The sequence below is a fragment of the Camelus ferus genome, chromosome 34, assembly GCF_009834535.1.
Source record: "Camelus ferus isolate YT-003-E chromosome 34, BCGSAC_Cfer_1.0, whole genome shotgun sequence".
Classification (NCBI taxonomy): Eukaryota; Metazoa; Chordata; class Mammalia; order Artiodactyla; family Camelidae; genus Camelus; species Camelus ferus.
Window position 1 is genome coordinate 5,801,930 of NC_045729.1, and position 144,179 is coordinate 5,946,108.

Below are 144,179 nucleotides of genomic sequence, written 5' to 3' on the forward strand. Positions count from 1 at the left end.
TCACATGATCATATCAATAGGTGCCGAAAGAGCATTTGACAAAATTCAGTATCAATTCGTGATTGAAAACACTCTCAGGAAACTAGGAATAGAGGTGAACTTTTTCAACTTAATAAGGACTATCCACAAAATATCTAAAAATAACATTGTACTTAATGCTTTCCCACTAAGATCAGATACAAAGCAAGGGTGTCTCACTGCTCCTTTTCAACATTTTACTGCAAGCCCTTGATAACGCAATGAGCCAAGAAAAGGGAACGGAAACTATACAGACTGGGAAGGAAGGTTTAAAACTGTATTTGTTTGCAGATAACATGATCATCTATATACAAAATCTGAAAGAATCTACAAAAAAAAAAAAAAAATTCCTGGAACTAGTAAGTAATTATAGCAAGGTTTCAGGACATAAGGTTCATAAGGTTAATATAAAAAAGTCAATTGCTTACCTATATATAAACAAGAAACAAATGGAATTTGAAATTAAAAATATAATATCATTTATATTAGCACCCCCCAAAAATGAAGTACTTAGGTATAAATCTAACAAAATGTATCTCTATATAAGGAAAACTATGAAACTCTGCTGAGTTTTATTACTCCAATTAAAGGGGAGAAATGATCAAATCAGATAAAAGAGAGGTGGACCAAGATGAAGCAGGTGGCCCTGGGGTATGGGTGTTATTGAGGCCAAAGAATGTTTTTAACAGTAGTAATAAAATACTTGACCAACAGGGGCAAAGCAATAAAGACATTTAATTATCTCATATGACAAAAATTTTGAAGGTAGGTGATTCCATGTTTGGCAGGGTGGTTCAAAGATGTTATCAACAGCCAAGGCTCTCTCTCGCTCTTTTTCAGCTTTGCCATCCTCACTATACTGGGTTTTGACCCTGATTTGTCACTCATAGTTGCAGGATGGCTGTCGGCAATTCCCTGAAACATGATCTACAAACAACATTTAAAACAAGAAGAGAAGGGAGTGACACGAGCAAGGACTCCTTCCTTGCTTGATTTTTTTTTTTCCCAATCAGAAGGTGAAATTCCTTTTTTTTTAAACTTTTTTTTTATTGAGTTATAGTCAGTTTACAATGCTGTGTCAATTTCCAGTGTAGAGCACAATTTTTCAGTTATACATGAACATACATACATTCATTGTCGCATTCTTTTTCACTGTGAGCTACCACAGATCTTGTATATATTTCCCTGTGCTATACAGTATAAACTTGTTTATCTATTCTACATATGAAGTGTCAGGATCTACAAATTTCAAACTCCCAGTCTGTCCCTTCCCACCCCGCAGAAGGTGAAATTCTTAGAAGCCCCTCAGATGACTTCTTCATAGGTCTCATTGGTTAGAACTTGGTGACTCGGGCCTCCCTAACTCAAGAGAGTGTGGGGAAATAGATATACTGTGAAATAAAATGAGCTCATCTTTACTGCCTTAGATTGAAGGTTATCATTCACCACGCCCCACCCCCTGCCAGGAGTAGGCATATTCTGCACCCCTAACCTAGGGGGAAAAAAATCAGGGTTTTGTTAGAAGAAGGAAGGTAGGAAAGTGGCCTTTTGGTAGATAAGTAACACTATCGGCCAAAGAATAGACGAACTCACCCATGGAGAGCATTTTAAACGAATGACAAAAAAGTTGAGGACAGATAATGAAACCCAGAGGGAGAACAGTATCTGAAAAGCTTTCAGGAGGTAAAAGAGGACATGAGGGGATCGAGAAGGCAGAGTCTGAAAGGTAGTCACTGGGTGAACACCATGGTTATTTCGGAGACGGTGGTTCCCTGTCTCCACAGAGTGTGCGCCAGAGGAGTGCTAAGACTCACTCAGCGAAACAGCACAGAAGTCCGTTGGGGTCTGTAAGCAGGGTTTCTCAGCTTTGGCATCACTGACACTCGGGGCCAGGTAATTCTTTGTTGTGGGGGGGATTGTCTTGTGTACTGTAGGGTGTCTGCAGCATCTTGCTACCCACTGGATGCAGCAGCAATTCTCCCCGCTCGCCCTATTCCCCGGGTCCGCTCTCAGCGGAGAACCACTAGCCGCATTGTAAGGGCGCACCGCAGGCAAGACTGCAGACGGACAGCAGTAACTGCAGTGGATTTTGGGCGGGGTGGGAAGGGACAAACTGGGAGTTCGAGATTTGCAGATACTGACTGCTATGTATAAAATAGATAAACAAGTTTATACTGCATAGCACAGGGAACTATATTCAATATCTTGTAGTAGCTCACAGTGAAAAAAATATGAAAACGAATATATGTATATTCATGTGTGACTGAAGCATTGTGCTGTACGCCAGAAATGGACACAACATTGTAAACTGACTACAACTCAATAAAACAGAAAAGAAAAGAAAAGAAAAGAAATGGATCTTGAAGATTGGATATCATTTAGGCACAGTTGAGGGGAAAGGACATTTCAGGTAGCACTGTGCAAAAATAATGATGGAAGATTTCAGATGTGCTTACCACATACACACAGCATGTACTCTAGTCTGGCTCACGTGGGAGGGTGTGAGTGTAAGTTACATTCTTTTGAGTAGGGAAAATTTTTAATCAGAACCGAGGGCTAGGAAGATTACTTGCCATCTGTCTGTTGAGAGAATTGCAGCAAGGAGAGATGAAAGGCAGGAATAACAGTAATCCAAGGGGAAGGTGTAATAAATGGCTCAACTAGGGCAGTGGGAATGGGAACAGGACTGGGGAGGACTACCAGAGATCTTGTGAAGATAGAATTGGGAAGACTGGATGATGATTGGATGTGAAAGGGTCATGTCTTTCCTTCTGACTTTAAATGCTATCTATGAAGACGTGAACGATACTAAAGTTTGGAGTCTGGATGACTGGGAGAATGCTGATGGCGCCAGCCGAGAGACGGACCACAGCAGGACAAGCAGGTTTAAGAGGGAAGATTATGTGATTGGATTGGGACTAATTGGGCTTGAAATAATAGTGATGAACCAGATATGGGCCTTTGGAAATAAAGCCTGGAGATCAGAAGAGAAATTAGAATGAAAGGCATAGCTTTGGAGATGATCAGACTAGTAGTGGCAGCTGAGATACCTAGGAACACAGTATCAAGGCCACATATAGGTGGGATGACATCTGGAAGGCATGAGAAGAAAGAGATATGATCGTAATTAGGGGGAAAGGACCTGCCAGAGACTGGAGAGGGTCCAGAATGGCACCACGGAAGGGAAGAGTTTCAAGGAAAGAGTAGCCAACTTTATGAGTCAGGGTGAGAAATGGAAATTATAGAGAACTAGCAGAAAGATTTACAACATTCTTTTATGACAGATGGGAATTAACTTATTTTTAAGGAATTCAGAAGAAAGCTTTCATAAATCCCCTTGGAATTCTTTTCCTGGCTAAGGTGTGTTTTTAATATTCTAGAATTTCTTTTCTTGCATCTCCAGTCCATAACCTTCACTTATTCCTCATGGAAAATGAATGGTTGTTACTTATTCTACAGTGATTGGGATTGAAGTATGTGAAGGAGACATCGGGGAGAATACAGAGTGGGCCTCCAGTGATGGTTACTGTACGTGTATTAACTCGTTTCTCTCTTAAAACATGCATCCAATTTAGGTACTACTTTCCTTACATTAGTGATTTAAAAAAATTAGATCAAGTTTCTGAGAGATTAAATAACTTCTGAAATGTTGTACATTACAAATCAGTAAAACTGGGGATACACATTCAGGTCTGGTTCTAAAGACCTATTCTGAAACAATCCAATCAAAAAATGGGGAGAAGACGTAAATAGACATCTCTCCAAAGAAAACATCCAGATGGCCAACAGGCACGTAGATGCTGCTCGACATGGCTAATTATCAGAGAAATGCAAATCAAAACTACAGTGAGGTATCACCTCACACCAGGCAGAATGGCCAGCATCAAAGAGTCCACAAATGATAAATGCTTGGAGAGGGAGTGGAGAAAAGGGAACCCTCCTATACTGCTGGTGGGAATGTAGTTTGGTGCAGCCATTATGGAAAAACAGTATGGAGATTCCATAAAAACTAAAAATAGAGTTACCATCTGATCCAGCAATCTCACTCCTGGGCATATATCTGGAAAAGACCAAAACTCTAATTCGAAAAGATACATGCACCCCAATGTTCATAGCAGCCCTATTTACAATAGCCAAGACATGGAAGCAACCTAAATGTCCATTGACAGATGACTGGATAAAGAAGATGTGGTGTGTGTGTGTATGTATATATTTTATATAAATAAAATATTACTCAGCCATAAAAAAGAATGAAACAATGCCATTTGTGGCAACATGGATGGACCTAGAGATTATCATACTAAGTGAAGTAAGTCAGACAGAGAAAGACAAGTATCATACAATATCACTTATGTGTAGAATCTTAAAAAAATAATACAAATGAACTTATTTACAAAATAAAAATAGACTCACAGACATAGAAAACAAAGTTATCATTACAGTAGGGTAATGGGGGGAGGGAAGGATAAATTAGGAGCTTGGGATTAATATATACATACAACTACATATAAAACAGATAAACAACAAGTTTCTATTGTATAGCACAGGGAACTATATTCAATATCTTGTAATAACCTATAATGGAAAACATATGAAAAAGAATATATATACAAAACAGAATCATTTTGCTGTACAAATGAAACTAACAAAGCATTGTAAATCAACTAAACTTCAATTAAAAAATAAAAAACATTTACAATATCAAAAAAAAGACAACAGATAAGTACTAGCGGGAATGTGGAAAAAAGGGCATTTGTTGGTGGAAACATAATTAGGTACAGCGCTATGGAAAAACAATATGGAGGTTTTTCAAAAAATTAAAAATCGAACTACCATGTGATCTAGCAATCCTACTGCTGGTATACATATGAGGGAAATGAAATCTTATAGAGATAATCTGCACTCCCATTTTCATAACAGCATTATTTACAATAGCCAAGACATGGAAACACTCTTAAGTGTCCATCAAAGGATAAATGAATAAAGAAAATGTGAAATATATATAGTTCAGCCATAAAAAGTAATATTGCCATTTGTAACAGCATGGATGAACATTGAGGACACTAGCCAAGGGAAGTAAGTCAGGCAGAGAGACAAATACTATGATCTCACTTACATGTGGAATCTAAAAACTAGAGACCTCATAGAAACAGAGAATAAATTGGCAGTTGCCAGGGGGCAGAGGTTGGGGGTGGAGAAGTGTGTGAAGGTGGTCTAAGGGTACGAACTTCCAGCTACAATAATTTATGGGCTCTAATGTACAGTGTGGTGGCTGTCATTAACAATACTGTATTGTGTACTTGAAAGTTGCTGCGTAGAGTAACAATCTTGGCTGCTGCTGATCCTGTTCATTTGGGAAAAGAATTTTTGGTGTCCAGGAGGGAAGTTTTGGGCATGTTTGCACATCACAGTGAAGGACATCTATGGGACCCTCCTCTCAACGGCAGAGGTAAATGAGGACTGACGCAGCCAGGTTGCCCTCTTATTCTTCCATAGATGCTATGGAATTCCAAGGGGCTATTTAATATAAATTCTCCCAACTCCTCTTTCACTTCACTTCTAGATTCCCTTCAAGCTCTTTGTCTTTATATTACATTCTCTCTTCCTTTGTTGCTCACATTGAAAGTGTCCTTACCTAGGAAGGTCACTGGTTCCAGAAGTCACTGCCAAGGATGCTTTAGATTTTACTCATTAATTCACTCAGGTCTAGTACTCCATCACTTTCTGTGTTTTTACTCTGCTTTATTTCTCCTCATAAAATTTACTACTTGTTAGCCAATTAAAAAAAATACTGTCTTTACTGAGCCATAATTCATCTCATACAATTAACCTATTTAAAGAGAATAATTCAATGGTTTTTACTGTATTCACAAAGTTGGGCAAGCATCACCGTAATCTAATTTTAGAACTTTTTTAAAAGAATAACTTCTTTTAAAAAAAAATTTGGGGGGGGCAGGTAATTAGGTTTATTTATTTATTTAAAGGGAGGTACTGGGGATTGAACCCAAGACCTCCTACATGCCAAGCACTTGCTCTCCTGCTGAGCTATACCTTCCCTCCTAATTCTGGAACATTTTAATTGCTCCCAAAGATACCTTGTACCCATTAGCAGTGACTCCTCACTCCCCCTTCTCCCTCGATTGGCAACAACCATTTATTTTCTGCCTCCGGGGAACCTTCCTATTCTGGATATTTCAGATAAATGGAATTACAATGTGGGATCAATTGCGAATGGCTCCATTCACTTTGTGTAATATTTTCAAGGTTAACTCACTTTGTAGCATGTATCAGTAGTTCATTTGTTTTCATTGCCAAATAATAGTCTGTTGTGTAAATAGAACACATATTATATATCATTCATCAGTTGATGGACATGTTTCTCCCTGATTTATGTTCGTTTTCTGTTTCCCACACACTAAGGGAGGGTAAAATTTTACCTTCATGGTAAAATTTTTGTTGTTGTTTACCACTCTATCCTTAGCATATTGCCCAGTGCCTTGCACGTTGTAAGAGCTCAATCAATTTATCGAATGAATGATTCAATCATTCATTCACCTAGCCAGATTGAGTCAAGCACACACACACACACACCCTTGTGTGGAACATTCCGTCTCCAAGGTAGCCCGCCAGCTAGCTGTAGAAGATGAATAACACAAAGGTTCTGCCCTCAGTATCTCATAATCCAAAGACGTAACATCAGTGCAAACAAATAAAGTAAAATTAAGAAACTCGATTTTAATAAAGGAGATGGACAAAGCACAGTTCATAGACAAGGTTCAATTCTGCTTAAGGTACTCAGCTATTACTTCATAGCAAAGACTCCAGTTGAGATTTACAAAAACCGGAAGTTGCCAGATTGAGGAAGAGCAAGAGCTGGGGTCAACCAGAGGGTATTTAAGCAAAAGAGTGGAGCCTGACCTGAAAGCTGGAAAAGTAGCAATGCTGGGGCTTTTGTGTAGAAGTGGAGGGAGGACCCGGAGGGGATGAACTGGGCTAGCTGGTAATGTTCAAATCGGAAAGAACTGTACATGCTCAAAGGATTAAGATGATTTCCCCAGGTACACAAGAAACTGACAAAAATGGTTGTCTCTGAGGATGGGCTGCGGGACTAGAGGAAGGGGTGGGAGAAACAGAGATTGGCAAGAATTACATTTTAAAAATTCTGCTTTAGATGATGGGGACCCACTATAATTTTGAACAGGGTTCATGCAGGAAAGTTACTTTGGGGATACTGGGAAGTGAGGTGGACAGGCATTCAGCTAAGGAGGGAACGGTAACCATGATCTGTGATCTGGTTTCTTCCTCCTCCTTGACATCCCCTACGCCAGTGATACTAAGTATCGCCACGCTCGGATACACACTCCCAGGCACTAATTCATGGGTGACGTGTTTGAAACGCTGGCATCCTCCATCCTCAGAAGTGAGCGGTGAGTGAGGGGCTGGGGCTGGGCGCCGGGTCGGAATTCTTCCTGCTGGGAAGAGACTCTACCCTCTTGGGGGCGGTCTGCGGGGAACGCAGCCTCCAGACTCTTCCTGCTGATGCAAACTGCAGGAGAGCCAGCGACCTCCGCCGCGAGGGCCAGTCTGCAGCACGCACGCCACGTGTGCCCGCCGCCTCCCCAGACGCGCCCGCAGCCGCTGCGCCGAGCGCCCGGGACGCAGCAGCTCTGCCTCCGCTCAGCTCCAGGGGTCCTCACCGCCCAGCGAACAATGAAGGTAACTGCTTAGGATTCTGACTCAGTTTTTAGAAAAATGTGTGTTTGGATTGAGCCTGCGATTCCTCAAAGACACAGTTGGCAGAAGGGGGACGGAGGAAGGACCGCGTGGTTTGCTGCCACGCAGACGTTCGCAGTAGCTTCTTTGTCAATCATCGTTGGACAGGACTTTCCAGTCCTTTCTCTCTAGACTTCTGTTTAACCTCTGCTCACAGGATGTGCCGCCTCAAGCTTCTTCACAGCTGCATTTGCGAACGGAGATGAAAGGCTGCTCGCAGCCCCTTCCCCTGCTTGTTTTGAAGTCTGGAAAGGAAGAGGAAGTTCTTTTCAATTGCTAAGATGCGCAGGAGGTGGGGGATTTTGGAGAAGAGGTCTAGGGGTGCCGCTGGCTGTAAACAGGGGTTTTCTGCTGGGTGTAAGGCAAAAAGGAGGGAGATGCAGAGCTAGGTGACCAGGGCAAGAGAAGGCAGGGGAAATTCCTCGCTCCTAGAAACAGAAGGCTCGGCTTATATATTTATTTTCTTGTGGAAATTAAAGCTTTTAGGAGTTACAAATCAAAGACGCCTAAGGGCATTCTTTTATTAAAGAGCACCCTAGTGTCTTTTATTCTTATGCTAATCAAGGGTCATTAGCCCTGCTGCCTATTGCCTGGGAAGGTTCAGGTGTCGAAATGAACAGTTTTAAGTGTTCTATTTTCCTGGACTTACCCATTAGAAAACTGCAGTGATATTAAAAACTGAAGAGCAGCTTTTTCAAAGGAAAGTGAAGGATGGGCACGCAGTCCTGCCGTCTAACATCTTAGACGTAGGAGATTCCCAGATGCAGTCTGAACTTTGAGGAGAAATAAAGCCGTGTTTCAAAGGAAGGAGAGAAATTTGGTTCTCAACTGGGCTTATCCACAACCCATACCAGTCTGCAGTTTCACTTACAAGAAATAACATGTAAATGTTGCCTTTTCACCGAAACTTTCCACTATGATTAAGCAGGAAATGAGTGGAAACTTAGGTTTGTATTAAAAAGAGATCATGCAAATGTGCCACAGTGAAAAATTTAGCATCCTTCTTCTCAAGTTAGGTATTCTATTTCTGGCTTGCTCATGCCTGTCTAATTTCAGCTGAAAAACACACCAGGATTGAGTATTAGTGAGTAAAAGGAGAAAATTATGAGAATAAACAGTGTTGCTTTTCCAGCTTTCCCCTGTCCCATGTGGAACTGTAGTTGACTATACATTTTTGTAAGTTCATGGATGCTTTATCATGAATCCAAAGCTCCCGTCCCTTTTACAAGGTACTTTCATAACACAGGAAACTAGAGGACGTCTTCAAGAAGTCTCTTTTCTGTTTTCTGATATTTTACTGAGATTAAGATAGAAATGGTGGGGGCAGGTATAGCTCAAGCAGTAGAGTTCATGCTTAGTATAGACAAGTTCCTGGGTTCAATTCCCAGTACCTCCTCTAAAAATAAAGTAAACCCCCCCAAATAAAATAAAATAAATTTTAAAAAAGAAAAATTAAAAAAAAGAAATGATTATGTACTCTAGGCATGGTTTAAGGAATGCATAAAGTTCCTTTAAGTTTTCATTATTTCAAAAATTTCAAAAGCTTCTCTACTTACTTTTTAGCTAAGAATTGCTCTCAAGACCATCATTAAAAAAAAATGTTATTTGCACATAGCACCATAATAGGCTCTATCGTCAGCAAATTTTCCAGACATGGTCTTGCCTGGGAGCTTTTATTTTAAAATGGATACGTACAGAATGGGCAACCAGATGAGAAAAACAGCATATACATGGAATAGGATGTGTGTAACAATGGTAAGTACATATTATAATTTACTGAATTAAGGTAGAGATTTAAAAGAGACATATCTGAAAGGACAGAGACAAGAGAAGTCATTGTCAGGAATGCCTGGTAAAGTGAAGGAAGGAAAGGGCCATTTGTGTGTGTGCAGGGGGCCAGACAGGAGGCCTGGCAGGGTCACATTCCAGACGCAGGATGCGGCCCCTCAGGCAAGGCTCAGAGATGTGTAGCTAGTTAAGCAGGCCTAACAAAGGGGCATTGGTAGAACCTTGCGGTGATGAGAATAAAAAGCAAAAAGAAGGAAAAAAAAGACAAAGAGTTTAATTTTGGCTGATATTTCATTTAGTGAATTTCCATAATAAATAACTTCATTTGATTTTAGAACTACAGAGAGAAAGGAAGTTGGGTTAAGAAAGTTTTCCATTTGTAGGCAAGAATTTCTCTTGCCTGTCAGCTCATTGAACCTGAGAAGGTCTAATGATTTGCAATGGGCTTAAAACCTTATGAAAGAATGTTGCAAACAGTCACTGGATGATTACAGAGGTTTATGTTAAGAATTAAAATCAAGTTATGATTTCCTTCAGAAGTTGTGTATCTCCTAATTATTTTCATAATTTTGGATTTTATGGTGCAGATCAGGAGTTTTAGTTCTGTAGGAGAGGAAAAGTAATTTTCCCTCTACCTTTCTAGATTCTTGGCTAAGACACCCCTGTAATAAAACACAGACGAACAGGAAAAAAACAGAAGTTTAATAACACGTATACCTCCTGTATATATGGGAAACCCAGGAAAATCGAGTAACTCCCTGAAATGGCCCAAGCTATGACCTTAAATAGCTTCAGCTAAAGACTGAAGGATGTTGAGTGTGGGGCGAGCCGGTTACGGGAGGTTATCAGGCATCGCAAAGGAAATAAGAGTAAGTTGCAGATTCAAGTTGGCACTTTATCCATGGGTCAGAGTTTCTAGAGATTCAATTATTCTTCTCCTCCTGGCCCAGAGTGGGAGACACCCATCCAAATGGAGATTTCCCTTGTAAATGTAAATTTCCCTCAGAAAAGGGAAACTTCTGTTTTCAGGTCATCTTTTTGTGTCTGCAGCTTTTCAAAGATAATGAGCCCCAAATAACCCTCTTGTCAAAGAGGCATAGTTTGGGGTGGCATATGGTACTCCCCTTCTGTTCATTATGTCTAATATCAAGATAAAGACCAGGGAAGGGCTGACCTAAAACAAATAGACTGCGGTAAATACTTCTCTGGCAAGGGTGGGTTTATTTGGGATCAGCAGAGAGTTTTAATTCTGGGTCTGCGACCACGCCAACTGCATGCAACTCTCCGCAGAGCAAGGAGAACAAGGGAAGAAGTCTTTTCTGGAGGGGGAAAGAACATTGGGAGGGCCACAGTAAACACAGAGTCCATGCCTTTTCATTGGCTGAGTTGTTGCTGGAGTCTTTATGCTTGTCATTGGGCTCTGCCCTCCTTGTGGGGCAGGAGAACTCCCCTGTCTGGTCTCCTGACTCTATTTTGAGGTTCTTGTAATTTTTTTTTTTTTTTTTTTTTTTTTTTTTTACCAAAGTGAAAAGCTGGATAGTATACTCTGAGACATCTAGGCTTATGAGTAAACTGTGGCTGTGCATAAATGAAGAACTGTTTCTAAACTGGCCGTCTTGGGTGTTCAGGTTAGTTATAGCTTTTGGGGTTTTAGGTTGTCTGCTTCTCTGAATGGCCTCTTCTCAGTGGGTAGAGGAAGATAAAAATGGGGAGCTTTCTCTTATTTTCTTTTACATCAGGCAACCACAATTCCTCTAACCGATGGAAACCCAGTGGGATGTTCAGCCTTATTATGCTGCGGGGATTTAGTTACCATATTAGAGTGAGACTCTGGTACCTTCCATGGTAGACATGATTATCCTAGGCATCCTCTACCTTCCACATGATACTATCATTCTTTTCGAGCACAGGAGCAAACTGTGGCTGGTCTATTCATTTTAGGATTGTGAATGTGGGCCATCTTTGTGTGGTAACTTTATCCCCTTCACAGCTGTCCAAATGCTCTAAACATTTAACATGACAAATGATAAACATTCCCACTGGCGGGCTTTTCTGAGCCTCGGTAGCCCATCTGGCAATACATTTTGGTGCCCATTCAACTAAGGCCACTGAAATTGGATTCCACGTACATCACCATGAGGTGCAACTCCCATGTTTAAAATGTTTTAAAATTAAGCATTTTGGGTGCTCTGATGCATAAACATATCTTTGCAAATATTTGCAAACACTTTCATCATAAGATCTAGTCTGTGATTTACAGTGTCAATGGTGTATATGATGTCTAAGAAGAATCAATCTTTTCTGTCACACAAGGGTTCATGTACCAGTTACACCTGTGCTTCTAATTAGTCTTCTCAAACCTACAAGCTGAATAATATTACCTCTAGAAATTGGGTGCTTATATCCTTAAAATAACTTAGAAATTACATCATCTTATTAATACAGGATAGCATAGCATATAAGCATTTTTCTCTTGTCATATAGGCCATGCCCCTTTTGTGGAAAGCTATTTTACAAAATACTTCTCTCATGTTCTGAGATTAATCAGAGAAAGAAAATCTTAAAGAGATAATCATGCTCCAGAAATATAAGAAAAAGGTCAAAAAGAGAGGAAAAAAGAAGACAACTTTAAAAAAAAAAGAAGAAATTACATTAAAATAAGCAATAATCCAGAGAAGTCATACTGAAAATACATGATTCTTTGTGATTGAAGAATTGTGAAATATTTGTAAAATTCAGCAAGTTCCATTAACAGTGGTCCTGTATTTCATCTAAAAAGAACCGATCCACCATTTTTATTTTGACATGTAGCTCTGAATGTTTGATCAATTGCATTGACAGTCTATCCCCTAGTCTGAGAAATGTTTTTGCTATTTTGACTGTAGATGGTAAGACTCCTAGGATATAATTACGGAGTTGAATTTCCATCTGACTCTTTATAAATCTAGGCAGAAGGAGCACCTGTTGGGATGTTCTAGGTCAAACACGCTAGAGATGTCTCTTACGTGACCAATGAAGACCTCAGTGAAGTTGGGCATGAAGCCAAGGATGGATTTGCACAGGGTCACCACTTGGTGGTTATTAATGTTTTACCACTATATTAAAGGGGGATTTTGCCAAGTATATTTCATTTCTATTTGGCTGATTCAAATTCAATGTTATATTGTTTTGATTTTAGTACTAGTTATTGGTGCAGGAATCTGAAGTCACCATAAATGTTTCTTTGAACTTTGAAAATAAAAGGTAGAGTCACAATGGAGCTGTAAGGTCTGCGTGGGGAAGCATAATGCATTATTCAGAGGTTCCATGGTTTTCAAGGTGGGCAAATCGTCTAGATACTTGCAAGGTTAGTGTTGGTGGTGTGTGTGGTAGACACACATCCAGGTTTTGGGAAAGATTTCTTTGCTTAACAAAAGTAGAGATGCTTTTAAAATGCTATGTAAGTTACATCACATTGAACGGTAACTCAAAACATTCATATGAGGAAAGCACTGCCGCTGTTATTAACGCCAGTTTACAGACAAGGAAAATGAAGATCAGAAAACTTACTAAAATTGTTTAAGGTCACAAAGAGCACAACTCTGTGAGAAACTAGGTATTCTGACTCCTAGTCCGGTGTGTTATCTGTCTCACCAGGGGTTCTAGCTTTTTTGGGGGGTCTGATCTCACTTTGTAAATCTTAGGAATGAAATGGACAATCTCCCCAGCAAAATGTACAAACACACATAGGCACAAAATCTTATATCTCAATTATTTGTTGTTAAAACCAGGTCCACACAGTCCATATAGCATGGAAGACTAGTGGTAAATACTGAAATGATCTAGTTATTCAGAAAAGTGGAGTGCTGTTGGCTCTGGCTTCTGCCATCAACTGAGATAATGTAAATATATAAGCAAGAGTTCCACGCTGCCCTTCAAACACTGAAAACCTTCAAACAATCACCTGCCTTTAGTCTAAACAGAAAGACATTGAATATTTTCTTTGTTTTTTAGCAACACATGAGTTATTAGTTTCTTTATCTCATAAAGATCTAAGGTGTAGAGTGTAGGGGAGGAAAAAAATTTTCCTCTATCCGCTTAGGTTCATTTTCTGGCATTTTACAAATTAGGCTGACAAGAGATTAACAAGAGAAAAACAGAGTTTGTTAGCCCTTGCAGCTTGCATACACGCAGAAGAAACTCGGTGATGAGTACTAATGGGGTGGGTAGAACTTGGGTTTGTATAGCATCTGAACAAACAAAAACAAATTTGTAACGACATGAAAAGGCAAAGGCAAACTTCTTAGGTTTCCAAGGGCAGCAAACTGTGGAAGGTAAATCCATGGGGGATACTAATGGGGTGAGATTTGTTTGTGCAGGTCCATCTCAGTACTGACTGTCTGTCTTCTTCAGGGCTGTAAAACTTCTCCAGGAAAGGGGATTTTTAGCAGTCCTCATGTCTCAGAAGTTTCTTTTAGTCAGAGAAGGGAAGCTCCGGGAAGACTTCCTTCTGCCCCCTGTTGGATCTCTCACACCTTCAGCTTAAAATAATCCTTATCCCTAAGTGAGATATTTTGGGGTGTGATATTTTGATCCTCTACACTAGTCACAGAAGAGAACTTGTTTCACAAAACCGAATTTCTTTGGTCTTTTTTTTTTTTTAATTTTTTTTTCATTGAAGTATAGTTGATTTACAATGTTAATTTCAGATGTATGCAAAGAGATTCAATTATACATATACAAATATAAATTTTTTTTCAGATTCTTTTCCATTATATGTTATTACAAGAAACTGAATATAGTTCCCTGTGCTATACAGTATGTCCTTGTTGTTTATCTGTTTTCTATATAGCAATGTGTATCTGCTGAATTTCTTTGATTTTAACCTCGTTTTGAAGTATATACATGGCTGCTTCATTAAACAGGGTTAATACTCAATTTCATAGTAGAGTTTAGTAGTTTGGGGTGCCTAACCTTCCCATTTCGTTGATAACTTCCTTACCTGCAGTTCCTGTCAAAGGGACAGGTCTACATGGCTACTTTCCTACCAGATGACCCCTCCTCTGCCACAGTGGATTGTGGCAAGGGTGGATATCTGGCCCAAGTCCAGCCATCTTTCACTTTCTTACTCTCATCCCTCACATTTAATCGGATATCACAGCCTGTCGGTTCTGTTTTATCTGTATCTCTGTGTCTGCTCTTGCCCACTGTTGGTGTACTGACCATGCTCTCATTACCTCCTGCTTGAATTATTTCAAAAGTCTCTCATCCGGTCTCAAGCTTAATTTTCCTTAATTTCCCCAAGGCATTATTTTGATTATGTTATTCACCCACAAAAATACCTCCGTGACTTCCCCATTGTCCACTGAACTTAACTTAGTGCACGAGGTCCTTTTCTAATCTCTTCTGTCTTGTATGTGGACACACTCCTCCAATCATAACAGAGGATTTGCCATTCCTCAAAATGCGCTTCCACATTTCCATATATTTATTTCTAACTCTTTCCTCCCTATGTATACCTCCTCCCCACCTGTGCCCACCTTCACACTGCTCCCCTGTGGCTCCCTCCCCAGGAGAACAGTGACTGTACTTCACAGTGGGATGAGTATGGGGGGAAGATGGGAAGGTAAGAGTAGGGTCACATTTTGAAGTCAGGAAATAAGATATTGATCATATCCTGCAATCCCTGCCCTCACCTTTCCTCTCTACATGCACCTTGTACCATCGTAGGCATTTTTCAGAGATTCTGGTTGAACTAAATCAACTACCTATTTCTAGACTTCCTAGATCCAGATTAATCGATTCTCTTTTATACTTGTTTTCAAACAGCAGATACCTTTTCCCACATCTGGATTTGCTTGGAGTCAAATTTTAACTGACTCCCAAAAGATACAGGGTTATAAAAACACAGACAACAGTAAGTATTTACCTACTTTAATGCCTATTGCCAAATCATCTTATGCAGCTACTATTTTCTGATTGATTTTTTAGAGAGTGTCAATGGTGAAACGGTGTATTGATGCAAGCATCCATTGAAAACATTTCTGGGAAAGGTCATATGAAGAAGATGCCGCATAGTAATAGGAACTGAACCCATGAAAATCATAAGGAACAAACGCAGCAATGCCAGTCCACTGAATCACCGCTGTCTTCAGATCTGGGCAGTATGTGAAGGGAATGGGCCTCGGCCGCAACCCAGGGAAGTGACTTAGAATATAGAAGAGCATCCTGTGTCTGGGAATGTTAACCGATTCCCAGATACTTAAAACAATACTGTTTAACATGGGGATTTTTTGTTGTTGCTGCAAACAAAGCTGTTTTTAAGCAAACTAATGAATGCATACACTGACAAACAAATCCAACAAAAGAGGCACTTAGAGGCGGTGTTCATTGAATACTGGAATTTTAAAAGAAAAAACCTATTAGGTCATTTGAGGCATTTGCTTCTGCTGAAGAAGGATTGTTCTTTGGAGTTCATTTTTCTAGCTGTCAGTTCTGTCCCATTTAAATACCTCAAGAACCAAGAATTTGCAAACCTTCTGTGGACAATTCTGCCACTTACTATATTCGCTGTTTAAAAGTTTCCTGATAATTAACTTACCTTCCTTTTCTTTTGGTTATACTTTCTATTTGCTCTACTTAGTAATGTCAGTAATTCAGTAAGTGGATACAGGATTTCTATAAGGTTTATGCTCTTTTAATGATTTCATGCATGCATCTTACATTAACATTGTGTCTGCTGCTCAACCAGGCACTTTTCTTCGTCTTGACCAATGTTCTTAGGACATTATTCACAGCAGCCCATCAGTCTACCGTTTGACGTTGAAGGACACTTTGATACTGGGAATGAGGGGTCATTTGCAACCACATTAACTTGACAACATAATTTGAGATAGATTTAATAATTTAACACCATTGTTAATATTTCATTTAATTAGAAGTGACTTGTAGTTACTGGTATGTGTGTGAAATGACATATGAATGAGAGTATTTATTGCAGCCTTGTTTGTAATGACAAAAGATTGGAAATCCACCCACATATTCATCAGGTGTAAGAAAGAATGACGTAAGAAAAAGCTAGTGGAGGAAAGAATGAGTAAGCTCTCTCTACATCGATTAGAGGAAAATCTCCAGGAGTCTTTCCACTGTATACACTTATATATTTGATTTTTGACACATGAGAGTTTATTACATTCAAAATTGAAATTAAATTAAAGAAATGAAAGTCCCTTGTAGTGAAGTTAATTTGACTCTAGAGCCATTAATCAAGAAAATCTGAAATATTGGGTAACTCAAAAAAATCAGTTAAGACCAAGGATATATTTCTTGACAAAATCTCCAAACTATTATATTTAATTGAAACTAATTTTAAAAATGATCTATTGAGAAAGCAGGTTAAACTCCATATGTACCACAAACTTTACAGTAACTGTTATATTAAGGGTATAAATACTCTTTTTCAAACCTAACGTTTATATATGACAGTAATGACCAGCAAACAATGACTGATTTAAGTTTCATTTAATTAAGCACAGAGCTCTTAGACCACCAGGCTTTGTAGCAGGTAACAGGCAAATGGAAATAATTCAAGCACGTCTCTTGAGAAATCACGTGATTGGAGGATAAAGATGCATAAAAAGCAACGCAATAAACTATATTCGGGGCTACAACAGAAATCTGCACAAGGCACAGTGGTGCATGAAAAAGACTCGTCAGAGAAATCGCGAAAAGCTTTACAGAGGACGTGCTTCTTGAGCAGAAGCCTGAGAGCGGCCGGATGAAGGGGAAGGGAGCAGAGCTCTGTGGTAGAGTGTGTGCTTAGTGTGCGTAAGGTCCTGGGTTCAATCCCCAGTTGCTCCATTAAATAAACAAATCAACGAACCCAATCCCTCCACTGTCACCCAACTCCAGACTTCCAGACCTAGATTCAATCACTAATTCCTTTACTTGAAAAGAGCAGGTCTGGCCTCCCTTCCAGATCACTGATAAATACAGAGGCCTGAGTACCCAACATCCTCGAGGGAGGAACTGTTACAACTCACAACACTGGCAACCTAGCAACCAGTTAAATTCACCACATTACATTTTGCTCTCAATGCCTCCATCCTTCACTCTCCTTTGATGCTCTGTGTTTTCTCTCTTGACTCAACCCTAACTAGGCACCCCCACCCAAACCTGTCCACAGTAGCCTTTTGCATCTCAATGTTAGCCCGTCCCCCTCCCCTTCCCTAAATGTTCCCTGCTCCTCCTGCCCTCAGGTGAGGGTGCTTCTCTGCCTTTCTCTGCTCTCCCCTCTCAGAGTTAGCGGGGGCGGGTCTCCTTCACCCTGCCCAGTGCTGTCTCCATATCAGACCCCTCCTAGAAAACCCCTGTCCACTGCTCAGACCAGCAGTTTGTGCCACCCTCTCTCTGCCTCATAACTATCATCAAAACTATCATCCTGGTCACTCTGCCCGATTATCCACTGAAGATTGTAGTACTTGGCTCCTGGCTCTTTCTTCCATTTCTCCGTACTATTTCAAGGTGCGTGGACAGCCCAATCCCCTTTCTTGCATCTTTGTCCTTTTAATTTCTCATCTCCATTAATGCACTACATTTCTCGTATGCCACCCGTACCTCATTGGCCCAGTTCGAGCCACCATCTTCCCTTTACTGGTATATATGTTTCTAGTCTTGCTCATCTCATACTTCCCCCGTTCTCCACCTCTAATATGTTCTCGGCACATCTATCATCTGCTTAAAAAACTCCTCAACCCCTTCCTCTTCTGCTCTGAATAAAACCCAAAGTCCCGTGCTCTAGGAATCCCCAAAAGACTTCGTCCACCAGATAACCATACAATCCCCTGTGATTTCCAGTACTTTAGAGCGCTAATTGCAGCTTATAGTTATTTCTTAGTGTGATTGTCTGAATGGTTCTGGGACTGATGTCTGGCTCTCCCACTAAATTGTACACTTCTTGAGGGCAGGGAGCATACCCAGTTTTTTGCCTCTGCAAACACATGTAACCCAATACCTGGCCTATAATAGGTAGTGAGTGTGGTAGGCTGAGTAATGAACCCCCAGTGATGACCCCCAATGATGTCCATGGCCTGATCCCCTGATGCTTTTATGGTAATGGACAATTTTCAGATATGACTAAGTTATAGATCTTGAGATGGGGGAGATTATCCTTGATTTTCTGATTGGGCTCAATGTAGTCATAAGGGTGTTTACAAGAGGAAGGGAGGAGTGTCACAGGCAGAGAAGGAGATGTGACAGTGGAAGCAGAAGTGGGAGGGAGCAGGGAATGAGTGAGGGAGGGAGGGAGGGAGGCAGAGGGAGACGAGGGAGACTAGAAGATGCTATACTGCTTGCTCTGAAGATGGTGGAAGAGGCCATGAGCCAAAGAATGCAGGTGGCTTCCAGAAGCTGGAAAAGCCAAGGAAACAGATTCTCACCCTAGAGCCTCCAGAAGGAATGAAGCTCTGCTGATTCTTTGACTTGGGACTTCTGACCTCCCAAACTGTAAGATAACAAATTTGTCATTTTTAAGCCATAAAGTTCATGGTAATTTGTTACAGCAGCAATGGAAAATAAACATTGATTTTGGTACCTGGAAATGAGTGCTGCTGTAACAAACACCTGAGAATATGGGAGTGGCTTTGAACTGGGCATTGGGCAGAAGATGGAAGATATTGAGCATGAAGGGACAAGCCTAGATTGTCTTGAACTAATTATTGGTAGAAATATGGATGTTAAAAGCACGGCTGATTGGGGAACATGTTCTTGGGAACTGGAGGAAAGGAGATCTTTGTTACAAAGTAGAAGGGAGCTCAGTGGACTCGTGTATGGCAGTTACGTGGAAAGCAGAACTTGTAAGTGATGAACTGAGATGTCTAGCTGAGACTTCCAAGCAAAGTATTCAAGTTGCAGCCTGGTTTCTTCTTTCTGGTTATAGTAAAATGCAAGAGGAGAGATAAACTGAGGGGAGAACCATTAAGCCAAATGGAACCAAGTTTTGATGATTTGGGAAATTCTCAGACTCTCCAGATTATAAAAGAGGCTGGCATTAGGAGAGTCACCATTAGGAAAGCATGCTCTGGTGAGAAAGCTGAGTCTGAGTTAGGAGGGATGCAGAGAAGAAGCTTTGGTGTTCGGACTAGTGGGGTGGTGGTGGTAGGGAGAAAGGGGAATGAGTCTATTTTATTGGGACTTTTTTTTAGGGTCCATTGAGCCTATAAACAGGAACACACAGCTGCACTCTCATAGAGCTTCCTTTCCTGGTGGCCGGAGCTCTCCCACCATCTAACCCTGCTCTGGTATTCTCTGTTTTCGTGGCCCTCGGGAACAGATCATCTTTTTCTGCATCTGTGTACTCTGGATTCCTCCCTGGACTAAAGGTCCAGTGAGGAGTGGTCTCTAGCTTCCTGTTCTTCCCCATCCCACTCCATCAATGAGTCTCCTGAAAGCCCCATCAGCAACTCACTGGATCCACTCAGTCCGAGGAATAGTCACTGCCACACTTAGACCAGAGAGAGGGGCCATCTTGTCCTTCAGTCTTGGGGTAGCAGACAAGTGCTAATATAGCAGTAAGACAATTAGAGAGAAAGGGAGAGATAATAATAATGTTAGGGAGCCACCAAATGACCCAAAGACAGAAATCTCTTGATCAAGAGATCCTAAAACTAAAAGAACCAGAGCAGCTGATGCCAAAAGGGAAACAAAGCTTAGATGTGGAAAGTGATATGACTAACAGCAAAGGAGGAAGAATATCCACTCCCTTCTTTTCATTTCTCTCGGGATGGCTACTTCAGATGATTGTGATGCATCTGTCGAGCAAACGTTTGAAGAGTACTTACGCTGTAAGCATCAGGCACTGCCCAAGGTCTTGAGGCTGAAGATGAAGGGATGGAGAACAGCGGAGGTGACAGTCTCATGGCATCCACAAGGGAAAGCCACGTCCCATGAGGGATGTGAGCACAATCTGGGGCCAGTGCTGGGAAGCCAGTACTGATTTATACTGGCTGGTCAGGGAAAAGCTTCAAAGGGAAGGTGAACTTTGTGTGAAGACCCAAGCACCATGAAAAACCACAGGATGATCTGGAGGTAGGGTCCCACGCAAAGTGAGCAGCAGATTTAGCAGACTTTTGGAGGAAGCAAGTTTTAATTCACTTGAGGACTGCACCAAATCCACACATTTAATGAACCCTAGTGGAAAACTGGTTTTTATGTACGTTGCTCCAGTAATCTGAAGAAAGGCTAAAAAGAATGGTCGAAGTGCCAGCTGTGTGGAGTGGTGGTGCATTTGCCAAGAGGATTTATGAGGCATCTCAGGTCAAATCACCACGTCTCAGCCAGGCAGCAGGGTTTTAAGGAAGCCATGCCTCAGGGTCTGTTTGGAGACAGATGACAGTCCTGTGGATCCTTTCCTCTCTCAAAAATTATAAGTAATTCAAGTTTCACGGATGCTAAATTTTCTCAAATAGTTCTCAAATATGAGGATTCAATATGAATCTTCTTTGCAATAATTATTACTGAGTGAGCTTACTGGGTGCCAGTGCAGGTTTTATGTGAATTACCTCATTTGGTCCTCATGACAACTCTGTTATTAATAGCATTTCACAAGTGGAGAAATTGAGGCACAGAAAGGTTAAATAACTAGTCTAAGCATGCAAAGCTATTGAATCTGGCCACGTCACTCCAGAATCTATGTGCTTCACCGCTGAAGGATCTCCCCACAAGCTTGTTAAACCTAATCTTAGAACAAAGAAACAACTATGACATATTCTGTTCAGTAGTTTGCCAGATGCTCTAATTTACGTATTTTTTAACCTCTGTTAGGAAGGTGGCTGAGGTTCAACATTAATGTGAGACATCAGGTGATTTGCCCAAGGTTACAGATCTACTAAATAATGAAGCCAGAGCTTGAAACAGAGTCTTGCAATGAACTTGGAACTCATGACTTCGTGAAGATTCAGAAAAAGTTCCAAAGAGTATTTCCATCCAGAAATGTGTGGAAGTTTGGGGAAGTAGGCAAAATATTTTGTAAATAGGTGAAAGCAGTTTTAGTTAGTGTGGTTCAATATATCTGTGACACAGAGCCTGAACAAATGGCCACTTTAAAATCTGTCTTTCTCTTATACCTAACACAATTGAGTGTTTATAGGTATGTTTTCTGCTCTCTTTCTCCCTCTCTTCCTATATGTTTGTGTGTGTAAAACCTATCAGGTTATCCATTCATTTTTAAAAAATTGCTGCAATGTTTAGTTAGCATCCATTATATCATTTAAAAAATTATTTATTGTATTATTATTGGGGGGGAGGGAGGTAATTAGGTTTATTTACTTATTATTTATTTTTTTAATGGCGGTACCGTAGATTGAACCCAGAACCTTGTGCACGCTAAGCATGGGCTCTACCACTTGAGCTGTACCCTCCCCCCATTTTTCAAGTTTAAACAAAACCATGGGGGATTTATACATTCAATCAGTTTATTCAGAAAAGCATCTCCGAGGTTCACACAGTTGCCTGGATGTGTACTAAGCTCTGAAAATCCAAAAGAGAATGAAATCACTGCCCGGACAGGAGAAGGCTGGGCTCAAATGTCATGACCGCTCTGGTAAATGTAAGTTTCAATTAGCATCTCCAATCTGCAGAATTCATACCCCTGGTGATACAGGAAGACTTTCCAAAGGGGTACCTGGACAGACAAGTGTTAGGAAGGCAATCAACTGCTAGGTTCTCAACCTTTATTTAAGCCTTGCCCAAGCCTTGCCTGCAGCAAAACATCCAAGGAGCAAGAATCTTCCTGTTTTCTTTTCCTACCTCCCTTTTCACAACAGTGCTTCTTCCATGCTGCAAGAGAACAGCTTTTCTTTCATTCACTCTGATTTGTCCAGCAAGCCACCAGAGCACAGAGAAACGGACAGTTCAGATTATTGTGTCAGTGAAACCTTTTAAAATTAAGTCATCACAAACATGCACTTGGGTTGGGGAGGGTGTAGCTCAGTGGTAGAGCATGTGCTTAGCATGCACGAGGTCCTGGGTTCAGTCCTCAGTCCCTCCATTAAAAATAATAGGTAAATAAATAAACCTAATTACCTCATCTTCCAAAAAAAAAAAAAAAAAACCCACTCTCAGTCTTCACTTCTATGTCTTACTGTTGTTTCTCTCTCACTTGGGGTGGAGAATGGCCTTAGAAACAGGAAATTTTGCTGTGTGAGCTGGGACAGTCTGAATTCAGACTATGAAGGTCGAGGCAGCAGCAGGAGCAATGACAACCTTTGCTGAAAGGCCTCTCACCTCTTCCATCCCCTGACTCAAGTCTATGAACCATCCGGGCTGGCAAGGAACTTAATAAAAGATGGCAGGCCGTTATTCACTCAAGTGACAGGCACATGGCACTGTTCTGTGCCGTTTCTCTCCTCATTAAAATTAGAGTATTTGAGGTTTATAAAAAGCAAGGCTGGAAATGTCAGATACCCAAGGTGTGCCCTTGACCTTTTCACCTCGAGAAAGCTTGATGGCTTCTCGCATCCCGGCTGCATCTCTCCTGCATACTTGGAATGATCTCAGAGAGAAGGTGGTGCCCTGCTTACAATTCTGATAGGGAACGGCACATCTTAGAGCCCAAGGGACGCATCCAAGAGAAGTCGGCATTTTCTCGAACACTCACAGGAAAGGCATTTTCATTAACTTTTTCCAAAAGATCGCTGTCTTCCAAAATACCTAACGTTCCATTGCTGCAAAGCTTTTGCTCATTGTCAATCATCAACCACTTTTCATTTTTTCTTATTTACCATGTACTTTTAAAAATTAGTTTATCTTGGGTAGGTAGGGTATAGCTCAGTGGTAGAGCGCATGCTTAGCATGCGCAAAGTCCTGGATTCAATCCCCAGTACCTCCATTAACAAAAAAATAAATAAAATAAAATTTTTTTAAAAGGTAATTAAAATTAGTTTATCTTAATGGGAGTATGGTGTGGATTCTACTGTAAATAGTGTACTTAACGATCATGAATAAAACTTAATACATCTATCTACCTGGGTCGTGGCCCAGTGTCTTTTCTTTTTTGCTGTTCATTTCCTCAAAGTAGATTAATTTGTACTTGGAAAAGTGGAACGGCTCCTTTTGGTGGAAAACAAAATGTTCTCTAAAACGATCAGGGATATAATGCTCTGGCTTTAAAAAACCAAGTCTCATTTAATTAGGATTAATTTCTCACTCTCAGAAGTTGATATGTGGTTCTGTTTCTGTAAAATGCAAAATCATAAGCTTAATTGTTTCCAAACGTGAAAGTGAAATTTCTAATCTTTCTTTCTAGAATCTTCAGCTGTCTGTTTCTCGTCCATCTGTCACTCCATTTCAGGGTATGTGGAGACAACCGTATTGTGGAGACTTGCTGCACTAAGGGCTTCTTCTGTGTACAGAGAAAAGTGAGGGGTGCCAGTGAGGGTGAGGGGAAGGGCAGGAGGGGCGAGAGCGCAGGAGCCCCACACACTGAGCTCAGGAGTCTGCACTTTGCCTCAAGCCCAGTGGTTTCAAAGTGGAATGTGTGTACCCGAGACCTGGGGTGTCAGAAGCATTGATTATATTTGTGTTTTCTCTAACATGCAGGAATGAATGAAATTGCAGTTATATTTGACTCACATAGGTTGACATGGACACCCTCTATCTACTCAGTCCATCAAAGGTGACACTGTCACCGCCTTTGAGCAGTGAGTGTCTTGAGAGGGGGGGAGAGGGTTTCCCATGCAGCCTCCAGCATTTGCCTCTTTCCCCAGAGCTGGTGGTGATTGTGGCAGTTTATATGAGCCTGGTAAGGGGCTTTGCAGATTATGTTAGCCAGTGTCAACTGATAACCCTCACAAAAGGGACAACTAGCTTTAAAAGATTTCTGCAAACAGAGCAAAACGAACACAAATGAAAAATCCAAAGCACAAAACCAGAATGAAGAAAATATTAGTGAGATAAAAACAAGGAAATAACAAAAACAAGACAGCTAATCTTTTTCCAATTCTTGGAACAACTTCACCACCCATATTCCAAGATAAAAGTATCCATGATTTAATAAGGACTGACAAGCAGTGGACCACAAAATGTTGGTATCATCAAGAAGACTGTTTAATGGAAAACAGACTATGGATACCCAAGGGGAAGGCACAGGGAGGGATAAATTAGGGGTTGTGGATTGACAGACACACTACTATATATAAAATAGATAAACAACAAGGCCTACAGTATAGCACAGGGAACTATATTCAATTTCTTGTAGTAACATACAGTGGAAAAGAATCTGAAAAGAAAATATACATGTATGTATATGTATAGCTGAGTCACTTTGCTGTACACCTGAAACTAACATTGTAAATCAACTATACTTCAACATTGGTGGGAATGTGGTTTGGTGCAGCCATTATGGAAAACAGAATGGAGATTCCTCAAAGGATTAAAAAAAAAATAGACTTACCATATGATCCAGCAATCCCATTCCTGGGCATATATCCAGAGGGAACCTTAATTCTAAAAGATACATGCACCCCAATGTTCACAGCAGCACCATTTACAATCACCAAGACATGGGGACAACCTAAATGTCCACTGACAGAGGACTGGATAAAAAAGCTGTGGTATATGTACACAATGGAATACTACTCAGCCATAAAAGGAATAAAATAATGCCATTTGCAGCAACATGGATGGGGATGGAGATTGTCATTCTAAGTGAAGTAAGCCATAAGGAGAAAGAAAAATTCCATATGATATCACTTATATGTGGAATCTAAAAAAAAAAAAAAAAAAGACAAACAAACTTATTTACAAAACAGAGACTCACAGACATAGAAAACAAACTTATGGTTACCAACGGGGGGGAAGGGGGTGGGAAGGGATAAATTGGGAGTTTGAGATTTGCAGATACTAACTACTATACATAAAATAGATAAACAACAAGTTTATACTGTATAACACAGGGAACTATATTCAATATCTTATAGTAACTTATGCTTAAAAAGAATATGTATGTTCCTATATGACTGAAGTGTTGTGCCGTACAGCAGAAATTGACACAACATTGTAAACTGACTATACTTCAATAAAAATATTTTAAAATCTATACTTCAATAAAAAAATTTTAAATTTGTCAAAAAAAAAAAAAAAAAGACAAGACTGTTTAAAAGGGATTTATAGTGTCATGAATGATTCCTTAGCCTGTAGCCAAGGATGGTAGGAGAAAACTGTAATTAGGAAGCTATTTTAAAATGCCAACTACTTCATGTTTATCTCATCTTTTTTATTCCTATTTCTGTGTATGACTTATTATGTATTAGGTTATTTTCATAAAGAGCTAAATAAGCATACATCAGGCTTGCATGCTGTTTTAACATTGCTCTATAACCAACTACCCCAGAACTTTGTGGCGGTTTTCAAGCCCTGTATTACTATCTGTCATGGTCTGTAGATTCGCTGGGCTCAGCAGAGTAGCTTTAACCTGGGGTCCTTCCGTCATCTGAAAGCTCAGCAGGGCTGGCTGTTCGAGATGAGGACTCACACGGCTGGCAGTTGATGCAGGATGTTGGCTGAGAGCTCACCTGGGACTGTTGACTGGTGAGCCTGCACACGGCCTCTCCCTGAGGTTTGGGCTTCTTACAGCATGGCGGCTGGGTTCTAAGTGGGGCTTCCCAAGAGCCTTCCAAGAGGAAGGAAGAAGCCGCCAGGCCAGTTACAGCGTATGCTTAGCATCACTACAGAACACTTCCATCATCGCAGAAAGTTCTGTTGGAAAGCACCGGTCCAGTCCCTTAACAGGCATAACATTGAAAGCCCATATGATGGCTGGCTAAGGGAGGAGAAGGAATAGTGACAAGAAGGGGAAAAGGAAGGAGAAAGATTCAGAGAGAACAGTTCATGAAGAAAGAAGCCTAGATCTCGCAGTAGAGTGGCGTCCGAGGACATTTTTAGTCTGTTGTATTTGTAAACTTTGGCAGTTAAAATTCCGAAGTATATAAATACATACTCTTAAAAAACTAGAGAGCTGCAATTCAACAGTCTCCACTGTGTGCCTGGCATGGGGCGAGGGGAGACTGCTCGGTGGACAAGATAGACACAATTTCTCACCATAAAAATTAGAGCAACGCTAATCAAATAATTAGAATCAAGTGTGACAGTTACTTTGAAGTGGAAAGAATGCTATAGAAATTACAGCAGAGGGACCCAAAGCAGCCTACACAGCATTCAGGGATGTCTCCCCAAGGAGGTGAAGGAGAGAGGAAGAATGAGAGAGCCAGGCAGTGGCGGGGAGAGTTGCAGGCAGGTGGCCAGCTGTGTTTCAGCCAATGTCAAAAAAGAAGGACTGAACTAAGTTGCAGGTGTGGCTGGACAGAGGCAGACTAGCAAGAGGTGAGCCTGAGAGCCAGGGACAGGTGGCAGAACTTGCTAAAATATTTTGTCATGAGGAGGATGTAAAACCTGATGCTTTTTCAGCCAAGAAGAGCTATGTTCAGATTTGCATTTTGAGACAATTTCTCTGGTTGACACACTAAGAATGGCTTAATGGGAAGCAAGGCTGGAGGCAGAGGCTGCTTGGAAGCTATCTGGTACCAGGAATGGTAATACGGCTGGAGAAGTGGTGACTGTCGGGGGGTATCCGGAGCTAGAAGGTTGGTGATCAATTGGTTGTGTCTGAAGGAGGACCATTACATTTCTAGCTAGGGAAACTGCAGAGAGTATGTGTCCGTAACCCACAGCCCATGGGCCAAACCCACTCTGTCCCAGTTTTGTAAACAGTTTTATGGGAGCACGGCCACGCCCATTCATTTACATATTGTCTATGGCTGCTTTTCCCATACAATGATAGATTTGAGCAGAAACCACCACGTGGCCCTCAAAGCCTAAAATATCTACTATCTGGCTCTTTAAGAAAACGTTTGCCAACTGGGATAAACGATCATTATCTACCTACATCGAAGGGTTAAGATTTACCAGGCAAGGCTTTAAATAGTTTACATGTTATCATAATCTATCTCAATTGGCAAACAAGAATTGTGGCTATTGTCCCATTTTACAGAAAACCAAGGCACAGATTAGACACTGTCATTTACATCCTTAGCTTCAGTTCCCACCTACACGCCAGTGACTCATCAAAGGTTCACTTCAACTCCAGATCTCTCATTTGAGCTTCAGACAGGCGTGTCTCTAACAGCCAGTCTCAGAGGCACCTCAAAACTCAATATGCCCCAAACCAGACTCCGGCTCACCCCCTCAAACAACATCAATGTTCCATTTTTCTTGGTGAAAATTGCTAACCAGAGAAGCAAGTCAGAATCCAGGGAGCCCTTCGAGGTCCCACAGTCTCTCGTTTCTTTTCGTATCTGGTCTGTTTAAAGACGGCTGAAATCTGACGGCTTCTCTCCCTCTGTTTCACCTACTACCTGCCAAGTCCAGCTCACCAGCAGGACCATCTCCTTTGCGGGTTCTGTTCATTAGCTTCCTCTGAAACCAGTTCCTCTTCACCCAAGCTCTCCTCTCGTCTCCAACCTGCAGCCTGAGGGCACTTCGAACCTGTCAACTCCCCACCCCCATTCCCTACCTGATCTTAATCTTTTAACAGTTTTTCTCCTTCTTAGGATTCCTTGGGACCTTTCATTGTGTTTTTTACATTGCTTCATTGTTTGGGGGTTTTTACAGCTAACTGATAGAAATGCAAAAATCATTCTTATCAATAGACATGCAAATCAATTCCGAAGGTCAGGATGCAACTAACTTCTCTACGTGGAAGAAGCCAGTTTCAGGTCCATTAGCAAATTCGTTTCACTATTCCTGACCCAGAAATATGTCCAGGGTTTTTTTTACAGCAGTTTTAACATCTGCCTGGTAATTTCATTAAATGAGTTAAATCAACTCTACTATGCAAGTTCATTTTACATCTACATGACAGTCGTGCTTGTACCGTTTGGGGAAACTTAACCTTTAACTCTCTTTCTTAGGCACTGCCTTGTTGGCTGAATGAAGCACCCTCCCCACGTCTCTTCTCCAGCTCTGGCTCTCTTTGTGAGCACCCTGTTCCTTCCTTCCTCAGAGATGTACTTTCTGCCTGGAACTCACTTTCAACTTGGGTGTTCTTCATTCCTTCTTCCCGTAGTAAGTTTTTTTATCCTCCAGATCTCTGCTTAAGGATTCCTTGCAGGGCTTTCCAGACCTTTCTGAGTCAGTTACATTCCATTACTAGAGGCTCTTAAAGCTCTGGTAGCAAGGGTTAAATTTGCAGTTTTTTACATTTGTGGGATTAGGTAACACTTTGTAACACAAGTAACACTTTTCTCTGGCTGGAGGCACTGCATGGTAATGGATGGAGGTAATGCTCGCCTGGTATCCCCTACACCTAGCCCAGTGCCTGCACAAATATTAAAGACATAATGAATATTATAGACAGATTTTTGGCTGTAAGTATTTACTGCTCAGGAGTGAGTTGGGCTGAAAAAATATGTATTTAGGAGTCATCAGCATATAGGTCCAGCCATGAAAATGCACATGAAGCAAAATCATTAGGTGGAGCAAAGTGAAGGCTACTAGGAACCTGGTTTAGGTGGACGAATTGGACAGAAGTCAAATTATAGTCACTTGAAAGGGAAGGAAACAGAAGCAGTTAATACAGATGGCACATTCAGAGTTTGGCTCTGGAGAGGAGGAAAGGTGAAGGTGGCCCTGTAGGAATCCTTTAATAATACCATTCTTGTATTACATATGCTTTCTTGGCTGAAAAGGGAGGATTTACAGGTCACACTTAAAGTGGCAAGAAATTTGGAGTTATATAAAACAGTAACAGGCCTTGAATGAATAGTATGGTGTACACATTTAAACCAACTTTTTGAATGTAAATAAATTGTTTATAAATCTTCAACTAAGGGTTTCTTCTTAGGATTTGGGCAGGAATCGAAAAATGGTAGCCCCAGAGTTTACTTAATCTGCGTTTTTTTTTTTTTTTCAAATTTTCAATTTGAATTAAAATCTCTTTAAAAAGAGACTGGTTTCCAGTGACATGTGACCTGCCTGGGCTGTACCTTCTCTGGAGCTTGGGACTCCACTCCAGCATAAGAGGCTTTTCTATGCCTTGTATGAAGGGGAGAGAGGAAGGGAGAAGTGAATGTTGCTTTCTGAGCGATAAGATTAGACCTATGTCTTTGGGGCTGAATGAAATCAATTCTAAAACCAGACCGGATTTAACCGCTTTTACCCCAAATAAACCGCCCTCCCTCCTTTCCAAGAGGAAATCAGCACAGGTTACCACTTCCTGTTAATTTAAAAGCCCAGAAAGTCTCCTAATTTAGGCTGACAGTGCTCCAGGAGAACCCAGCAGACAGTACCCATTACAGTCTTCCTTTGCCTTTCAAATGTCACTTTCTCAGCTCTCATTCTCAACATTGCTATCACAGGCTTACACCAGAAAACTGCCAAAGCCTCTTGGTTGGGAGCTCTTGTCTACTTTGCCTGAAAACAACGAATGGGTGGGTGGGTGGGTCTCAGTGATATCGAGGTCTTTGAGCAGAAACAGCTCTTGGGGGATGTGAGCCTAGGAGCCCGCTACACTCTGAGTTACGAATCCAACTTGGGTAGGTCGTGGAATCACATTCTTCTCCAGTTTGCGCTTGGGGGTCGGCGGCAGACAAGAGCAGAGGCACAACTGCCAATCCTGGCTGCAAACTCTCCGGGTAGGGGCGGGAGCGGAAATTGCCTTTTGTCGGTTTGTCGAGGGAAAATCTGCCCTAAAGTAAATTAACTTCCCCAAGGTTGCCTTTCCCTGGGCAGAGGGGCGTTTCCGGGCCCACCCAGGGGCTGTTTGGTAAATAAGGATGCTTGCTGAATGCCGGAGCCCGGGAAAGGCGCTCCTGCACTCCTGTGGACTGAAGGACAAGAGCGACCAGACGGTTGGAGGTTCCTCCCCAAGGGATGCTGGAGGGACTGCGCTGCTCCCTGCGCCTAGCCCTGGCCAGGGGCGGCGGGCGGTGGCGGCAGCATCGGCGCGGTGCGTGCGCTGGGGCTTGGCCGCGCCGCCCGCTTTCGGGTCTAGCCGGGCGCCGCGTGCCGCCGCCGCTCTCCGCAGCGGCGCGCTCCCGGAGCCTCCCCATGGCCAGCACGGCCCCCGGCGCCGCGGCCCTGGCCCACCAGGTACCCCGATCCAGGGCATTCGTGGAGGCGGGGGGATGGGTTAGATCCCGGGTCTTGGAAGCCCACAGGCCTGGCCCGGCCCCTTCCTACACCATCCTACTTCTCCTTGCACTGTCATTCTGTCTCCATCGGGGTTGTCTCCTATCCCCAGCCTTGCCTGAAATCTAGGGTTCCAGCCTGAGAACCCCTCCTCGGAGAGGCCCCCGCCAGCCAGGTTTAAAGCTCCGGAGTGCGGCGCCAACAGCCACGGGGAACGTGAGGGTCGCCATGGAAGCCGCTTGGAGAAGGCGGGGGTGGGCGCGGAATTTCTGGGCTGCCAGAACTGACAGCCACATCCTGCGTGCCTTCGCCACCTAGAAATATTTTGACCGCAGCCTTATGCCTCCTTGGATCCCTTTCTTCCCTTTCTCCCCTAGCGATGCAGCAGATTTGGTTTTCTGGTTGTGTGTGTGTGTGTGTGTGTGTGTGTGTGTTAAAGTCTGCACCTTTTCCAATTCGACCAGTTTCCATTGTGTCCTTGACTATCTTTAAAAATTACCCCCTAATTCCATAAGATTTTGTCCTGAATGTGTGGGGTTTGATGTTGTTGCGCCTGCATGGGAGGACCCTGCCCGTGGAGAAAATGGTTCACTCTGGTCCCCATCCCTTTTCCAGGCTTGCTATTGTGCGCCCGTGATCGACAAGACCACGAGGCTGAGAGCGCCCGGAAGATTTTTCTGTAAATGGCTTAAAGCCCTAGTCCAGACTATTTTCTCGGATAAAAGGGAGACAATTACCTTCTTGTTCTTTGCTGGTGAACTCTGGCTTCTGTAAGAATTTAACCAGTCTGCCCAGAGCCAGCAGAGGAGGACAAAAACCGCCACGACCTCCGGCAGGGCAGAGAGGGAAGCGCAGCCCGCGCAGGACGGACGCTCTCTCTGGGGGCTCGTGCCCGGGTGTTTGATCCTCCGTTTCCTGTTTGCTTGGGGACCCGAGCGGAGCGAAGGGTGTGATGGTGAGTGATACTGATTACCCCAGACCCCAGTTACCCACCTCGTTTTACTGAATGGATTTAATTCTTCTCTAAGGACTGCAATAACGGATGCTCCGCAGAGTGCACCGGAGGAGGATCAAAAGAGGCGGTGGAGACATTTAAGGTAAGTTATTTTTCCGAGGCTGAGTGAAATAGCAATCCAATTGAATACATCCATTTCTTGTTGAGATTCGGGGCAATTTTCACTGCACGGGTTTATCCAGTAGTTTAGATATGCTGCCATGCATTTTAAATTCCACTCTTGGGGTGGGGGTGGTGGGGTTGGAGATGGGGGAATCATTTGGGGAGCAGTGTAGTACAGTCATATCTACAATTACCTGCAGTTAATTGCTTAATTCATTTCATGAATCGTAAAATTTTTCTTGGAAAATAGTCAGTTCATGAATCTTCACCTAGAGGTTTATCTGATTATGTAATACTTACCCTTCATTCTATTTGTGGAAAAAGTTAAACTCATATTTTCTCTTTAAGCAGCCCCCAACATTTTACAGTAAAAAATAAATTGTATCTCCGTATCTCTTTGAGTTGTGGGGTTTATATATTAAATAATCTTATACCTCACGGAGAAATAGTCAGGGTCAAAAAAGAGAATCTAGTAAAGCACTTTAAAATTATAAAAAACATAAGTTTAAGGTGTATTATTATTTTCTCTATAATTCATTATCTCCACTGCTCCCCCAACCCTCCAAACGATGGTGGTTTTTGCTTTTTTTTTCCCCTCCTTCTGCTTCTCCTGCCTCTTTCAGTCACTGTCAATTGTCATCCATAGCACAGAGCGTCCTAACGATCTCACATCCTGGCAGGGTTCAGGGAGGGACTGAAACTTGAGTCATCAATTTCACACACACCCAACTCTCACTATGTGCCAGGGACGGTGCTAAGCATTGCAAATCCAAAGATGCATTTTGTATATGATCTCTGCTGTCAGCATTTTTTAAAAACCAAATATAGTAGAACATAGTAATTTTCTTACCAAAATAAGTCTGTGAATTTTATTCATATTATTTGTCCTTAAAAGGATAATGTCCTCTATAACTTTATAGTCCGTCCACTCTGCTAGTGTATGAAGACCAAGCTCTAATATGCTTCAGGGACTTAGATGTTGAGATATGGAGTCCTTGAAAGAACGAGATAAAAGGGACACCTACTTGACAATCTCAAAGGGTCATCTTATATAGTAAATTCCTCAAAGTAAGTTCCTCAAAGGGTATAGATAAATAAAAATTTCCCCAAAAGGTCTTTATACTTTTATACATAGAAGTGTTGTTTGCAGAGTAAAGAGTTAATTCATTATTTAAATAATCTCTTTGTTAATTTAGACTTCTATACCTAAGGCTTTAGTGAAGGGAAGTGTGTTGATATTTCTATACTCAGGTACAGAAGACCTGTCAAACAGGAGTGGTAATGGTGGTTGTGCTCACAGTGCACGTGTGATGAGGCAAATGAAAAATGAAGCTCACAATTTAGGGGAGAAAAATGGTTGATTTTACAGGAACTTCTTGGCTTTGGATATATTTTGTCTCCTTGATCAACCCCATTCATAACTTTTAAATTGCCTTTTGGGTCTCTCATGGGTAGTTTTCATATTCGTATCCCCTCCCCCATTTTGATACAGTCGTTTTAAAGTAAAGAAGCCGTTTTCCAAACAGAGCTCAGTAATGAGATGCCTTTTTACTGGGAAATTCTGCAGAATCTTTCTGTGTGATCCAGAGTCATCTTTGTTTCAAAGAGGTCAGCTGTCTATTTCTTCCCATTCCCCCTGCTTCCACAGAATGTGACTCTCTAAATCTGTAATTCTCCTATTTGTACCTCTTTATTAGATTTTTTTTAATGTCTCTAAATGATAATGAACAAAGCACCTAAGCTTTCCGAATAGAACAAATGCACTCATTGTAGAACAAAGTTATGCAATTTCCGACACAATGCACAGAAAGCCTTTGGAAGTTTAAGTGTCAGTGCAGAGAAGTACTGATGCCATATTGAGTGGTGAGCGATGTTGAGGGGTGGGCGGAAGATGTTGCCTGAATGCACGTGCAACGCAGCCCTCAGGTGCTCTCCTCCCAGTTGCACTAGCCTGCTGCAGGCTTCCCCATTTTAGAGCAAACGGTTCCCCACATGTTTTTGAGTCAGGAAATTGTTGTTTTTAATGTGTCCTGTTTTTGTCAATATTTCTTGTCATTTCATGATCCAGTCAATGTGGCCTTCCAGATTCTTCCACAAGCATATGGTCTGAGACAGGATCCTGACTTTGAAGTCATCAGAAAACACTGGAACACTGCAAAGAGACAGATTAATTATGCAGGAGAAAGTATCATTTTACAAATACTGATTTTTTAAATCTATCTTTAGAAAGGAAATGTAGAAAGGGAAAACTGTTTCTGAAGACTACTGATAAAAAATTGTAAAATTTATTTCTCTCACGCCAATGCTTTTCTCCCCCCCTCTTAGAATTGCAAATTCATATCTACTCAACCAGTCACACACCTTCAGTTAGTGTTTGTTTTCTTCGGACCTTGATTCAGCTGTATCACCTAATTGTTTAGATTTGGTATTATTAGGTAATTTCTTTTTGCGCCCAGGTTAAAAGCTGTTATTTTTAGTTTCCAGAGTTGCAGGGATTTTTTTTTCAAATAAAGGAGAATTGGAATTTGGGATGAAGTTCTGAAGATACCTACTAGTGTGTTACTTGAAAAACTGAAATAGGGCAGTCCTATTGGGTTACCGCACTCTGTTGTTTCTTAATGTGTGGTTGGCTTTATTCCTCTGATAACTATGTAACTTTAAAAAAGCTAAAGATCTAATCTGTTCTTAGAAACAGTAATTGGTACATATATGAAAATGAAAAAAAATGTTCACTATACTGTTTATATGTATTTACATGCAATATAATGTGTATGTGCAAACTGTAATAATTCTACATAATAAAACTGGGGAAAAAAAAAGAAATAGGGCAGTCCTTAGGGACAAGTCAGAGAGTTAGAGTTGCTGTTCACACTATTAAGAAATGACATGTCTTACAAGAGGATGTAGCAGTTTGCTAAAAGGGAACTAATGCCTAGTGAAATAATCATTTATCTTCATTTTCCTGAAACTTCACTAGTATTTTATTACAAGAGCACTAAGCTGAGCATAAAAATACCTTATTCTGTATCTCTGCTTTGCCGTTACTAACTTGATCTCTCAGCTGCAGTGGGTCCCACCCACTAAGGGTGGTCTTCACGGTATTTTAAGGAAAGGATTCATAAAAGTAAAAGATATTACTAGGTTATGATCCTTCTTCAAGTTGGTACTTTGAGGGTTTGTAATAACAATGAAAAGGTCTTTTATGAGTTATAATAAGGACGGTTTTTTAAAATGATAGCAGTCTATTATGTTGATATCTAAAACCATGATGGTCAATCTAGTTTTAGTGAAGTTTAGACCAGAATTAATCGGACATATTTGATATGATACTGTACTATATGATAGTTAGGCTAACAGAGTAAAGAGAGATGATTTCCATTCCCAGTTGTTTAAATAATTCGTTTAAATCAATCAAAAGGATTTTATAGAGGAAACCAAGCATTTTGGAGGGTGAGCTGTCTACACGGATGGGTTGTATGAGCAATGAGTAAGGCAGATGTTAAGCATGTAAAACACATAAAGAGGCAGGGCACCTGTGCAAATATAATGAAATTCATGTTGGTGTCAGAGCCACTCTAAGCATAAGACAGCTACTAAATCTCACTGAGTGTGAGAAGCAGTGATTGATATCAGACTGTCACAGCATGACTCATGAAAGTTGAAACAGTGCCCTGCCCTTAGGATGAAGTGCAGCTCTCAAAGATATAAATATTTCCACCTAGGTGCTAGTTTGCAACTCCTGGAGTAAATAAAGAATTAAGACAGCTAAACATATTTTTAATTCTTTCATAAGGCTTGGGATGGTGATTCTCTTACAAGTAGTTTAAAAATCTCTGGAGAGTTTGTTTAACACACAGCGTCTGATCATGGCTCCACGGGTTTAGATTATTTGGGTTGAGTCTGGAGCCCAGTACAAATACGTCTATTGAAGAATATTGTGTATTCTGTATACATGCGTGCCTTCCCAGGGAGGAGAGACCAGGCGCATGTGAGCAACTAGGTGGTTACATCACTTAATAAATTATCCCTACGTGTATTTATTTATTCAAAGAAATTAACATACCTCTTGGATCAAAGACCCACTTAATCTATTAATCTAACCATGAAAAGAACATGAAGGAAAGAGGTGGACTTTAGTCAGCAGCACACAAAACCAATTGGTTTTTGGACTTGAATCTAGCCATTTAGCTTTTCAAGGACACCAAAGGGCATGATCAAGCATGTGATTATGTTCATGAGCGATTATAGGGAAGAGATACAGGAAGTAGTAGTAGAAATTGGGGAATCAGGTTTATTAAAGAGATACAGAATTCAGACACTTGTAGTTTCAAGTATTTGATATAAGAAACTGCGGGTTAGGAGAGTGTTGTGAGAATAACCTCAAAAGTAATAAAGATGCAAAGAACATCGAGGAAGAACACAACAAACTTGCTAGTGGAGGTCCTTTGTGGGAGGTGGAAATGTTGTTGCCAGGGCAGAAATTGGAGATTTTTACTTTTCATTTTTCTTCTTTCAATAGAATTTTTTGAATAAGTTCAGGATTAAGAAGTAAAGAAGTAGAGAGGAGTGGATATAGCTCAGCGGTAGCCACATGCAAGAGGTCCTAGATTCAATCCCTCGTACCTCCTTTAAAAAAAATTAAAAAGTAGAAAGTAATATGAATTTCAGAAATAGGGACCCAATTTTGTGTTCCATTTTAGACATTCGGTTAGAGAAAACCAGGTTCATTAAGATTGCAAAAGAGTACATGGCTTTCAGTAAGCATTCACAAATTCATGAGACTGGAATCTGTCCATGGTTCTTAGCCCTGTCTGTGCATTGGCATCTCCTGGAGAGTTTTGAAATGAAACTGATGTGGAGCCCCTAATCCTGGGTTTCTGTTTCACTGATCTTAGGTAGGGCAAGGGTGTTGGTATTTTTCTGAAAGAAAAAAAAGAATCCTTCCAGGTAAATCAGCTTAGCAGCCAATGTTGGGAACCATTGATTGCTCTTTTAAGTTGATGAATTCTTTAGGGGACACGGTGTGGTGTGGTTCTCAGCCCTGACTGCACAGTTAGAACACTTCGGTAACTTCATACAAACAAATCACCATCCCTCTGCTCCATCCTTCCCTCTGAGATTCTGGAATAGGGTCCAGCTTACCATTTCTAAAAATCACAGTTGAATCTGACCTGTAGCCAGGTTGAGAAACACTGATGCCAGGGGGGATGTGTAGAGAGAGGCTCAAGGAAAAAGCTCAGTATTACCCGAATTCTCTTACTTTACCACCAGTTAAACTGTCTTCCTCCCCCCTCCAACTTTGCCCCTCCGTACTTTATAAAAACAGCAAGAAACTAAAGCGTGGTAGCCATGCCTCTAGTCTTATCTTTAATGGCTTCTTCAAATTGCCTGGAATGGAGAGATAAACTGGTGTTACTTTAACTGCCGGCAGTGTCTATGGTAAAGATTCTGGGAAATAAGGAAGATGTTGCACAGAGCCAGAGCTCATGGAGAATTGGAATGTCAGTCAGTATACCGTGGAGTAACTGGTTCTCTTGGCCCCTCCCTTTCCCTCATCCTCTGTGCCTCTGTGACTTTCTGCTACTGCTCCACTGCCCCTGTGTCTCCACCACACTGCCTCTTTGCTATTTGTTGAACGTAAGTGTGTTCCTACCTCAGGACCTTTGCACTTCTTGCTTCTTCTGCATGAAACACTTTGCCGCTAGGTATCTCTGTGACCTACCCTCTTCACTCAAGTTTCTGCTCAAATGACACCTCATCAGGGAGGCCTTCCCTAACTGTTCTCTCTAAAATATGCATGTCATTATTCTTTAAAGCTGCTTTTATTTTCCTCATAACACTAATCACCTCCTAACATTTATTTATCCATTTATTCCTTTACACTGTTTTTTCCCCCTCAGTAAGAGGACTTTACTTGTTTTGTTCCCTGAGTTCCTGGGTGTCTACAGCAATACAGGTACATAGTAGCTCGAAATTTTTTAGGTTGCATGAACAAATAACACTTGCACACAGTGGCTATCATGTGTTCTTGGCTCACAGTGAGTATCACCAAGCAGGAAGAGCAGAGCTGGATGCATCTTAATATCTCCTGTGCTTGCTCAGTGCAGTGCTTGAGCCACTGTGCTGGTGCAGTCAGTGTTCTTGAGTGAATAAGGCAAAATACTAAGAATAATGATAAGGAAGAAAGAAGAGTAAGGGAAGGGAAAAGAAATCACCATACAGTTGTTTGGTACGAGGCAAAGACATAGTCTTGTTTTTAAAATATTCTGTGCAGATTGTCATAGAAATAAACTTGTATATCTTCCATTGCCTGTTGGTGCCCTGGCAGGAAGCGTTACTGGAAAGCCTAGAAATTCTGAAAGTATCATACGCAGTTGGCTTCTTGTTGATTAGCTAATGATACAATTGATTAGCTAATGTTGGAAACAGCAGCCGGAAGGCTGAACTTTATTTTACTTTGGAAGAACCATGGAAATGATTGATTTTTGTCATTAAAAAGAAAAAAAAAAAAGCCCAGATCTGTTGCCTTGGCAATATTTAAGATGTATTTCGAATTCATGGATAGAAAACTCACCCCTCTACTCACACTCTCTCTGCTCCATTTCCACCTACTTTCTGTTTTTGTTTTGTATCTTACTACTCTCCCCAGTTACCAAGAAATTTTAATTTACAGTTTTAATAGGTGAAAAGTTGCATTAAGTTTGTTTTACTATTATTGATATGGTTCCAGATTTTTCTTAGTCCAGGATCCCCCAGCCACTAAAGGAAAGCTAACAAAAGCAAAATCACAAGTGCTTCCTTGCATGAGAACATTACCAAATCCAGGTTTGGCTGCTCACTACTGAAAAGCCAGTAATTGGAGAGGAAATGTTCTTTATTCAGAAAAGCTGGCAATCTGGGGAGAAGGTTGACTCATGTCCAGAGACCAACTCTGAAGAGTCTGCTCAGCCATGACAGTTTTTAAAGGGAAAAATGGGGGCAAGAATCTCAGTGAATCATCAAGGCAGGAGGGTGGGTTCTGCTCACTCTCCACTGGGTGCAGGCTGGCTGACTCTCTTCAAATGTTACCTTGCCCATGTGATCTGCCTGCAGGATTGTTAAGGGAGTTGTTGAGGGTAGAGAGCTAATTTTTCTTTAACTACTTCATTCTTACTTCCTTTTTATCTGGGAAGAGAATCAACAGATAAGGTCAGACGTGGTGTGCACTCGGGAGAGCATAAGTCAGGCGTTAGTTTCAATTCTTAGTGATCCATTCCCGTAGTTAGGTTCTTTTAAAGTTATTGATGGACAGAGATGGGCAAAGAGGAAAGGGGCAGAAGAGCTGCTTTCAAGTCCTCACTGTCAAACATCATTCCATTTTTATGGAATTAAGGGCAAAAATCCATCTTTAACTCCTTCACGCTTCATGTAGGGCACCACCCTCTCAGAGTGGAAGATGTCAACGTAGGTCTGTGGCATCTTTGCTGACAATTTTAGTTGCCCACTTACATAGACCAGCAGAGCAAGCTACAAGTATTTTGATGCCCACAAAGATAAGTTATTATGAACAGTAATGTCAATCCCATTCTCTTGAGACTAGTTGTTAGAATTGTGCTGGCCACAGGTCCAGTACCGCTCAGGATGGAGTCACTTGTGTCATGCTGCAGTCTGGCCATCATACAGTTGGCTTTTCCCCCCTCCTCTGGAGGCAGTTAAAATATTTGTACAACTCAGATGTCTATAAAAAGAACTCAAGAATGTGCATCAGACACTGAGTATGTGACTCTATTGTCCTAATCGTGGTCGGCTTTGTGCCTGGGGGCTCTTCAGGGTTCTGCTCAGTTCCAAGAATACTGTGACATCATTCATTGATAAAAAGTTGATGTTAGAATTTCACTCGCTTTATTTCCGGGCCGTCTTCTGTGAATGAGTGTCATTCATTACGGAGTGCGTCTGAGTTTAGCCAAATGTTATTTTCAGCATTTAAGAAAACCTTTTTTACTGTCGGTGTGCCAGGCCCCGTGCTAGGATTGGAGACTTCAATGCAAATACTCTGGCCAGACTTCTTATCTAAAGAGTCTAGAATAGTTGACAAACTTTTTTAATGGGCCAGATCATAAATATTTTAGGGTTGAGGTCATCAGGTTTCTGTCACAGCTAACGGGCTATGCCATCTTTGAAGGTAAAAGAATGGTGTGACTGTTCGAACAAAACTCACTTACAAAACAGGCCTGAAGGCTGCACTTGCCTGCAGGTGAAATTTACCAACATCCTACCTCATCCAGAGGATAAAGGGAGAAAACTGGGATTCAAAGGTCAGAACAATTTAGGTGGAATGTATCTCTTAAATTGACTTTTCTTGCACTTATTAAAGGGTTTTAAGTTAACTTACTTGGATTAAGTACTGATAGAAGAAAGTCAGTTTTCCCCCCAGTTTTGCATTTTACTGGCATATTCCAAAGTAGCGTTACTAGACTGGCCTGAAGTGACGTCCTTAATGCTTTAGCTTCATTGCAATGTGAGCTGTCAGATTGTTTCAAATACATTTTTAGCCTGAATGTTATTCTAAAAATAACTAAAAAATCATTCATAAGAAGGCAGCTATAAAGCTGTGAATTAATCAAAAGTAATTAAATCACTTAAAATACTGATAAGAGCTGATGATACAAATTAAAGTTTTGTATTTGATTTTGGGGGGAAATGACAGCTTTTGTATTTTGAAAGAAGTGGAGTTTGACCTTCCTTGCAACCTGTTTTACAGGATGAACCTGTCCTTGGTTAATTTTATTTTTAAATGGGCTGAATTCCCGTGTGGTTTTCGGGATCTTGTTGTAAAGTTAGTGACGCTATTGTCTGAGATCCGGATGCTTACGCGCAAGCTGGCTGTGGAGAGCTGGGGAAATGGGGCTGTTGGAGTTGTTTCCTATCACTCTTATTTATCTTTCTTAGAATAAGGAGTCCTTTGTTCCCTGTTTCCTCAACACAGAATAGAGGATTTATATCTTAGTGTTCAATCTCTACTTCTGTTTTCAACGAGGGAAATTTTGCTTCACTTTTCTGCCTTCTGCACGGTACCCAGAGGGTTTTGAAATCTTAAGCCAAGAATTCTTTGGAGGAGCTGGAGTGTAACCATCCTCGGAGGCTGGGTTCCTAATGACATTTGCTTTAGTTTAACAAGTCATTGTGAGTGTTGCTCTTTTTATTATAAGACCTCCCCCCCAACCCCCGACTTCTTCTATTCATGTTCCACATGGGTCCTGTGATGGGAGTAAAGAAGAGATTGTTCTTTCAACATCATTTTTACTCCATCTATTATTTTGTCCCAGTTTCTCAATGTCACAGAATTTGGGTTCCAATATTTGCTAGGCAGTGTACATTGCAGGGATTTCAGACAACAGCCTACATCCTGAATGCAGGCATGATTTGTTTGGCTCACACAGTGTTCTTACATTTCTGAGTGAGTTGCCAACATTTGAAAGTCAAATGACTTCACTTTTTAATGGCCGATGACTTAAGTCGTTTCTGCCTATATGCCCTCTGTATCATCTAGCCAGTGGATGGGGATGTTCAGTTACTTTTCTTTAATGGTGTCGATTCTCGTCCCCAGGCTAAAGATCTAATAATCACACCAGCCACCACTTTCAAGGAAAAACCAGACCCCAGTACTCTGGTTTTTGGAACGGTTTTCACGGATCACATGTTGACCGTGGAGTGGTCCTCAGAGTTTGGATGGGAGAAACCACATATCAAGCCTCTTCAAAACCTGTCGTTGCATCCAGGCTCATCGACTTTCCATTATGCAGTGGAAGTAAGTACCTGGGAATCAGCGACAATGACATGCTTGGTCTTCACTGTGGATGTTAAGTAGCTCCCACCTGCCAAAATAGCTTTAAGGCAGTATGGACTTTACCATATTAACTAGTGGCAATCGTAAATGTCCCGTAAATAGTTGGATTGAAGGTAATTCTTAAGTACTAATTTTTCAGATAATCTTAATTTTTTTAAATATTTTATATATCTTATATCTATATTTTTATATTATAATTATATTTTTTAAAGTTTCAATTAAAAAGCATTTAGGTGGTGAACATGCTGCAGGGTGTACGGAGATAGAAATATAATGAATGCATGAAACTTGTAACATTGGCTTATAGTATTATTTTTAAAATTATTTAGAGCAGATGAGAAGGACAAGTGGTAAGAAAATTAGTAATCAAAAAGCCAGTACTGTTAATATTGCATGAACTCGCCTTTCTCAGATCTTCTAATGATTGAGAAGGGGTCATTGAGTACAATATCATATTTAGAGTTTAATGCTAACTGCGTGGTTTTATAACAGCAATCATTTGTAGTTATGCATGTTAAGAGACATGTAATTAAATGCCATCCTTGGGGCATGAATGAGATAATTATAAGCATAAAATATTAAATATTTAGGGAATGCTTTCTCTGGTTCTTCTCAGGGTACACACCTCGCCAGATTTACAACACCCCATTCTGTCGACCCCCAGGATATTTCACTCATTTTTGTGTTTTAGTCGTTATGGGTTGGATATCTTTCCAACATATTGGAAATATGGAGAATATTGGGGTGCAGGAGTTAAGCAATGGCCTTCTTAATAAGGGACTAAAAGATGGTAATAATAAATATTCATAATAATTGTTAATTATCATAAATTTTATTGAAATCCTGCAATATGCTCCGTACTGGATACCTCATATGGGTCATCTCATTTAATTGTTTTGAGTGAGAAAGCATCTGGTGAATCATTCTGGTTCTAGGGTTGAACTTCCTGGGCTCAAATTCTGCCTACAGTCATATTTATTTTAACCCAAAAGTCAATATATGCATAGTCTCCTTGGCCTTCTTTCTCCTCCATGTATCAGCCCTATTGATTTTAGAATCTGATGGGTTTTATTTTTAGGGCTACAACTACATGTGGTTTTATTGATTTGAAAGGTATCTTTTGATAGACATAAGAAGGTTTCAAACAGTGAAGGAGAGAAATAGGAACAGTGAGGGGAACTGGAGGAAAGAAAATGAAATTTTATAGCAGGTACTTCATTTTCCGGTTGAAATAAATTACTTGTGAGATAAAACATAATTTGGAAAAAAAGGGCAGTAAGTACTATTTAATGAACACTTATAAATGCGGCCAGTACAGCGCCCATCCGGGTGGAGAGACAGATCGCCTGAGCGTCCCAGCAGCCTTCTTGTGTCCCTCCTACGTCATAAACCCTGCATCTTCTGGCTCTCATTGTGGTTACTTTTGTGATGACTTTTCTTTGCTTTTCTCTTTGGATTATATGTATCTTTGACACTACAGTTTGCCTCTTTTTGAAGTGGAATTGTAATGTGTGTGTGTGTGTGTGTGCGTGTTTGTTTCTGTTGTTTGAGCTTAATGCTACGTAAGGTCTGTCTATCCAGGACCAGCTCTAACACCTGTGGGCCCTGGCACAAGAGCACACACAGAAAGGCCCTGTAGTCCGCCCTCTCTCTCGTTCTGTCCTGGCTCCGTCCTGTACCACAGAGGGCCTCGCAGACGTGGGCAGATGCCCGCACCACCTGCTGACAGATGGCCCTTGGCCATCCTTTGAACTTCGATGTGGGCATCCAAGTGCTGCTCTCTGTTCTTACAAGGATGGACGTGAGGAGGCCTTGAACGTGGGCAGGGGCTTCTAGGGGACTGGGCATCTGAAGTCTGCCTAGGGAAGTGTCCAGCCAAGTGCTTGCTCCAAGCAGAAGGTCACAGCTGGAGGAAGACAGGGGTGAGAGGCCATCTAGAGCGTGGGCCTCAGAGCAGAGGCCCTGGCTGTCGGGGCCTGAGGGCGGTAGGTACCACATCACGTGTGCCTTGTAGCAGTGTTCCATCACGTGCGTGTTCTCACTGCACTGTTGACGAGCATTCGTGTGTGTCCTTCTGTGGACATTGATGGACGTAGCACGCTGTTACTTCTTTACACATTTAAGTCAGCAGTTCTCACAGTCCCCTTTCAAGAGATTGCCGAGGTTAAAACCCCTCACAGTAATACCAAGGCAGTCTTTTCTTTTCCCCGTGTGTCGACATTTGTACTGGAAAAACCCTTTAACACCTAACTTCTGCTGGTTAGTCATCATATTGTTTACTGCCGTGCCTTACAGTATAAAAAGAATGTTAGCATCACTCAGGGATGTTCGTGATGAAGCAGCGGTAACGATTAATTTTATTAAATCTTGACTCCGGAGTAGATTTCATTTTAATATTTTGTGTGACAACAGCAATTTTGCATAAAGCCCTTCTGTTGTACTGAAGTACTAATACTAAGGTTGTCTCAAGGAAAAGCAGTTGTATGATTTTTTTAAATTGAAGTATAGTTTTTTTTGTTTTTGGTTTTGGGGGGAGGTAATTAGGTTTATTTATTTTTAGAAGCAGTGTTGGGGATTGAACCCACGACCTCGTGTATGCTAAGCACGTGCTCTACCACTTGAGCTGTACCCTCCCCCCAAAGTATAATTGGTGCACAGTAATACTATGTTTCAGGTGTACAGCCTAATGATTCACAATTTTTAAAGGTTATATTCCATTTATAGTTATAAAATATTGCCTGTATTCCCCATATTGTACAATATATCTTTGTAGCTTATTTTATACCCAGCAGTTTGTATCTCTTATTCCCCTACCCCTAGATTACCCCTCCCTCCTTCCATCTCCCCACTGGTAACCACTGGTTTGTTGTCTGTATCTGTGAGTCTAAGTTTGTTTTTGTTTTGTTTTGTTTTTTTCTCTACAGATACCCAATTGTCCCAGCACCATTAAAAAAGACTTTTTTTTCCTTTTTAAAAAAATTTTCTTGGGGGAGGGGAGGAAGGGAGGTAATTAGGTATATTTATTGATTTATTTTTAAAGGAGGAGGTACAGGGGATTGAACCCAGGACCTTGTGCATGCTAGGCAAGCGCTCTGCTACTTGAGCTATATCCTCCTCCCCTGTTTTTTTTCCTTCTGATATGTCATGTCACCTCTTAGCATATATGCATGGCTCTGCTTCTAAATCTCCATTTGTGTTTCATTGTTTTATCTGTTTGGATCTCTATTCTGTTTCGTTGTTTTGCTTGTCTGTCTGGTCAAATGCCAGTATCTTTATCTCCAAATCGTTGTAACGAGTCGTGCTGTCTGCTGGGACAGATCCTTTTATTTCGCTCTGCAACAGTGCCTTGGATATTTCTTGGTCATTTAGATTCAGTTTATCAGGTCAATAAACTTTTGTCTTCCAGTTTGTTACAAGAAAATTAAATGTCCTGACATGATTTTCATTCGAATTGCATTAAATATATAAGTCAATTTGGGGAGAGTCGGCATCTTTGTAGTATCGAGTCTTGCAGTCTGGGAGCATGGATCTGCTTTCTACATTTAGTTAGGTCTTTAATGACTTGGCGAAGTTTTATGTTTTCCTTATGGGTTTTTCACTTATGTTAGATTTTCCCCATCTAAGGATTCTTTATCATTCTCCCATAATGTTTTTATTTTCTAATTGCTGCAATTACATAGGAGTATAATTTTCTGATTATCTTGCTTAAATAGGTAATTTCAGAAGATTGCCAGGTACTTTTCCTGGACTTTCTATATTTTAATCTTATCCAGGCTTCACAATCCATGACAGTTTTAGTTTTTCCTTCTCCAAACCTTGGTGCTTTTCTGTCATTTTTCTTGCCTTATTATTTTGGTAGTACAATATTGAATTAAAGCAGGCAGTGTGTGATATTCTCAATTTGAGAGGAAAACTTTAAATATTACCATGTAAGTGTAATATTTGCTACAAGTTTGTTGAAGATAGCCTTTGACACTTAAGGAAGATCCCTTTTTCCTTAGTTACCTTGGAAGATTTTTGAAAAATCATAAATGAATGTTCAATTTTATCAGATGCATTTACTGCGTCCAATGAGATGATCATAGTTTTTTCCACATAATTTATCAATGTAATGAAACTCATTACTTGATTTTCTAATAGTAAACCAATGTCTATTCCTGGGATAAATCCAACTTAGGTGGTGTTATCATGTGTGCATTTTGCATCTGTGTTATTCAGTGAGATTATCATACAATCTTTACATATATTTGAACCTAAATCAACCGTGTACAGTTTTAAAATTATGAAGTAAATTGAACCCTATGAAGTTACCTTCAGTAATGTTTCTTGCCTGAGAGTCTGTTTTGTTTTATATTTAGTAATATAATTTCACTGCTTTATTTTAAAAAGTATTTGTGTGATATATTGCGTTCTATGCTCTTTTGTTTCAGGTGTGTTTCAGATGTTATAGGCTGAGTTCAATCTGCCAACCTTATTTTTTAAACTGAAGTTTTAGTCCTATTACATTTTAATAAATTATTTGTATATTTGCACTTTAAGGAAACATCTAATTTTGTGCTTTTTAATTGTGCTCCATGATTTATAAATCTTTTCTCATTAAGCTTTAAAGCTTTAAGCACTTCAAGGCCCTACTTTTCGTTATCATTCAGGTCAGCATGTTTTCTAATTTCCATTACTTTTCTTCTTGACTCATACTCAGTATTAAGTAATGGGTTCCTTCTTTTCCAAAATGTGGATATTTTGTGGCTATATTTTTTTATTTTGATTTCTGGCTTGTCTTTCTTTTTGGTTGGGTAGGTAATTAGATTTATTTACTTACTTACTTATTTATGTATTTATTCATTCATTCATTCCTAGAGGAGGTACTGGGGATTGAACCCAGGGCCTTATACATGCTAAGCATGTGCTCTACCACTTGACCTATACCTTCCCCCATACCTTAGCTTAGGGTTAGGAAACATGTGAAAAGAGCATGCTTTCTGCAGGTGCTGTGTGCAGGGTTCTGTGAGTCCGTTTGGTTAGTTTGTTATTCCTGTTCAAATCTTCCACATCTTTACCAAGTTTTAGCCTGTTTGTTCTGTCAATTGCTTAGAGAGCCTGTATGTAAAAATTTCCCTCAAAGTGATTAATTTTCTTCATTTCTTTGTATTTATCAGTAAGTACCAACTTCAAAGTCTTTTTACGTCCTTGCCCCATGTTTTGTCTGCGGGGGCTCCTGAGAACGTGTCTTGAGCTGCTTGGTTTCCATCATTTGGGAGACGGAACCAGCTCTAATCACATCTAGGTTATCTACGCTCCAGAGTTCGAATGAGCCAGATGAAATGAAAAGAAACATAAATACTTGGAGGTGGAAGAGGGCAGGGTGCTGGGGGGGCCTTTGATTCCATTCCCCTTTTCCACGCCATTGGTCCATGTTGTGTGGACGTGTTTCCTTCCAGCCACCACTGATGTGTTATTGAACCATCTAGTTCCTGTTAAGCAAAGGATAACTCTGAATTCCTACCCAAATTTGGTAATAAAGAGATTTCTTTTTATCTCAATTACTATAACCAGTCTATCTGGCTTTTCTGGGGGTGGAGAATTCAGATTGAGGTCTGTCATGGTGAAGCCTTACATAGTGAAGGAGGCGAGGACCTGTTAGAAAAGTCAGTCTTGTCAACTCAGGGATTGTTTCCATCTAGTTGCCTTTTAACATTGATTTCTCTTTTTATCTTCAGTTATTTGAAGGATTGAAGGCATTTCGGGGAGTGGATAATAAAATTCGACTCTTTCGGCCAAACCTCAACATGGACCGAATGTACAGTTCTGCTATGAGGGCAACCTTGCCGGTACGTAAATGGAGGAGTTTCCTTGTGTTTCCCGGAATGTCGTGAATCACTGACTTTACAACCAAGCAGATCCTTTCCAAATACTTAGATCGTTAGTCAGTATAAGCCGTAGAAATAACGTCAGTGCTCCTGATCTGTTTCTTAATCAGTGAGATTAAAATACAAGGGAATAACCAGTCCCATTTGGCAATTCCAGTGTCTGTTTCTTTATGAGTGTCTGTGGGGGTTTTATGAGTATGTGGGAGATAATAGGGATAAAGAAGAAAAATATGCCTCAAACAGAAATAAAATTTAAAGACCATATGCAATTAAAACGTGAAAATAGGGTGTGCTGCCCAGATATCTAGGGGCTGTTTTGCCTAGTGGCGCACTAGCAAGCATGCAGTGATTTAATTAGGTGTTTTGATATTTTACCCCATTTTATATATATATGTATATGTATATATGGAAGTCAAAATGATTTCTCATGACCACTGGCTCTTAGCTCTAACATTGTTTGTTAGGGAGCAGAATTCACTCTTAGGTGGGTTGGATTTAGACTAGGTCTAAGTCGGAGGTGATAACTTTCATTCCCTGAGACTTGACCAGGCTGCCTTTCTGAACTGGCAGAAGTGATTCCCTCCTTTGACATATTTAGTTTGTACCTGACCTTCAGCTGTGCATTGAGAAGCCCAGGTGATGAGTCCTTTGTAGCCAAGCTCTTCCTTCTCCTTACTTTTATAACCCATGCTCCACCCACCTCCTTCAGGGGCCATGCATAGTAGCAGAAGGGAATTCCAGGAATTTCTTTGGACTAGGTCCTAGTTTCACTCATCTGCTATTACAGACAAATCATTGGGAGATCCTTTAAGATGGAGACAGAAGGAAGGGAAGTCATACTTATTAGACATCAACTGCCACGATCTGTGGTGTGGGGTTTTATATTCCTTGTCTTTTTAATCATAACAGTAAGCCATTGTCAAGAAAGTATATATTGTAAATTTTAGCAGCACCTTTGTGCGGAGAGGAAAATTCCAGCCCAGAGAGGTTAAGGGACTTGCGTATTACACAGAGCAAAGGGACAGGGTGAGAAATTGGATGCAAATTTTTGTATCCGTAGTCAAGTTCTATCCATCCACTAAATTTACGTCTTAACAGTAATATTAGAGACCCCGCAGATGACAACAGAGTAAGGGTATGCCCTGTATGACTGGCAGTCCCGATTTCTGTAACATTGCTACATTGTGATTGCTGTTATAAGTTAGGACTTAATAGCCAAACTCTGATGTCATGAGCTCTATTCAGATGTGTGTTTCTGACTCATTTCTACCTTGGATAACCCATCACATCTCTGAAAGCATGTTTCTTTGCCCTGCCAAGTGAGTAGCATCTACTTATTTTTTTTTAATTTAATTTAATATTCTTATAGGTTTATTGAGGGATAGGCAGTTTACAATGTTGTGTCAATTTCTGGTGTACAGAACAATGCTTCAGTCATACATGAACGTACATGTATTTGTTTTCATATTCTTTTTCACCATAAGTTACTAAAAGATGTTGAATATAGTTCCCTGTGCTGTACAGTATAAACTTGTTGTTTATTTATGTATACTAGTTAGTATCTGCAAATCTCAAACTCCCAATTTATCCCTTCCCACCCTCTTTCCTCGCTGGTAACCATAAGTTTGTTTTCTACGTCTGTGAGTCTGCTTCTGTTTTGTGAATAAGTTTGTTTGTATTTTTTTTTTTTTTTAGATTCCACATATAAGTGACATCATGTGGTATTTTTCTTTCTCTTTCTGGCTTACTTATTTTACATACTGTCACCCATCTAGTCTATGAAAACCTTTTCCACCTTAGAAATAAACTGCTCTTTACTTTCACCCATTTTCCTATTGGGTCCTCTGTCTCTTACTGATTTGCAGGTCGTCTTAACATATTCCAGTTACCATCCTTTGTTGGTTATATTTTACAAATAACTTCTTCCAGTTTGTTTCTTTGTACATCTTTTGAAGAACAGAGTTTCTTGAATTTTAAATGTCAGATTGCATCCATTTTTTTCCTTTATGATTTTTGCCATATGTCTCTTATTTAAGGAATCTTTTTTACTTTAAAGTGACAGTGATATTTTGCATGTTTTTATGTCTTAATGTTTTGTCACATTTAAATATATAATCAAACTATAGCTGGTATTTGGGGATGGTAAGAGGTAGGGAACCACTTTTTTAATCTTCCTTAGGTGGATAGCCAATCATTCCATCACAATTTGGGAGGAAAAAGTCACAGGAAAAAAAAAAAAATTTGTTTGGTTTATTATTACTATTACTTTTTTAAAAAAAAACAGCCTAAAGCTTTCACGAGGATCATTTCTTATTGCTACAATGGAAGAAAATTGCGTTATTCATTATGTTTTTCATTCTTCCAGGCATTTGACAAGCAAGAGCTTTTAGAGTGTATTCGGCAGCTTGTGAAGGTGGATCAAGAGTGGGTCCCCTATTCAACATCTGCTAGTCTGTATATTCGTCCTACATTCATTGGAACTGAGGTACATAGTGACTCCTTGCTTTGGGGTACCTTCGTGGGCAAATTGTCTGTTCTTGTGTGAAGTGTTTAGTATGTAGATTGAAATGGCCTCCCAGTAGCATCATTAATGACTCCTTTCTCCTGGTTATTAAACATTTTCTTTAAAGGGCCACATAGTAAATATTTCAAGCTTTGGGGGCCATGTGGTTTCTCTCACTACTCAGGTCTGTCACTGTGGTACAAACACAGCCACAGACACCAACAGAGGAGTCAAGGAATGAGCAAGGCTGTCTCTGTCTGCCTTCCCCTAACCAAGACTAACCATTATCTCCTCGGTTTACCAGTGTAATGAGTGCCTCCTGTCTTGGCAGTACTCCTCCAAGGTCAAGGTGCTGATGCTTTTGAAATTTGGAGGAGAGAGAGCTGCTCCTTTTTATTTTCACTTTCTTGAAGTCTTGGGATTGCTTGGTAAGGAGAAAGAGTTGGAGGGTCCTCTCACCCCATAGGAAATGTGGAAAATAAAGTTGACAGTGGGTGTTAGGGAAAGTACTTGAGAGCCATAGGGGGACAAGCTTACAACATGGCTGTGAGGTCTCCCGGTAAGTCGCAGTCTGTTGGTTGGTGCCTTTGCAGAAGAAGGGCATGCTTGCAGTGGCCCAGGCCATCTGTGTGGCTGAGTATGTGCTATGAAATATAGACTCTGTCCCTGGTCTCCTTCCTCTACTGAGCTGGGATGGCCTTATGGAGGACGGACCATATGAGTGATAATTGTTGCGGGGAAATGGAACGTGGGTGGCACACGAGGGGGTGTGGCATATGGAGCTTTTAGGAAGAGAAAGCCTGGGCCAGAGCTCTTTTGCTGTAGTCTAGCCACTCTCTCTGCGAGGCTGGTCATCAGGTTCTCTCTCTACCGGGTCGTATGAATGCAAATAGTAGGGAAATACAGGACACCATAGGGTAAGTACCTAAGTGGTCCTTTGGCATCCTTTTGATGCCTTTTGCAAGGCTGGATAATGGAAAGACTGGAGCCGGATAATGAATTTCATGAATTGCAGTCTCCCTAATAAGCTTTAGAGAATTGGGACAATTTTTAAAAGTCATCTGCTTCTTAAGCTTCTGACATTTTAATATTGAGATTTTTTTTACATTGAAGTATTATCGATTTACAATGTTGTGTTAGTCTCTGGTGTACAGCAAAGGGATTGTTTTGCACATATATATTTTTTTCTCTTTCATATCCTTTATTATAGGTTACCACAAGATACTGAATATAACTCCCTGTGCTGCTCTAGGTAGAACCCTATCTCTTATCTGTTGAGTTTTTAAACAATATTTAACTTTAGAATAAGAGGAAGTGATTTTAAAGTTTGTTGAAACATTACTAATCTCAAAGCACTACCTTCTAGTTACCAGAGGTACTCTTCCACTCTAAGATCTGGTTCTTCCATTCCTAGTCTGTTGAGAGTTTTTGTCATGGATGGAGGTTAGGTTTTGTTGAATGCTTTTACTAAATGTCTTGACATGGTTATGTGGTTTTTGCCCTTTATTCTGTTACAGTGTATTAGATTAACTAACTTCTGGATGTTAAAATAACCTTGTATTCCTGGGCTGAGTTCTACTTGATTGCGGTGAATAATTCATACTGTTTCTTGCTGTATTCACCTTGCAAATATTTTGTGAGGAATTTCTATGTCAATGCTCATGAAAGGTATTAGTTTGTGGTTCTCTGACACACGCAGCTCTGTGCTTTAGTAAATTCTCCAGACTCCTGGGATTCTATGATATAGAGTCAGACAGTCTGTCTTTTTTTTGTTTGTTTAATGGTTGCTTTCGGGCTTACTATACACATTTTATTTTATTTTTGCAGAAATGTGAATTTTTATTGAAATATAGTCCCTTTATAATGTGTTAATTCTAGTCGTACAGCGTAGCGATTCATTTATACATATACATATTCATTTTCATATTCTTTTTCATTATAGGTTAGTACAAGGTATGGAGTATAGTTCCCTGTGCTGTACAGTAGGAACTTGTTTATTTTACATATAGTAGTCAGTATATACAGATCCCAAACTCCCGATTTATCCCTCCCTTCCCCATTTCCTGCCTAGTAACCGGAAGTTTGCTTTCGATGTCTCTGATCTGTCTCTGTTTTGTAAATAAGTTCCCTTGTGTCCTTTTTTTTTTCTTAATATCCTATGGTATTTTTCTTCCTCTTTCTGGCTTACTTCACTAGTACTTACATAAAATTACTAAGACAGTATCAGTACTCACATTGGCACTGTCTTACTAATTTTACCCTTTTAGATATAGGCAGTCTTATTGCTCTGTGGTTGTAATGTTCATTACAACCCTGATGACAAATTATGTTGAGTACCTTTTCATTACTGGCTGTTGGAAATCCTTTTGTGAAATGCCTTTGCAGGTCTTTTGCCATTAAAAAAAAAAAACTGATTCGTTTACTTCCCCTCGCCCCAATTTCCTAGGTGTGGGAAATTCCATTGTACATTATGCTGTACTTAATTGAATACAAGATGCTGTAAATTATAAGAGGCAGAATCATCTTGTGCACTGAAACAGAAAGACATTGCCGGTTGACCTATGACACAGCACTTCCCAGTAGCCCTGCGTGATTCATGAATTCGTCATACCAGCCTCTGATTCTTTGAAATGAAATCAGTTACACTGCTTGTGATAAGCACATTTATTTTTGCATGTATCTTAATAACAAAAGCTAACGCAGTTTTATCTTAAGGGTTTCTGCCTACCAGACGATCCCATTAGAAGACTTGGTTGTTGCTTTGCAAGAAAATACTGAATTGCATGTGTTTAATATTGCCAGTAGCAACTGTAGAGTGCTGAGTTCAGACATTAAATGTGAAATCACAGGTGGACATCTTAGAATCTGTGAAATATGGTAGCATAATTTATATAACCAGGGTCCTATTGATCAACCATTATGTTGTCAATATAATAAACATAAGAACTACTATTAATTAATAAATTGAGTAAAGTAGGAACATTGAATTTGAGGTTCTTCAAAAATGCAGACTTTTGTGCTATGGACCTATCCGGTTAGCGCACATAAAGACATATATTCAAGGATAGTTTTACAGCTCACACGATTTTGCTGATAGATCGGGTATGAGTGTTAGAGGGAAGCTGTCAGGTTTTCCTTTTGGGCCGCTGCACCTGGTTAGTGACTATACGTTGGGGAGCGTGAAAGAGGGAGGATTCTGTTGATCTGTTGGAGTGATAATGGATGGAATGGATTTCAGGTTTGGACACGAGAATTTAAGCCCATGGTACAAAGTGGGTGGGTGGATGTCTGGGGAGATTTGGGAGCTTAAGTGATGCATTCTAGTCTTCGGCATAAAATGCCTTTAAAGTCCAGGGCTTGGATGAAATTATCAAGGGAAGAACTGTAGACAGAGATGAAAAGAAGGCAAGGACAGAGCCCTAGGGCCGGCTGGCATGTAGGAGAAAGGCAGAGGAAGTGGAGTCAGCGGAGGAGTCTGAGAAGTAGCAGCTGGGAAGGTAGACAGGAAAGCAAGAGGGCGTGCGGTGCTGAGCCCCAAGTAAAGGACAGGGAAGCAGTGATGAACTGTGGCCAGTCCCTCCCATGGAGCCAGTGAGATAAAGCCCGAGAACTGATTCTTGGGTTTGGCAACATGGAGCTCCTCGGTGATCTTGATAAGCATCTTTTAGCGGGATGCTGGGGCTGACAGCCAGGTGTCATGGGCTCAGGAGAGAAGGAGAGGAGGGGAGGTTATTATCGTGAGTTTGGATATGCCCTGTGAGAAGTTCTGCCCCACAGTCTCGCAGGTAGGAGTGGGGCCGTGGTAAAGGGAGTGTGCCTGTTTTAGGCAGGAGCTATCACGGCATATTTCTAAGCTGATGGCAGTGGTGCAGAAGAAAGGGAGAACGGATTGTTAAAATAGTCAAAAGGTTTCCCAAATTCTGCTTCTGTCATGGTTCTACGTCCGAGGGTGACAGTGTCGGCAGGCAGTGACATGTGACACGATGGAGGGACAGCTGAGCATCACGCCTTGCTTGCTCCCGAGCATGTGGCATCCCACATGCACTGTTGTGCCATCGACACCCCTGTCTTTGTGCAGGCTCTTCCCTCGGTACCATCCTTCACCCTTCATCAACTAAGACCTCTGCAGGCGTCAGCTCCCTGTGTTGGTCTTATCCGTCTCTATTCCAGCCTGATACCGATTTGGGCCCAGGCCACTGAACCAAACTGGGTGGAATCACAGAGTCCAGGTCTGAGCACTAAGGCGAGGTCCGTGAGGAGATCCTGGTTTTAAGGCCAGACCCTCCTGTGGCATGTTCCTGTCCTCCAGACAGGGGGCTGGCAGACTTGTTCCGTAAAGAACCAGGCAGTAAATAGTCTTGGCTTTGTGTTCCCTGCAGCTACTCACCTCTGCCTTGTTAGCACAGACACAGCACTAGGCCACATGTGAATGAAAGAAGCTGTTCCAGTAAAACTTCAAGAAAAAAAAAAAAGGAAAGAAAAAAAGAAAACCCAGGCCGCGGGCTGCAGTTTGCTGACCTCTGATCCGGAGTTACTTCAGAAAGGGCAACGCTGAATGGCTTTTCTAAGAGCGACTCATTCTGGCTCCTCCTGAGTCCTTCCTCATTGAGTGTTCTTGACCCCTTGCTTAATCATTCATGCTGCAGTTTCTGTTTATGATTGATCTCACGTCTACCAACCTGTATGTCCCACACCACCAGGATAATCATCCTTGTCCTTCCCCCAAGTCCCCATTCTCCACAGTTTGGACATGGAGTGCTATCTAATTCAGTGGTCACATCTACAGTCATCTTAGTGTCATCTGCACGCCCCGTGGATCAGTACGTGTTGTACCTATTTACCATTATTACTATTATCAAGTATTATTTATTAAAAAAATAACAATTGCTAGTTGTTGGATTACAAAAGATCAGGCCCTGGTACCTTCCACAGATTATTTAATCCTTGTACCAACCCTGTGAGCAGTTACTATTACTGCCTTTATATAACATTAGATAAAACAGTTAAGTGTTCTTTTTGTCTTTTTTCACCTTAGCATTAGTTTTCTTTTTAACTGTGTTTTTTGAAATTTTAAGATCATTCTTATTTAAAAACGAAAGAAAGAATTGAGTGATTTGCCTTGTTTTAGTCCAGTGTTGAAAGTATACTGTCTTTCTCTCTGAACAGGGCTGAGAAACAAACTCAACCCTTACCCCTACCCTATTTTATAGCAAGCCTCAGAAAATTCTGGGTTTTTGCTTTCAGTGTCTACGTATTAATCACCTGTTAGCCTAGGGGCCAGCACTCAAGGAAATCAGACAAGAGACAGGAACGTTTTCGCTGTGATGTCAAAGCAACACGTTAGGATTAGCAACAGGTTTTTTTGTTTGTTTGTTTTTTTAAAACAAAATAATTCAAGTTTGGTAAATAGTTATCTCAGTTGTTTTCACAGCCCTTTTCCATAAACAACATCTTATTGAGGTGGACAGTGTTCAACAAATGTTAACTAAACACCTGGTGTAGCAACATAGGATGCCACGTGTAGAGGACAGGGGTGACCTTGCACTTCACCAAGGCGTATGCACATTAGCAAAGGGCAGAGAACTAAGTAAGCAGCTGCCAGAAAGTGTGGGAGGTGTGGGAGGTATGCGATCTAAACTTCAGGGAGTGCAGGATGCTGAAATGCCACGTAACACAAGCACCTCGCCCTGTCAAGGGGGCTCGTTTCCTGAATTGACATTAAATGACATTTAAATTGAGATAGAAAGGTTTGTATTATGTAAGACGGAGAGGGGAAGTCTTAGTCGGCTTGGGTTTGTCATAACAATAGCAAAGATGAGGTGTCTTAGACACTAAAATTTTTTTTCACAGTTTTGGGGGCTGGAAGTTGGAAATCAAAGTGCCAGCAGGGTTGGTTTCTGGTGAAGCCTCACTTCCCGCTTGTAGACGTCCACTTTGTCCCCCATGGGCCTTTCTTCTGTCTTGAGGGGGTGGGGAGAAGGGGAGAAGGTGGTCCTCATGCTCAGGTGTTTCTTATTCTAAGGACATCAGTCCTACAGGATTGGGGCCCTACCTTTAGACCTCATTTAACCTTAATTACCTCCTTCAAAGCCTTATCTCCAAATGCGGTCACATCGGGAGTTAGGGCTTCAATGTATACGTCTGGAGGAAGGTACATTTCAGTCCATAAAAAGGGTGATGGGAGATTGTTCCAGGTGGAGGGAGCAGTGCAGGAAGGCATATCGAGGTAGGAAAGTGAGGAATCAGAAGGGTTCTGTATGGTTTGAACGTGGGTGTGTAGAGTTCGAGGGCTGTGGTGAAGGCCGAGCATGGAAGGAAGGTCTGCTTTGAACTCTTCACATTAGGAAATTTTGGGTATTTCACTGATTCGTTTTTTTCAAACTCTGGTATCGAAAAAAGAGCTCTGGACTAAGAGTAGAAGATCTAGAGCTTAATAATTGTGGGACTTGGGACAAATCATCTGAGCCTCAGTTTCTCCAACTTCATAAGAATTAGAACCCTGAACTTCCTGGATTGTTGGATTTTAAGAGATAATGTCTCTGGAATGTCTTGGAAACCAAAAAGTCCTGTGTAATTATTGAGGGTGGTTGTAATTTTTTAATCTTAAACCAAACCAACTAGTTTTTCCTACAAAAACATTCCATGACTTTGGTGTCCCCTCCCCTTTGTGACTCACACTCAAGGCCCTGCATGTGTTGCAGGAGAATGGGGCATGTGAGGACGGTCATGTCCCTGGGACACACCCTGCCAAGGGAGAGTCCTCGGCTTTGCACAGGAAAGAATTCAAGAGCAAGCCAAAGTAGAGCAAAAGCAGATTTATTCAGGGAGATGCACACTCCACTGCCTTCTCAGAAGGCAAGAGGCCCCATGGGATGGGGTTGTGAGTATATATGAGCTGGGTAATTTCATATGCTAATAAGTGGGAGGGTTATTCCAACTACTTTGGGGGAGGGGCGGGGTTTCCAGGAATTGGGACTTTGTGACCTTTTGTGGTCAGCCTCAGAACTGTCATGACACCTAGAGTGTCATTTAGCATGCTAATATATTACAATGAGCATATAATGGGGCTCAAGTTTCTATTGGAAATCGAGTCTTCTGCCATCTTGGGGTTAGTAGGGTCTAACCAGTTTATGTCATATCCTCAACGGCTGTGTCCTTCTTTTAATGGTTGTGCCCTGCCCCCTTCCCTCCTGTCTCATTATTTCTTCTATCTTTTATTTGCCTTGCCTGGCAGAATCGTTCTCAAGTCTGCATGGCTGTTGTGTTTCTCTGCCTTCCAGGCCAAAACAAGGACTAATAAATAGTACCTTTCTCAGCTCGCTGAGCGCTTGCTGCCATCAGATCACCTCTGAAATCTTACCTTTCTATAAAGTAATCTCAGCGACAAACAAGTGGTAATTCCGCTGTGAAATGTCTGTATTCCATCACACCCAGGTGTCCTGGTATTCTGTGCAAACATATGCATATTTAATACCCATATATATTTTTTTTAATTTACTATTAGTGAGGTGTAACTTAAAAAGTAAAAAGAGTCTGTTTTTTTGAACACATCAGAATTTCAACTTCAAAGTCAACTTCGCATCTGAGATTTTTATGTTCCTCGTTTTCTGTGGCGTTTCTTAAAACCCCTATCAATTCTTTATGTATTGAAATAATCCAAGAAACTGTTAGAGAAGAGTTTTTAAAAATTGATCAAAATAAGACTTTGAAACTGATCTACATAACTTATCAGCTGTTATTGTCCGTATTTTTATTTATGCGGCTTTTGTTTTATTTAATCAGAAGCCTGACCTGGTCATCATAGAATTTTGTTCATTGCCGTTGGGTTAATATTATACTATCGACTACTCTTAACTACAGCAGTAGCACAGAATTTAAATTGCTTTCTAGGAAAGAAGGGAGAATTCAGACTAAGGACAAATAATAGTTCTTGAGTGTAGAAACAGACCCAGTTGCCAAGTTCCCTTCCTGATCCGTAAAGTTACATTTTATTTATTCTCACTCATGAAAGCAGTGTGACCCTTCTCAGTAAAGTCACAGAGCTCTTTTCATGAAAAGACATTCGATACAAATAATCATTTAAGGATGAAGGTGAACACTAGTACTTGAAATACAGGTAAAACACGAGTTTGACTTTGCTTAAATTTCAGAAAATAAAATGTTAGTGCACATGAACAATTTTCTCTCGGCACTGAAAAATTCTAGTCTGTAATTTGCCTGCTTGCTAAGAACTAAAGTGTGACTTAAAGGTTTATCAGGGTAATCTTTTCTGGAATAGGTTTAATGCTCGTTATTCCGTTTTCCATCTGTGCTCTCTCTACTCCCACCTAGTGGAATAAATGCAAGTTTACCTCTCAGTTAAAATCGAGGAAGGAAATGAATGGGATGAAATTTAACTTCAAAAAAAATTCCATGATGATGAGGTATTATTACTTTTTTTTTTTTTAACAGAGTGCAGGTTGCAAAAAAATACATGTGTCCAGGCATTCGTGTGGTAGCTAATAAAACGTTTGTCAGCTTGTCCATAAACAGGCTGTTTTATTTAGAAAATGAAAAGCTAGGTACATTGTGAGACTGTGTCCTGTATATTATATTTCTAAATTATGTTAAGACGCTTAATTTGTCATTACAATGGTTAATTTTTTTTAAGTTTTAAGCTTCAAAGCACTCCTGACATGATGTATATTTACTTAACTGGTAGGTAAATGAAAGTGCCGAGATAGGATAGTCAGTGTTTATCACATTTTTATCAAAGATGTATGTGTTACCCCTAGGTTTTCTTTTCCAAATAATGAAACCAAGAAAAGCAAATGGAGTTGAAGGCTCCCTACTCTTCCTTTGTGGGGATGACCTCTTCAACCCCCAGTAAAGAACACGAATGAGAAGAAAACCCCAAATCTATTGTCGCTTGCCGGCTAATCTCTTTAACTTGGTTATCTGTCACAAATCAGCCATTTGCTCTGGCCAGCCAAGCCCTGTGTGGTCCCGTGTTCACTGCATGAGTGCGGGTGGAACTCAGCTTCCCACTTCCCAGGGTCTGTAAGCCTTGCTGACGGCATCAGTGTGCACATACACAAACACGCTGTTTTATGCTCACGGATGTTCTACCTACCTGATTCTTGACAGCCTGGGAGTAAGTAGGGTGAGGAGGCTTCAGCTAATAGGCAGTGGAAGAGGGGATACAATTCAGGAAAAAAAATCTATCCCCAGGTCCACATTCAACCAGTTTCATCAAACCTTACAAAAATCACACTGTCAGCTGGAATTCAGTCTCCTCTCCCTTCTGTGACCCACGACTGGCCCCGTCCAGACAGACCAGGCTCTAGTGAAGACAGGACACACGTCTTACACACCAAGACGTTTAGTGGAACAACCCTGACTTGTTTTCTTACTCGTGTGGTTTTGTCTTGAATTGCACAGAGTAGCCCAGTGACCTTTTATTTGCCTTTCTGATATTTAGCCCTCAAAACTTTTCAGCCTATCAATATTCCTCTTTAAAAAACAGCTGACAGTTAATTCCGTATAACTACTTTTGTGCTGGAAGAATTTGTATGATTTTTGCATTGTTGGCTTGTGATTTTCCAGTGTTTGTAGGAAAGGCCATTTTCTCTCTGTCATTCTTGACACAAATTCCTGAGTCCTTCGTCCTCTGTCTTTTTTGCGTGGAAGGATTTCTCTTGTCCGGTGTCTTTGCCTCTAGTGAAGCTATGCTGTTGCTGCCTGGTGTCTGCCACAGCGAAGTGTGCTCTGGCACACTCCCCTAAGCCCACATCTGCGGGGGGCCCTGGCGTGTCCTGATGCGGTCAGAGAAGCAAATCTTAGGTTTTCCCCTGCCAGCGACATGTCTGGGTTCTTCCCTTTTTCAATTCCCAATCAATGCAACATTGAAAGAGGTTAATACATGGCCAGTTGTTAAAAATATACTTCTCCTCTAAAAAGCCTGCTAATAAGAGAAATCGACAAAGCTGCTTTACTTTTAAAACGATAACCCAGCAAAGCAAAGTGAAAACTGAAGTAACCATTCTCGGTGTTTTCTTCGTAGAAGGGGAAGACCATCAGGCTTTGTGTAACTCTCTTTAGAAGGAGCGGCTGTCCTTACGTGGCCCCTTCTGGGAGGTAGTTACAGATCTGCTCTAGACTTGGAGACTGGTGTCTGCGTTTTAAATGAACCGCTGTGTGTGCTTTTACTTTATTACAGCCTTCTCTGGGAATCAAGAAGCCTACCAAAGCCCTGCTCTTTGTAATCTTGAGCCCAGTGGGACCTTATTTTTCAAGCGGAAGCTTTAATCCAGTGTCCCTGTGGGCCAATCCGAAGTTTGTAAGAGCCTGGAAAGGTGGAACTGGGGACTGCAAGATGGGAGGGTAAGTCAGTCCGTGTTTCTGTCTAAAGGAAAGAGTCGTCGTGACCACTTCACTTCAACACGAGCACACACCTTAGCATTCACGCTGGGGTGCGCAGTTTTGTCCTGTGCTTAGGCCTCAGTGTTTTCAATGCGCTAGTGGTTTAAAGGATAGCCTCTGTGGCTCCTTATTATAAGGGCGAAACACCGAGTGCTTCAGACACACAAGAACTGATGCCACCAAGCCAGGAAGAAAAGCAGCACTTTGAACGAGCTGCCCCCCGCTGCCGGTCGCTGGCTGCAGACTGACGGTTGGCGAAAGGGCAGCTGGTGCTGGGGCCGAGGCTCTCAGTTGGCTCCAAGGAGTCCTGTCTGGGGAAGGTGCCTGCTTCGCTGAAGTGCTGTCTTCATCGCCACAGACTGTGGCCGTACCTGCTGCCAGCTGGCCGAGGGACAGCCCGGCCTTGGCACGGTCAGGCCAGTCTCATAGGCCATATGTAGCTGGCTGGGAAGCAGAGAGCGTTTGAAAGTGTTAGACAGTTTCAGGGGTGGACTTGGCCGGGAATCGGGAAGCCCCCACGGGTGAGCGAGAATAGCCGGATTAGCCAGCACGGCTCTTCCTTTGTGTATGTCACCACCCCGGCAGCAGCAGGGCCTGCAAGGTGACTCGGTGGCAGTCTTTTGGGCCCTGGTACAAAACGTAGATTCATGGAGCCCTGGGAGGGTTGAATGCTGCGCTGGTGGGATGCGAGGGAGACACTTGACAGCTGACTTTGACCCCTCCGTGGTCTTTCTGTATTTCTGTCTTTTCTACCAAAAGCAAGCCCGGTGGTAAAATTCTCTGTCCTGTCATCCCTGCTGGCAGTTTCAGAGAGTGCATTCCCTCAATGGGCTAGAAAAATCCTGATGGAGCCTATGAAATTCAAGTCCCTTTTTCCCTTCTGCTCTAGAGCACTCCTTCCTGACCAGGTCCGAGGCTGGCCAGGCGGAAAACTACTTTTTTGTGTGTGTTCTCATCAAGAGAGTCTTTTTCACTGGTTCAGACTTCTTCACGCAGCGGATGCACACGCATGCCATTTCTGTCACTCTGCTGAAACTTCTCGTAGAGTGCATGCTGCAGTAAAGCAACAGTCTTGATGGAGAGAGAATTGTTTAAAAGTTTTTCTTCTTTAAATCTTGCTTTTTAGCTCCCCCTACCTGCCTAGGGAAAAAATAACACAGGGATGTGGAGAAATTGCAGGGAAATCTTTAGTTGGGTATCTGGATAGGTTGTTATTTGTTATGAACAGAATAATAATGGAGTCTCACAGAATGCATGATCACTCTAGGGCAATAAAAAATTAATATTTTCTATATAACACACACACAAAATTAATATTTTCTTATAACACAAAAAGTGAACCCCAGTGTCACTATGAACAACTAGTGTGTAACAAGCACACTACACTAATGCAAGATGGTGATAATAGGAGACTCTGAACATGGGAAGGTGGGGGAACGGTAGATGGGAGCTCTGCTTTCTGCCCAGTTTCTGTACACCTGAAACTGCTCTAACAAATAAAGTCAGTTATAAAATAAATTAGTAGTTTGCCTCGTTAGGCTCAGATGGACCACGATCACTGGAGGTTGACTTGAGATCTCTTAGAGAAGAGAACATTGGATTTCACGAGTAAAAGCAAAAATGCAGGAGGGCAGGCAGTCGCCAGAGAAAGGACTTTGTGCTCATCTGCCTGTTGTTTGGAAGAAGTTCTAAAGTTCTCTCCTCCTGTACTTGCAGCCGGGAGGAGTCCGAGGGCAGCTAGACGATCTTGCATTGACTCTCAGCTGGTTTAGCTGACAAGGATGTTTGGTGGCAACCTGAGATTTGTGTGCCATTGCTCCGTGCTAAACCTAATTAATTCAGTAGTTACCTTTCAAGCCTCTTTTAGCACCTCTGTAGTCAATTGCTATTCATTACATAAGCTCAAGAACTTTCTGCTTCCTAAGTGAATGTGAAGAGAATAATATATACACATTTTAAATCCTAAGATGATTTCACAGTTTTGAAGCCATCAGAGGTCCTATTGTCCTTTTATTTCTACACACACATTAGTGGGAAAAGCAGCATAAAGGCACCCGGCTGAATAAGAGCTTTAGCACAGCAGTTCTCACCTGTGCTTGCGAGTTGAAGTCACTTGGGGGGCTTTGCCATTGAGTGTTGTCTGGGTCCACCCCTCCACCCACCACCCCAAGAGATGCTGGTTTAGGAGTTGGCCCGGCAGATAGCCTGAGCATCAAAATTTATCTGTTGTACAGCTAACGTTGAGAAGCCCTGAGCTAGAAGTCACTCTTTCATCATAGGAACATCTCTATTCCCAGGCAGGTTCTTAGTTTTTTAGTTAATTGGGACTGATTCAGGCCTCTCCCTCTCTCCATCTTAATTTTTCTTTTTTTTTCCCCCCTTATATTATCATTCTGCATTTGAGTGCAAGCTGTGAAGTCAAAAAGACCTGGCTTAAAAAACCTAACTGCCTTGGGCTTGTTACTTCTCTAAGCCTCCGTTTCCTCATTTATAAAGTCAGGATAATAATGCCCACCTTATCTGTGAGGATGAAGGCGGGTAATATAAAGTGACTTGGACCCTGGCTGGCATACAGGGGGCTCGCAGTTAGTGTGGTGTTAGAACTTATGGGCATGACTTTGGGAATCAGATAATCTGGAAGCCATGTACTTACATCTGTGTGATCTTGTGCAGTTGAGTCCTCTCTTCATACAAGTATAATAAAGTCTAGGGTTGTGTTAAGAAGATTCAAGGAAATATTAGGGTTAAGTACTTAGTACCCTACCCGGTAGGTGGTACCCTCTCAGCAGACAATAGTTTATATTGTCAGATTCTCTTTCTTTCTTGTTTAATCTTCTTAATCTTTTTTATCTTAGGAGCAATCAGTTGGATTTCACACAACAGAATTTCCTCTTTTGCAAAGATGTATTTAACATTTCTAATCTCCCAGATTCTATTTGAAATTTCTATTTAAAATTTTCCATGGAAAGAGTTTTCCCACATTTTCATTTTTCTCTTTCCTCTAAGAACATGTGTTTCTCTTCTGAATATTGGCAGAATGTGGGAGGAAACCCAAATGTATTACCAAGGTATCCATTACCCTGCGGACATTAATAATATAGTTTATACCTGAGAGAGAATTTTGATACACATTTGAGTTTGGGGAAAAACACCACCTGTAGAATATAGTAATCAATCAAACACCAAACAAATAAAAATCCCTTTTCCTTTCAATGCACTGAAGCAGCCGAGGACTTTAATTCTTTTTCCTGCCCAAGTAGCTTTTTATGATGCCGGGAACCATAGTTCTGATTCAGCCATACTCTCAAAAGCATGTGTTTGTTTTTAGAAGTTTCTTTAAAAGGCTAGGTATTCTACACTATGAAAATTCTCTTTGTTTCTGAATAGACCAAAGGACATTATACTTATGAGAGAAATTGGTTCTGTATTTTCAGATATGGTAAAAATCTCAATTTTATCCTATGAACTAGAGAAAAGTCAATTAAATAGTCATTTTTGTTTTGTTTTGTTTTTTTTAATTTAATTTGATTAGGGTATAACAGGTGTATATAACCTGTTTCTTAACTTTTATTTTTTTACTTTTGCCAGACAACCCTATGCATATAAAAATATAAAAGAATATAAAACAAGTACTTTGATTTGCCAAATTAATTCAGTGAGGCAAAAATATGGACTGACTTTGCTTAAGTTCATTTATAACCCAGGAGCAGAAATAAAAGTTGCATCTGGGCCTGCTGGCCCCAAACCCATGCTCTTTCTGCCAGACTCCCCCCTGCAGAATGGTTTATACTCATTAAAAAGTTATTTACAATTTAACCCAGGTTTTGCCTATTTGCTATCAATTCTGAATATGGGTGCTCTGACAGTTTATGGTCATTGAAAATGAAAGCCTCCTATATTTCAGAATTGTGTCATTTCCAAATTGACCAGTAATTTACATTTTATTATCTGTTATGACGTATACATTTGGAGGGTCTTTTTAATGAATCTTAACACTATGTTGGTGTGAGTAAACCTCATGCCTCAGATTGCAGTGGCCGTATTATACAATGCCTATTTCCCATAGTTTTCTAAAATATTTCAGTTATTAGTCAGTAGTCTTTGAGTTACAAGTCAAAAGGCCCAGCTCAAACCATTTTAAGCAGAGAAAGGATTGATTGGCTCATGTCAGTAGGATGGTAGCAGTGGACCAACTAGGGTCAAGTCATTGTTACCAGGTTTCTTTTGCCCTTGGCTGTGTCCAACCCACACCACTTCCAATCCTTCTCTTCCCTCCCTTTCTTTCTCTTTCCCTTCTCCCTCCATCTCTTGTCATGGCTTCTGGCTCTGTGTTAGCCTAGGGTCTCTCCCACTTCAGATGCCTTCTCCTTTGAAGGCTGGTAATCGTGGACACATAGACCCAGGCTTACATCCCGTAGCAAGCAAGCTACTGCTGCTCCTAAAGGGAAGCCACACATCTTTCAGGTTTCATGCATTAAAATGAATGAGTGAATGAGCTTGAGGAAGAACTTAGAAGCAGCTTAGTGACATGCCCACCCTTTTATTCAGTTGTGGCAGGGCAAGATGCTACAATTGTCCACCCAAGCAGAAGGACTTGGCTCCATGGGAAGAGCCAAAGGGACCAGAGTGGGCAGAGAAGCTGTGCAGATGAGGATGGCCGATAGCCACTATGATCTATGATCTTTTTACGTAACTTACACCTTGACTTAGACAATACTACATGTTTTAATCTTGCCCAGATGTAGAAGAGATCATTTAAAGGACCTCGGTGTGTAGTTTTGTGGAGGGTAACATTAATGCTTCGTAATAGTTATTGTCGTATGTTTGATTGTTTGTTTCTGTGTACTTCTTGGGGCTTCACAGTCCAAGGATAGGTCTAGGGTTTATTTCCTAGCCCCGATTGTTGGATGGAAGTGCTTCTCAAACTTGTTTGCTACTTGTCCTCTGGAAGCCAAGGAAAGTGAATTATACAACCAGGGTCTTAGGAAGGCAAGCATGCATCACATTTATTTGAGGACTCTCATGTTCTATTTAAAACATTGGTGCATATTTTGTATTATAATCCAAAATTTTCCCATTTAAATTAAATAAAAGATAAATTTAAAATATTACTTCCTTTTCTCCTAAGGCAACATAGAGTTGGAATTAGTGAGGACAGTGAGAGAGCGAGGCAAGGTCATGAGTGAATCTCCCCATGCCAAATGAAATTTTAAGGTATAAAAAACATTAGTATTTCTGTTCAATTTAGAAGTCAGTTTTCCTTACAAATAATAGACCATTTCTCAAGATATGTCTTCTTTAAAAAAGACGGTTCCAAGATATTTAAATCTCTTGTCTCTTGAGTTTGAATTTATTCTCCATGTGCCCTTTTTCAGGGGTGGGATGAGGTGGTAAATATCAGTTATATCTTACCCTATGGGTCACAGAGGAAATTGCTCCCCTACCATGTTTACTTAAACTTCTCCAAGTAATTAGTTAATTAATAAAACTGACTAAACTGCACTGTCATTCCAGGAAGATATGCCATGTTCCTTTGATTTTGAATAATCCAAGGTGAATAGTGCTGGTTGAGAAAAATAGGCTTTTGGAATATTTTTTGATTAAAGTCAGAATTTTTAACATCTTGTCTCACCTTTTAGGGAATTTAGACCTCGGGCATTAGGCATTTCTTGGTTGTATTGAAAGGTCTCAGTTAAGAGCGCACAGGATTGGTGCTCTGCTAATTGATTGCTGTAACTTGATATAAGTTACTTCTCTAAACCTCAGTTTCTCATCTGAACCGTGAAAATAATGATGTGACTAACTCATAGTGTTGGTGGGGTTTAAATGAAGTAATTCAGTTTTAACTTGATAACTTTTAACTGTTAACCTGGCTCTTTGCCTGTATCTACTTTTCAAGTTAGGATTTCATGGTTTTTCTTTGCTCTCTCTTAGGTGAGTGCATTTAAACCATTCAGGTTTTCTTTCTTTCTTTTTTCCTTTAATTTTTTTTGGCAGGGGGAGGTAACTAGGTTTATTTATTTATTTGATTTTTCAGTGGAGGTACTGGGGATTGAACCCAGGACCTCAGGCATGCTTGGCATGCAGCCTACCACTTGAGCTATACCCTCCCTCCTTAGACCATTCAGGTTTTCTAATGCTATGCTGTTAAGTAGAATGTATATATATTAAGAACATAGAGCTTTGACTACATCCACATGTGAATATAATGTTTCCTTTAATATTATGCAGTTAACTAGAGAGTATTTATACTAAGAATGTAGTACATTGCCTACATCCACACATGAATTAAAGACTTAATGGGAGGTGGGTGCTGAGGGGCTGAGATACATTCCTAATCAGTGTATTTCCTCTTTCTTAAAAGGAATTATGGCTCGTCTCTTTTTGCCCAGTGTGAAGCAGTGGATAACGGGTGCCAGCAGGTTCTGTGGCTTTATGGAGAGGATAATCAGATAACTGAAGTTGGAACTATGAATCTTTTTCTTTACTGGATAAATGAAGATGGAGGTAATGTACTCAGATTTCAGCTCTTTGCTATTTTTCAGTCCTTTTCAGTGGGACTGGAAAGAAAAGAACTGGAACCTTAGAACAAGAGAATAAGAAGCACAATTTCCAAAATCTAAGAACTTTTGTGCTTTTGCTGTCCAAGTAACCACGAGTTGAAGTTTACTTTGGTTTTTGGTTTTGTTTTTTTGGCTTAGATGTGCTTACTATTGAGATGTCAACTTAAGGAATTTAAATCTCCACATTTTGAAGATGTGCTGCCTTATCCCCCTTGCCATCTTCTTTCCATTTTTCCTATCTGAAATCCCGTGCATTTGGAGGTGGGTTTCAGATCATCAGTTCAGTGGTCTTTTCACCACATACTGTGTATAAAATGCTATAGTAACCAACATCGTCTACTGTTTCTACTGATAGGAAATTTGGTGTACTCTCTCGCTGCAATTCATTTAGCAATCGATGCTCTTCCTACATATTTTGATAGTACATTAGAAATCTTCCAGGTTTACTCTGGAGCCCAATTTAAATAAAGAACACTATTTTTAAGGACAAATCAATCTATTTGAGAATTGTGTTTAGATTGGTTCATTCAATATTATATGCCTACTATAAAAATCAATACTTTATTACCTTTAATATCCTTGCATGCTCATTTTTATCCCTCTTTGCTGTTCTTTTTTTGTTGTTGTTGTTGTTTAAGTTGGCAGGGACAACAGGGGTTCAGTGACATTTTGACAATGTCTGTGGTATTGGATTAAATGATATTTTTCCCATTAATGGAGGAGAAAAATACAAATATATGCATTTATTTGCATTAGAATTTTAATAGTCAAAACATTTAAAACCATTTTTATGGCTTGTTTACATTCTTAGTCTGTTCATTTCACAATATTTAATGTAACAACTAGAAATGTAAAATGATAAGTTTCCGGGGGAGGAGGGGAGGATATAGCTGAAGCACTAGAGAACATGCCCAACATGCATGAGGTCATGGGTTCAATCCCCAGTACCTCCTCTAAGAATAAATAAATCTAATTTCCTCCCCCCTCAAAAAAAATTTTTTTTTAATTAAGGGGGGAAAAAAGTCAACCTATTAAAAAATATGTTTCCAATACTTATGAAGTCTTGGAACTGGTTTTAATTAAAATTTTCTATGATGTTTTCATCCTGAAGCAGCAACAGTAGCCTCTGTTGCTCCTTTTGTTATTTGGCTACAAATAGAGGAAAATGGTGATTCAGATGTGGCTGACTTCAGAGCTAATTTGAGCATGACTTGCAGAGAGTTTTAAGATGAGCCTTAAATTCCAGTCAGTGTTAGAATAAACAGAAGGTGTGGTGAGTACACCTTGTCCTGGGGGCTGACCGTGGGTAATCCTTGGCACATGCAAATATATAGATCATGCTCATTCTTCCATTCAGCCAGTGCTGAACTCTGCACTTCAGAGATGATAAATTAATTCAACTCACTCTTTCCACCTGCCCACTGCCACCCCCACTCCCCACCCTCCCAAAAACAACCACACACAACCCCAAACAAAACCAGTTACATCACACAGAAGTGGCACCATCCTTATTTATGGATGGGAGAGGTCAGAATTTAAACACAGTCTGAATCAGAACCACATGATTTAACCAGAAACACCAGGAACTGTCCTGGTGAAAAATTACCCCTTATCCAAACAATAATCATGAACCATTTCCACCATGGGAGGTGGAACAGAACAGAAAGGAATGAATTTGTCTTCTGACTCTTACAAAATATACCAGACCTTAAGAGTTACTATTCAGGCTATGGTTGCCTGAGATAACTTTAATTTTACTGTGAATAAACTCCTTTAGTTTGAGGGTGTTCACCTGACAGATCAGATAAAATCTGAAGGAGGGAGAAAGGAAATGGAATAAATGTTTGAACAGTAGTGTGAGAGAAGTAAGTAGAATGTCAAGAATAACTTTCGGGCTTAAAAAAAAAAGAAAAAAAGACATTGAAGGAACTCCAGTAACTTTGATTTATACCATGTGGTGTGAGGAAAATGCAAAGAATGATGAGTTGAAAAAATCAGTGAAGTATTGATTTCCCTCCTCCTCCCCAAACTTTACCAACTGGAGGTATAAACAGAGTTCTTTCAGGAGTAACCCACCCTCCCCCAAATGAGCGCCCCCTCTCCCTGCTCCTCTGGGGACAGGATGGCTGTGCAGGGCTGTGCACTGTTTTGTGGTACTTGGCCTGTAATTCGTGTGGCTTTTGATTCCAGTAACAGCAACCCCGGTGTGGTAAGATCACACAGCCCTGAATTCTCTGTTTTTATTCCGTCGATGATTAATTGAACACACACACTTGCTCTTCAAGGTCGGAAAAACATTTTTAGCTTTTTTTTTTTTTTTTTGCAGGGGGTGGTAATTAGGTTTTATTTATTTCGTTTTTTGATGGAGGTACTGGGGATTGAACCCAGGACCTCGTGCGTGCTAAGCACGCGCTCTACCACTTGAGCTATACCCTTCCCCCAGAACACTTTTATCTTGTACTGAACAACAGAGCTCCCAGAGGATGAGCCCCAGTTGTGGTGGCTGAGTTCACAGTTAGTTGAGGGGGCATTGATACCAACTCCTTCTGCGTGGCTGTCTTCCCTCCTTCAAGTCTTTGCCGCGTATCCCATCCCATTCTCAGTGAGGCTTTCCTTGGACACCTCAGTATTCTAAACTCTCCCGCAGCACTCTCCATCACTTTTTCCCTGCTCCATCACCTAACATAGTATTTAACATAATTGTTTGCCTCCGCCTGTTGGAAAGTAAGCAGGGAGTTATATCAGTTTGTTCGCTGCTGTATCCATAGTGCTTAGAACAGCAAAGGCATGTGGTAGGCGCTCAGTATATGTTGTGGAAACGAATGAACAATCATACTGCTGGCATTTGGGACACTTAATGCAAACCCACATTCCTGGTTCCCATTAGTGCTTGAACTTGGGAAGTCTCAGATGACTCCTGCTATGATTGCCTCTGAATTCATCCTCTACAAATGATCTCTCTGTCAAAAACAAGCTGCGTTCGTAGGCTCTGTTTCCCTCCTTTTGGGCAATCTGGAGCTAGGGCTGGCTCTGGTAAGCATGTTTGTGGTTGCAGAGGAAAATGAATATTTCTCACCCAAATGTTGTCGTGTCATCATCGCTGTCTGGGAACCAGAGAAGCAGATGTTCTGTTCCTTGACCTCAGGCTAGTGGTTACAGCTTTGGGTGTTAAATATATTTCACAAACCTGCGTTTGCACATGGTGGGGCTGCTGTTTTCATTTAACTTTATTGCAGTCCCAGAGCTCAGTAAGCGTTAGGAGAGGTCCGGTTTCGGGGCACGGGAAGTGTTTGTCTCTGCGTGTGGTGTGTTTATGCATTTATGCATACACACAGAGACCCGTACGTTTATCGATCCAGCTAGCTAGCTACTGCAAAACACGTTTGTTTTGAGATCAATCCTGCTAAACATGACACAAAGTAGCCCTAAGAACATTGCCAAGAACAAATTTTCTTCTTTCCAGAAAGTGGTTTTCAGCAGATGATTTTTAGAAACAAAATTCAAAGAAGTCATGCTGCTCTATCCTAGCAAAAGAGGACTCTTCTTCTTCTTCTTCTTTTTTAAGTTCAAACATATTTATTACGTACCACTCTGGGCCAGATAGGTTGCTGAGTTTTGGGGACACAGGAGCAAATATAGGTCTTGGTTTTCCGGATAGCTTTGTTGTTGGGGATGTCTGATGTGTTCACAGTGGGGTGAGTGAGCCCAGACCACAATATAGGAAGAGAAACAGAAGTGGCCCCAGTGTTGAGAGACCTAAGCTCTGGTCCTGACTCTCCCCAGTGTCAACCAACCTTGGCAAGTAACTCAAGTTTTAGGGCCTCAGTTTCTTTTTCTATAAAATGAGGGCTGCGCCAGGTGATTTCTGAAGTCCTTTTTTGCTGCAAAAATAGCCCTGGAACTCAAAGACAGTGTGATGTCTACACAGCTTGATCCTTTCCAGCCTACCCTGGGAGAATTCCTCTGTAGACACATGATTGGTGATACACCATCTTTTACAGGGTTCAACATCTATATAAAGAGATGGTTTAAGGTTCGAATTTCTCCCTAGATTCAGAATCCTGGGTGCCAGCTGAGGAGGAGGGGGATGGTAAGTACCAGAGGCACCCTGTGTGAGGAGGCTTCCATGGCTGGCGGACCACAGTGACTCTTGTGGACAGCTGACCATGCCAGCCTTCGCCGTGGTTAGGAGGGCCTGAGGTCATTCTCGTAGTAGCCCACTGTCTCGGCCTTGGCTCTCTTCTGAGTCAGCCGTGGAGTTCTGGTCTGTGTTTTGGATTTCTTTTTTTCCTTCTTTCATTTTTTCTTTGTTAGCCACGTACATGCTCGACCCCACCCTGAGCGTGTTGCATCTGAGTCTCAGAGGGTGAAGCCAGCATCTCCATATTTGATGTGGGTACTCCACCGGGTCTGAAAAGCACTCTAGGTAGACTTGTCGAAGGCCAGAGTGGGAACAGGGGCCAGCCTGAGGCACGCACCCTTCTTAGGGCTGGGTTTCTCCACAGCATTCTTAGAATGTTCTGTAATGCCCTGTGTTTCTCAGTAAGGGTCTGTCTACGTTCTTCTTTTCCTCCCCTCCCCTCCCCTTCCCTCCCCTTCCCTTCCCTTCTCTTCCCTTCCCTTCCTTTTGTCTTTCGAGGGGATGTAATTATGTTTATCTATTTAATTAGTTTTTTGGTGCAGGTAAGGGGATTGAACCCAGGACCTTGTGCATGCTAAGCATGCACTCTACCACTTGAGAGCCCCATGCCCTCCCCACTACATTTTTCTAATTACTAACCAGCTTTAACCACGAAGGTACATTTTGACTTTGGAATGTTCCTCTTAAGAATATTTTATAACTCTTGCTGTTTGTTAGTGGAAAGCCATCTCATTTTTTTCCTGGTTCAGGATAAATTAAAGATGGTTAGCTGACTGATTTCCTTTCTTTTTCTTCTTTTTTTTTTCCCCCCAAATGTAAGGATTTACCTGAAGAGTGAATTGATGCGGGCAGTTTGACAATGCAGAACAGTCATGTCATTTTCATGTTTATTACCAGCAAAATGATGAGAGTAATTTTTTTGTTTTAGTGGCTGTTGATAAAGGGCATGGTTGATACAGTTAAAGTTTGAAATTCTTCCGATTTCTAATTGACAGAAGAAGAACTGGTCACTCCTCCGCTAGATGGCATCATTCTCCCAGGAGTGACGAGGCAGAGCATCCTGGACCTGACACACAAGTGGGTGGGTGCCTTCGACGCGAGCAACTTTCATAAGCATCAAACAAAAAGGAATCAAACGAAGCCCAGCTTTGCTTTGAAATAATATCCTGTTGTTCCAACCAGTGTTATCTAATCTTTAAATCTTGAGTGACAAGAACTCTTCTAGGAGGACTGTCTTGGCAAGACTATCAAATAAGCATTGTTTATCGGGAGGGCAGGCCCAAACCAGTTGAGCGTGTCGTCCTAGTGAAGAAGTCTTCCAGTGCTTGGCTCAAGCTTCACGCCAGGTGTCTCCTACCAGTTCACCTGCTTTACACTTCACATGCTTCCTTTTTGCTTGTCCTTAACTTTTCACGTCTAAGTGTGTTGTTTCCAGATGGCAGTGACAGTCCTTCCTCCCTCTGTTTATTCCATGTAACCATGCTTGTCATAGAAGCTGAAGAATTTTACTGACATATAAATGTTTACTAAAACATTATTAGTTGGACTGCCTTCTTTCTCCCTCCTTCCTGCCTCCTGTCCTCCCAAATTCACATACATTCTTATTTTAAAATCTAAGTGTTCAAGCAAATAGAAAGTTATTTTCAGTAGCCTTTCTGATCCATGCGACGCAGGCAACTGTGTTAAACCATTCGGTATTGGAAATGACTTAATATATTCAAGATGAAGATTGAATGAGTTGGTTATCTGGCGAAGGTTCTTGGGTGGAACTTTTGACCCATGTGTTAAAATGGTCTCCCAGGGACAAGAAAAGGCTTTGAGCATACTGTGGTCAAACTGTGCTAATAGGAAAAATGTTTAGAAACACACACATCTAGGGGAGTACAGTTCCTCTGGAAAAGGCTTTGGAAATAGAGAAAATGTGCTATAAATAATTCTACAAAACCCCGAAGTCGACAAGACCCAACTGCCGCATGCTGGCTGACACGTTGGGCATGACATTTACAAACTGTTGGTATAATTTCAAACAGCTTGCCCTGTCCTAAATATGTTTGCAGTTGGAAAGATGTATTTTCCAAGCTCAGTAATTTTTGTTTTATTAAAGAGAAAAAGCAACCAAGTACAGAAGGTTTGATGACAAGTTGCAAGTGGAAATGCTTTCCCACGCTAATGATTTGCTAGCATGAAAAATAGGTTATTATGGAGGAAGTTTTTTTCTTGACTCCTTAGCTATAATTTATTTTTAAAACAGTGAGACATAAATGCCAAAAGGCATGTGGGGGGTTACCATTATTTGCCAGACAGGGGAAATTGTCCAAAGATAAGTAAGGGTGAACAGAGGAAAAACAATTCTGTTTATACACAAGAAATTTTTGTTTTTCTTTTCCAGCACACAGAACTCAGCTTGTTTTCAGTTAACTTGGCTGATTTTCTGGAATTTTATTTATTTAACTTATATTTATTTATTTATTTATTTATTTATTTATTTACCTGTGTACAATGTAATTGCAAATTGCAGACAGAGGTAAACTGAAACTTGCAAAAAGCCATATTTCTATTACTGCAGGCATATTTTCCTCCCCTTCCAAATACACGTACAACACGATGCTTTCTTCTTCTAATGTTTTGAATCTTGCCAAGGGCTGTAATTTCCATTTTCATCTGTTGTGGATTTGTAGATTTTAAAACATACTCTTATATTTTTCAGAAAAAGTATCCATTCTGTGTTGCCTTTGACTCAAAAAGCCTCTTGACAAACTTTGAACTTTAACCACTAACATAGGAGAATGAGAATTAAACAGATTAAAGAATGAATATTGAACAGATAGTTTAAACATAGCTTAAAAGCATCAGAATTTTTTTCCCATTTCCTCTCCTTGAGCAAATAAAATGTTCAAATAGTTCAGTGGAAGTCGATGAGAGGTTACACCAATAATTCTGTGATGAAACTCAGCCTAACATGGCACTAAAGAGAAGGAAAAGGATTAATGCTATAAAGTCAATAGATCAGTGAGTATAGGAAGTAAAAAAACATACAATATAATTTCTCAAAGTCCAAATATACTATCAGTGTTTGAAAAATAATGAAATATTTCAGATATTTAAACTCAGTCTTTGTTTTTATTCCATAAAAGACACAGTAGAAAGAGGACCAGATTTGGAGCCAGTTTGGATCAGATGTGAGTTCAAATCCAGTTTCTGCCATTTACTAGCTGTGTGGCCTTAGGGATGTCACTCAACCTCCTTGAACCTTAATTTTCTCATCTGTAAAATGGGGGTGATAATACCCACCTTGAAAATTAGAGGACGTGGTGTGTAATGGGTGCCTGATAAAATGCTAGCTGTAATTATTAATATTCTATAATAGTATATTCTTTTAGGATAAATAGGGTTTAGTGCACACATTAAGTAGATGTGTCAACTTGTGAGACTTTAGCCGTGATAACAAAAGGCAAAATAATCAGGTATGTATGAAAACATACCATCTATCTTATGCTGATCCTGTGTTTTATATTCTGATCATCTCATTTAGAGATGCTGTGACCTTGGACTTGGTTGCTTAGCACTTCAGCCTGCTTCCCAATAAGATGGTGTCACTCTCTCTGGCTTTCCCTCTAAGGATGGTTGTGGCATTATTTGAGTTCATTAAGAATGTAAAGTACCGGAGGGCTTTTTTGGCCTGCCTTTTCCTTAAAAATTTGTTTTCATTTGTATTTCAAACAGGGGGAGTTTAAGGTGTCAGAGCGGTACCTCACCATGCACGACCTGACCACAGCCCTGGAGGAGAGCCGGGTGAGGGAGATGTTTGGTTCGGGTACCGCCTGCGTCGTTTGCCCGGTGTCGGACATTCTGTACAAGGGTGAGGTAAGATGGTGTCCCTCACGTCCTATCATTTCCAAGTGCTTGCCTATCATTGAATTCTTTAAATACTTGAACGACATGCTAATTAATCCAAGATGCAGAGGAGTTTTTTCTTAATAACTTGGCATTCTGTTAACCACAGCAGTGCAGTTTGTCCTGATGAACCTGTGTTAGCCAATGACTTCCTCATCTTTCCAGTGGTTTCCCGTCAGCTCCCACAGGGTGGGAAGTCAGTGTTTTCCTTGGTATCTGCCTTGTGTCAGTTTAGGGACTGGAGATGTATCAACAGACTTAACCCTCATTTCATTTCTAGCAGCTCACTAAGGAAGTCTTTGTAAGCGGTTAAATTTCAGTCTTCGGTTCCCAAAAGTACTTCCAAACTACTGCAGTAGGAATAGCGAATAGTTCCAAAAACTTCATTTGAATAATCAGTTCCTACTTTTTTCTTCATCATTGTCTTTATCATCATCATTATTATTATTTAGGCCCTTTTATAAAAAAAATTTTTGTTTGGCAAATCTGATGCATTTACTAAAATCGTCCAAAAAGAACTCAAGCATTTGGTTGGAAGAAATTCTCTCCTCTTACTAAGTTAGTCTCATTGATAGGTCCTGTATTGCCATTCTCTTCTCAGATTTTTTTGCTTTCCCTTTTATAACACATTTCCAAAACTTACGATTAACATCCTCATCTAACTTTATAATTTAAAGGCACGTGGGCGTTATTCTTATGACGTGAATTTGCCCAAATTACTCATTTACTACAAATCCTATTGGCTTCTAAATTCAATATTATAATTTGTTTTCCTCAACTGGTTGGATTTTTTTTCCCCCTGCTGATGATTTAAATGGTGGTTGCTTCCTTGCTTGAGATCTTTCAAACTTACTTTTAAGGGATGGCTCCTAAGACAATTCCATCTACAGACTGATAGTTTCACAGGAGAATAATTATTGTATTATATATCAGTACTCGTACTGATTGTAATACTACTGTTTCCCCTTTCATCGTGGTAATACCTAGGTAGGGTCTTCCGGGTCCACTCTTTCAATGAACTAGAGTTGTCATTAGGTCAGATATTTAAAGTCCAGGTGTTAGTTCTCCTCCCAAAGTAAGCTTTTAGATTTAACACGTTTTTATGCTCTTGTTTTAGGGGGCAATTAGAGCCAAAAGTTACATCTCATTATCCTATCATCCTAAAGGGCACAATCAGAAGAAGTAAGGGTACGGGTTGTCTACCACATTGTAATCAAACTCTCAAAATGCTGCAAATCAGCAAGGAATGACTGGGAGGGACTCAAAATATGAATTTGGATCATGAAATCTCTACCCTTGAATTCATTTAACCATGCCGTCCAACTTTGTGGAGGTTGTGGCCCCTGGAGGTTGGACTTACAATAGGTGGATTTAGAACTCCCTTTTATGCACACATGGGCTTGCTTCAGTTTCTGTCCCTGAAATGACTTGCTTTAATTTGTGGCAAAATATCTTTTGATTTCTCATTTCCTGCCAAGAGGGTTCGATGTGGAGGCTAATCCTGGAAGGATGCTGGAAGAGAGAGGTACGATTCTTCAAGTTTAGACACTATCGTAGGTACCCCTGGCTTCTCAGTGGTTCCTCAAATCAGCCTGAAGACTGGCATGTAAACCAGTTGTGCCCTAAAAATCAATTGGTAGGAAATAAACAACCTGTCACTGGCTAGATCATTTTTATTCAAATTCAGAATAAGAAAGAGTCTTCAGTGCAAGGAGCTAGCACACATGCCCAGCTTGTCAGAGGATGATTCCTTGTTTCAGGAGAATTGCTGTGGGTCTTACTTGTCCCTGTACACGGATATCCTCAAGGTCTCTGGTCTTCTTTCACAGACTATACACATTCCAACCATGGAAAATGGTCCTAAGCTTGCAAGCCGCATCTTGGACAAATTGACTGATATTCAGGTAAGGGCTTCTTTTTCTAAAACGCCGTCGTATTTCATTCAGAGCCTAAAACCAAATCATACTTCAGTGGAGAGAAGAGCTGAGCAAGGACTACCATTTGAGGTCAACAAATTAAATTTAAGGAAGATGTTTCTGATAGTATGTGTGGGCATGAGCACAACAGAAATGGGAAAAAATTTACATGTTTAAAGAAAAATAAGGAACGGAGGAAGGGAGGAAATATTTTCAATCTACATTGTCAGGGACTCCAAATTCCTTAATGTTTTAAATATATATATATAAATTTTGATAACATTTAAAAATCTCTTGAATTGCTTTTGTAGAAGAAAAAAACTTGAAAGTAGAAGGAAGCACAGAAAAAAATTAATATTACCTTTGATTCCATCATAGACAGAACCACCCTTAAGTTGTGATATCTCAACTTTCAATATTTTATAAGCATTTATATATTTTTAGTTTTTTCTAACAAAGTGGAATCATACATAATTATTAAACTTTTTCATTTCATAAATCTTACTTTTCATATCAATAAATTTTAAAATTCCGTGTATAAAGTTTAAGTGAACTTCATTCGTTGATATAAGATAACTTTTAAAGAAATCTTACTGGACATTCGTGTTGTTGGAACTTCTCTCACTATTATGAACAGTATATCTTTGATTATTCCATTAGGATAAATTCCTAGGATTGTAATTATCAGGTCAAAAAGTGGGCATCTTTTTTTTTTTAATACTGCGAACTCTGTTTTGTCTGTTTTTTTCCGAGCAACAATCTACAATAATGTCACCAGGCAGTTAAACATCTTTCCAGGTGGGCATATCAAATACCAGGTAAACCTGGATCACCAATAAAAGATACTAAAATTTGCTGAGCCCAGATGCCATGATTGTCGGTCATTAAAAATATTGGAAGGAGCCAAGATTTATACTGAAATGTGAAATCAAGTTTGATTGATGGGGTGACAGCAAATAGTGCTGGGTCTCAAACCCTAAGCAAAAATTTAAATTTGGTTGGGAAAGCAGCAGGTCCCTACAGAGCAATTGAGAACTTTGGATAAAAATGCTATCTTTTTTTTTTGTTTGTTTTTGGAAGATTTAGCAACTTATGCAAAATGTACAACATTAAAAGAAAAGAATGATTGTGGTCTTTGAACCAATGAATTGTCTTACTTCTGTTCTTCAATAAATGTTTCCATAGGAATTTTCTATGAGCTAAATAAAGGAATAGCTTAATATTGGAAGGCTTAAAATTTACTCAAAGTTGTTTTCTACTTTTTGCACATAGAAGCAATCAAAAGTATTGAATTTTTTAAAAAAATGCATGGATGGTTCAAGTATTTTTATTTTTAGAGTTGTCTGAGTAAATTTGATGAAGGTGGACAAGTTATTAGTGTTTTGCTCAATCAAAAACATAAATAGAGCCAAATATATATAATTGGCTAGACTGTGAAAACCTTTATCTAAAAAGAAGGTGCAAGATTTTTAAGAGGGGAGAAAGTGTGGCTATAGTGATAAAAAGATGACTTCAGAGAATTTTCTTAAATTGACCAGAAGAACATGATTCATTCTATAGCAGTTTACACTTAAGAGATTTCAGAATTACCTCTTAGAAATTATATGAAGTAAGAAAATTTGAAGTTATTTAATTTGGATGTAAAGGATTAAAAGGAAAGGGAAAGTAGTCAACTAGGCTGAGGGGAAAAATTAAACTCTCTAAAATATCACTTAGAAGGAAAAGCCAAGTCGAGGTGTTCAACCAACATGGTTGTGAAGCTGTGGAAGGCAAACACAGAAATGTGTGTCATCCCTGTTGAGATGGTAACAAAATATATGCACCCAAAAACTAAAGTATGAATAAGAGAAGCCCAAAGACAATTTGGGGGCCAGATGGGAAGCCATTACAAAAGGTCTCAGAAGGACCATTTTTAAAAGATTACAGAAGCCAAGAATGTAGATGACGGAAGGGAATGTTTTTGATTCAAAAATAGAAGGTATGAGCGTAAACTGTGTGTTGGAGCCTTGTTGCAGGTGCTGGCGATGGAGTAGCGGAAAAAGTAATTCCAAAATTAGAGAAATCGGAGCACACTGATATAGAAGGACAAATCTATTCAATTTAAATATGAAACCATATGAAAAGGTTTAAAAGTAAAAGTTATATATAAAGCAGAGAATGAGAAGAAATACATTTTCCTCTTGCCTGTGTGTATTCTCTATATAACTTAGTGCCTGTGGCTAAGAAGCTCATAATTTCTCTTTTTCACTCTAGGTAGTGAAGTACAATGTTAGTAAGACTGAAAACCAATGACACATTCAGAGCCCCTTAGTGAACAAAGAAACAAAGGGATATTTGAGATAATACAGTGATTCTGAATTAAACCACAAATCTCCTCCAAGTTGTTAAGTAACAAAGAACCATCCACTTGGAATCTAAGACCACCTCTTTCTTCTTCAGTTATTTTATGCCTGTGGGCGTGGAACCTACAGTTTCAAAATTATTCTCGTACAAGATGGCAAATTGGTGCTGTCAGCCAAGCTACTAAATTGTCTGTTTCTCTCCAAGAAAAATACTTTAAGTAATTACTGAGGAAAAAGCATAGAATTGCATCATGTTTTACATTTGATCTCTTTGACGTTACATGGAAACATGATGTTTCCTGTGAACCGCTCTGGTAAATTGAAGATGAGAACAACACTGCTGAAATCCTTAAAGCTCTTGCCAGTGTGACCTGGGGGAAAATTCCTCGTTAACCACAGACTGGATTTTCATTTACCTTGTGTACTTCTGTGTACGAGTAAGAACCTCTGAGGCTAAGTGTTCGTTCCATTTGGCTAATTAGCCATATAGTTCCCTGAGTCTTATTAGATTGTCCTGCAAACACCTGTTAGAATAGAGGTAGTTCAAATGACAATTTTTTTTCCTTTTCTCTTTTTAAAGAAAAAAACACAACAAAGGAAAACACTTCTGGGTTCATATTTAACCTTGAACTTGGAGAACGTCGCCGTGCTGCCCGTGTTTCCGTTCCTTCCCATTGTCCTTTGCTGTTCCGTTCACTGTCTTGTTCCCCTTTGCTCCTGCCATTTGGGGTCTGCTCTGTTCTCCAGTACGCTTTGCTCTCCACAGTTTGCCTGTTGATAAGGTGTTGGTGGCCCTTCCAGACACACCTCCTTTAGGACTCTCTCAAATCTCTTGAATAGCATTCCTTTCCCCCAGCACAAATGCACGTGCACCCACTTAAATGCGGCTGCCTCCTCCAGCTTCTGTAGCCCCGGGATGATCACCTGTGACCTTTAAGCTGTATTCTGAATAGTCACACGCTTATCTTTGTTCTGCGGTTGTTTACATGTGGGAGCTGTTTTCTTTTTGTGACCCCAGGATTCAGCGCAGAGCCTGGGCTGTAGTCCATACTCAGTAATGTTTCTTGAATAAATGAATAAAGGTACGAATGGGTGAGTGACACACCAAGAAATACTTAGGAGCCAAAGCGCGTTGCCCTTGTATGTTAGCACATCCCGAGAAGAGATGGGAGGAAGCTTTTGAGTAATGGTAAATTATTTTTCAAAAAAACTTCAGAGAACCTGATTTTGAGCTTTTCAAAGTGTGATGCGTATCGAGACTGCTGTCAGGACCAGGTGAAAGCTGGAACCGGATCTTAAATATCAGGGTAGCGTGTCTGAGTAGCTGGCAGGGCGGCTCTCACAGTTTCAGCAAGTGGAAGGAGTGATTGCAGTAGTTTAAAGAAAGCAAGCCTAATGGGGTAGGAGCAGGATCTGAATTTCTGATTGCACGTCACCACGTAGAATTAAAAAGTCTATTTTCCCACCAGTGGCTGCAGCTTTGTAAGAATTAAATGACCATTAGTAGGTGTTGCGTTTTTCTCCTTTTCAGTGAAATAGCTTGATGACGTTTAGTTACCGTGACAGAGCCCCACCCTTTTTCCCCGCTGAGGTCCTGAGCTCCCCTTCAAGTGGACGTTTCCAGATTGTCTTGATGACTTGGTCCTTTGACAAGCTTCCCAGCCGCTCCCTGTTCCCTAATACACCTTTCTCCTCCTGTTACGGGATTACAGAGCCTTGCATGGCCGCTGAATAGTGTTTGGAACAAGATGCCAAATGAGTGACCTGGTGAGCAGCACTGGTGGTATTTTTATTGGCATTGTGGAGAGTGAGCACATGACATGCCGATTGGCCTTTTCAGTGGCTAAGAATTTTCTGCTGAATGTAACGGGCATTTTGGCAAAGGCATCCATACATTGAATGTAAGGAATAAGCTTGACATTAGTCATGTTTTAGTTTAGTGATCTAACTGGAATGGGTGAAAAGATGGACAATTCTGCACATCACACCACTTGTCTTCCACGTGGACTCAAAATACCATCCCACAGGCTCAACTTGGATTTGCCACGTTGCAAATGTTGAAGGTGTGGGGCCACTGCTGTGGTTGAGTGAACAATGCTGACGATGGTACAAAGACAGCCTTGCCTGTGCAGATGAGGGTTTTCTTTCCCCTCCTTCTCAGGACACCTTTTGAGGAAAGCCTGTAGTATTTCTATCCCAGCTAAAAACCTGCCATCTCTACTTTGAAGTGTTTTGCCTTGAAAAATTAAATTGCATTATCCATCATCAAAATGAAAAGTTGGACTGCTAACCGCCTAGGTCTAGCTATCATGGTTTACCTGTATTATCACCTCTCTTGGATACACATCACATCTCAGAATGCTATGATTTTACATAAAAGCATAAATTGCAGGATGAGGGAGAGAAACCTTGATATGTATTATGCAAGTTTGTAGAATGATAGGGCCTATGACTGTCATTGGAGTCAGAATTGATCTCAACTCTTTATAAAAACAACTAATTGAAAGCCAATTGACTTTGACCGATGAGATTCAAGATGAAATTATCCTGCTTCTGAGCCACTGTCTGTAGACCTGCCCACATGTCAATATGCTGATGCTCAGTTATTATTAATGGCTCAAGTATCTGATGTACTAATGGGACTCCAAATTAGAAAAATAAAACACATATTTTGCTCTTACCTTAAGTTGTGTTGCCACCATATTTAAATGAGGCAGGATTTGAAAATGTTGTATGCAACGTTCATTGTGAGTCAACAGAGTCCGCAGTGGGAGGCCACACCTTTCTACTGTGGATTAAGCAAGTCACTTAGAGTCATTGGGCTTCCTTCATTCTCCCTTTCTTGTAAACCAGAAGGTTGTAGGTAGACGCATTCTTGGCTTCCAGTATTTTTACCCATTTGATAGATTCTGCTCTTTGAGGTCTTCAGAGCCCTTTTAGGCACCTGGACAGTGTAACGTAGGAGGAACAGCGTTGCACAGAGGCACAGCTGGGCTCTGATCCAGCTTTTCCTGGAGACTTCGTGTCCGTAAATGAGAAGCTGGGCTTTAAAAGTTCATTCACACTTGATTTTTAAGCAGTGGAACTTTCTACAGAAGAAACCTCTCCTGGAATCCCAATATACAAAAGCAGTGGAAGTAGAATTGTTCTGAAGGAAAGCCTGGAGCCCCACTCATGGCTCACCCCCTGCATTCTAGATGGATCATGAATATTCTTTCCAATTCATAAGTTCTGATGTTTCATATGAATTTCAAATGAAGTTGTATTAGGACTAAAGAGCCATTTCATGTGATGAGAAGCTAAATACTAAACGGTAATGAAAAGGCATAATTGGGGAGGGTAGAGCTCAGTGGTAGAGCACATGCTTAGCGTGCACAAGGTCCTGGGTTCAGTCCCCAGTACCTCCATCAAAATAAATAAAATAAAAACCTAATTACTCTCCCTAAGAAAAAAAGACTGGTTAAATTAGTTAAAAATTAAAGATTAAAAATTTAAAGAAAGAAAAAAAGAGAAGGTATGTACTTTCCAATAGGTAAGGGACCTACACCAGCAAGAATTGTACAGTTTGTGATTCTTTCCAGGGATTTGTTTCTCAGTACATAAATCTCATTTTAATATGAATATGCTCTTAATGTTCAAAACAGAAGTGAACCTTTTGTTTTTTTGTTTTGTTTTTTTTTATCACAAGGGAGAAACTTTTTTGCGAGATGAGCAATGAGACGTCTGTCCTATATTTAGGACCATTTTCAATAGAACGTTAGGTTTGGAGGGACGCGGAAAAGGATGGGTCTGAGGCTGACATTGCTCCTTCGCAGAAGTGAACCTTTTGTACAACATTGGTTGTATCATTACATTTATTGATAAGCTCTTCCTGCACTGTTAGCTTTTACACTAAAACATGTTTTCTTGCTTCTGTTGTAGTACGGAAGAGAGGAGAGCGACTGGACAATCCTCATATCCTGAATGGAGAGTAACAGGGTATCGTAACAGGGGGCAGACTGTTGCATTTGAATTATGAGGAATTTCTTCGGCCATCTTTTTTCAGTTGTGCATCATGTAGTTTGTGTTCTCAGTGTTACCAGGGTGACGGTTTCCTCATGCCAGAGGAAATGAATTGCCTTCATCCAATGGTGTTTTATAGACTTGCTCGTAGAAGCTTACCTTACCATCACTAGAAAGTAGAGGCAGAGAGTGTTCCTCCGTCATCTTGGTGCCTCCCTTAGTACTTCACCCAGATAAAAAGATGTTTATTTTGTAGCATAACTTATGTTCTGCTCCTCAACCAAAGGAGTCTTTTTGTGTTGGAAAGCTGATCTGAGTAAATTTCACGGGTGAACCATTTCCTGTGACACATCCTTCGAAAATGTTTTTGTTTTTTGTTTTTTTTTTAAATCATGACTTTGAGAAATTAGATTTCCTCCCCTCATATTTCCTTCCAGGCTCCCCCTAAGTCCTCCTGAAGGTAAATGTCATCCTCCTTCCTGATGCCACAGTCTGCGCCAAGCTCTCCGTGTGCATCCGTAGGGGCCACCACTGTCCTCTCCACGTGTGTTGTAATCAGTCGGCTGTCAGGTTTCCCTGCGAGACTGAGGGGCTGGTGCCTTCTAGATCTTTGTATCCCTCCCTGCCAGGCACATCATAAGGAATGAATGAACATTTACCTTCTATAGAAGTGTACCTTCTTTGTTTCTATACTACGAAACCTCTGTTAGAATACACGATTGATTCTGAGTTTGTCTCTGTGTACCTCATATCTTTATTTTCCGCGGACTCCTAAGTCGTTAGAGATACTCAGAGTCATAGTTTGTGGAAGGAATTATTTCTTATTTGAAGACTGTCTTGGAATTGAAATAATAGCTCTCGAGAGGTCATGATACTGAACCAACCAAATGGAAAATGTTAAGTACATATCTGTTAAGTGTTAAATACAAAATAAATCATCATATTTAGTTTTTTTTTTTCTTCTTCTTCTTTTGGTAAAAAGCAAAGAGGTATGTGCTCTGGTTTTTGTACTTTGGTTTTATAGGTGCTCGTTTCTGTTGAATGGGGATTGAAGCAGCACGTGGTTAGGGGACAGGGAAAGCAATTAGAGATGATATTTTCCTTGTTTAGGAGCTGTGAGTGAAAAAATTGGATCCTGGTTTATCTAGGGGAAAGTCAAATCTTGATAGAAAACATTTACCCTTGGAAGGTCGACTCTCAGACATTATATTTTAGTTTCCTTCAGTCCTAATAACTTTCATCTTGCTGATCATATTTCATTCTCTTTTCAGAGCAAGGAAAAAAATTCTAAAAGTTTGACGTGCTGGAAAAATTTCCTTGAGGCATTAAGCAGCACACAGCAAATGGGGCTTTGATTTTTTTCCAAGACTTTTGGCCATGGGGTCTTTTTAGATAGGAATGGCAAAATGAAAATGAGGGAAGTATAAGATGAAAAGGAATGGTAAAAATATCTTTTAGGGGACTTTTGATTGGTGATATGAAGTCTTAGGAGAGTCTGTTCTTTTCTGGCCTGAAGTATTTTCACTGTCCTCTGCACACGCTCACCAAGTAGTGTTCTAAGGGTATGCGTTTGCCGTGGCTAAATCTGTGACCTCGTTTTCAGTATTGTAGTCTAGAAAAGACTTCAGGTATAATTCTTATCTGTCAAGTAGCATACAATAACCAGACTCACATTCCTATGAGAAATGGAAATCATTCGTTTGCCACAAATACATTTTATACTTTACATCTCTAAATTTAGTATGGCGAGACATGTTCGTTGTAAAAGTTGGAGAACAGTATGTCTTGACATTATGTCTCTGATTTCTTTCAACAAACCTTAGGAGCCTTTTAAGCCCTTTCTACCAGACTGAATCAAGATGAAGGATGTACATTTTTTAAAAAGCTGAAGGTCCCCTAAACTGGAGAACACAATCTGTCATTCTCGTTTAAGTAATAAGGCAGGAAATTGACCTTGACACTAACTTGTTAAATAGATTTAAAAGGAACATCTGCACATCTTTTTTTCTTGTGCACTATTTGTTTAATTGCAGTGGATTAATACAGCAAGAGTGGCAGATTATAACCAGGCAATTATCCATTCTTCGAGACTTGGTTATCGTAACACTAATTGATCATTTAAGGCGTAAGATAGTCTAGCATTAGGAACATGTGAGGCTAATCTGCTCAAAAAGATCAACAAATTAATATTGTTGCTGATATTTGCATAATTGGCTGCAATTATTTAATGTTTAATTGGGTTGATCAAATGAGATTCAGCATTCACATGTGCATGAATATAAACAGAACTGGTGGCACTTAAAATGATAATGATTAACTTATTTTGCATGTTCCCTTCCTCCCACTTTTTTTTTTTTTTTCAGTTTTTACATTTCAGACCAAGTTTGTCAGCCTTTTTCAAAACACGTTAGTAGAACCAAGGTTTTAACATGAATCGTTCAGGCACTGGACAAAAACCTGAGCACTTCCTAAAGATGTTTCCGAAAGCTATTTGCTATTAGCAATTTTCTTTCTTCCAGTCACTTATCAAGGACTCAACTCACGACACACCAAAAGAAAAGCCCATTTCACGGATGTGTATCATGCTCCCCAGGCCCTGCAGCTGCCAGGAGTGAATAAACTAATAATGTCTGTTTTAGCCTTTGCTTTCAAAAGTACAAAGGAAAAGAGAAAGAGGAATGCATGGCTAAGAAGCCTTGTTAGGGAATCTCTGTTTTTCCTACATCTTCTGTTTTCTCAAAAGATTGTCACAAGTAAAACGATCAGAGGCAGCAGGAAGATAGTGCAGCGTAACACCAAGTATATGACTTGACGGGTTCAGCCCTCCTGAGGACACGAGAATTTATACACCCTGGGTTAGAATTGCTCATGTCAGTTTTGTTACTTGATATAATTGTGCCCAAACACGCAGTCTTAGCTTTGCTCAAACCATGCACTCTTGGACACTTGAAGGCAATTAATGAGTATATCTTGGTCAAAAGACTTGTCGGAGTCTTTTATTAAAGCTACAGTTTCAGCTCTGCTTTAGGGAGTTTGTGCTGTAAAACCAGCTGTCAACACAAGCTTATTTCTTTTTCCCGTTCCCACTCAGTGCCCAATCACTGTATTCTTTTTCCTTAAAAAGTTCCTTTTTAGAATTATATGTTCAGTTTACCCTTATGATTGGGAAGAATGTATTTGAAGCAGAAAATGACAGCATTTGTTAACTTTCAATGAATGATATTTTCTAGTACTTAGAGCAATAAATATTCATGGGATGCACTACAGCTTAGACAGGGGTTAGAGAAACACTGGAAGGAGAATCCCTGATTTCATGTCCTGATTCTCAGTATGATCAAAGAATGACTTCCTTGTAATGTGCATTTCTTCAGTGGATATGTGAAAATTTGTTAATAAATAGTAATCCTGGCAAGTAATTTTTGTAGGTACTTTATAACACCCATCACTTTGTTTTGCCACAAGTAGAATGTGTTCAACTGTTTTCAAAATATCTGCCCTTGCAAAAGGAGGCAAAGAGTACCACCCTTTCATTAAGTGTTATTTATTAATTGACAAAGAACATAGAGATCATAGTTAATTTGATCAGTTAACTTGGTAAGTGTAGAGTGAGTACCCACAAATCTGTGTCCAACACAACGCACACAGTAGGGATTAGGAAGTTAGTTTTAGGAAATAAACAGTAGGTAGACATTACCCTCATGGAGTTTTCATTCCTACTTAAACCAAGTTTTAGATAGAAAAGCAGTATTTAATGTAGTTAGATAATAAGACAAAGGCTAGAGCACATCTGTATTCAAGAAATCACAACGAACATTTTCATCTCATTTTAAAAAAAGTGTCCTTTTTCCCATTCCCTTCTTTCCTCCCCTGCAAAACTACTGAGTAGGTTAGCATTGAGGGGTTGTTGGTGTGAATTACCTCCTGGTTTACTGCTCACTGCAAACCTGGTACGTTCGTTCACCGTTCTTTTGGAGCAATGTTAAGTTGTCATGGTACAAATAACAAAAGAACACCTCAAATGACAGCATTCTTGCTGATCTTCTTAAACTCAAAGTCAAGTAGTATTGAAATGAACAAAATGTCCCTAGAGTGAGTTTTTCTGGGAATTGTCATTTATGACTCAAACTGTTTAGACTGTTAGCTTGAAAATGATGGATGCAGCTACTCAGAAAATAGCAGGTGAAAACTAACGTTAGCAGTTTTTCACAGTTTGAGGTTTCAAAAGAAAGGCCATTTAAAGAATTGTAAAGAGATTCTTTCCTATCATTGCCAAAAAGCTCCTTTAAAAATACAAAGGTAGAAGAAAGCGGTTTTTCATTTTCTGCATCCATGCCGTAGTAAAAGACTTCTCAGGTATTAATTTGAGGAGGTGATAAAGAAACATCAACAGAATATAGAGGTGTTTGTGGGTAAATAATCCCCTGGGATCAGATATACATAAACATATTTGCTCAAGTGAATGATAAAGGCATGAAATCCAGTCTTTGGAAATGAGGTGGTCTTTGAAACCTACTGGATATATGTATCAAAGTTTTAAGTAATCTTTGTATCCTTTCTTCTGAAAGTATATTTTTCATACCACAGTAGTCTGATTAACAAGGCCTAAGACTTGGGTTTTACAGTGTTCTATCTATGGAATCCACTGTTGGGATGGTAAAAATTATGAGCTGTGATGTAGGAATGAATTAAAATGTTGATTTTGGAGAGAGGGCATAGCTCAAGTGGTAGAGCACATGTTTAGCATGCACGAGGTCCTGGGTTCAATCCCCAGTACCTCCTCTAAAAATAAATAATAAACCTAATTACCCCCCCCCCAAAAAAGAGTACCCCCCCATGTTGATTTAATTGACAGATTTCTCTGCACATCCACTATCACAAAGGCTGTGTTCCTTGTTACCCATCACTGAATGGAGAAAATTTTCTTTAGAGAAGATGTCAGAGGAAAAACAACTGGAAGTAGAGAAAGAAAGGAAAAATAGGAAGAAAAAAATTCAAACTTGCTTCTTTGTTGTCCAAGGGAGCTTTTTTCCTCTTTCTGCCAACCACAGGGAGCTTCAGGTTTCAACGTAGGTGCCAAGTACAAAGAGTGCCAATTGGGAATAAAAATACAGTGGCCAGCTCATCAGGTATTAGGATCCAGCCATGAACTTGAGATAATGATCTGATGGTCATGTTACAAGGAAACCACTTTAGATTACTACCGATTTGAAGAAGACTTTAGAATTGCATAGTTTATAAGACCTCTGATGTCATTTCTTCAACTGTTGTAAGATTTTTGAATCTTCTTGAGGCTGAAGTGGCAAGGAGTAGACAGTGACTTGTTCTTCTCCTTGGAAATACTATTTGCCATCATTCCCCTTTCCTTGGTGAAGGTTAACTGATTGGAAAATAAGTTGAATATTATCATTTCATTTTTAACTAAAATGGGCAATGGTTTCCGCAAGCTAATTTCAGAATGGTCATTAAAGCCATTCTCAGGGTCGAGAAAGAAATGCAGATACCTGCTTCAATTTCTACTTTATTGATACGTTTTTGAAGAGTGTTGGACTTCTCTCAAGAATATGGCTGTAAGTAGATCTGAATGAAGTCTTAAAGATAAGCCAGCTCATCCGTGTGCATCTATAAATTCTGCAGATGTTTTCCTGGCGACTTACGAGAATGGGTGATCCATCCAGTGATTTACCCAATTAGCTAGTACCTGGAGCCTAACCCACTGTTCTGGAGAATTTATGGTTACTTGATATGGTAGCTGAGAGAAAAATAAGTAGTTTGAGAAAGTAGTTTTTAAACTAAGAGTTTATAGATTGAAATGGGAGAATGTCAGCTTCTCTCTGGAATTTTTAGAACATATTCTCTTGCATCTAAATCTTACTGTAATGGGAAAACCCCACCTATTGCTTGTGTCAAATTTTCTCCTGTTGTGTAGTGATTCTTGACATTCTCTTGTAGAATGATCAAGTAGAAAGAAATAAACACTTTATAAATAAGGCTTGGCTATCATGAAAAGTTGTTTAAAGTTATGTTAAAAGGATTTAAGCTCACTTAAAGTGTAATGATGGAAATGTGGGAAATACAAGTGGGGAAAGGAAAGTACCTCATTCTTCGAAGGTTTTGTAGAAGCACAATTAAGCATTCTGAAATGGTTTTGTTACGTGTGAACCATCTGATGTGAAAGAACTCTACATTTGTAATGTCTGAAGGACCTGGAATAATTGTATTTTGCTGGCAATAGACAAATTCTTTATTGTTTGCAGGTTCCTCATGAAATCTTTAATTATACACTGTTTCTGTCACCAATAAAACAATTTAAAAGGATTCCTGTTTGTGTCGTCTCTTGACATTAGCATTTTTGAATGCATAAAATAATAACGCTTAGTTATTTTTATGATGTTCCAAGGTTTTGGGTCATGGGGTGTAAATGTTGCATGGTATTTTTAAACCAAAATGACATTGAGAGAGTGAAGGAATTGAGCACACCAGAAAGACCTGAAACCATACACCTGCGTAGAGTCTAGATATGTCTCGTATTTTTAAACATGTGGGTAAGAAATACAATGGGCATTTAAGAATTGTCCTTTCCCCTGGGTATGGATCTGTCTTTAGCAAAATTTAACTTTGCTTTTTGAATTTTGAACAGAATAAGGGGGATGGATTACTTCTTCCCATTCACTGTCATAACAGTTAATAACATAACACTGAATCTCCCTCACTAATAAAACAAAGTCCACCCACATGTGGCTTTAGAATAAAACACGATATAAGGTGAAAAGCATTCAACTGAAACTTAAAGCTGCTGTATATAAAATAAACAAGTTTAAACTGTATAGCACAGGGAACTATATTCAGTATCTCATAACCTATAATGAAAAAGAATATGAAAAGGAATGTATGTATGTATATGTTGGACTGAAACAGTATGCTGCAGACCAGAAATTGACACAACACTGTAAACTGACTATACTTCAATTTTAAAAAATTGAAAAAAAAAAGTAAACTTAAAGACCATCAATGATGTATTCTTTGAGTCAAACAATGATGTTTCTGAATTGCTCTCATAAGCACATATCTTTGAGAGAAGAAAGCCGAATGCTGTCTCTCTGAGGGCCACATATTTCGTTCATTTTCTTGTGATTTGTCCCCATGATTGCAAGTGTAGCAAAACCAAAGCTTTCTCGAGGAGTTACTGTAAACCAAATTTAAAAGTGTCAAAGTGTTCAGTGACCTTCTTCTCCTGACCCTGTCAACCCGTGAAAATACTGGCCTTTATCAAGATCTTTATCACAAAGTTCCGTGCAGAGTTTGGAGGGTCCAGGTGAAGGTCATTAGCCAAGTTCTCTTGACAGTGTCGATGCCCAAATCCCATAAGAGTGACAAAGATAGACCTGTCACTCCTGAGGGTGATGACATACATTCACTGGAGCTGATATGATTTATCAGATGAGACAGCAGTCTCCTTCAGGGTAGAAAGTGTCTCTTCTACATCAATTTACTAATAGAAGCAAAAAAAAAAAAAAAAAGGGTAGGGAGGAGGGGAATTTTCAGCCTTCATAATTATTTTGCTGTTAAACTGATTCAATTTGATCTTAAACATATTTTTTAAATCAAGAATTGATTCCACATACATGGCCTTTCACAGTTGCTTGGCGTCATGATATCTTTAGATGAAATGCTCTGTTGTAGCCTGACTTTATTTAAAATGGTGACGACTTGTAGAATCACATTCCTGTAACCAAAAAGCCCGCACCCAATGTGTGGATTCTTCTCATGTGGATGTCGAGTAATCACTGGGCTTCTTGCCTACCTGTGTCTGTGCAGCAGGGATCACGCTGACTGAAATCCATGGTTCATGCTCTCGAAAGGTCTTCATCACTAAGTCAATAGGATTTTTGCAAAAATCCATCAGATTCACTTCTGGAAATACTTTATAGAGTTGCAAGATTCAGGTTGATTGTATCCTAAAGACAACATACGTATATTTAGATGGAACTGATTAAATTAAAAAGAGATCAAATTGTATTTGTTTTCAAGAAAGCTACTATCATCTAGTAAACATTTCTCATCAGTGATAAGCAGAAGAGGTGCAGGCTTTTATTTCTGGCTTCTTCCAGATCATGGCTGGATGTAACAGAGCCTCTTAGGGTGCAGGTGGCCTAACAATTAAGAGAATGTTTAAGAGCCACCTGAGTTTGCCATAATCCACAGACATGGTGATTTAGGCCTAGCCCTGCCTCCCACACAGGGTGGCACCTTGCCTGGCACTGCTTTTGTCTGCCAGCTTGCTCTTGATCTCAACTCGCAAAAGCTCCCCTGGCCCAAGGAGACAAGCATTTAGCATTGAAAATTATCCTAGCTTCCTTTTGCTTGGGCCTAATTTAATTTATTTTTTTCAGAGAATGTCTTTTAAAATCTGAAACAGCAACCGCTGGATGAGTGTAGAAGTTATCTAAACCTCACTACTCAAAGCATCGTTACCAGACCAGCAGCACGGGCATCTGTTAGGCACTTGTCAGAAACGCAGAATCTCAGGCCCCTCTCTGGACCTAATGAATCTAAATGTGCGTTTTAACAAGATAATTCATCTGCACATTCACGTTCGAAAGAGGTGATCTAAACACTTCTCAGCAAACATCAGATGGAGGTACTACTGAGAAACTATTGCACGGTTAGAAAAAGATTGGTTTGAAAGGCAGAATCAATTTTATAGAAGGAGGCATTTGTTCTGCAGTTGACGTGAGTCTTACATCACCGTGCTCAAGGTAGCCTTGAGTTTGCTCAAAACCCACCATGTGCAGGGTTGGTTATGAAATGCCCTCCTAAACTGCTAATTCCTTCTGCGTCTTCTCCTGGCACTTCCTTTCTGTCTCAGCCTCATGTGAGTAAATTATCAGGGTGGTCTCTGTGTAAATTACCACACAGGAAACAACAGGAGACTCTTAATTACTGAATTCCTGCACACCATTTATTCTCTATATTAGAGCCCTTTGGAGAGCCTCTGGGCATCTATACGCAATTAAAAAGATAAACAACATTCGCAGCCAAGTTGCAGCTGCTCTTAAGTTTCTTGGAACACTAACTTAGATAAGTGCTTCCTTTCATATCAAAGGAAGTTCTCTGCCAGTGATGGTTGGTTGTCTGATAACCTGAGGGACTCCTGTGAGACAGCGCAGGGCCAGTGCTGGTCCCAAATGACCCCAGGGAGTTTTCCTTTCCAGTTCTGAGTGTGGTAGGTTTCTTAGAACCTGAAATTAGAGTACTGAGAGGCAAGTCAGTTGGGTTTAGCTCCTACCGGAAACATGTTCCTTGTTCTATTGTAGACCAGAAGAAGTAATTTTTCCCTTTGGTTGGACTGCATCTAAACCAGGACAGATAGGATGAACAAATTCCCCTTGAACTAACACTAGAAGAAAAGAAACAGCTGGCCCTTTTCGAAGATCATTCTAATGTTTAAAGTGTTAGGAATTTTTTCTCTAAAGTCTAAAATCCTTTTTGCTGCCAAAGAAAGACATTTTCATAGTCTATCTACAAACAGAAGAAAATCTAATTTTCCTCATATAATATGGTAGAGCATTATTATGCATAATTCTCTCTTCTCTAGATAACACTTCAGTTCTCATCTTTGTGTGTCTCTCTCCATTTTTTTCCTCTTCAACTTTTGTGCCTTTTCTCTTAAGCTGCTCAAAGCTCTCAGCTTCTCTGACCCTTCAGACTCTGGACCTGGACGATGCGCTTTAGTAACCTTCCAGCCAAGGGAGAGGACACGGTCCTTATGGGCAGCTTTCCATCTGTCCTTCCTGATACGATGCTCTTTTTACTACATTGCTTTGCTCCTCCTGGAGAATCAGTTGCAGTTACTTCTTCTGTGGCTTTGTCTTTTTCAGCCATGTACCTTTTGCCCCTCACCATCCTTGTTTAGGGTACTTTCTCCAGTTTGCCAGTAAATATTCTGAGGTCTACTTCTAACTCCCAGGTCGTCCTTGCATCACTAAAATGAAATCTGGTGTCACCAGTGATTAAACAAAGAGGAAACTCCAGGAAGTTTGCTCCAGGAATGCTGAGCAACAGACTGAAGTCAAGAGTTCTGGATGTGAGATTCTGCCCCCCACCCCCACCCCCCCGTCTCCTCCACCAGCTCCGCCAACTGGCCACATGACCTTGAACAGACTAACTGCTCCAAAAGAGGAAGGCTTCCATTCGTTGACTCCCTAAGTCTCTTCTTGTTCTCAGTTCCCTCAACTCTAAGGAATGTGTCATTAGTGAACTTGGTCTCTTCCATGACCCCTCCCATCCCTCCTCTCTCTTTTAATGTTTCTATTTTAAGAGCTTACTTGCTTAAAAATTACTCTTGGAGAGAACTTGAAGGTAATCTTGTACTTTTTAAAAGGGAAGTATTTAGAAATATAGACAAAAATCTAAAATATTATAAAGATTAATACCTCCATCATCCATGCACCCACCTCACAACTTTAATAAATAAAATATTAACTATTAAAGTTTAATCCTCTCGATATCCTCTCATCTACGGCCATTCCTTCTCTATACTTAGGGGTTAAACTCTCTCCAAGATAGTCATTTAGTCTTTAATGTAAATTTAAGTCACAATGTTATCTCTGCAAGGGGTATTGTATTTAAGCCTAATCTCTAATAATAAAATAAATAGGCTATAAATACATTTAGCAGAATTTTTGGCAGATGGGAAAGATGCAGGGAGCTGGGTGTCCATCCCAGTGGAAGGAGCTGGCTCTGAGAATCATAATATATTTACATTTTGTCTTACGTGTGCCAGCAAATGGATTGTCTCTGTGGCTGGTGCTTTATTTACATACGTAGGGCTCCAGCAACAGTACAAATTCTAACTTTTCGTTCCCATTTTGTATTTGCTTAACCTCTTCGTTCATTAGCTTTCTCTTTGGAAACTGAATATGGAAGAGTATGGGAACAGCAGTGGTATCTACAGCAGAGCAACAAAGAACGACCACTTTAGGTGCCATGAGTTCCACAGCAAGATGAATTACTTTAGAACATACATCAGTAATTACGTCAGCCCTGGCTGACAGTCACCTAGAACAACACTTGGAGTTACTAGGCTTTTGCTCTGCCCATAGTGTTTCCAACATCATCTCTGCCTTTTCCTTGCTAACCATCTTCCAGCCATAGTGGCCAACTTCCAGGCTCTCAGAACTATATGCAGATCCATCTCTCTCCAAGGCCCTTTGCACATGCTGTTCCTTCTGCCTGGACTGCTCTTATCCTGCTTTTCACAATGCTGGTTCTTTCTGCTCCTTCGTCTCCTCAGATGACCACCTCGTCCAGGGCCGTTCCTTGCCTGCCTTATCCCATTGCAGTCCTCTCTTAGTTTTCCTCAAAGCATGACACCATTGCAATTTTACTGTCTCCTCCATTAAAATATAAGCACCATGTGGGCCGACAGCTTTTCAGTCTTATTTCCCAGGTGCTCGCCAATAGTCTTGAGCAATACGAGGGACTTCACATAGCTTTTAAAAGAAAAAAGTAAGAGAAAGAAAGAAAGAAAGAAAGAAAAAAGATGAAGGGAGAAAGGAAGGGAGGGAAAGAAACAGGGAGAGTACTTTGTGTATGGCTCTTGTGCCCCCTTTTTAAAAATATTTTATGTTTTGAATAATTCATGGAAATATCCCTTGACTGTGGTTCCAAGTCTTTGCCACAGTGATTCATAATCCATGGTAAATTGGACATGTCTTCATTAAATTATTGGCTTGAAAGTGAATCTGGGCATCTTCAAATCCTTTAAAAAGACTTAAAGCACCAGCCCCAGCAGTCACCATTTTGGGGAGGCTACTGTAGGTATATTTTTTTTAACTTTTAACTTTGAGATTGTTATAGATTCATTCACATGCAGTTGTAAGAAATAATTCACGGGAACCCTTTGTCTCCCTCACTCAGTTTCCCCCGGTGGTAACATCTTGCATTACTGTAATACAACATCACAACTGGGTAAACTATTGTTTTTAACAAAGTGACAGGTTTTTTTTTTTTTAATTCCAGTTCTTTATTCATTCTCCATCTCTTTCACAAAAGTGCTTGAGGTAGTTTATATGAAGGACACAAATATAATACCATTGTTTTACAATAAATTACAAAGGAGGAAACAAGGTTAAAAGCAGATAAGTAAATAGGTTAATGCTAGGGGCTAATTCAAAATTGATAACCTGGTTCTCTGCAGAGTCAACAGATTCTAATTAATTTACAACTGGGAACATGCTAACTCTTCAATGGGAGACAAAGCCTTTCTTAGTTCCTGAAACAATAAAAAGTTCTCATAAGGGACAACTAAGTATGCTTATAAGAGACACAGGTTTTATCACCTTCCTTGAATTATAGTGAATGTAGCAGCAAGTGTGGAACCACAGAGCTGACTCATTCGCTAAACAGCTGCCTCCCACAAGGCCTGAGACCCTGTCACAGGCCTTCAGGGTTGCTCACACGAGTCGAAACACTCAGTACTAAATTCTCAAACCTCACCGAACTACACTGTATTATTAAACTTCTCTGAGTCGATCACACGGAACAGGCAGTATGGTGATAATCACAGCCACTCACAAATATGCTCGTTTTCCTCCTTGCGGGCCCCTGCGAGGACTGCAACTTCCCTTGAAGGTAAGCATGGCCAATGACTTGTTTCAGCCAATGAAATGTGAGAGGAAGTGACGTGTGCCACTTCCAAGTGGAAGTATTTAATTGGTGGTGCCGACAGCCCACCTCTTTTCCCTTCTTCAGTGATGGCCAGATCATGAATTAGCACGAAGCCTTGTCATCCGGGTCCAGGAGAGACTATACGAGACAGAGACTTCTGCTGACCCATGTTGACCACATCGCGTGAACAAGAAATAAACCTGGATGGAGTCACTGAGATGTGAGGGTGGTTCGTTACCATAGGTTAGCTTCATAGCCCATCTTGGTTGTTACAGGAAAAAGAAATCCCTTCAAATATATTTATCTGATTATTCTATCAAGTCAGGTTCCTTTTCTTGAGGCTACTCTCCTTGATGAGTATGGAAAAGTATAAATGGATCTTGCCACCAATTTAGCTGTAAGTATGATTTGCTCCTCATTTGCTCTGAAAATAATCTGCCTGTGACACTCTACGTGAAAATGACTCTAGCAACAGATCGAAACTTTGGGGACATCTCATAACTGGTCCCATAAGAACTAGTTAACTAGTTAAAGGAGAATAGCTGATCATTAAAACCCAGCCTAGAGAGTCAAGTTCAAAGTGAGATGGGAGGAAGTTGGCTGTGTTTGCTTCAAGGTACGCCCAACGTCCGCCATTGATGTGGACGGCTTCCTGCACACCATCCTTACAGGCACTGCTCACTCCCTTTCTGGTGATAAAAGGAAGGGGGAACTGGTACTTACACAAGGCATTTTAAATTATCTGTTAATTGGATGAAATGGCAATTAAAGTGCCTAAGGCCATATGCATATTCATGGATCATCTTCAAAGGGTCCAATTACCAAAGCCAATGAAAAAGATTATGAGTTAATATTGGATTGTGATTTGGGGCGGAGGAGGGTGAGGCATGTTCCGATATCATCCTCCAAATAGCTGCTAAGATTAATTTATCTCTCTGGTTTTATATGATGATGTGTAGCGAGGTACAGTTTGCCTGGGAGCACAGCACGTTTGTCAAAGGACCAAGTTCCACAGTGGGGAGTCATTGGCAACTTTCCTGATTGCTCTAGGTGTGCAAGACTCTAGAGGTACAGGATGGATTTCTTATTCAATATAAAAATTTAGATAATATTTTCCATGATATTCATGTCTAATATTAGTTCCATCAGAACTAAGTATTTCTGCTTGAGGTTAAGATTAAATATAATATTCCCTCTGTGAATTTCTTCGGGAACATAAAAACAGTATTTTTGAGAGCAGTAGCCACATTTTCTTTCAGAGCTGCCAGAAAGAGTATGGAAAAGAGATTTTGGGATACTGTGTTGAAGTTCTCTCTCTGCCTTGAAGAATATTTTGACAGTTAAGATTAAATGTCCAAGTGACAATGCAGTAAACATAAGTTCAAATTCCACAGGGCCCAGGAGTGGATGGGGATTACAGACACTCCACTCTGTCTGCCCTTGTTCTGCTCAGCCGCTGAAGTCGGTGCCGAGGAAGATGTGGAAGGAGAAAAAAGCCACACACATCCCCAGGGCACCCTCTAAGTGCTGAGTTTTTGTCACTATTTTTCTGCCACTTCAGATAATGTAAGGCAGCTGGCGAGATAGAAATGCTCAGTGACCAGTTTGGAGATTTCCAAAGATAAAAGTATTTTCAGTTATCCTTTGTTAGTGGGGGCCATCTGAAAGCACCATTGACTTTTTTAAAACTATTTTTTAAATTAATAGATTATTGTTTATTTGACACAACATTGTAAAATGACTATAGCTCAATAAAAAAAAAGTTATAAATAAATAAATAAACTCTTAAAAAAATAGATTATTGTTTAGAGCTAGTTTAGGTTTATAGGAAAACTGAGCAAAGATGCAGAGATTTCCCATACACTTCTTTCCTTCCCCCATCCCTTTACTATTAATATATTACATCATCTGGTATATTGTTAACAATTGATGAACCAATATTGATACATTATTATTAACTAAAACCCATACTTTACTTAGGGTTCACTTTTTGTGTTGTACAGTTTTATGGGTTTGGCAAATGCACAATGTCATGCACCCACCATGAAAGTATCAGAATAATTTCACCACTCTAAAAAGCCCCTGTAAGGGACATTGACTTTAATAGGAATTTCAGAAGTGTGTTCCCAGCCTCATGGTCCTCTGGACACAGTCTAGCTCTGCTAGGTTGTGCACCTACCTAGAGGTGCTCTGTAGTAATGAGAGGTGTGTGGCGTGGTCGTGACCGCCAAGTCATTTAGCGTCTCTCATCTGCAAAATGGGGATAAGTTCAGTACTTAATACGTGAGCATTAGATTAGAGTTTACATATAAAGAACGTAGTGCCAGGCAAATAGCAGGTAGTCCATACATTGTAGCTGAAATTATTATTCAAAAATGAACACAGGTATAGAACTAAACACACACACATGAATACAAGTTAAATTAGGAAAATCTGCATAGGTTCAGTGGATTGCATCACTGTCAACATCCTGGTTGGGAAAGAATCCTACAGTGTTGCAAAATGTTATTTATCACTGGGGAGACTGGACAAAGTGTATCTCTCTGTATTATTTCTCACATGTCACTTGTGAATCTACAGTGGCCTCAATAACAATTTCAGTTTAAAATAATTCAAGCAGGGATTAGGGGGAAGTGGTGGAGGGGTTGCCTGAGACTTATAATGTCATTAGAGACAGAGCAACGGCAATGAGTGATCATAGATCACACCCTACCTGGGAACCAAAATCAGCTGTCAAGGCCTTTGGGGAAATGTTGGAGAAATTTGAATATGCAATGAGAATTAAATGTTTCCTTGTTTTTGTTAGAATTGGCCTGGGTATTGTGGTTATAGAAGGAAAAAAATATGAATTTAGTGCATCAACTCTCTGTGGTCTGAACCTGCAAACCTATAATTATTAGAAAATCTCCTTTCATAACTCTTTAGAATTACAACCACCACGACACTCTCAAGGTCTGCTTAGAATTTCTAGAAGAGAGACTTACTAAGCACAGCAGGCCATTATTTTGTTTAACACCTGAGCCCTTAGATACTGCAAACAAAAAGTCTTTCGATAAGAGGGTCACCAACTCTACGGAACACACTCTCAACAAGGGATTACTCATCATAAATTCTGCACAGGCTTCCTCCCAAAATGAACTACTCAGATATCAAACAGAGCAACAGGCTTTACTGAGGATTCGGCTTCCTTGAATTTAAATGCCACAGATGTATTTGCAGCAAGAAAAATGAGTGAGTAATTATTGCTCAGCGCAGTGATGGCCCTCTGTTTTAGACAGCAGCCTTTCGACTGGAGCGGAGGCGCTTAAGGTCCCTGTTTGTGAAAAACACTTTGTTCCCATAAAGAGCTAGATCTTGGGGGCGTTCCCTACTGTCTAACTTTCTAGTTCTTGCAATTGATGAGTGCCTTTCCAGGTATGAAAGTTTGGAGAATGCCTTTTCCCCTAGTGACAATATTCACATTGCTTAGAAGCTTTAGGTAAAGAGTGGCTCAATCTTAGCTTCAAGGAATTCTAATATGACAAGCTTTTTTTTCCCCTAAAGACCTTTTGTCAGCCAGGCCCCTCTCTCCCTGATCATTTCTGACAGAAACTTACCAGCATGAGCATGCTTGTGGTATTCCTGGATCTGTTATGTTAAACCAAATTTTTAAAGCTATTTTTGAATTCAAATATGAGACTAAGCTCCCCATGGGGAATTCTTACTGCATATATAGATATATTTTTCTTTATTCCTATTTTTCAAATTATAAAATGTGTATTTATTTGTTTATTAATAGCAGTTCAAATCTTTATTGGAGACTCTTAGAAAATATATAAGGAGATCTAGTCTGTAACTCTGGCTGCATATACTTAAATTTTTCTTCATTCCTCTTGTTCTTAATTAATTGAAAAATATTTATTAAACGTTTCCACATGTTTCTAGAGTGGACAGGGTTCCAATGCCCACAGAAACTGTGTATCTTTCATTCCCACAAACCCCTTTCACTAAACCCGGCACTAAACTAATTTTCTTTCTTTTTCTTTCTTTCTTCCTTTCTTTCTTTCTCTTTTTTCTTTCTTTCTCTTTTCTTTCTTTCTTTCTTTCTTTCTTCCTTTCTTTCTTTCTCTTTTTTCTTTCTTTCTCTTTTTTCTTTTTTTTTTTTTTTTTTTCTTCTTTTTCTTTTTCTTTCTTTCTTTCTTCTTTCTTTCTTTCTTTCTTTCTTTCTTTCTTTCTTTCTTTCTTTCTTTCTTTCTTTCTTTTTCTTTCTTTCTTTTTTCTTTCTTTCTTTCTTCTTTCTTTCTTTCTTTTTCTTCTTCTTTCTTCTTTCTTTCTTTTTAAATGTATGTTTCACATTTCAGCTGTTCATGACAGGTACCTTCCACACTCTCCCCACAGTGGTAGCTGGTGAATGCTTAAGGCATTATTTTTAATAGAGGAAATAGAACAGTTAAATCACATGCAAGTAACCCGGGCTACTAAATTTAGCTTTTCTTTTGGTTAGTATTGTTTTCTTCAGCAGCTTTATCCATGTAAATTGAGTCATTTCTCATTTTGTCTCTTCATGCATGGAAGTTTTTCGTTTGTGTGTTTGTTTGAATCCTGAAAACAGGGAGGTGTTTGTTTAGCTGATGGTTTGGCATCGCAGTTTTCCCTCTCGCAAAGAAAAAGGGGTGGTGGGAGTTGTGAACAAGTAATGTCTAGGTCCTCTTCAGATTCCACATTCTAGGACAACTCATCATTTGTGCAGAAGAATACCCAGAAAGCTACGGCATCTAATATCTGTTTTAAAATGATAATTTTCTATCTTCCCAACTACTTTTCTCAACTTGAAACATCCCAGTTGGTTTAGCTTTTCCCAGATTTAAATTTTTCCTGGCACACAGTTAAAGCTATTTTGGTAAATGTTAGCTTACTTTGCTTTGAAACCCACTGAAGCTTAAATAATAAATAAAATCATCATTTTTCCTCTGAGTGAAGGGACATGAGAGATTACTCTGAGAGAAGGGAAGGTGGAATTTACAACTCTAGTTAAGTCAAAGTTTCTGATAAATTGCTTAGTGATGGTACCAGCATTAGGTATATGAAGAAAAATATGGCTCTTTAAGGGTAAATCTATCTTTGGAAGTCGAAAGTAAGTGGAATAACTGTAGTTTTCTTTTAGATCCTTTCATTCAGGGCATTTGAGTGCCTTCCCTTCACACACACACACACACACACACACACACCCCTTTGGTAGTATCACTGAAAAACTAAGTACCTAGATTAAAATGTATCTCTAGATAGGTAGATAGGAAGATAGATAGAGCCTCGAATAACGTCATTTATAGTTTTAAAAATATGGACCATGTTAATTCAGCCTTAATATAAATAAGTAAACAGACTGCAGTTGGAAGAACTCTGACTCCACCATATTGGGTCTGTTTCTTTCACTTTAACCTTTGTATTCTGTTGCTTTTGCTGCAAGTTAATCCCTAAAGGGATGTCGCCTATAGACTTAAATTGTACCTAGTGGCCCATCTCTGGGAACCCTGCCTCCCAGGTAATGAGCATTTAGCTAAAATACCTTTGGCTCACAGGAAACACCCTGACCAGGCCCACCTGGGAATGGCTGCAGGCAGGAAGCAATTAACACAGCCCCTCGGGAGGCACCGGAAACTAGTCTCTGTCTTCTCGGTCTGCTGGCTTTCCGAATAAGGTTGCTATTCCTTGCCCCAAGGACTTGTCTCTTGATGTATTGATCTGCATGCAGCAAGCCAGGCCGCAGTAACAGGTAACAGTTTGTCTTTCTTTCTTATTCATGTTTATGTTTTTTTTAGGGGGGGAAAGGTAATTGAAAGGTAATTAGGTTTATTTATTTACCTTTAGAGGAGGTACTGGGGATTGAACCCAGGACCTTGTGCTTGCTAAGCATATGCTCTACCACTGGAGCTATTTCCTCCTCCCCAGTTTGTCTTTCTAATGCCTTTTAGGGCTTTAACTGAACAGCTTGTTTTCATTTAGCGTTTAGTTGTTACAGCTATACGGCAGTTAGCCATACACGAGTACACATTATTAAGTAGGTTTTGGGTTTTTTTTCCCCATTGTGTCACTTTTACTAGATTCATTTAGTTTGGGTTTGGATGTACGCTTCTAAAAACTTGAACTTTAAGCAACATACAAAACCATGCTTAGTACTACTGGAACTTCTCACACAGCTCAGTATTCTGGGCTTTTTAAATGTAAAAAAGTAATATTGTTCTCTTTGAAGAGCAAAATCTATCCTCCCACAAAACCAGTCCTTTAGTAGAGAAATCTGCATTCTTTAATGTGGGGAAGATGAATATTTTACAGAGTTTAGTTTCTGTACCTCCGTAAGAGTTGAAATTAATGTTTTATTCTGCAGCCTTTCCAGGCAACCCCTGTTCTTTTCACTTTTTTATCTTGTCTGTATTTTGGCTTTCCTAAAATAATCAAATTTTCCAGGCTTGGGTAACTTGAGCACACATTTGCTGATAAAATGCCCTTTATTCCTTTCACTTAACACCATTTTGAAATGTTGTCTTGTCTCCAGTGATTGGGGGTCCTCGTTGATTTGAACTGCCAGAGTCACCCCTGATTATTCTTCACATCAGATTTTGGATAGGTTTGGTTTTGTTGAGGTTTTGGTGTGGACACAATTACTTTTTTATTTTCAAAAAGTGATGCAGGCCTCCTCTTCCTGTCTTAAATTGGCTTTGAGGTCTGACTTGTTTCCCCAAAATAAAGGATGATTGCTCCTGCTGGACATCTCCACACCCCCTAATTAGTGACTTCCTTCAAAGTTCTTTTTCTGTGTTTAAAGTCTAGTCTTTGACTGCGAGTCCCTGGGAATTCTTACAGTCAGTTCACAGAAAATGACTTTCTTTCCTCAAGAAACTTGTGATTTGTTACAAGGAAGATGGAAGAGTGGGTCAAATATTACCTTAGCTTGTTAGGAATGGGTAGAATTAGTCGGGGAATGCTTCTTAGATTATGTAGATTTACAGCTGTAGTCTAGGAATATAGCTGGATGGATAACTTCCCTGAGATTTCCGACTTCTTCCGTGACATTAGAAGACTTGTTGAACTTTTATATTTATGCGTATTGACTTTACAACCCTAAGATGGCATGGGAGAGATAACTGATATGATTCTAGTTGGTGGATTGGGTAAGGGGACCTTCTCATTTGAGGTCCATGTATATCCTCCCCCTTTGGGAAATGCAGAGAAATTCAGAAGATCTGGTTTTATCAATGTGATTTTGTAATTTCATGTTAGTTGAAATGAATTCCCTTGACTCTGAGGTTTGAATGTGCGGTGATTAAGACAGAAAGGAATGGAACGTCTGAGCAACCGGCGTTTCACGTGAAATTCTCAGCAGTGAACCAGGGAACACAGGAGGGTGTCACGTGCAGCCCACAAGGATGGCGTGAAAGAACAAGAGGAGGGCAAAGTGGGCGGAGGAGAAACGAAACAAGGGACGAAGGAGATATGGCCATTCTCTATGTGTGAAAAGAATGTTTCAAAAAGGTGGCTGATGGATTTCAAAGAGAAGGTACTTTTATTCTTCCTTAGTTTAGGCTATGTTTATGGTGTTAACCTAATTACTGTTTACTTCTATGCAAAATGAGAGAGGAAATTCTTATATAGAATGCTTGGCTTAATGCCCATAAATCACAAGTTTTGTAGATAAGTGTTTCAAAATAGAGGCATTTTCTCTAATGTGTTTTTATTAAGAGTGTTTGAGATATATAGGGGTCTACGCATGGAAATTTAAAATATTCTTTCTTTAGTCTTTTTCTCTCCCTGCATCTTCTAAGGCCCATACTAGTTTCTTCATTCACTTTTTGATTCGAATACCAGGTGTTGAACAAGCCCAAATCTTATAAGTATATGATCTCTGTCCTCAACTGGCCTTAATATTTTAATGAGTAATTGGATCACAAACAAGTGTTAGAAATATTTAAACTGACAATCAGGAGGTTTTTATTAATCTCTGGAGGCTGATAAATAGGACCCATGTGATTATTATTAAAGAAAGATTAGGGATTCCTCTTTGGTTACAAAGAAGTGTTAATTTTGTTCATTGCTATGTAATAGCCATTGCCCCAATTGAAGAAATAAATGAGAATTCTTCAAAATTGAAATACTGTATTATCTAATGATTTTACTTACAAGATTCAATATTTGATTATTTTGAACTAAATTTTGATGATATTATATATACTAGTTTGCATAACATCACTACACTTGTAAAATAAGAGGGGGGAAAAAGGCAAATTCAAAGAGCATAATTATACCTCTCAAGTGATTTGATAATACTTAACCTTTGGGATAGAAACAAGGACAACTTGACCAAAGAAAATGTCATCACGAATCTCCCTGAAGTGAGCCATGATTAAATGCAAAGGAGCCGCATTCCTTGAGTTGGTTGAACAGTGCTGCGATTTTTCTTGCCTTAAGAAATTAAACATTTAAAAATTAACGTATACTCTCTCTGTTGCTCACAAATAAAAATTATACCTTCTGAATCCTCCTCTCACTAGCTGATTTTTCAAGACAGGTGTGTTCTCTTTTATCAATTCGTTATGCAGCATTTGAGTTGTCTTAAGGTTATCAGATCTTTTTAATTAGATGTAGCAACTTGAAACATCTCATGGCATTGTAATTTTGGGGATAGTTTTAATGTCCAGGCTCCATGTGCACATGTCTCTAGGAGTGCCTTCTATTTTTCGAATATTTAGCAGATAAGTTTAGACCGAAATAAATCTTGGAAGTTTTTCACATGGGCACTTTGTACATTCAGGTTCATAAGTATGGTCAGCACTCCCGTATGGGCAGGCTCTGCACCCACAGATATGGGAGACAGACTGCACTAGCCGTTTTATACAAGACACTTGACTATCCGAGGATTCTGGTATCCAGGGGGTTCTAGAACCAATCCCCCACAGATACCGAAAGGTAACTGTGTATTTTAAATTCTTTTGAATACTGATATGGTCTGGTTTATCTATTCCATTGTATATTCTTGCCTTCTTTGTTGAAGATTAGTTGACCAAAAGTTTGTGGGTTCGTTTCTGGGCTCTCTATTCTGTTCCATTGGTCCATATGTCTGTTTTTGTACCAATACCATGCTGTCTTGATGACTGTAGCTCTATAGTATTGTCTGAAGTCTGGGAGAGTTATGCCTCCAGCCTCTTTCTTTTTCTTCAGTAATGTTTTGGCAATTCTAGGTCTTTTCTGGTTCCATATAAATTTTACTACGATTTGTTCTAATTCTGTGAACTATGTAACTTGATAGGAATTGCATTAAATCTGCAGATTGCCTTGGGCAGTGTGACCACGGTCTGGTTTATCTATTTGTTTTGTCTATACCCTAAAATACCTAGAGGGGATTTATGTCCCACACTTCATTGCCAACTAACTACCTAAGTAGAAATTTGACAAGGCTTTGTGAGTTCCTGAATGTATTTCTTAAGTGCACGTTACTGTGTATCAGTAAGCACAGTGATGGGACATCAGTCTAATTACACAGGCATCTCTGCTTTTGAAAAGTTTGCTTTATGCCATTTCGCTTTTAGGGAGACCTGCATTAGTCCCTGTTTTTGCTAATGGACAGAAATCTGAAGAGGATTTCCACTTTCAAGAGAAAAGGCAGAAAGTGAAAAGAGTGATCAGCCAGTTTGGATTGCAGGGAGCTGTGACAGAGGCAGCGCAGGCCTCGCAGCGTGAGTGGCCAGAGCAAGCTCCTCCCTGGGAACCAAACTCAGCATCGCAGCCTCTCAGCATCCAGCCGCCATAGCGCTGAACTGGGTCCGTGAGCATCTGTGCTTTATCCCCACTTATTTTGTGCATCCATTCGCAAGATGTGTCCTAAAGTAATTGCTTCTTCACTTTGCACCGTTTCAGCTTAGGAAAGGTTTTGTAGGAAGGCTCTACTTTTGGGTAGGAAGGGAAACACATAACCCCATTTTATTTTAGGATATGGACAAGCCACTCACTGCACCCCCCCTCCCGTCTTCCCCAATACAGGCTCAAATAAGGATATGGACTTAAAAAAAAAACCTTATGGACTAACAATGTCTGTCTCATTTTCAAACATGACTGTTTTGGTGTGTATTTGTGTCATGATAGAACAGGATGGGTAGGGCATACAGAAGTGAGTCAGGTTAGTGCCGGTCACACATGGTCAAGGCACCACGGACTCATATATTTCACGAGGCCTGAGGCACTGTTGCTCTGACATTTTCTCCAAATGGACTTCTCTTTGCCTAAGAAGAGTAAGATAATATAGTGTAAGTTAGCTGAGGAAATTATCATGTGCCCGTGAACCCTGAGAGAAATCAGGTCATCGTCACGAAAATCAGGTAGTAAGCGCTTATGAAACTTAACAGGTATGGTGTTTCTTGCTTTCAGTTGTATTCTTGGCAGACTTCCGTGGCATTCATATGTGTGGTGGACAATGTGCAAACATTTGGCTGTGGCAAATTCTGGATTCTTAACAGCCTGGTGGGACCCAGGAGGAGAGAACCTGGTGAGCGAGCGAGCAGAGTCAGAAGAAGACAGTGAGATGTGGGAAACAGTCACGGATACTCTGGATTTTCTGCTAAGGAACCCAGCTTCACCCCGGTCCCCCTGCCATCCTCCTCCTGCAGAGAGCTCCGGAAATAACACATCTCAGAACTCCCACCCCAGCACATGTCAGGGTTAGACTCTGATGAACGGCAGACATTTCCGTGGGGGTTGGGAGGTGCGTGAAGGGAGGCCATCCTTCTCCAGCAGCAGCTGAGATCATCCGTGGTGGCTTCCTTTGGCGCCTGGGCTCCTTCTGGAAGTTACCCACCGTGGTGCTACAGGTGGCCAGGGATCTCAGCGGAAGTTTCCTGTGATCCCTGTACTTCCATGGGTCCTGATTAAATATCTTGGCCAAGGTCAAACAGCTGCATGAAAAAGCATGAATTCAAGCTCAGGAGCTGAACTCCGGAACCCGTGCTGCCCACCGCTCTCTGTAGTGGCCGCTACGTGGAGGAGTGGGGGTGCTCTTCTGCTACCTTCGGGTCCTCTTGCATTTTCTTTCCATTTTGACAAGTCCTCAGGCCGTGCTTTGGACCATCTTTTAACTGTATAACTTTAACCTTTCCCATTGCTTCCATTTTTCTATTAAAGCAAAACAGAGCAATGGTCTATCTTCTTGGTCAACCACAGCAACCTATAACATGGCTCTATTTTCACTGAATGCCTGGAGAAGTACCGTATTTGTAGATTTATTCAATAGCCTTAGCTTAGAAAGATTGTACTGGAAAGCTTTATTGGCACTTCCCAAACCTCACTGTACACCCCAGTCTCTACAAGGGTGTTTCTGTAACAAGCATTCCCACGTCGGACCTACTGAAGCAGAATCTCTGAGGCTGGGACCCGGACATCTGTATTTTTAACAAGCATCCCCAGGTGACTGGCATGTATTCAGGTAGGTACTGGCCTCCAAGCTGTGGTCTGAAGAGACTCAGGTTTCAACAGAGGAGAGGTTTATTTGATGAAGTTCTACATACCTGCTTCAAATGAAGGAACACCCTTTTTATTTATTTTTAATTGTTTTTTGGGTTTTATCTTTTTCGGTGGGGGGAGGTGATTAGGTTTATTTATTTTAATGGAGGTGCTGGGTGATTGAGCCCAGAACCTTGTGCATGCTAGGCATTCACTCTGCCACTGCGCTGTACCCTCCCCCTCCTCCACCCTCTGAAGCGCCATCTTTAGTTTGCTTATATATTGGAGTTCCACTGCTTTTTTTTAAACTGCTCCCATTTTCCCAGTTGAGTAGCTCTCCTCAGCTCTCCTTTTCTTCCTGTTTAGTTCCTCCGCAGCAGCATAAAATCCCACGCTATTGTTTCCCAGCTCACCAGGACCCTTCTTTCCATTTTGTATTCCATCTCTTCCTGATTCTCGCAGACAACTGGAATTGAGCTGAAAATATCCCCAGTTAGAAACCCAGTCCTTTACTTTGCCCTCAGCCCTGAAATCATTGCATGCAGATAATTACAAAATGGAAACATCAAAAAAAGCTCCTTGGTTTTCCTTTGAACAGATTTCCATACAACTATGTGACCTTGTTTATGTTTGCCATTTATATTAATACGTTATGAAAGCAAAAGGCATATTTAATTTGCTTGACATAATATTCAAAGTCTGAGTCAGGTGTACTTAAAAGCTAAGATCGCTTAGCTAAAGTAATGGTTTCTGTCGTTTAATGAAACTATTAGGTTTCCTCCCTCATGTTTAATGACTGTAGACCATATTCCATACTCCTAAGAGTCTATGTTGTGAGGAATAAGGAATTACCAAGGAGTGTCTAGGGAGGGAGAATGAACAATACCAAGTACAAATTCCTGATAATTGCTAGAGATGTATTTCAAAGCACATACCAAATATACTTCAATAATAAAAAAATAAAAGCAGACACCAGTACTATCATGTTCACATACAAAGCATAGGATGTTTCAGAATTTTTACCTGATGAGAATTACATGAACTTGAAATAAAATCTACACTATTTTAAAACGTTACTATGTATTTATGTCACCTTCATTATCAACTTAGGTAGTTGGGACATGATCTATACACATTTTAATGTCTGTTGAACATTCTAGTTGTTGAACATCCACAGTGTTCTGGTGGAACTTGAATGACTACATTCATTCTCAAGTCCTTTCAAAAACTCAGTGCTGGGGGGAGAATGTGTAGTTCAGTGGTGGAGCATATGCCTAGCATACACGAGATCCTGGGTTCAATTCCCAGTACCTCCATCAAAAATATAAATAAATAAGTAAACCTAATTACCTCCTCCTGGAAAATAAATAAATTAATTAAAAATTAATGCCTTTATTTTATTACCAAATTTGAGAAATTCTTTTAAAAGACTACTGTTTTCCAAAATGTCCATTATACTCTTCCTAAAGTGAGAAACATCAAACACATCCCAGAGTGAAGGTGGCCAGAGCAAACTATTTTCTAGGTACCACCTCTCCCCTGGAGACCTTAAAGTGGTGAGCACAGGATATGAGTCAGCGAGGACATAACCGATGTTGTCAGCTGCCTTCTTTTCTCAACTACCACCAATATCTCTGGTCAGACAGGGACTAGGCTTTGGATGGAGCAAGTCTGATGAGCACTCCTCTAGCACCTGCCCTTTGCTGCCTCTTCTAGATTAGTCATGAAGTGCCCGCAGCATGTCGAGGGTCCAGCTAGAACTGGATGCTGAGCGCTGATCATCAAAGTCGTCCATCCCTCACATGCCAATAGCATTACTGTAGGAAAGAAAGAAAACGCATCCTAAATGGTATTTCAGTGTTGTAAGGTAGGTGGGAAGGTTATCTCAATGTTCTAAGGGAGACATTCAAAGCAGAATCTGTCCACTGAACAGAAATTAACAGAAAATAATGACATTTACTGACTGTGTCTGTAGATGTATATATGCCTCTGTGTGGGCACACACATATGTGGGAGACCAGGTTCAACGGTGGGATGGGGTGAGGGAAAAAGGTTGGGTGTTGAAAGATAAGAAGAAATAAGGATTGACCCTTCCCCCAAGAAATATTAAATTTAGTTGGAAGGTTTCATAAGAGACTATCATTTTCAGAACACTTACCTAATATGCATTAGTGAGAGAAAATTAACAAATTGTAGCCTGAGTCCTTAAGAACAAAAATGACGAAAATGAAAAATGTTGCAAACACTAGAATGCAATTTTCCTCTTCCCTGATCCTAACATAAATGATAATACACCAATGCCAACGTGTTGATGCCACCAAAAGTCAAGGACTTAAATTTTTGGTATTTGCTAAAGGTTTTTAATTAATGCTCTAAGTTGCAGACCCTGTGGTAGACAGAATAGTGGTTCCCCAAAGATGTCTGAGCCCTAATTGGTGGAAATTACGACTATGTTACCTTACATGGGAGAAGGGAATTTGCAGATGTCATTGCAGTTAGGGAACTTGAGACGGGGAGATTATTCTGGATAGGCTGGCTGGATGGGACCATCCTAATCACATGAGTCCTTAAAAGCAGAGAAATTTTCCCAGCTGAGGTCAGAATCAGAGGGAGATGCAGTTATGAAAGGATGGTTGGAAGGATGCAATATAGCTGGCTTTTTTTTTTTCCATAGTTTTTTAATTGAAGTATAGTTGACTTACAATGTTTTAGGTACACAGAAAAGTGATTCAATTATACATATTTATATTCACATATCCTTTTAAGATTCTTTTCCACTATAGGTTATTACAAGATATTGAACATAGTTCCCTGTGCCATACAGTAGGTCCTTGTGGTTTATTTTACATATCTGTTAATACCAAATTCCTAATTTATCCCTTCCCCGCTTTGGTTACCGTGTTTCTTTTCGACGTTTGTGAGTCTATTTCTGTTTTATAAATGAGTTCATCTGTATCATTTTTTTAGATTCCACCTATAAGCGATAACATATGATACTTGTCTCTGACTGACATCACTTAGTATGATCATCTCTAGGTCTATTCATGTTGCTGCAAATGGTATTATTTTATTCATTTTTCCATGGCTGGATTTGAAGAGGAAGGAAGAAGGATCTATGAGCCAAAGAATGTGAGTAACCTCTAGAAGCTGTGTTCACTACAAGCTACAAAATGCAGGGATCTGCCCCCCCAACCCCTGATCCATCGGCCCCGCCCAGGAAGGAATGCTGTCTTGCTGACACCTTGATTTTAATTTAGTGAGACCTGTTGCTGACTTCTAACCTACAGAACTCAAAGACAATGAATTTGTGTTGTTTGGAGTCAATAAATTTGTGATAATTTGTTACAATAGTAACAGAAAATAAACAAAACAGCTTCCTTTCTCTTTAAAAGTCCTGCCTCTGGAACAAGTTCCCCCTTCATTTATCATACAGTTGTTTTGTTCTTGAACAATAGATGGTGCTAAATATCCGTGTTTCTGGTGTCGTCAGCCAGACCCTCCAGTTTAAAATAATTAGGACCATATGACAAATAGTTGAAACCGTCACTCATGAACGTCTACAAATCACATAGCTTGGGATTCAGAAAACCTTCATCAGAGTAGTGACGAGCCCCAGGACACTGGAGATATTTGATTGCTGTAATTCAAAAGTAACTACTTATGAAAATCCCCAAGAACAGTAAAACATAGTTTCTGTTTGCTATCTCGAATTGCTTACATCCCCTTAAAAATATGAAAACATGAACTTCAACCCCCCTTCAGAAACACTGAACACCCTGAGGCCACACAGTATATGAAAGTGAATTGAAGATTAGAAACCACTGGGGAAGGATGTCTGCAAAAGAAGTTCTGCTGCTGCTGTTTGCTTTTTCATGTGTGGCGTGATGCAACACTTAAGAAGGGAAAGCCGGCATTCCAGTTTTCTTGCAGATTATTCACTGTTTTCCTATTAGTGCTGACTTTGAACAAATGCAACGTTATTTATATTTAGCTACTAGTGGGCAAGATTATATCAGTTTGTTTTTTTAATAGTCTAAAGTATCTGTGTATGCAGATTTTTGATACTATAATTTTTAAAAGCCTCATCGGTGCTATGATAACATTTTTGACCACTATTCTATAGTCAATGCCCTTCAGTCTAATTTAATAAAATGGGTGGTTAGAGGGAAGGGATGGCTCAGTGGTAGACCATGTGCTTAGCATGCAGGAGGTCCTGGGTTCAATCCCCAGTACCTCCATTTAAAAAAAAAAAAAAATAGGTAAACCTAATTACCTACCCTCCCCCACAAAAAAAAAAAATGCTTATAAAATAAAATAAAATGGTGGTTGACATCTTGGATTTGATGACTCGTGTCGTATAATGTAGCCTTTTGCTGCTCAAGTAAACCCATTATAACTTTTCTTTTTTTTTTAAAGATTAATTTTTTAATGGACTTGATTTTATTTTTATTTAATTTTATTTATTTATTTATTTAGTGTGTGGGGGGGGTGGGGTAATTGGGTTATTTTTAGAGGAGGTACTGGGGATTGAACCCAGGGCCTCATGCATGCTAAGCACGCACTCTAACACTTGAGTTATCCCCTCCCCTTCCCTCTTAAAAATTTTCTTTTTCTTTCTCTTTTTTTTTTTGTCTTAAGAGGGGGAGGTAATTTTAGGTTTATTTATTTGTTTATTTTTTTAAACAGAGGTACTGAGAATTGAACCCAGGACCTTGTGCATGCTAGGCATGCACTCCACCACTGAGCTACACGCTCCCCTCCTATAGCCTTTTGGTACTGAAGTAAAACCTATTATAATAAGAGAGAAAGGAGGTGCATTCTGAGGTGTTTGGGGAGCCACACGCGTGCAAAGATTTAGGAGCACTCGGTGATCTCAGTGTCAGTATAGTCACTGCCCCCATTCTTTTCCTTTTCTAAATAGGAAAATACTCATTTTCCGAATAAAAGCAGACACAACCCTGAAGGATGAATATCTTTTAACTTGAGAGCGAAGGCAGGCAACGCATACCCACTTAGGAACTCACGGGAACTGAGCGCTGGATGCTCTGAAATTCTGAGACGTTGACTAGAAACATAGATAATGAGAGAAATGTCAAGGGGACGACCTGTAATGTCAAGGAGACGTCTCATTTCTGTTTAGGTAAATAACTTCTTAATCTCCTCTAAGCACAAGTCAAGACTTTATCCACTTTAAAAGCCTCCTCCATCGCTCAAGGGCCAGTCCCAGGAAGATTTCGCTCCTCCGTAGGTAGGAATAAGGGGCAGAGGGAAGACAGTCCATATGCACGGGGACTCCCCCAAGCCACTGCTGATTCGGAGTACAGTTGTTTTCAGCTTGAGCTCTTGAATCAGTGAAATGAAAGACATGTTTAAAGGGATGAAATCAGGTGACGGAAAAGAAATATAAGCCTTCCAGAGTCACACAGATGAAGAAAGGTATTCTTTATAAATTAGAATCAATTTCTAAAAGCTATTTAAGGAGGAAGCCAGAGCTCTGATTTCCAAATGAGAAGCCAGGCAACTTGCAATAGGTTTAACGTTCAGTAGTGTCAGTAAAGTGTGAGAGCATTTCAGCATAAATCTAACGTTGTGGGCAAAATGCTCTCACAACCTAATATTGGGAATTTATACAATTATTTGCAGTGTACTTAAATACTTCATGGGAATGGGGTGAGGAACTGTGTGTGGTACGGGATAGTGGGGGGCACAGGGTGGGTGGGGTGGGGGTGCACAGATGAGCGGGCGGATGGGTGAGGCTGGTGACTAAGAGAGGTGACCAAAAATCAGTCTCATTTAAAAGAAACTGACTTCAGTGACCACCAGAGGGACTCCAATGTTCGCTCATTGATACTGTACTTCAAGCAAGAACCGTTTTAGAAGATTTAGATGTATGCATACAACGTGCTAAATGTTAAAGTATGTATAATACACAGCAACAGGTATTAGCCACTACTTCAGAGGAAGAAACTCAGATGCTTAAAATTGAGAGATTTCAAAGACCACCGGGGGGATAAAAAAGAGCCGAATAATTGCTATGAGAGATTTCTTAAATAGCTAAATTTAGTGTGGATTTAAGACACTGTTAAAGCAGGCACTGTTTTATTTCACTCAATTTCCAGTGTCTCTGTTCTGCCAGAAGGTGTTGCTGTAATATAGCTGGGCTTGGTGGACAAAGTAATGTGGGATGAAATGTGGTCAGACTGGATAAAAATGAAAACCATATAAGTATATAGAATTCAGGCACAAAGATATCCATTATATGGAGAAAAGAGGGCTTTACTGTAGTATGTGTCCCTGCTATAAATAGTTCAGCAAAATGTAAACATGAAATATTTCCCCAGTGATGTTTGCAGCCACATAAACAGTAGCCCTACTTTTCTTTTCATTAACTCTCATTTCTTAATAAAGGGACTTCTGTAGGGTGAAATTTGGGCAAAAATAGCATTGCTCTGTAACTTTTTTATAACAGGGTATATAGCATACATGGAATAAAAACTGGAATTTAAAACCAGCAGATTTTTTTTTTCTTACAAACACAGCTTTGCTTTAATGTATGAAGTCCCATATGTTTTAGAAACAAGAGAAACAAGCACAGTGGATGCACAAAGGAAGAAAAACTAACAAAGGATTGAAGCAACTGGAATACAGTCTTCTTTTTTTTGAAAAGTTAGGATTTTTTCCAATATTGGTAAACAAATCTCAAACTGAATACTTCTTTTAAAAATCTCACACAGTCAGTCAAAATTTTAAAACTGATTGTTGGAATGAATGTCTTTTAACTGAGTTAAAATGTATTTTCACTCAGCCTCAATCCAGAATATATTAATTTTACTCTCAAAATTCAGACCAGGGCAACATTTTTTTTTTCTATGAAAAAGCCTATACTGTGTCAGGCAACACTGATCAAGCATTTCAAGGATGTGTCTGCAGCTTACCCCCCGTTAACTCAACACACATGAACAAACCAGAAATAAACTAAGGCACATGGACAATCCAGCCTCCTTTAAAATACTAGGTATCAACCTTCATCCTTGCCAAATTTTTTTAAACCAAATTAGTAAAAATGGATCATTGGAATTCATGAATTCCCTTCCCCTCTCGTTTACCCAGCTTACACGACACTCGTGTTGAAAATTTGGTCCAGGTGTGATTTTGTTCCGAGAGTTTTCTGTAAACCCAGGGCTAGGCAAGCACCGCCGTTTTTGTCACAGAACACCCTGTGAACACGATTTGCCCTGTCACACTTACTGTGTTAAAAGCAGGACCATGCCTTACTGATCTAATACTTAGCACTGTCCCTGCAAGTTTGGGTTAATATCTGTAGGACTGAACTGAAATGAATTAAGACGAGATAATCCAAAAATAGTTCTTCAGCAATCAGTTTTGGGTTTCCTTCAATCTCCGATTGTAATGACCTCTGCAGAGCTTTGTGGGAAATTGAGAATCCTGCTTCTTAAAAAAAAATCAGTGCAAACCCTGGGAGATGGGCCTGATTAAGGAGGCCTGCACCCAGATGTGTTTGCATGTTGTGCTGGGAACCACGTGGCTGCGGAGGTCAGCAGTGTTGTGTCTAGTGTTCGGGGTATGCTTACTGACTTCTTCTTTAAGGGAGAAAGAAAATGGGGAAAGTAGCAGAGCTAATAACCAAATTCTAAAGTTCAGAGAGTTCCACAGAAATAGAAAATTGGAAGAGTGTAAAATACATACAGAGAATCATTTTTTTAAAAACCTAAGATACATGAGTGAAAAGGAGATACAGGGATGTGCTCGTACTGTGAACTCAGTTTAAGAATGTTAAGCAAAACCCCCATAAAACTGCCACAACAGTTATTGGTTGTAGAGGTAAAAGAAGTAATTAGGAGACTTCAATACAATAATTTTTCAAATCAAAGTCAGAGATGTAATTTATTATGTTGAGTGTTTTGCCTTCTCCATCTTCCTCCTTGTCTACGGTACATTATTTTTGCCCTCTGTCATGGCTATGTTTGACCACCCATAGCTTTTTTTAATTGAAATGTCATTGACGTGTAACATGATATTAGCTTCAGGTATCCAACGTAGTGACTCACTAGATGTATATGAATGATCAGCACAGTTAAGGTGAGCACCGTGGTTTTTATCGTCACCTCTGATGTGTATGGAAAGGTTCTGGATGAATCCAGTGAAAGTTCTAGCCCAATTACTAAGTCACAAAGCATTTTAATAGGAAATACTTGTTTTGTTTCTATCTCATCAGTAACCCTATTCTATTTTACATGAATGAGTTAAAAACTGTTCATTTTGGATCAACTCTCATTGATCCAAAAATAAACTCAATAGTAGATTTGACTCTGTTTTGGAAGGACTAGATTGCTTCCTTTAAGGTTATTTCCTAACTACTTCTATGCCCCCCTAGTAGTGGTGGACCTGTAATTCAAACAATAAGCAAGCAGTATTTCCCTCAGTGTGGAGACTGGATCCTTTGACCAAGGTAGCAGCCAGTGGTGCGGCTTTTCCATTTAAAAGAGGTATTAATAAATGGCCAAGTCTATGGATACGAAGTGAGGTACCGTTTTACACCTCGTATCCTCTGTTATTCAAGAGGGAACTACATTCAGTCATTAAGATGGTGATGTGATCTGGTGGAATTCTAAACACGAATGAAGTGAAATCCGGGCAAATTTACACCTAACTTTATGACAGGGAGGCCTGGACTATTCATTCAACAAATCGATGGTGAACGCTTACTCTGTGCCCCGCACTGTTCCAGGCCCTCGGGATACGTGAGCGAACCAAGCAGACATCCCTGCCCTTGTGGACCTCACATTGTAGAAGGGGAGTCGGGGCAGGGTTGTGGGGACAGAAGCCCCTGTGGCAAGAGCTGGGTGAGCAGGAGGGAGGGAAAATAGGAAATGAGGTCCAAGGGGTTTGGCTGGGGGCAGATCACGTGGGCCTCACAGGCCACTGTGAGGACTTTGATTTAACGCTGAGCAAGATGAGAGCCCCTGGAGGGTTTTGAGCAGAGAAGTGATACGACCTGGCTTCCTTTTGAAAATGATCCTCCTGGCTGCTGCGTTGGGCAGAGTCTGAAGCAGCAGGCTGTTAGTAATCCAGGTGAGAGGCAATGATGGCTTGGACCTGGGTGCTAGCTGTGGAGATGGTGGGAAGTGTTTGCAATCTGGATATGTTTTGAAGGTAGAGCTAATAGGAATTCCTGCTAAATTAGAGGCTCTGATTTCTCCCTAATAAGAGCTCTGAGAGAGAGAGAGAGAGAGAGAGAAAAGAAAGAGAGAGAGAGAGAGGACAAAGGTAAGGTTTTCATCCTGATCACGGGAGATGTGGAGTCAGGAGAACATTATTTTAGGTGGGAGAAATAACACGTTAATAGGTTGCGGGGGATGATCCACTAGAGAGGGAGGTTTTAATGATGCAGGAAGGAGGGTGGATTTCTCCAGTGCTGTCATTGGTAGGCTAGAGGGACTGGGATCCAGGGTCTACGTGGAAGATCGAGCTTCCATGCGTGACCAGACTATTCATCCATGGCAAACTGGCTGGAAGGTACCACGTGTAACCGAGGCAAGACAGGAACTCAGATGAAGATCTGTTGGACTCAGGGCTCAAGCTTTATTCACTATGCTGCACAAAAGGAAGGAAAAAATGGAGCTGATTATGGCATTAAACCACCCACTCAGATGATCTGTGGACTTTCCATAATCAGTGAAAACCGGAGAAGCATCATGATGGGATGGAAAGTATGGGCGTCATAAGACCTTGTCTGCTTCTCCAGCGGGGGTGTGATTTATCACGTGTAAGGTGAGAATAGCATTAGCCATTATGCCTTATTCCAGGGTTGTTGTGAGGATCAAGTGGAATAATATATCTGAGAATGCTCCAAGTTATAAAGAACTACACAAAACATATGCTATTTAATACCGAAGAGAATTAACTGCCTCAAGTCCTTTGTACATCTTGTTCCCTCGGCCTGGGATAATTTTACCCTCATTCTTTGCATATCTTCCTTCATTTTAGCATTCTTGTTTCAGCTCACTGAGGTCTTTGACCACACAAAAGTGGTCCCCATGCCCCACACTGACTTGGTCATTCTCTGTCCCCTTGCTGTGTTTTAATATCTTCTAAGCACTTATATAATATATATCTCATATATATTATTATGTATATTACATTATTATATATTATTATATTGTATTATAATAATATATATGATATATATATTTGACATCATCTTATATTATTGTCTGCTCATTTACACATTGATTCTCTTCCCTGCTGAAACAGACTCCATATAAAAGGGCAGCCTTGTTCACCATTTCCCCTCCCGGAGCATAGAACAGTGCCTTGCACATAGTGGGTCCTCAATAAATATCTATTGAATATTATTATCATCTTAATTATCCTAGTGATAACTTGCCAAAATCAAATACCAATTTAAAGACAATACTGTGTACAACTAAAAATATAAATTTCTTAGTGGAAAGCATAGAGAGAAATCCTCATGACCTAAGATTAAGCAAAGGTTTCTTAAAATACGGCAACAAAAACACAAGCAACAATTAAAAAAATAGATGTAGAATAGATAAACAAGATTATACTGTGTAGCACAGGGAAATATATACAAGATCTTGTGGTAGCTCACAGAGAAAAAAAATGTGACAATGAATATATGTATGTTCATGTATAGTTGAAAAATTGTACTCTACACTGGAATTTGACACAACATTGTAAAATGACTATAACTCAATAAAAAATGTTTAAAAAATAGATAAATTGAATTCCATCAAAATTAAGAGCACTTGTGCGTCAAAGGACACTGTCAAGAAAGTGAAAGTTGGAGAATATTGCTGATGGGAATGTAAAATGGTGTCAAGTTGTGAGTACACAGTTGATGTTCCTCGAAATTTTAAGTACAAAATTGCCACAGAACCCAGCAATTCCTCTCCTAGATAAATATGAAGAATTTCATATTGTTTGAAGAATTACAAACAGGTTTTCAAACAAACATATACCTATGTTCACAGCAGCATTATTCAGAATAGCCAAAACAGCCCAAATTTCTAACTGATGAGTGAATAATAAAACTGTGTTATATCCATAAAAAAAAAAAAAAAAGAAAACGTTGAGAAGTTGCTACTGATTTCAGTTTCATTATTTAACTGCACAGCGACAATGAATGACTCTGATTTAGTGGAAGCGACCAAAATAGTTTCCTAACGATTCTCCTCTTCGTGGTTTCCCTCCAGGAAAGGAATCTTTTTTGATGCGCTTAACAACTGTTTTAATTCATCACCGGGACAAAACTGAGAGAGCGGTAGCAAATTGTGTGTCTTAGGAAACATTCAATTAATACTAAGCAAAGAAGGGAGACATAGCTCTTGTTTTAACGGAGTTAGACTCTCCCTTCTTAGAGCACGTTAATGCCCTTTTATTGTTTTGCTTGATTGTAGTAAAGAGAAACTATGGTGCAAAAAGATGTCTAAGAAGGGAGGTGTACTCGGGATCTGGGCCCAAGAGGCAGCAGACCGCTGTCCCTTCTGGAAGGGCTTGCAGAGGCAGTCTTTGGACCTCCTTAATCCTCGCCAGGAGGTCACGTGACTGTGCAGGACCTCCACTTTTCATGTGCACTGGGCTTTCCAGGATGGGCAAATTATATGCTGTGGTCATTAGGCTTTTGCCGCCAAAGGCTCAGTTATTTTCCAGGGTGGAGGGGCTAGCCCAGTGCTGGCTCCACACACCAGAGTCGGCACAGAAAAATTCACCGGCAGCCTTTGCTAACGGGGTAGACAAAGTGCAAACTGACCTGGTGTATTTAGTAATAGATGACTGTCCAGTGATAAATCAATTTAGAGAAGGACTGTGGGCTAGATTTTATTCCCCAATATTTCTTCACTTCCTGTATTAATTGATGTTGTGTGACTTGTGGTTATTTTTTGTAGCAAGATAAAAATCTCTTATTCCAAACACGATAGCTATCTTGAATGCCTTTATTTCTTCTCTCCTTCCCGCCATCCCTCCCTCTCTCTCTCTCTTTGTTTTTTCCTCCCTTTTCTCCTTTGTCCTTCCCTTCCAGTCTTTCTCAAGTGCTCTCTCTGCCTAATGAGGGCCTTTCAAGGAGACTAGAGTCCATCCTTCTTAGAACTTGCCCCCAAAAGGGAGAATAAATCTAAAGTAAGAGAAAGCTCATCTAGTGCACATTTCTGTTAGCGATTTCCATCATCTGTTTGCTTCCCTGTGTGCGCATCCAGAGCGCTGTGTGCAGCTGCAGAGATAAGATCTGTGAGTTATCCTGCAGAGTTGACTCTGACCATGATGATGGCCCCTCAAGCAGCCGTGTGAGCAAAAATCCATCATTCTCCTTTTCCTCCCTACACTTGGGCACTGGCGCCTAAGAAGGAAGAAATTTTTATTGAATTCTTTTAATTTACCGAGAAGATAATTCCAAGGAAGGCCACAATGAAAATCAAGTTCATTTTCTCCTGGAACTATAAAACACAACTGCGTCTTCATCCTTCGTTCGTATTTCTCATCCTTTGTGCACCTTCTGTGAGCCTTATCTCTCCAGTGATAACTGTTGAACTGTTGACCCTTCTTCCTCACCAGATCACAAGTTCTTAAAGAGTAATAATGCATCTTAGTTTCTTCTGAATTCCCCAATTATACACAGGTAGATCACCAGACAGATGGTGAGTAAATATTCGAGCAATGAATGAATCAATGAATCAATGAATGAGTCACATATTAGAATATACTTCTTATTGAAGTCCGTGTTAAGTCCTATGCTTTTAAATAAACCATGTAATCTGTCTCTATGCCCCAGGACTAGATACCCTTACTGTTCCCTTGGTGGCTTGATCTGGGAAACTCTGTACTTCCTTTTAGCAGAGGATGGTACATGAAGGGTACAAGCTACAGACCAGTTCACATGAAGTAGGCAAGGAAGCTTGCAAGAAATGTCAACACGTAACTGCCAACAGGTAGTGAGAAATTCCAGAAACAAAATTACAAGTACATTTACCTGGGATATTAACATTTTCAAACTCCTTTGAATCAAAAGAAAAGTGTTTACGTCCAGGTGGTTGTCAAATGAATGACATATTCTTGCATAAACACCGAGACCCTGATGGCTTGTCCTTCATTTCAAAGAAGGAAAAGTAAAGTCGAAATCATCTGTATAATTTTGCCTGGACCACTCAGTTGCCATTGATGCCAAGGCTACATGGTTTCTGGTGATTGAGTCAAACTATTAGAACATAGGATAAGTGTGATTCAGTAGAATTTACCGTGTCACCAATTTTATTCCCTCCCCCAGGTTTGAGAAAGGTCATTACTTGGACACTGCCTGAATCAGGGCATGTTGGAAGAAACTGATGGATGAGTGTCAGTAGTGTGGCTGTGCTTTTTTGCATGTGTTTGGGTCCAGTCTCCATATTGTAAAGAGTAGAAGACAAGAACCATCTAGCCCTAATTTATAACAAACTCACGAAACACACACAATATGTTCATAACCAGACCACAAATTTGTTGCCTGGTCTCAGCAACAGAGGCTCAATTTGATTTCACCACTAAGTCTTCCACTTTCAGAGGAGGCAGGGGTGGAGGACACATCACTGGCCAACAAAGGCATAAATGTAACGATGTTAAATTTCTAAGGGAGGAGACACTGTAAACTGTGACTTCCTCATTGCTTTTGATAGAGGGTTTTGTTTATTTGTCACTTCTCTCCAAACGAAACAAAATCCAAGCCAGTGAGGATGAGGATGGAAGTCTTGTACAAACAGTACAGTTTTTCTTGAACTTCAGTAGAGCCAAAGCAACCTAGATGTCCATGCCAAAGTACTTACATCTCTTTCATAAAACTTAAAGAAGACTCTAATGTATTCAATGCAGATTATAAGATGAAGTGAAGGATGATGAATCAGCCAATCTGGCACAGAGCATCCCAAGGAATTAGCTGAATGGGTATAAACTGAAATTCTATCACACAACGAAGAGTTAAAAACCAGCCACTAACTTCCTTTCATCCATCTTCTTCCCTCAGTTTCACCTTGAAATAGCATCGACAATGTGTGGACCCACCTTTCTCCAGGACATATGATGAAGAAGGGAAAGAGTGTTCAAATATATATAGTTATACAATTTGGATGCAATGAGAATTTTTTTTTATGTTTAGGAAGAGCCTTGGTAGTTTTCAAAGCAATGGTCCCTGAAATCCTCTGGGGCAGAGCAGCAACACGCCCTGTGTATGGTCAGATTTGCAGGGAACTAAAATTTATGATAATGTGGCTCCTAGAACCACAGTTATCCAGGTTACTGAATCAGCCTTCTATTTTCTTTTGCTTGAAAAATAGGGCAGAGTCTCCTGATAACATGGTTCCCCTTCAGCCTCATGGTGAGTAGGGTGACTGAGTGAACTTAACACTTAAGTATCCCCAAGCCCCACCTGCTGAAAGGCGGGCTTTGTAGACTTGACACTGACATTCAGTTATAATCAACTCCTGATAGACCCTATGAATGGAGAATATGGATGCTTAAGATTAGAATTATTTTAAAAAGAAGATTAGAATTATTTTATTTTTTTCCACTCTAGAACCTTAATCAGAGAGAATAGGTTGGAGTTTACAGCATGATCCAAAGGAGCTACCATAAGATAGAAATTTGTTGATATCTTTTAAAATTTAGTAGATGAAAATTATGCTTTTCAGTCTATCATATAGCAGTTCAGTCTATCATTGGCAGTTCAATGTCCCTAAACAGACAATCGCAATTCTTTAGCTTATTGGGAAGTGCTATGCAAATATAGCTCAAGTCCATTCTTCCAACCAGATGGCTCCCCTGAAGCTCAAAAGCAGAGACTGAGACAAGGACTTGGGTACAGATAGTTTGTCTGGAAAGTGAGAGAGTAGGGAGAGTGGGAAAGGAAGGAGGAACACCAATAAAGGATGCATCACTGAGCTGCTTACTCTTGCAGGCAACTCGGGCTCAACCCTCTGCAGAACCACTTATACTGCATCTCAGAACAGCTCCTCTGAAGGACAGGGTGCGCAGTCAGGGCTGGGATTGCGCCCTAGGACATTAACTCCCTTGCACTTCTGGGTCTACCTTACTGGCAGCTTGACCAAGCTCCAGAGGCTTAAGGAAAGGCCTGGAGACAGAAAATTGAGAGATGTGGTGGGCACTCAGGCCGGGGTGCTGTGAACTTGCATGGGATCTCTCCTTCACAAGCACAGGTGACATCCAAGGTGACTGATGGATGCAGAGTGGAATGCCAAAGCATGTACCTCGTTCTCTGATGTAGAATGTTTAAGCCATAGGTGGATGCATTTTTAACATATTTTTTTCAATGGACATTCTAGTAAAATTGATGCTCAGGGAGGAGGTTTATCCTGTGGTGTTGAGTAGTCTCGGGGGACCCATCTAGAAGCCCAGAAATAAATGCTAATTTCGAAATCACAGTGGGAGATACACAACTAGCCCAGGAGTTCCCCAGCGTGCGGGGGATGGGCAGCACTCCAAGATCCCATGAGAAGAGAAGGTAGCTTCAAACCTGTTTTTCATCTATTCCCTTAGCTTATCCAGATTATGTTCATTTCTCTCTTTTAGCTCCTACTGGAGAATGGAATCTTAGATTGTCTTTATGTAGTTATTGCTGAGAATTCCTAGGTGCATGAGACATGACTGTGGATCATTCAGCTCACAGAAGAGCAGAAACTTGGCCGCGGCTCTCTAATTCCAAAGCCCAGTGCATTTTCTGTTAACCAGGGTGACCCCAGAGAAACAGAAATTGGCTGAAAGTTGGAAAAACTATGTCCAGATGATAGTCTACTTGACCAAATAGTGTGTTATACACATTAAAATTTACTCACAGTCTGGGGAGCTATGTCAGGAATAAAGAACTCATTTGTATCATTTTTTAGATTCCACATATAAGTCTTACAGCACAGAGAACCATATTCAATCTCTTGTAGTAACCTGTAATTGAAAAGAATCTGAAAAAAGAATATGTATGTGTATATATATGTGTAACTGAATCACTTTCCTGTACAGCTGAAACTAACACAATGTTGTAAATTAACTATACTTCAATTCCAAAAGTGAAAAAAAAAAAGGAACCCAGGACACAAGTCTGAAGAAGGGAGTCTGGGGTCTGATTTCTATCACTTAGGGGCAGAGGAAAAACATTTTTTAGTAGCTGCTTTAAGGAAGGCGTTAGCCTAAGCCTTTACATGCAGTTGATTCTTAATATTTGCTGTGCTTACATTTCACACCTGCCATGAACACTGAATTAGTGAACACTGTCCCTAAGGTCAAGATTCCTAAGAACCTCTGGTCACATGTTTGTGAACTGGTGAGTACGTAATAACATTGTTATACGTGTGTTTCTGTTTAAAGAGAGACTTTATGCAATATACATTGTTGAGTCATTAACAAGGAACTCACAGCTCTAGACTCGAAGCGCTGTAACTCATGTCTGAACCAAGCTTACCTAACACATGGATTCTTCTCTGTAAGGAGTACATCGGGGCCTTCTTGTGCTTGGAAACACTAGACAGCACTTTGGCACTCTGCGTGGGGGGCATCATCCACAGTGAAATTACCAACCAAAAAACACAAAAATGCAAAATCCATGGCATTAAAAACATGGAAAAGACACTTGTTTGCAGTCTGAGAGCTGAAATAAGAAGGCAAAGTGTGCCTTGTGGGACCTCAGGTGGGAACACACATGCCAGGTGACTCAATTTTTTTGCTCCCCTACGCTTGTCTGTAAATGATCCCCAAAGCACCGGAGGTACTGATTTTGGAGCTACAGATAAATTTTAGCAAATAGCGAATTCACAAATAGTGACGATCAATTGTACACATCTCATTTAATCTTCACTGAAACTCTGGGCAATATATTGCATTTCCTTCAGTTTAATGGAGAAGTAAGTGAGCCAAAAACACAAAGCTTGTACACGGACAACAAGAATGTTATATCTGTTGCTTTTTTCTCATTTTTCGGTCCAACTGTAAATAATTCTTTTAATATTTCTTTTACAAACAGAAACACAATACCATTATCATACCTCACATAATTAGCAGTTCCTCAATATACAGAAAATTAACAATTTCTCCAACTGTTTCATAAATCAGTTTTTGAATCAGGATCCAATAGCATGCATGTGCTGCATCTGAATGACGTATCTCTTAATTTTCTTTTATCCCTGTGAGCTCTGCCTCTTTCCTTTTTATCCTCCATTGGAATTTATTCATTGAAAAGCTGTCATTTATTTTTTCTGTTTCCGTTTTTTGTCTAACAGCCTCAAAGCTCCTGAGAGACGTGAGGCTCAACTTTAGGAATTACGGAAGATCTTGTTAGCGTACTCAACATACATACCTGTTTTCTAATTTGCTGTTTATTCTCATCTGTCCATTATACTCCTATTGTCCCTTCATTAAGTTTCTTTCAATCCATTTATATTTTCCCCCTATTGTATGCATTATTGTAAAACATCTCAATTTTTTTTTTGGACATGCAAGGATATTCCTACAGATATAAAAATACAGAAACAAACCTGAGTCAATAAGTAAAGCCAATAAAAACCTTGGATTTAAAGTCTAAGCTTTTGTGTTCTGCATGTCGTCTACCTCTGGGCTTTATTTTCCCTCCAAACTCATCTGATAAACAGGTACACTAATAATATTTACTCTCCTCTCAGAGCTGCATTCGGGAAAAAAGAGATGATATATGGGCTTGACACACATAATTAAATGAAAAGTGCTTGCTGTATGAGTGACTAAATGCATGATTAAATGGGAATGCTTCCTAAACTGTAAACATGCTGTATAAATGTTGCTAAAAATTATAAGTGACTGGATGAAACAGTCTGAATAGAGAAAAAAAAATTCTCTCGCGGGCTAAGATTTTTATAGCTCCACGGTAAAGCTAACTTCATTAATGAAGTGGATTATTTAAGGCTTTGGGCTCCTCCCTTTCTCCTTCTATCTCTCTCGTCACTTCCTTGCTCATTAATACCAACCGGAGAGGCTGAGCAGAGAAAGGAGGCGAAAGGTCAGCTTGTCTTGCCTTTTCTTTTGAGGATCTGAAAGGAAGTCTTGTCAGGGAAGAAGTACACATTTATTGAGACCCTTTGTTGTTACTCTCTTTGAATATCAACAGTTTATCTTTGTTTCTGCCCTTCAGACCAACGTGCAAACTCCATGAGGGCAGGAATTTTTGTTATTTTGTTTACTGCTCTCGTCTCTTACCTAAAATGCAGTGAAATTAATAGGTGCTTGATAAATGTTTGTTGAAAGAATTCCGACATATCGTATGTGGACTAGACTGGTTCATGAACGCTGTCTTAGTTTCAGTTACTATAACAAATTATCGTAGACTGCTGGCTGAAACAACAAACATCCATTTCTCACAGTTCTGGAGGCTGGGAAGCCCAAGACGAAGGTGCCAGCAGATCTGGTGTCTGGGAAGGGCACACATCCTGGTTTGCCGATGGCTGCCTTCTCGTATCCTCACGTGGCAGAGAGCAGAGTCAGGAGCAAACTCTCTGTCTCTTCTTACAAGGTCACTAATTCCGTTCATGAGGGCTCCACCCTTATCACCTAATTACCCTGTGAAGAGCCAATCTTCTGGTACCATCCCATTGAGGGTTAGGATTTCACTGTACGAATTTGTGAAGGACACGGACTTTCAGTCCGTAACAAATGCAATGGAAAGCTAGTCACAGTGCCAGCCGAGTCTACCTTCCCTTCTAAAAGAAACAGTCAAACCCATGATTTCTTCTACGAAGAAAGACACTTAAAGCTTTTCCTTGAGCAAGACTGGCCATATTTGGTGCCTTAGATCTTCTTCATCTCCCACCTGGACAGACCAAAGATAGGTACCTGAACCAAAATTAGCTAAATGCATCGTATTGGCAGTGACACATAAGATGATGGTCTGGCCAAAAACTCTGCCTACAGAAGATTGATGGTGGGCAAACCATGAAGCATCAAGAGAAAACTAAAGCTATGAGTAAAGCAAAGTTATGTCTATGTAGACACCCTCAAAAACAGGAGCCATGAGTTAGGAAGGAAATGGCATTTGTTCGAGGGTGATAGTACTGGCTGGTAACAACAGGAATAGAGGACAGAGGACAGAGCCAAGACAGAGGGGAGCTGAGTGACTACGCCAAGGCTTCTATAACGTCCTGTGCCTTAGGAGGGGTCTCATGTCAGGTTCCCTGGAAACAGACTCTGAGATGGAGATTTGTGTGCAGGACTTTTCATGGGGACAGCTCTCTGTGAAGTCAGCTGTAAGGGAGAGAAAAAAAAAAGGCAGCATTAGGCAGAGGGAGAGACTGAACTCAGATGCAGTGGCAACAGGGCCTCACCTGATGCAAAGCGCGCTCTGGAGCTGGGATGGGCCATCCAGGCTGCGCCCAAGAGAACAAGAGGCAGAGCCTTGGTGCCCTCGTGCCGACCAGGCTGAGCACGAGGGCTGCTTCCCAGGAGGATGAGTAACTTTGAACAAAGCGGCTCCCTGTCTCCAAGGGCGGCTCCTGGAGAGGGACCCAATTATCAGCCACACACCCTGAGGGATGAGAACCTCAGTCCTAACAGGGGGGTTGGGGCAGTGAGCTCTGGTATTCACAACAGAAAAAGTGACAAAATAACTCAATTTTTAGAGCTACCCTAGATCTAGCATCTTGTTTTCAAATTATGCTTTCATCTCTGTGAAGCTCAGATGTATGACTGTTCTTGGATCCCCCAGATTCAGTTTGTGGGTGTGTGTGTATGTGTGTGTATCGTGTGTATATATGTATATGTTGTATGATTTTGTGTATGTAATAGAATTATGCATATAAAGCATCATATAACAACCTCTCCTCCCATTTCTTGAGCTGGCTTGAGTCTCTCACTTAACATGAGGAGAGAGCCCATTCCACTAAGCACTCAGGGAAGAACACAGACATTAAAAGGCGTGCCAGAAGAACACAAGTAATCGGCTTTAATATTAATAGACCCACTAACGTTAAATCAATGCTGAACCTTCCTATCTATGAATGAATTCACTGAAATCTATGAGTCCTGTATCTACATAACGGGTATCGATCCTTTCTTTATGAAAACTTTGGAGTATGGACTATCTATGAGGGCAAAGTTTGGATTAATTTCCATGAATAGAAGAGAAAAATTCTAAGAAAGTTACCAAGTCTCAGAAGATGCACAGACTGAACTGACAAAATAATTTTAAGAGAAGTCCGTCCGCATGTCCTATTGTCATCCAAGAAGGCCCAGGCATGACTTCTGGCTCCTCTGCTGTGTTACTTTGGGCAAGTCCCTCAACCCTTCTAAATAGCCATTCGTTGCTGATAAAATGGAGATTGCAGCACAATAGTCAAAGAGTTGTGAGAATTAAATTGCTCACCGTCTAGCAGGCAGTCTGTACATTGTATGTTTTATGTTTGTCACAGCCAGGCCTTACTGACTGCCCGGGGTCCTCAGGAGTCTTGCTAGAAGCTGAATGTCACTGATACTCATGGAATCGATTCTCCCTTATCCCACAGCCAGATTCCAGGGGCCTCAGAGCTGCTTTGGGAATATATATTTAAGACTGGACTAGAACCCTTCCTTTGGCCACAGCCTTCCTGTAAATCACACCTGGTCTTGGAATTTCCCCGCCTGAAGCATCTCTTTGAGTAGCTCTCTTCCAAGGCCTCTGCCAATGCTCAGCTCTAGAAGGACCTGGTTAGATTAGCACCACTTATGGCTTATTGCAGGTATTCAATATATACTGGGTTTCCTTTCCCACCTTTGGTCCAGGTACATCTCTTGAACCCTTCAGAATCCCAGGAAGATTCCTTGAAATTTTACTGAACTCACAGGGAGTTCCGCAAAGCTGTATACCAATGATTAATGGAAATTCCATAAATTGTTGGCTTCTAGTTTCCCTGTTGGGCCCTTCAGGTGCTGAATGATTACAGTCCCCCAGTCAGAGTTGGATCCCCAGGAGTGGGAACTTCTGTTACAAGTTCAGCTCCAGGGAATAATATTTCTGGTTTAGGTCAGTCCTGTAACAAAAACTGTAAACCCCCTCGTCTCCCACTAGAATGTGGTGGCAAACAATGGCATCCTGGCGGGGCCATTCTTACTGCTTGCATTCAAGTCTGTAGTCTCCAAGCAGAAAAAAAATAATCCTGAATTAGATGTGTTCTTATAATCTAGGGAAGGCCTTTAAAAAATGTTGGAACAAATAGTGTCCCAAATTGGTTCCGTAATTAAGGTATGCAGAGCTCGGCGGCAAAGATCCCTGCCGTCTGTTTTAAGGGATGCTGTTAGTGAGCAGATAATTGTATAGAGTAGCTGCAGAGTCATTAGAGGAGCTCCATCTATACCGAAAGCTTTGGATATTAGGTGCTTCTGGGACATCGCTTCCACAGTAATGTCTCATCTGCAGATATTACCCCAAATGTGCACTTTTCTCCATTATACTTTATTTTTTAAAGCCAGAGAGTTTGCATTTGGGTACAGTTTTGTAACAGGATGAATAGGTACCGGATACTTTGATTGCTATGAAAGGTAAAAACATAATGAGAAAACTAATAAAGATTGCGAGGATACAAATCTCATGACCTGTTAAGCTTGTGTGGGGGGCGGAGAAGCAGCCCCAGGGTGGCCCCAGCGAGGGAACATTGCATTTGCTTCAGAGTTAACCATGCACCGGACACGGTTTTAGGCACTTTGTCTTATGCTCAAGAAGTCACGATGGTAGGAGGTATGAATTTCAAAATGAGTCTCGGAGTTTTGTGTTTCCTAAGGGTTTTGGTGGAGAACAGATGATATCTGGGAACGTGGCTAAAAGAAAAATACTGAGGACATGTATTCCTTCTGGACAGGCAACTTCCAGCCTGTACCAACCCCAAAATCTCTCTCTGCTTTGTAATCAACATGCTTGTATAAGCAATAGTTCTTAAGCAGCTCAAGCTGTTTAATCACCAAATCACCTCAAGCCGTGACAGGGTTAATGAGAAAAAGAATTCAAAATTTTTTGCCCAGTCACTTTAAATAGTTCAAGGATTATTATTATTCTTATTATCATCCTTAGTGTCTACTCATGTTCCTTTCCCCCCAACCCACCCCACCACCACCACACACACTCTTAACTTTTACAATCTAATCTCTTGCATAACAGACCACATACAAAGACTTGGTTAAAAACCCTCCTCCCAAAAGCCCTGGTTCTTTAACACACTGCGAGAAGGGCTTTAGTAAAACAAAGGGCATCGTAATTTACTGTTTTAAGATTATTGATTCAATAAATTGACGATAATTTCCATGAAGGGTAGGAACCCTGGTGCCATTAAAGTGTATTTCTTCCTACTTTAACCAGCACTGATGAGAGTGTTCAGATTGTCCCAGTGCCCTGTAATCACTCCTTAAGGGTGAAATGCCCCCCACTGTGCAGGAGACAGTAAAGTAAACATTCAGCCAGAAGTGACAATGGCTCCTTTAAAAACCAGAAACACTGGATTTTTTTTTTTTTTTCCAAGAGAAGAAATAGTTCAGATAGAGCTTTTAATACGCGCTGTGGGCACCTCGGGCTCTGCTGCCTGAGATGCTGCAAGGGCAGAGTTTTAAGAGGCTATTGCAATTGTTAGCCAACAGGTAGGATCTGAATGGTGGTATTTATATCCCACACCTCAGACAAAGAGATCTTTTCATTGTTGTTGTCGTAGCTCGGGTTTAAAGCATCATTGTATATTGCACTTAAGAACCAGGTGGATTTTTTTTTTTTCATGCAGATATTGTTTCAGTGCTTTTGTTCCTCAAGTGGTGGTGACTAAACCTTCAAGGTGACTTGGTGAGGGCATTATAAAACCGTTAATGACTTGAACAAATGGGTCCTGCTTTTTCTTCTGTAGCCACAAGGCAGGTGCGTTTGAAGTAACTATCGGAAGAGACGAGAACAATGGGCAAGCCTTCAGGCACCCCAGATCTGCGCTGGGGCTTCTCCTGTCCGGTCCACCGAGTCTCCTTTCTGGCACCCCCGTCTGATAGGGACACATTTCCCTTTCACGGCTTCACCTTCGCTGTTTCCCTCCTCTCTTGACGTCTGGATAACGGGTTTCCTTTTTCCAGCTTTCATGCTGTATTTTCCAGTGTGATTTCTTTTCTTTTCCACCAACAAGAGATCTCCATGCTGGAATATGATTTAGAAGCGGGTCTTTGCAGTAATTAATAAACCGAAATGAAATAAAATGCAATAAACCTCTTAGTAACCAAACGGCTTATGATTTACATAGGCTTTAAATGATTGTTGGTGTTAGATTGTTTCTCAGAATGCAATTCAGGAATTTTAAGTTGTCAGATTAACGGCCGTATTTACTGGTCTGTTTGATTAGGTGAGCATAGTTTATATTCCCTCTTGGAGACCCAAATAGCAACCAGTTCCTACCAAAACAGCGCCGAGAACAAAGGCTCCATTCACAGGGCAGTGGGCATTGCTCTATAGGTCTTTGTATCTGAAACAACACGGTTACTAAGCTCCTCTAAAGGAAAAGGTGCAACTAATTTTTTAAATGTACGCGTAATAGGCAGAAAAAGAATCACATTGCATACCAAACAATATATCCCATCAAAAGTGAATGGAGTGTTTTTTTGTCCTGCTGGCCTTGTTGCCAAGACTGTAACAAAAAATTACCATGGTCATTTTTGAAGGACATCAGACAACAGAAAAGCACCATTGGCAGGGCTAATCTGGTCTCATCATTGTAACTACTCGCCAGCACTCTCAGAATTGATTAACATTCTTTCGGTCAATAGCCATCCTTTTAAGAAGCTTCCATGGACCAGGCTCTGTACTGGGGCCAGTGAGTTTCCTTTCCCCCCTGCTCTTCAGTCCTACTACACACATTCGAGAGCTTGGATGGTATCGTGACACTGATTATTTCAATGGCAAAGACGGAGTACAAAGGAGGGATGGCTTTTTCAAGAAAATGACCCCTGAAGGCAGCTGACTCCTGAAGGCAGAGGCCAAAGCAGCCACTCCAGAGGGAGGTGATGGCACCAGCGAAGGGTGGGAAACACTGGGATCTGTGTAAGAACCTACCAGAGGTTACCGACGCTCAGTCATCAGGTGGAAGTTAGGGCTGAAAGAAGATGAAAGGATGGAGAAAACTGCATCCACAGAGCACGTCCTGGGCCATGTGAAGTAGTCTGGACCTGATCCTGTAGGAGACTGTGAGCCTCTGAGGGGTTTTGAAAGGTAGGGAGGCAGATAAAACCGACCAGCCCGCACAGTTGCAACTCCAAAGTGATTAATGGGTTCATTGTGCATTTGGGGTCCCAAAGTCAATCTCATCACACTGGTAATATATATTTTCTTGACCTGCCTTTCTTCACTTCATTGTCTACGCAGTTTGAATTCACAGATAGCCACTCAATATGTCACTTTTCTTGCAAAGTTAATGTCTCATTCGTTGAGAGAAGTCATTTGTCACCCACGAAGACACACACCGATCATTTTATGGGAGGACCTTCAAAAGGATAAATATGCAATCACACCAGTTCCTTAGCATCTGAGGAGTGGTGGTCTTGAGGAGTTTAAAGCAAACTCAGAAGCACCCCCAGGCCATGGGTATAACACAAAATTGCACAACAGAAGTTTTCAAAAAGGAGGTAAACAGGCTTTCCCCATCTCGGCTGCCATATTCTGGGAGTCACTCTTCCTTTACAAGGCATTAAGAAGAAGGGGATATTTGGGGGAAGTAAATGCTTTTATGGTTACGTATATTGGAAAACCACATTTTCTTTACATATCTGGTATGTCATTCAGAAGTGAAGTATTTGACTTTTGATCCCAAACCGATCACTTCAGCTAGTCTAGTGTCTTGGCAGGACATCTGTGTGCATTTGCCAAGACACCAAGGTTTTAACCTCTCAAGTTGAATTAGCGCTCTTCAGTGGGAGAGCCCCATGCAAGGTGAGATGAGAAGCCGCCATTTTAATTGAGGCCGGGCTTGATTTACCTCGATCCCATAGTTTCCACCACTTCTAAGAGAATCAGAATCATCCTGGGTCCTTTTTAATTCTCTCTGTAAATTTTCACGTTAGTAAATCTGGATTGGGGATCCAGGAATCTTTTTTTGTCAAGCTCGCCAGATGTTCCTGATCCTCAGGGAACTTCGGGAAACACTGCAAAAATGATTAAGTAAACTGAGTGAAGCAGCAATCTTCAACTCACCATATAGGTAGTATTAAGCTTTGAGAGAAACGCTGTCATATAGGACCTTACTGAGCATCAAAATAATGATGAAGTAGTTGGGCTTACACATTCTATAATTTCGCAAGCCACTGTAGTAGAAGGAATAATAGCAATAAAAAAAGCAACAGTGCCAAGTTTTTTACTGGGTCTCCAGATTACTGAAGTAAGCACTGCCAATTAGGTTGGGGTTAAAAAAAAAATTGTGGGTCAGGCTCTGTTTTCCTTTCATTACTTAAGGGAAATAAATTTGTTATTGGTGCTTCAGTTAAGAAAAATAAATCCTTTGTTTCTTCCAGATCCATGTTATGACATGCTTCATGACAATGAAAGCGATCTTTTGGGTCTGTGGTACCTTTCATATCATCTTCCTCATTTATACCATTGCTCCGTACAAGTTTCATTAAAAATGAAACTTATTTAAGGCAAAAACATGCTTTCCAGCAGAGGTTTTCCAACTATTTTTTTTTCTAGCAGCTGGACACTTTTTCTAAAACCCCAGTACATAAATAAATGGGAGCAGCTAGGTCTTCAGCAGGGGCTAGAGGAATGGGAGTGGGGATCATGTCGGCAAGGTCTTCCCAGCTCTAAATCAGCACCTTCCTAGTTCACCAGCCTTCCTGTGGTCGGAGGGGAAAGCTCAAGGCATTAGGATAACAAAGAGCTGATGGGAAGTGAAAAACGTTGTTTTGATAACTCCTGAAACACTTCCACAGACCCGGGCAGAACAGAGCTGATAACCCTGGCTGGAGTTTTTCCTCAAGGATGATAGCCTGGTTCACTCAGTCCACACAGCACCACATGCTGGATACTAACGAAAGGTTTATGGTGGGGCATTTTCATCACACGCTATCAGAGAAATTTGCAGAGTTTACATCCTTTCATGAGGAATGATTATGATTTTAATAGAGCACCTAGGATCTGCGGATGGAAATGCGAGCGTGAATGTTTTTCCTCGACTGCTAAAGCGTGCGTGCACTTTTAGAATAATGTCCCACCAGTAACGGTGATATCCTGCCTTTGTGTGTGGGCAGCCTCCGGTGTGCGGCGAGATGGACTGGAATTAGAAGGCAAGGCTGTTTCTGTTTAACTCGCTTTGCACAGAGCTGTCCGCAGGTGGGCACTCAGTGAAAGCTGTCGGTCTTAGCATCCAGAGATATGGTTGTGATCAGTCATCATATTATTAAATTATTCCTCTCATATTAAGTGACCACAATTTCAACCTAGGCTTCTCTTGATAGATGTACAATTCATGCAGACGACTGGAACTCTATTCGGTGCGTGCTGTGATTTTATTTGCAGTGCCACTCATAGTGTGAAAAAATATGCCACACTTTTTTAAGCAAACAGGCTTCTTTTCACAGTGGACAGAGAATACTGTTAAACAGAGGAAACACACTATCCCTTTTCATAGCAAGAGATCAAATGTCTGCAGAAGAGTTTAATTCATACTTCACCATGTGCCAGAGCCCAGTCTGAGACATAGCAGCATTTTAGTACTTTCAATCAGGTCATAGTTTCCACCCTGGATGACTTCATCCCTTTTAAAATAGAAGAAATGGAGTTCCACATTATACTATGGGCACGGATTATAGGAAATTAAAAGACGTATAGTGCCCGACACACTAAATGATCGCGACGTTGAGCTGGGAAAACAACCCTTGTGCGGCGAGTCCTTCTTGGGTGCTGTTTGCCAAAGAGGTCTCGCTCCAGGAGAGCGGAAGCGAAGTGATGCCACGCGGGCCAGAAAGTAAAATCTATGCCGCACTTGCTCCAAGTTTTCCCTTTTCAAAATATATGTAGGCATTAAGTTAGATCGGAGGTGTGCCTTGGTTTCACTGTCCACCAGCCCTGCCGTCGGAAGCTCTCTGGGTTTGACTCTCTGCGTGTAATGTGCTGGTGAGGAGGCTTTTACAGAATGAAGTTCAGCAGCATGCAGCTTGGGTCGGATACAATTAGTGAAGCTGGGAGGAATCCCATTCAGCCAAAAGAAGGCCCCAAAGTTCAAATATGATAACATACTCCATGAATGCCCTAGTGTAATTATCCCATAGGAGCTGAATTGTTATTATAAAAACCGGAGGGGTTTTGTTGGTCTACATAGAAAGTGCCTAGAAGAGAAAGCTGTGATGGTCAAAAGGAAAAGGGAGGCAGACTCTTCTTGGGAGGACCTTTTCTTCACAATGTACTTTTTGGCTGACTTTGGACCTTATTTTGTATAGCTTTTAGGCGAAGTAATTTGAAGTGTTTTCTGAACAAAGGAGTATACACACTAGACCCGTCAGTAATGGGTATATTACACAGAAGCCTTCTGCTGATGAGTAATGAAAATATAATATTTTCATTCTCGTGTGCTCTCTTCACAATCACGCTTGTGGCCTTAAATGGTTGCGGTGTTGAGATGTGCATGCCTTTTAAAAAGAGCCCAGGGAGCAAGCTCTCCCTTTGGGAAAGATTACTGCTGGAAAAATGGGGGTTCTGAGAGACAGTGAGTACAAATCCATTGCAGGTGAGCCGGCACAATTTAATCACCTAATCTATCTATAATACATCCCTAGGAATTCATGTTTGCTTTGAATCTGCCTACCAGATAGGCCACAAGGAGATGGGACGGACTTACAGGGGTTTCCAGTGCCTAGAGCTGAGAATCAGCAAACAAAGGAGGAGGTGGCGGTGGCTTAAAAGAGCTCTCGGGAGGGTGATGCACAGGTGGGAGTTTTAAAATCTTGACATCCTGATAAGATTGCAGCAGGGTTTCAAAGCTTGTTCCCCGAAATGGCCCACGCCAGTTCTTTCTTTGAAAATTCTAATCTGTGGCTAAAACAGAGCAAACCAAGTTCTCCTTTGTGAACTTGAGTAAACACATTCCTCATCGCCATCAAAGATTGTAGCAAGAAGAGGGAAGGACCTGCCTTTGTGATTCAAGAGTCCTCGATGTGTAGTCTGTGCATATTTGTGGGAACAGTCAGATCTTTCAAAGAACAACCCAAACGAAATACTTCTGGTAATCTCCAGGCTTTTCATGTGTGACAAAGAAGGGTCATGGGTCCAGGTGTGTTATTCGGAGCTTCTCTGTTGACTGTAGGACTGGATCAATAGCCACACTTGCTCATCTGGGGCCTCTGCTGATGGAAGGAGTTCAGGGTCTTGGAGAAATGAGCATTCCACAAACAGATGGGGAAACTGAAGCAATGAAAAGCTCTTGACCTGGTCAAAGTCAATATGACAGTCAGTAGAGGAGCGGAGATCAGAGAACATGACTTGTCAAGCTCTCCGCTACGATATGGTTTACAGCATCTGATGATTTGGAATTGGTGAAAAGGGTGATCAGCGAGAGTCTTAAGGCCATGCAGTCTAACGTGCTCCACCACAGAGAACACTCTCTCTGGTTACCCAAATTACAGTCAGTCTTCCTCTTCGTGAAAGTTTAAAACAGGAAAAACAAGCCCCAGTCTTGTTAGTAGCTTCCATGGTGTTCTTAAAAATGGGAAGCAAATTGACAATGGCTTGATGACGGAAACAGTGTTAGGGCTCCCCAGAAAATCAAAACCAATAGAGAATGTGTGTGCGTGTGCTGTGGAAAGAGAGAGAGAGGAGAGAGAGGGGGGAGGTGGAGTGAGAGAGAGAGAGAGAGAGAGAGGTTGATTTTAAGAAACTGGTTCATGTGGAGACTGACAAGTCCCAAAGCCGCAGTGTGGGCAGGCTGCTGGACGCCCAAGAAAGAGCTGATGCTGCAGTCTGAGTCCAAAGGCGGTCAGCTGTCAGATTTCCCTCTTCTTTGGGGGACGTCATTTTTTTTTTCTTTTAATGCCCTTAATGGATGGCATGAGGCCATCCCCAATGTGGAGGGGAATCTGCTTTACTCAAAGTCCACTGATTTAAATGTTACTCTCATTTAAAAAGACTTCCTAGAAACATCTCGAATAATGTTTGATCACACTTCTACGTACCATGGCCCAGCCAATCTGACGCATAAACTGAGCCATCACAGACACCAAGCAGGGTCACTACTGAGGTGGGAGACTCCCCAGGAGCGCTGGTGCTGGAGACCTGGCTGCAGTGACAGCACCCACACTGATCACCCAGGACACGGCGAATAGAGAATATATTCTCTGATGGAAGCAGGTACTTTTCCTTGTTATCGACTATGGTGAGATGTTTTCTGAAGCTCATTTAGAGTAAATTTCATACCCAGAAGAAAGTAATGTCATGGGAAGAAGGAATGCTGGAAGGTTATCACCAGAGAATGATTACACACTCTCACATGAACGTGTTTGTTCATGAACCCACAAAGTGGTGGCCCAGATTTGTAGCAAGTAAGCCGTGTCCAAATGAAACCAGGCCAGTGAGAAAATCAAAGCCAAATAAATATTCAAGTATATAAAAATCCATTACAAATGTATAATTGAGCGCCTACTACTAGAATGTGACACATTATTAGGTCCTGATTAATCACTCCTTTTGATAAGTTTGGCAAAGTTTTAAACACTTTCCGTGGTATAGGTAGAAAGATGAACTTTGGAGATCATTATTTCAACAAACCCCACAGGTAGATAAGTGAGAGTACCCCTGAATATATGTTCTCTCTGCATCACCTTATTTATTTATGTATTTATTTTATTTATGGGGGAAGGTAATTGGGTTTATTTATTTATTTGTTAACAGAGGTCCTGGGGATGGAACCTGGGAACTTGTGCATGCTAGACATGCATTCTACCACTGAGCTATACACTCCCTGACTCTGTATCTCCTTTAAATCAAAAAGTGCATATGCCACAGCCACTGTTGTTGCATCTGGGCATTTATGCTTATGTAGGCATGTACTTTTCTCTTTCTGTCTTACATGTACACAAGTGTCTATCTATCTGTCTACAAATGCATGAGGATATGAACTTGGTTTCTATTGTGATAAAGGATTATCAATGTTTTCTGAGTAACTACTATGTGCCAGGCTGTGTGCTAACCTTCAGGAATATTATAAGGAGCATAACAATCATGATTTATCTTATGTGCAAACTGGAGTTCATATTCTGGTGAAGGAGAAGGATACAAAAAGTAAACAGATGAATAGGTAAAATAGTTATAATTAACATTTGAGTTTTAGGAAATTACAGAAAAGGGACTTAAGGTAGAAAACAAGAAAACCTACTTTAAAAAAAATTTTTAATTGACGTATAGTTGATTTGCAATGCTGTTAGTTTCTGGTGTATAGCATAGTGATTCAGTTACACATATATATGTATATTTTTCTTTTTTATTATAGTTTATCACCAGCTATTACATATAGTTCTCTGTGCTATACGGTAGGACTTTGCTGTTTATCTATTTTATAGGTAGTAGTCAGTGTCTGCAAATCCCAAACTCCTAATTTATCCCTCCCCCTTGTCCCCTTTGATAACCATAAGTTTGTTTTCTGTGTCTGTGAGTCTGAAAGAAACCCATTTTAAATAGATGGTCGAGGAAGAAATCTCTGAGAAGGTGATCTCTAGCTTGAAGCCTAGAGGTTGAGAGTGTTCCAGGCAGAGGAAACAGTCCTTTGAAGCATTTTCAGAAGGAAGGACTCGATACATAAACAAACCTCTGAGCTACTGGAGTGGTGGCCACATACTGAGGAAGAGCAGGGGCAGAATGAGTTGAGACTGGGGAAGTGAACAGGACCTCACAGGTCTTGATAAGGGCTTTAGATTTTATTCCAAGAGCTATGGGAAGACACGGAAGCAGTGGAGTGGCATCAGACAAAATTTATATTTTAATAAGCTGATTGTTGCTGCTGTATTGAGCATGACTTGATGACGGATAAGAATGGAAAAGGTGAGATCAATCAACTTTGAAAGAACCCATGCAATAAAATGGCAGCAAACCAGTCTATAGTGAGGGCAGAAGGGATGTAGAAAAACTGGTTAAGATGTATTCTGGAGATAGATTTGACAAGGCCTGCTGTTGTATGGATGTGGACCACGAGGAAAAGGAAAAAATTAAGGACAACACCTGTGTTTCTCACTCAAGGAACTGAGTGGTTGGTGGTGACATTTACAGAGAAGGAGAAGACCGGAGCTTATGATGGGGGAACAGGTTTGAGGAGGAAATCAAAAATTCCATTTTGGATTTGCTGAGTTTGAAACATTGGTAAGATATCCTATTTAAATAAGCGATGTTGTGCGTGTAGAGCTCAGAAGTGAGGTAACATTCTGGAGTCATCAAATTTTAAATGGTATTTAAACCGATGGGAGTGATAAGATTTCCAAGTAGATTATTTAAAGAAGATAAGAGGCTTCCTATTTGAGCCTTGAGTTCTATTTCAAGATTAGTTATAGGAGAAGGATCCAGCAAAAGAGAATGCCAGAAAAGTAAAAGGAAAATCAAAACAATGTGTTGTTTCAAAAGCTGAGAAGAGACATAATTTCAAGAGAGAAGCAATATTTACCTGTAACAAATACTACTGCGAAATTGCATATGTCGAGGACAGCAAAGAGTCCATTGAACTGGGAATCATGGAAGTCACTGGTGATGTTGACGAGTGGTCATGCCCCTTCTTTGAAAGTGCTCGGAGCGGAAATTAGATTGTAGAAAACTCAGGTGTAAATGGGAGGCGAGGGCTCTATGTACACAGATCTTTCTTTCTTTTCTTTGTTTTCTTTTTTGAGATATTCACATTCAGATATGAAACAGACCAGAAAAATGGGGTGACTACAGGAGAGAGATGTGATTTTATTAACAGTAGATACCAGGCATGTATGTTTTCCAATAGCACTGATTTCTGATTCGTACGAAAGCACAGCTGAAGGAACCAGGAAGTGGCACTTGAGACGGAAGAAGAGAAAGAATCGAGAACACACGTGGACACATTGAGTGGCAGTTTGTAATGCGACTCATGTGGAGAAAACCCTATAATAAACATTCTAATATACTTTTCCCTTCCTAAGTCAAAGCCACTCTAAACAGACTGTTCAAGCTTTAATAGAATAACTCAGCCCGTGAAATGACTTGATGTCATTTGCAGTGTAACCTTTCAGGGAAACAGAGATCCTTGTGGAGAAAGCAATGCAACTATAGTATTTCTTAAAATGAAAATGTAAATGTTTCTTTAATTTCCTGATTCTTCCCTTCTGAGTCTGGAATGCCCAGTTGATCTGCCTCGAGAGACATAGATGGCAGAAAAATCTCTCCCCACCCTCCGTAAAAGCCAGCCCACCAGAGCTTGTGGGCATTCAAGACTTCAGGCTCCTATGATTTCATACGCCGATTTAAAAATAACCCTCTGTTAGCCAACATTTTCATCTCCAAACTCAGTGCTCTGTCAATGGGACTTTCTTCATTTGTTTGAAACTGAATTCGATCCTTCATCTGGACAAAAGGCAAAAGACTCGCTCTCAGTCACTTTGGGGTTGCCGCCATTTGCCTTGGGATTGTTTTTAAGATTTGGAGGGAGAATGTGGTGTCAGGAAGTGGGGAAAGAAGTGGACATGTGGTCCTCTCCTTTGCATTGTATCCATATTGTCATCTGCCAAGACGCCCTCACTGCTCTCTGGTCTTTTGTCATTAGTCCACACGGATCAGTGCTATAAACTCCTTACCCTTTCTATTCTCTGGGCTTTTTGTGTGGCGTCTGAGCTTCTCTTGGGTGCTGGGAAACATTCCGCTGACAGCATACAACTCTGGACTGCAGCAAACTCCACGAGGCTGTCCCACTGCCAAGTGCCTGGACATGTCTGTAGGCCTTTCTGCTCCGGAGTCTGGGACTACAGGGAAAGAAAGCAGATTTCTCCCTGTTCTCACGTTCTTCAGACTATCTGGAAATGTCTTACCCGCTTCCTAAGAGCTGGCCCGTGGTTAGGGAGGTGGACAAAGCAGGAGGCCCCTTTCTCAAGCGCTCTACATCATAAACCCTGTACTTCGCACTCCTCTCTTTCCTGAGTCAGAAAAAATATTTATTTAGTTTGAGTGCAGGGGAGCCTGATTTTTTTTCACTTCTTACAAATCTGTGGTTTATGGCCTGATCTAAACTTATAACTTAAAAAAAAAAAAGCTTTATCGAGATGTAATTCTGAGACCAGACAAATCATCTATTTTCAGCATACAGCTCAAGGGTTTTTGGTGTATTCATAGAGTTATGCAACCACCAGAGCAATTTCTAAGCTAAACTTTTGAAACTTTCCAAAGTCAATGGTTTAATTCTAATTTTTTTCATCACCTTTTCTGAGGCATTGGAAAGACTCCTGAATGAGGAACAGAATAAGCAGTAAAAGAAAATGCATGTGGGGAAAACTTGATTAATATATCCAGATATTAATCTGCTACAATGTGTGGGTCTTTGTGGTGCACAGCTGGTCCTTGCAGTGTTCTTCAGTGCGATGAACTTCCCGTGGAACACGGATGTAGAAGGCTGCATAAAGCGTGGTTTGGTTTGTTTGGTTTGGGAGATCTTCACCTTTTCTTACTTTTGCTCATCCCATCTTAAGTTTATAGATGTTTCTTTTACATGAGTCATCGAAACTCAGAGAGTGAATCTGCACGGTGAATACATCATTAGGTCATTTATTCCTTCGGCATATTTCTATAACGTTAACCCCAGCTTCATCTCCTAAGGAATTTGTTCTGAATTCAGATTTTAACTGTGTTTTCTTGTCCACCCAGGTGTTGCCACCATATTAAAAGAGCAGTTAGGCTTGGGGAAGTTTTACCTTTGGAATACGATTTGCGGGTATACCACTGGTTCAAGGCACAGTAAGATTTTAGGAGCCCATGAACCACGAACTTACCACATGTGTTGAAAGATATGCCTGAAAATGCAACATAGTGTTTTTCTGCTAAGCCATTTCATGTCTTTCATGGCTCAACCATGCAAAGCCATAGCAGGAAATCTTGACTCTACCTCTACCATTTGTCAGTTGATACAGGCAAATCTGAATATGGATCTAAATTATGTAGATTTCTTGATATACAACTGAAGATCCAAAATCTTGTCACAAAACCTCACTTACCTGGTCTCCCATCAAATGTGGCTTAAAAACAGAGAGAGAGAGAAAGGAAAAACAACTTTTTTATTGTGGAACTCTGGCATTTATATTTCTTATTTTCCTTGAGAAAGGGAAATGGAGAAAGAAGTGAAAAGAAATCTTGGAAAACCTGCCAGCCTAGCGATTAGCATTTGCTTGGATCCTACAGAAACTTCTGGCCACCTTCAGTGTTTTGTTTTTGTTTGTTTTTTTGGTTTTGTTTTGCTTTAGTCAAAGGTGAAGGCCAGCATCGCAGGTAAAATATTTTACTCTTTGTTTTGCCAATATTTATTCCTTATGGCTGCTGTTCCTCTGTCATCTCTCAGGGTAGAAATTCCCTTATGAGCAACATGATTAGAAATGCAATGAGGGCTATTAAATATGTTTGAATACAGGCAGCAAAATTGCCATGCAATCCGTCTCAAGAGACAGTCCAAAAGTATTATGTGTGCCCACGAATGAATCCTGCCCATACATAGTCCCTTCAGCTGGTCCTGTTTGGTCCCTCCCTTCATAATGAATTCCCTCAGTGTCGTTTAGCCTCCTAGTCCTCTAGCAAGCTGACTCCGAAACATACACCCACATCAGGAAGCGAGCCTGATGGGAGAGGAAGAAGGAGAGGGGTGAGAGCGAAGACTGGGAAAGACCAAAAGGAGCAAAATGAGAAACAAAGAAAAAGCTGAGGTTTGAAAGGCTTCTTTCCTGTGGTCTTTTTTGGAGATTGGCCTCACACTGACACAGGGGCTCTGAAATGGATGGTTTAACATTCACCAATGAAAAGAATTGCCAGTTTACCTGTGGTTATTTGAAGATTATACATGACACTTGGCGACCCTCTAATATGGGCAGCCAGGATTCCATTTTTTAATAAGTCCCACCCAATGGAAAAATCCAGATTTTAAGTTCAAAACTTCTTGAGGGCAATAATCTAGTAGTAACAGTAGCTAACAACTATTGAGTGCCTACTGTGCTTGGTACCAGAGTATAATGACCTGCTGACTCTACTATTGTCTCATTCAATCCTTACAACAATCATCTGAGAAATGCTCTATCATCCACCTCAACTCACTGCCAAGAATATACAAACAGCTCATATGACTCAATAACAACAACAAAAAAAAACCCAATCCAAAAATGGGCAGATTAAGACAGACATTTCTCCAATGAAGACATATAGATGGCCAATAGGCACATAAAAAATGCTCAATATTGCTAATTATCAGAGAAGTGCAAATCAAAACTACAATGAGGTGTCACCTCACAGCAGTTGGAATGGTCAACATTAACAAGTCCACAAATGATAAATGTTGGAGAGGGTGCGAAGAACAGGGAACCCTCCAACACTGTTGGTGGGAATGTAAATTGGTGCAGCCACTATGGAAAACAGTATGGAGGGTTCTTAAAAATCTAAAAATAGACCTACCATAAAATCCAGCAACCCCACTCCTGGGCATATATCCTGAGAAAACTCTAATTCAAAAAGATACAGGCACCCCAATGTTCAGAGCAGCACTATTTACAATAGCCAAGACATGGAAGCAACCTAAATGTCCATTGACAGATGACTGGGTAAAGAAGCTGTGGTAGATATATACAACGGAATACTACTCAGCCATGAAAAGGAACAAAATAATGCCATTTGCAGCAATGTGGATGGATCTAGAGATTATCATACTAAGTGAAACAAGTCAGACAAAGATAATACCACATGATATCACTTACACATGGAATCTAAAAAAATGACACAAATGAACTTCTTTACAAAACAGAAACAGACTCACAGACATAGAAAACAAACTTATGGTTACCAAGGCGGGGGTGGGGAGGGATAAATTAAGACTTTGGGATTTGTGGATACTAACTGTTATATGTAAAATAGATAAACAGCAAGCTCCTACTGTATATAGCACAGGAAACTATATTCAATAGATTGTAATAATCTTTAGTGAAAAAGAATATGAAGAAGACTATATATATATATAACTGATCACTATGCTGTACACCAGAAGGTAACACAACATTGTAAATCAACTATACTTCAATTTAAAAAAATTAAAAGAAAAAAAAAAAGGCTAAGGCTCCCAGAGATGAAGTTTTATGCTTGGAAACTCGCAGTCACATAGGTGCTCTAGTGCCTACAGTCTTTACCACTGTTCCCTCACCACTCCCTCTTCAAAGGTAGCTGTTCCTTATTTTGAAAAAAAAAAAAAAACATTTCTTTAAAAAGGAGTATTCCTTTTGGTTAAAAGCCTTAGAGAATAATCAGTGTAAACTTCAGGAATGGAGTGCTTTTTAGAAGTTCCCAATCAGTTTTCCATTTGTCAGACATTTGAGTGCCACATGGAAACCCAACAGCATGACCAACTCAAGTCTTCCATTGGAAGAGCCAGTGAAGCCATTGTCCCACCTCTGCCTGCCGATCCCTCTGAGCCCAGCACAGTCCCATCAGAGCCCGTGGGCAGCTGGGGACAACGCTTTTGAAATGGAAGCACTTTCCTGCTTACACTCAA

General features: G+C 40.4%; 1 protein-coding gene across 4 annotated transcripts; it reads left to right on the forward strand.

Annotated features, from left to right (window-relative positions):
- The first annotated feature begins 7,123 nt into the window (after positions 1 to 7,123).
- BCAT1 (branched chain amino acid transaminase 1) lies at positions 7,124 to 89,625 on the forward strand. 4 transcript variants are annotated; one of them, XM_032472892.1, is made up of 13 exons: positions 7,124 to 7,445; positions 7,571 to 7,734; positions 31,767 to 31,835; positions 41,442 to 41,642; positions 47,399 to 47,509; positions 49,914 to 50,033; positions 60,250 to 60,413; positions 66,817 to 66,959; positions 72,152 to 72,237; positions 74,880 to 75,020; positions 76,880 to 76,954; positions 83,230 to 83,286; positions 83,748 to 89,625. In XM_032472892.1, exons 1-12 carry the CDS (start codon positions 7,190 to 7,192, stop codon positions 83,269 to 83,271), a joined length of 1,572 nt encoding a protein of 523 aa, XP_032328783.1. In that variant the 5' UTR covers positions 7,124 to 7,189; the 3' UTR covers positions 83,272 to 83,286; positions 83,748 to 89,625. The 4 variants fall into 4 exon arrangements, with proteins under 4 accessions (XP_032328783.1, XP_032328784.1, XP_032328785.1 ...); XM_032472893.1 differs by adding an exon at positions 28,613 to 28,674 and having other exon boundaries at positions 7,127 to 7,445; positions 83,230 to 89,625; XM_032472894.1 differs by lacking the exons at positions 7,124 to 7,445; positions 7,571 to 7,734 and adding an exon at positions 30,340 to 30,699 and having other exon boundaries at positions 83,230 to 89,625.
- Positions 89,626 to 144,179: the final 54,554 nt, after the last annotated feature.

Coding starts and splice junctions, on each gene's coding strand:
- BCAT1 (XM_032472892.1), top strand. CDS start 7,190: ATGATGGGGACCCACTATAATTTTGAACAGGGTTCATGCAGGAAAGTT. Junction 7,735..31,766: donor CCGCCCAGCGAACAATGAAG/GTAACTGCTTAG, acceptor TTCTTCTCTAAG/GACTGCAATAACGGATGCTC. Junction 75,021..76,879: donor ACATTCTGTACAAGGGTGAG/GTAAGATGGTGT, acceptor CTTCTTTCACAG/ACTATACACATTCCAACCAT.